The sequence below is a fragment of the Hesperophylax consimilis genome, chromosome 19 (assembly GCF_061612785.1).
Source record: "Hesperophylax consimilis isolate HC1 chromosome 19, BYU_Hcon_1.0, whole genome shotgun sequence".
Classification (NCBI taxonomy): Eukaryota; Metazoa; Arthropoda; class Insecta; order Trichoptera; family Limnephilidae; genus Hesperophylax; species Hesperophylax consimilis.
In genome coordinates this window covers 20,483,677-20,601,418 of record NC_142854.1, presented here as the reverse complement: position 1 = coordinate 20,601,418, position 117,742 = coordinate 20,483,677, and the positions used below count along the sequence as shown (strand labels likewise).

Here is a 117,742-nt window from a genome sequence, read left to right as displayed (position 1 = left end):
CATGTACATGTACCTAACTTTTCGAGAACAACTTGAAGCCGTGGCATGAGGGGGAAGATGTACCCCAAAAGATACCCCAATAGAATCATAAACCGTTATTATTGCGTTAACGGTATAAAAATAATTAATTTCATATCAAACTGATGTACCCTGCAATGCACCATTCTTCTTCCACCATTTGCTGTTGCATACCACAAGGTTAACAATGTTAATGTTAAAAAACTCCAATATATATAAACATTCATTCGACGAGATATTGCTTTAAGTATTCCTCACAAAACAAACTTTGAAATTTTCAGCGATATCGACAGACTACTTTTCGAGTTTTGCGAGCTCAAACACACGCTGGCTGAATTTTTATATAATAAGATTGCATACGAATCATTTCAAATGTTTGTCACGCATGATGGATGCCAGGCAATTTCCCTTCACCCTTTGATTTGGCGATCATGGCATAATAATAATAATAATAATAACATGGAATTTATATAGCGCAGTTTAGTGTCATTTCACTTTTTTTGATTGATTGATTTCCAAACTGTCAGACGATGTGCACATTTCTAAACGCTAGAGCTTACCGTTAAAAGATTTGATCGGACGAACGATCAGTGCAATAATACAAAATAGATTGATTACCTGCCACAGACATCTTGGTGCTTATCAAAAGTACGAATAAAAAACTTTTCTTCATTGTTATCATTTTCAAATCCTCTGTTTTTGGGAAAAGTTCAGTCGAAGATACTAAGGGCCAGTTATTTCACAGAACTGGGACAATTCAACAAATTTAAAAGATAATATTCAAGTTCTGTGAAAGTTCTATTCAATTCAGATATGTTCATATAACTTGTGGGCGAGTGGCCCACCCATAATCGAAATACAACAATCTTGAATAGAACTGTCACAAAACTTGAATATTAACTTTGAAATTTGATGAATTATTCAAGTTATATAAAACAAAAGGCCCTAAAACTTGTACTTTTCGTATTTTCGCAGATCACTGATTCATGTTTGATATTTAACACAGTAATAATGATTATTTTTATTAATATTTTATTAACTTTAAAAAACATTTATTTTAATAATTAGTTGTACACCAAATATGGTATTGTTTAAATGGAACACTTTTAGCTTGAGTATATCACTTTCTTTTTAACAATACGCAGACCGGTTTCGCCCAAATCATGCATTAATCAGACATTTATAACATCACGGAAATATACAAAAATTTTAGTTCGACTTCTGTCAGAAGCAATGAGGACTATGCTCAATAGAGCGGGGAACAGGAAGGTTGGGAGTATATCATCTTTGGGGATGCTGTGTGGAGGGTCTCTAAGTAAAGAAATAAAAGATCCGGCCCGCCACCAAGACATGGTTAAACCTCAACCAGGGCACCCCTGATAAGTAACCAACGTAGATAACCACTTGGGGTGACCTATATCCGAGGTGTTGGTTAACAACGATTAACCTTCCGCGATTGGACACGATTGTACCGAAACCGGTCGGCATTTGTTATAAATTAAACTACGTACTGTGCACAAAGGTACAGTGCAACAATTGATATATTTTTTTCTACTAAAATTTGACTGTAACTACTTGTAATAAGTGAACAAAACTGAATTGCAATCTACCGACAACTACCGACTGTGATAAAGTTATTATTCTGGAAAGCTTTTGCGAAGCTTTATCAAATAATAATAAAGCATTCAAGTGGACACAGAGTTAATGATGCTTACTTCATTAAGCCCTATCTCTGACATGTCATCTTTCATTCCGTCCGTTATCTAAACCTGTCGCAGATACAGCGAGATTAACCTATTGCTCTTTGCTGGCTTAGTGGACAAGTGGACAAATTCTTGATTTGTATTGTTAACAATTCACTTCCCCACTTTCCTTCAGCCTCACAACATCCCCCAATCGGGGATGCCATAGTCTCACTGGCTCCAGACGGGAGCAGTTGGGACTCTTGTGAGGTATTCACTGTAAAAATAAATAAAAAAACAATGTTAAGGTTAAACGCAACGCTCGTTGTATTCTACGTGTTCACAGATGGCGTTAATTAATTAATTTTGTTTAAATACGCTTTTGCAAGGTATTGCTTTACAATATTAAGACAAATCATTTGTTTGCGCCCGTATATACGCAATATGAATATGAATCAATAGTTTTGTTCGTTTAAAGACTTAATTCTTTCGAGAAAGGCACACACATACAATATTTTACCGATGATTCAATCCAATATTGTATTTGTATGCCTTTCTCGATAGAATTGAGTTTTTATATGGACAAAACTATTTATTCATATTCATATTGCGTATATGAGGGCGCAAACAAATAATTTGTCTGAATACTGTAAAGCAATACCTTGCAAAAGCGTATTTAAACAAAATTAATTAATTAACGCCATCTGTGAACACGTAGAATACAACGAGCGTTGCGTTTAACCTTAACTGTATGTTTGGATGTTCCTGCCACAGACTTTTGGTTCGCTTATCCGCCGCCAGAGGTGCTGTTCTCGCCTCTGTCGGCCAAGCAAGGAACTATTCAATTGTTCCCATGGCCTAAAAAACCCGGGACAGAGCGATTCGAGAATTATTTGAAGCCGCGGGGTAAGAGGGAAGATGCATGAAAAATGCCAAAACTTACTTTAACCTAGTAAAATCTATTTTTTAATGACGTTTTCCATTCCTTGTCTCCTAAAATACCCCCAAAGCCGTTATAATTGTATTAACAACACAACAAAAAAATAATAATAGTTAATTATGCACCACTTTTAAAAGTTAGTCATACAAGATGGCTGCCAGCCAATTTTCCCTTAACTTAGATTTGGCGTCAATGCTAGTCATACAAAATGCCACTAATGTCCAGGGCTTTATAAGTCACTGGCTGTTAACCGTGTCGGTCGGTAAGGAAGGAATTCACTGGACCAACTCGACACCCGCAAGTTGGAGGCTACGAAAAACCAATGACGTTACAATACATGAATACATCTAGACTTGTCATTGTTTTACAAAAATTTAGATAAATTGTGGCAAGTAAGAAACACTCTTATGTTTTCAGTAACTAATTAAGGCCAAGTATAATAGGTACCCTGTTCAGAACGAAACTACAACAATGCCCCCCAGCGGAGGAACTAGGTTTTACTAGCCATTTAAGGTATTTTTGAGGATATTCAATATTTAAAAATATTTTTTGAACAATACGAAAAGACGGCCATAAAAAGGTCATATTTCTGATTTAATTTTGATAAATGCTAAGTCTTTATAAATAATAAAAATATATAATAATTTTTTTTCCGGCTAAGAACATCATATTTACCGTATTGCGTAATAATATTTTCATTATTTCGAATTGATAAATTACTAGACACCGCCTTAATTCAAACGTTGTTCATGTATGAAGAAGATAAACACTTTTTTTCATTTTGTAGATTCTTATTTTCTATGAAGTGATGAATCATTTCAATTTACTGAAAAACTAACTTAACTTTAACTTTAAAGTAAATGTTCTTTATACAAATAGAACGGCGTCATATGCGTCTCACAATTTTTACCTCATATGTGCGTTTAAAATATTACTTGGCTATTATAGACTTAGATGCCTTGTGTTTTCTTCATAGGGAAAAATTTGTTACCTAAAAAGCCTACTAAAATTACATGTTTTGGAGCATCATATTCTTCAGCTTCAGCATCGCCAGCAGCCGACGATGGCTATACCCTACATTAATGTCTGTTTGTGTTATGGTGGGATCGGGGGGGAAATTCAGCTACGCCTTATAGGGAACTACTCCGCATTTGCCTGTGGAAATCGCAGAAAACCATATTCAGCAGTGGTTCATTTATGTTCAGGAGTGAACTTCAAAGAAGTAAATATATATGTTTGTGTGAAGGAAACAAACTATAGGACCGTTTTGGTATTTAAAAGATTCATCGAATATTACCTCAAGGCGACCAGTGCCGTTCCACAATACGACAAAGCTAATTTTAAATCCGAAATTCGAAATTCTAACCTCAAAAACGCGGATCTGGACCTACAATTACATTGAGAAATTGAGTCGAGTGCGGAAATGGCTGTATTTTTTGTTACAATACAATAACAGTAGTTGCTAGATGCTGATATTTTACAATGTAGGTACAATAAAAAGGTCTCGATTCTGCTGTACAAATTTGAGTGCAGTAGGTACTGACCATTGATCTGTCGAAAGAAAAATATGTTCACTGTGACGTCCGTCACACCCGACATAGATTTGGTGTGTTTTGGCCCACCTTGAAAAATTAAAACTAACAAATTTATTATACTTGTGCACTTATGAAAACTAACTTAAAAATGATATTGAAATTAGAAAGTCAACACTGTCCATAATAACTATTTTTTAATTGACCGGAGTTCCTCATTGGGGATAATAATAATAATATTTTGATGACTTGTATAGTGCCATTTTTGTGCAAAATCACCTCAAGTTTGCTGTACAAATTTTTAATACATTTCTACAGTGATATATGTTATTACTTATTACTAACTATTTATGGAGACAATATACAGTACAATATTTACCTGGTAGGTCACTTGAGATTAACACTTAATTAACATTAACTAATTGTTTATTATTTAAATTTAGATACAGGATTTAGGACATAATTAGAAAATTGGATATAACTGGACTTTCGCTCAGGAATGGTATATTTAATTTAAGGGTATGACAGTTTAAAAAGGTAAGTTTTTAGTTTAGACCTGAATTCTGTTGGACTTGTTATGGATCGTTCCGGACGGAGTTTATTACAAGCCTTCGACCCAGATACTCCGAAAGCGCGATCACCAAACTTAGTATTTGGCTTGCGCTTAGGTTCCATCAGTCTGCCTACAGCTGATGATGTTGCTGATCTAAGAGTTGACTGCCTCAGACCAGTGTTTTCCGGGACGCATAGTTCAGAGATGCCGTAGTTAAACTGTTGTAGGTCATTAGGGATTCTTGTGTGGTGCTTACATAAACAAAAACAAAGCAACTTTAATGTCAGGTCACATGTAGGTACCATTAACCCCAGCTAATGGTAAAAACAGGACCACCATGTTCAGAGATTCCTGGGCAGGTATAGGAACCAATAATAATGTTATGATGTCTGACCGCAGCGAAGTGAAATAACACGCGGAGGACATACGAGTACATAACGATCAGTTAATTGAGATTAATCTATATACATAAAAAACAATGTCAGTATGTGTGTGCGCTATAGACCAAAACTGTTTTACGGATTTCGTGTCGCATTAAGATTAAACGCGACGTTCGTTATAATCTACGTGTTTTAGAGGTGAGGCGTATTTATCGTACCCAGTAAAAAGTACCGGGTATTTCCATGCGATACTTTGTACTTGTGACAGATCTCTAAAATACCTGGTTCCAAAATACTCATGAGTATTTTATATCGGGACTGAATATTTTTAATAGGTACTTTTACCAGGTATTTTTGATAGGTATTTTTGACAAGTATTTTTAATAGGTATTTTTGATGGGTATTTTTAGTAGGTATTTCCGATGGGTATTTTTGATGGGTATTTTCAGTAGGTATTTTTGGTAGATATTTCCGATGGGTATTTTTGATGGGTATTTTTAGTAGGTATTTATGATAGGAATTTTTGTGTAGTAGGTATTTTTGACGGGCATATTTGACTGGTATTTGAATCAGATATTTAGCGAGGGGAAAAATGAGGGGAATCTTTTCGAAATGGAATTCCGTAGCTACCCCCCCCCCATGGTTTTTGAAAAATTATGGTGAGGAATCACATATGAATATTTTGCTTGTGCGGAATTTTTTGAAGTTCCGTAACAACCCCCCCCCCGGAAATCTGGTGGGGAGTACCGATTTTTTGAAATTTTTTATGGGGAATCATGGTTTACAGAAATTCTCTAACAACCCCCCCCCCTATGGATTTCAAAAATTTCGTGGGGAGTATCCTTTTTGAAATTTTGTTGTGGGGAATAATGTTTTTCCGAAATTCTGTAACAACCCCCCCCCCCCCCCTCCCACCATGGAATCAAGCTCCCGTAGAATATTTGTGGGGAATATGTGGGCAGAATTTATGCGAGTTCATTAGAATTACTTATTCTGAATCAATCCTCAGGTCGGTATTAAATACTTTTGAGTATTTTGTCACCGGTATTTTTATCAGGTATTTTTTTGTACCTGTACTTATTGTACCCAGTATCGAAAAGTACTCATAGGACCCACCTCTGTCGTGTTTATAGATGGGGTTAATTTAATTGTTTTTAATAAAATGCGTTTTGTGCAAGTTATTTTATACAATATTAAAACGAAATATTTGTTTGTCCGTACATACGCAATATAAATACAAATAAATAGTTTTGTAACTAAAAACACAATAATTCAACAAAGGCGTACAAATACAACAATGCATTGAATCATCGATATATTATAGTTTATGTTCCGTTTACCCATACGTATAACCACAGACATAGGAATTAATAGACGAGAAGATAATGGCGAGGGGTAAAATCAACTGTTGAAGAACGAAGGGGGTTAAGCTGACTGTGATTCGTCAATAAATCAATCTGACAGTAAATAGGCATCTCGCATTATAATATCACCATTTAGTTCTTAAAAGTAAAATCTGCTTTTGAATGAATAGACATTTTTACGTGGGAGCGCAAATTACTCGCCACGTTATGAACTAATTTGCGAAGTCCGAATTCGGCAAAGTAAATTTCTTCTGTTTGCAGAGTCGTAGTTAGTTTCAGAGTATTTAGTTAAGACACTTTTACAAATGTTTCATAATTTACTTACCCCAGTAAACAACGATGAGCACACTTGAGAATCGCTACATTGTGATGTGATAGTATATGTTTCTAAAACTGATCCATATAATACGGTGTGAATAAGCTTAAAATAAAGTAAAATAATGCTTACTTATGGAATGTAATACGACAATTGGGTTTATTCTCTTTTTCACATCTATTTTTACAAGTTTTCATATCACAAGTCAACATTTTGCCGTGTTATTTCGTAAAATGAACCGATGATGCCTCGACCGTAGTTCGCACAAGAATGATGACGTCACGTTTTCAAATTTCACTTGAGGCCATACGCGAGCCCAGCCGGCTCCAATGGAACCGGTATGGGGAGTGGGGATAATACGCTTTTAATCACTTAGGGCAGGTCTACTTATATTCATATGTCTATGCGTATAACGCATTATATCTGCACTGAAATGAGTTACGGAGTTGTATAAAATATAATATATAATGTAGTTTTATAAATGTAACAATGTGGATTTCATGACTCTACACTGCTAAAATTTGAAACAGAAAAATCAGAAAAAGGTACAGTCACATCCAGGTGTTGAACCTAGGACCCTTGCCTTGCCGGGTCACCGCTCTACCAACTGAGCTAATGGGGACCCTATCTCCTTTGGTCATATTTAACCAGTGTTGCCATGTTTAGCATAACTATTATGCTTTTAGCATATAGCATATTTATTTGGCTTATTTTTACAGAAACATGAAAATAATAAAAACCAATTTTTTAACTAACAAAAATGATATCGATTGAAAAACTGGTGTCTCAATGGAAAAACATAGTTCACATTAAATGGGAATCCTTGACTTCCACTGTAGAGTTTTGGAATGAAGTCATGTAATATAAAGATGCAGCTAATAATAACTCCTTCGGTGATTTATGTCAGTTTGCAAAGTATATTTTAACATTGCCGCATTCAAAAGCGGACATTGAACGTGTATTTAGCCAAATGAGTTTGGTCAAAACAAAACTCCGAAATCGTTTGGCGGTGAGAACCCTGAATGCCATTTTGTACGTGAGATTTGGCCTAAAGAGAGCAGGAAAGTGCTGTTATTCTTACACTGTTCCTGACGAAGTACTACGCTGCATTGGGACCAAATAAAGTTACGACTTCGTCTCTCAGCCTTCCACTTCAGCAGCTGCTGTTAATGAAGAAGAAGAAGATGAAGATGAAGATATTGATATTATATTTCACTGATTTTATTTCTAAGTTAAATTTATGTTAGCTTTTTTTGGTATTTTTTAAAGTAATTTAGCATTTTTCTGGCATATTTTTCCCAGCATTCTATTTCTCAATAAATACTAAGTTAAATTTATGTTGGCTTTTTTTTTGGCATTTTTTAAAGGAATTTAGCATATTTCTGGCATATTTTTCCCATCACTATAGCATATTTTGAGGTAGTTGGGTTGGCAACACTGTATTTAACTGCATCATACTTCGAATAAGAACTACCAACATTATCTTCATTTTTCTCACCGCACATTTTTCTATCTTTATGTATGATCGCAAGATTCAACCCGAACTAAATGCAATCTAGACAGTGTCTTAGATAAATATATCTTATTTTAATTTTAATGTGCGACATCTATTGACTTTTTTCTGCAAGTCTAGCATGAATATTTTATTTTTTGGAATAACTTAATGAGTAAAATCTCAAATTGTAATATTTAATTATTGAAGATAATATTAGCGATTCCTAAACGGAAATTTGAAACAGAAAATAGTATCGATAATATTGTCTTTTAATTAAATATTACAATTTATTAATAAAAATAGAAATTATTATTATATTTGGTATGTGGCGTATGTGATGAACGAAGAAAAGCGTGGAGAAAGGATAATGTATGCAAGGAAGGAAGGTGTATGGAAGACGCCCGAGAGAGACATGACACGATCAAGTTAAATAAATACTTTATTATAATAAATTCTTTAAAATAATATTATCATTATTTTTTAATGATAAACTAACGTTTATAAGACAAGGTTTTTATGCATAGCATAAAGGATAACAAATAATTATAAGCAATTATTAGTCATCCGAAATACTAATACAAATTGAAAATATCTCCCGAGTAAAAAAATACAGTGTGTGGCAAGCCTACGCACGACGGAAGTGAAACTTTTATTATTCTTCTCTCTCTCTTTTCATTTCATTCTCTCTTTTTTCTGTCTATTGACATATTTATAAGTAGCATATGATAAAAAAAAATTAAAAGTTATAAAAATATGGGATTCGAACCCGGGTCCTGCATAACGAGTGTCGAACGCTCTGCCTCTAGACCGCGAGGAGAGATATTTCGCGCGACAAGTAAATTAAATTTAAATTAACAAATTCATCTAATTTTTTACTACATTATTACAAATCGTTGATCAAAAAAATTAAAAGTTATGAAAATATGGGATTCGAACCCGGGTCCTGCATAACGAGTGTCGAACGCTCTGCCTCTAGACCGCGGTTATTACGTATTCGACCAACATATCATATAGTCAAATATCTAAAAGTCGCAGCACGAGAGCATTTTATCACTTTAAAAAAAATTATTATTAAAAAAATCACAAAAAGAAAAAAAAAATAGTTAAAGCGGGGATCGAACCTCGGTTCTTCACGACGACAATCGGGCGCTCTGCCTCTAGACCGCGAAGCTGAGTTTGGAGGGTGACCTAAAGTAGGTATATAATATTGGCTAGGCTCCAATAGCGAAATGATCACGGTTTTTCATGACTGTCGTGAGTTGGTTTTACTCCGGTCCTCGAAATTGCATAACGCGCGTAAAGAAGTTTCACTTCAAAAATAAATGCCGCCAACGGGAATTGAACCTGTGCCTTCTGATGTCCGGTCAGGTGCTCTGTATCCACTGAGCTATGTCGGCTTATTTCCAACCCGCCAAATGATTCAATATATGTACTAGTACCTCAATCAAAAATTACTGCTTATTATGTTTTTTCACCTGTAAACAATCAACTTTATTTTTGTAGGAAAGGCTTTGTAAGGAAAAAATATAATAATATTTGGAAGTCAAAAATATTTCACCACTAAATGAAGATATAATATGTCTCGACGCCATCTAGTGATCTAGTGAGAAATTTAGCACTAACAAATAATCAGAGGCTGATGGTAGTGCGGAGGGGAAGGAGATGGGGAAGAGGATGGTGGGGAAGTACAAAGCTATTCACCGTATTTGACCATTTGAGTCGATACTGCGTTCGCAACAACTATTATTGTGGTACATACCTTCCTTGCTATATAATAGGTGACATAATATTTCATATCGAGTTCAAAGGGAAGTAATAAAAAAATAAAATTTATTCGGATTCCAGGTGATTGTATTGTTTTCAATACAATTTCATATCTGTACAAAAGAGCCAATAAATTACATTTTTATAACACTGTAATACAAGGGTACGTTTTTTATCTCACACTTTACGCATTATTATGGTCGTAAATATAGACCTAACAGAGAACAGGGAATAGATCGACGGATAGAAGAGTTTTGTGGGCGTGTCCCGCATTCCGAATTTATACCGATTTAAACATACTAATAGATCGAGCAATGATTTGCTATTACTAATGTCTTTCTCGGACGCCTCCGACATCTTATATCATACCGCAATGTTACTGTTAAAAATACTACATTAAGGCAATTTAGTTGGTCTGATCAAAAAGTAAGTCGAAAATTTCTCATCCACTCGAGCCAATTTTGACAAATTTGAAAAATGTTTTGAGTGATCGCCGGTCAAAATATTTCAAATTTATAGAACCTTAAAATATAGGATAAACGAAGAAATCTATTTGAATTCATTGGCTTTGGTTCCATGATAACTCCTCAAAATGACAATTCAATTCACCTTTAAAAGGTAATATAAAGTCATGAAAAGTTATAAAACAAAACTAGGTTAAATAGTTACATATGTAAGCTATTTAACCTAGTTTTTGTTTAATCACTTTTCATAACTTTATAACACTTTTTATACGTGAGTTGAATTGTCGGTTCCATGATAACTCAACACAGTGACAATTCAATACACTTTTAAAAAGTGATATAAAGTCATTAGAAACAATGAAAAAAAAAACTTTTAACCTAACCTAACCTAACCTACATAACCCAGTTAATAAAGTTTTTCTTTCATCACTTTCCATGACTTTATATAACTTTTTAAAGATGTTTTGAATTATCATTGTGATGATTTATCCGGTTACCGAATTGTCATTTTGATGAGTGTTCCGGCTTCACCATTGGAAATGATTTTAACATAAAAAACAAAATCTGCACATCTCACTAGGGAATTCCTGTGTCAAGATGTGCAGCTTTAAAATTACATCATTTAAGTAAACTTAACATAATAATAAAAATTGACATAATAAGAATTGAAGCACTCACTCAGGTTTTGATTTCTGGATCGAACAGACACGCGAAAGTGATCAGTTTCACACAAAACTCAAGCCCTCTGAAGATGGACAGTGAGATCTGTCCGAAATGTAAGGAATTAAAAAGTTAGCAGGGAAAACCGAGAAAATTATTCTACACATAAAATAAACACGAGAACTTTACGAACGTATTGTTAACTCATAAAAATATATATACCATTCTAGTATACAACTAATTGCTTGAGTAACTATGCAATGATGTGTATCAATTAAAAACAAAATTTACATTACATTTCTAGAAATGATCGCTTCGGTGGTTTGGGGATTCTATAGAACCCATAAATAAGTTCCAAAAACACCGTGTGGATACCTAGTACCTAGTACCTACCCTTTTTCAACCCGATTGAGATACCAAAATGTTTGGTCTATTAATAAAGATTAAAAAAAATAACAGACCCTATTATTGTGACCGTTTTTTCGACCCCCCGGATATACTAATTTATATGTTTTAAGAAATTTTTGAAAGGGTAACTTGTAGAACGTTTATTGAGTTATATTTTTTAAATGACATGATCCTGGGTGGGATTAAATAATAATTTCTAACTAGCAGTTAAAAGGTTTTTAGCTGCTAGGCTTTGCCTGCGGAACTTAGTTAGCCTTCGCCCAGTTTAAGTGATACTAACAACAGTTACATTTAATAGGTAGATATTAGATCATTCGCAGGGCGAGAGGGTGAGCATATATTGTTAAAACACGGAACAGGAAGGAGTTAATGAATAATAACATGTTCAATTTAGGCAAAATAAGAATGACTAAAACTTTACCTACAACTACCGTTTTTAATACGCATTTAAAAAAAACACAAGTATTTGATTCAAGTTTACGACGAAAACAACAAATTTTTGCATTTACGATTTTGAAAAACATTGATATTTAATATTATTTACGTAAATAATAATTTACGCGAAAATTTGCAAACCGATGCACCATTTTGAAAGAACACCGATATGAAGTTCGCGCATAATTCGCATTTGTTTATTTGCAGTGTAGGCACTGCCAACCTAACAATAAAAAATGTGGAAAGATTGAGAAGGGACGCTTAGATGAATTAGGTATATGATTTTATATTGTTTATTTGAATACCGCACAAGAGTCCCAACTGCTCCTAACCGTTTGGATTTCGTGAGACTATGGAATCCCCAATCGGGGCATGTTGTGTGGAGGGGAAGGAAATGGGGAAGAGGAAAGTTGGGGAGTATTTGGTTATTAAGATCTGGTCACCAAACATGGCTAAAGCTATGTATAGCGCCGTTTCAATTCTGAACGGTGTAACACCACAAGGGCGATACTGAGAGCATCTTCCACTCTGGAACATGTCGCAAGTATACTATTTATCATTTTAAATTAATAAATTCTGAAATTACTAAATCAATCAAATAAAATTTTCTTACCCACGCCGGAATTTGAAGCCGCTACCTTCGGATTACTAGTCGAGAGCCTAATACCTCGACCACAATTGTTCAGGTACCGTGAAACAAATGACAATAAACAAAACTGCACGAAAACATCACTTATATAAGTAATTATAAAACATCACTTGTATTAAACAATATTGTTTAATACAACAATAAATTAATAACAGAGACAATCCCACAGGAAACTTCGATAAAACTCGAGTGAGAATAATCGACCATTACGTCTCTAATGAGGCGGCAAACGACACGAACTTATTATGTATTTGAATTCAAAAAAGGAATAACGAACCAAGTCGTGCGGGTCGCTTTCCCGCGCGTTTTGTAACCACGGCTCCATGGCTGACAGTAAAGTTGACCCGTGGGAAGTTAAGACCCCGTAGTAAGCGTTAAAAGATGGTTTGAAAGGGAGATGAGTAAATACGAATGTTAGATAGAGAAAAACATTAATAACTAAGCGAAAGTGGTGAAAGTATTTAATAAAACATGACTCGTTTTAAATAGAGCAAAAATCTCTCGACAAATGCTTTAGTTGCATTTAACCCTTTCCTTACCAGAGTTCTTCTGGAGGAACACGAAGGAAAAAAAAATATTTCTCTTGATTTGACGAACCAAATAGCCCCGTATTTTGCATATCGCTTGAGGAAGATATTGCTTATAAGGAATAGAACAAATGTCGTACTGGAAACACATAATATTACTGTTATTTTGAATTAAAAACGCGTGTTTTGCAGCTTTTAACGGTTTGACATTTCTCGGATTTCAACATTATTTTAAAGGTAAGATATCGCATATTTCTGTTGAAAATAATTATTATATTGTGTATACATGTCTAATCTGATATGTAAATATGATTTCCATTCAAAAACATTGGTTTTTCATTTGCTTTTCGGTAATAACATTCATGTTCCTGAGCTGGCACTTTGGTCGTTCGTGGATGTTTTTCATAGAAATCTTTCTTTGGCCTTTAATATTGTTTTACTTGTTTTTATTTGATTCATTTAAGATATATTAATTTATTTTATTATTTTTCGGTAGACTTTAACTTATTTTATTCATTTTTATAGATGGAGCATCGTGGTTTGACACATGAGGAGATCACCGTGATGCTGGAAGGAGATATTTCCGACGTGGAGTTGGAGTTGGAAGATGAAGATGAAGAGGGCTGGTCAGTTGAATATTTCCAGGATGCTGCAGAGGAAATCAATGTGGAGGCATTGAGCCAAGCTCTTGGAATGGATGTGGAAGTCCATGTCAGTACTTTTGTCATTATTTCTTATTGTTATATTACAGCGATTATTGCGTTTGAAGTAGATTTAAATATGAACAAATTTGGGTTTTAAATGAAACCATAAAGTATATATTTTTAATTATAGACTTTGGAAGAGAGGCAGCAGCCAGTGGAAGACGAGCCAGAGTCCTGCACCGTGCTGCAAGGACAACCCAGTGAAGCCTCAGCTTCCCATGGACGGAGAACCGATCTACGGTGGATCAAGAAAGATGTCGATCATGTGGACTCCTACTGGGATGTGACTTTCTCAAAACCACCACTGGATATATCTGCTCTACAATATTTTTATGTTTCATAGATGAAAATATTATAAAAAATATTGTTGAGCAGACAAATTTGTATTCAGTTCAAGAAAATAGCACCAGCGTCAACACCACATCATGATGGGTATCCTTAAGTATCCGGCATTCCACCTTTACTGGGCCAATGATACGAGGTTCTCTCTCATCGTTGATGTCATGCCTAGAAATCGTTTCACTAAGTTACGCTGGTGTCTTCATTTAAATGACAATAGCTCGTTGATTCCAAGAGGACAAGAGGTTTACGACAAATTATTTAAAATAAGGCCGATGGTAAATGCCCTCCTTGAAAATATGGCCAAGATCGAACCCGAGGAATTCAATTCTGTAGACGAGCTCATGATACCGTTCAAAGGGAGAAGTCATTTGAAACAATATATTAAAAACAAGCCACACAAGTGGGGCATCAAAGTCTTCTCCCGAGCGGGAGCCAGTGGGCTCTTCTATGATTTTGAAATTTACACGGGCAAAATCACGAATGTCGGTGTGTTTCTCCAAAGAGAAATATTGTTTATTATAATTATTGTTTTCTAATTATTAATAATTGTTTTCTTTTATTTCACCACTAATATTTTTTGTTCTATTTGTTTTTCTTTCGTTAATTTAGGGTAATGGTCCGTTTTTAAAAATATATATTTATTTTGATTATTTCTTTTTTACTAAAATTATTTAAGCATAATATTAAATTGCAATTTAATATGCTTGCCTTTACAGATTAATAGAATTGATTTTTGTGTATTTATTTTCTATTTAAACAATTAAAAACACTTTAAAATTATGTATGCTCCTTGTACTACCCGTTCTTTGACTTACACCCCCTAAGCCCCAATGTTCTTCCTCAGGAACATGAAATATTTCGAAAACTGTATGGAAAAAAAAAATTTTTTTTTTGGTAAAAATATTGAAAAAAATTACAGAACTCAATAATGTAGACAAACATTTTTTTCGTTGGCTGGAAAAAGTCTGGTCAATACCAACAAAAATCAATTCAATAAAGGGTTAAAGATACACTGTGAATTTTTTCATGCCTATAACATATTAAATAACAGAACAAAACGTGTTTCTAATATTTTCGGAGCTTGATTTTTTTCTATCGAGAGAATTTAATATTTATTTATTTATTAACGAACATCGTCCAAATTACAAAATAATAACATGAATACAGTAACATGAAAAATACATGAGTAGACAAAGGTACATGAAAGCAAAGACTTAAGTCAGATATAATATAAGAAAATAAAGTGACAAGTCGAATCAAGTCAAGAATACGCCGTGGGTCAGGACCACAGGACACTTATAATATTCCGTCACTTTTTTTATCGACTGGCAAAAATCATTCAGACTTATAATTTTCCATCAGCATGTTTGCAAGTTATTTTTTTATTCCTCCAAGTTTTTCTCATAAGTCTGATGGAAAATAATAAAATAGTCTAGGCCAGATGTTCTCAACCTTTTATGGACGTTTGCAAAATTTTTCTTCAACGCCAGCCCCCCCACAAAAAAATTTCAAATCCGTTCGAAATTTCAATAAAAGCGTGCACAAAGAAAGCGTTAAAGAGAAAAAAAAATTACTAGACCAAAAAAGACACTGAATTTTTTAATTCCTATAACATATTAAATAATAGAACTAAACGTGTTTGAAATAATTTTCAGAGTTTAATTTGCGATTTTTTTCTTTCGATGGAATTTCATATAATTAACATTTCGGCATAAAAAATGTAAAGATATTATCTTCAAAAATAAAACATATTTTTTTTAGAACTTAAAAATAACTTGTTATAACTCGGTAGTAATTGGGAAGCGGGGGCAAAACTCTGTTATAAGCGTTCAAAAAGAAGAAGAAGATGGTTTGAAAGGGGGATATGTGAATATATATGGAATGATTGAACGAGCGCGCTAGGTCAAAAGAATTTAGAAGAAAAGGACACCACAGTAAGCGGAAAATAATGCTTTTGTTGCGATGGAGGACCTAGCCAGCCAAGGAATTAAACACACCACGCCTGGGTGGAGCCCAAACGCGAAGCGTTAAAATCTTAAATTTCCGAAAGTTTTTCAGCGATTGCTTTGAATACGCGTGTGTTTTTTATATACATATATATATATATATTATAAAGATGTCACCTGTGACAGGTAAAAATATGCTATCTGAATAAACAGCGCCATCTGTTGGACTTAAAAGCAACACGCGCTATTGTTTCTCTATCTACACAGACAGTCTGATCCGCAGTAACGCGTGAAGGGGTACAGCTAGTGTTATAATATATCTATAGAATTTCAGAATACGGTGTTTTAATATAGCCCTCCAAAGCACTTTCAATCCATGATCGCCCCCCCAAAGCACTTTCAATCCATGATCGCCCACCTAAAGCACTTTCAATACATGATCGCCCCCAAGGCACTATAAATTTATGATCGCCCCCCAAAGCATTTTCAATCCATGATCGCCTCATAAGCAACGTAAATCGCCCAGTGGTGTGCGATTTGCCCATGTTGAGAATCACTGGTCTATACCGAAACGTGTCACGTGCAAAATAAAAAAAGAAAATTCACATGCAGACAGTGGCTTAACTATAAAATACACGTCCCTTGGGAAAGTCGTGAGCTGTGCCCCGTCAAAAGGGAGATAAAATATGATAAAAAGTTTAATATTATTCATGGCAAAGGGCAAACAAAGTTCCAAGCTGTCAAAGAATATGCGAGAGTTGGGTAGTACGTGGCTATTCAGATCTGATCACCAAATACGGCTAAAGCCACTTCAAGCAACAATTCGATTATGAATCACGGTGTTATGTCACTAAACTCTACAACAAAATTCCACTCTCATTCAAAACTCACAACAATATTATAACATTTATCCAATAAAAACATATCAATTAATTCGTTAAGGGCCTGCAATCCCGTTTTTATCCGGATCATGAATACTTTGAAAAGATTCTTAATAAATTAGTAATACTCATTTTTCTCCGTGTACTAGCACTCTATTGTGAACCTTATTAAAATTTCTGAATATTTATTTAAACACTAGCTGACATGTACCCGGGGTTACTCGTTTTGTTAAATACTTGCTGAAGTGAACCCGGCGTTGTTCGACTTTTCTCTACTTTCTAGAAATATAATATGCATGTATTATATATACAAACCTTTGGGAAGAAATTCTCTAAATGATGGTGTAAACCATATTAAAATCCGTTGCGTAGTTTAGAAGAACTAAGCGCACAAACAGACAGACGCGAATAGCGATTTTCTTTGATCTATTTTGTTAAATACTTGCTGACGTGAACCCGGCGTTACTCGTCTTTTCTCTACTTTCTACAAATATAATATGCATGTTTTATATATACAAACCTTCGGGAAGAAATTTTCTAAATGATAGTAAAAATCCTATCAAAATCTGTTGCGTAGTTTAGAAGAACTAAGCGTACAAACAAGACAGACGCAAATAGCGACTTTATTTCATACTATTTAGAGATGAATTAATTAAAGATTAGGATGTCGTTCATAACCGTTGATAGCTAAATTGTTACCTCTAAAAGAGAGGTTACGATGGATATCCCGGCAGTATAATCATAACCAACTTATTTTTCAAAATTATGTATTTAGAAATTTATTTCGATACAAAACTATGCGGCGTTAAAAAAATCTGGACTGCACTCAATGAAAAGTATTCAAAATTATATGGTTTTGTTTAAGAGATTTGTTGTATTGATTTTGACGTTTCGGATAAGTGCCTCCCAGACTCCGTTCTCATACCGGTTTAATGCAGATCACACCGAGTCGTGATGAGTCACAGCGTGGGAAATATCTCGCGAATACGTCGCTACAGATGTATCCAATATTTAAATAGTTTTACTTTTGTAATAACCTCAAATTGTAGCATTTAATTATTGAAGACAATATTGGCGAACGAAAATTTATAACAGAAAACTCACTCTCGTATGTAGGTCGTATATTGAGTTGAATCTTGTCACAATACATAAAGATAGCAGCCAATAAAATGTGAAGTGAGAAAACGAAGATAATGTCGGTACGATCGAAAATAGGGTCCCATTAGCCCCGGCACACAGTGGGATGAAAATCGCATTTCATAGACATAGAGACTTGAATATTCAAGGGTATTTTTTTTGGCTAGAAATGGATTCTGCTGATAATGAGGCTTGCAGTGTAAATAAAATATTGTAAACTAGACAAAGCATACTCATATGTAAAGCATTTAAGCATTGAAATGAATCATCAACATTAAAAAGTGGTTTTTTCAACTTTGAGGATTTAAAAAAAAAATCGCAAGTTGCGCCACAATACGAAGTATGTCAAAAAAATACAAATAAATAGTAGTATATCTGTGTGTAAGGATATAATGGCCAACCTTATGATTCCAGAGATAGCCTCATTTTTAATGTCAGTGCCATACAATTTTTTCTTAAAAAAATGATAACTCCTTCATTTGTACACGCAATTGCTTCATAAGAAATTTTAAAGCATAGTAATGATCAGCAGAATCCATTTCTAGCCAAAAAAAATACCCTTGAAAATTCAAGTCTCTGTCTATGAAAGGCGATTTTCAGCCCACTGTGCGGCATGGCGTAGGTCGAGGTTCAAGTCCTAGACGTGGCTGTATATATATTTTTCCATTTCATATTGTCGTTTAAAAATCGCTAATATTATTAATGAGCTAGGACTTGTCATTTGTAATTTAAGTGTTAATTTTTCTAAATTTGTTTTTTGTATTGATGAGCCAAGAATTCAGGCAACAAAGTACCTACCTATAACAAATTGTAATTTTAAAAATTGGAACTGACGTGTCAAGAGTTCAGAAAGACAATGAGGAGGTAGCGGGTTCAAATCCCGGCGTGTACAAGAATATTTTATTTCATTTATTTTTGTAACTAAGATTAAATCATTTAAAATAATATAAGGTATATTTGCAGCACGTTTCAGAGTGGAAAATACTCACAGTATTGCCCTGGTTTAAGACCATCATTCAGAATTGTGTAGGGTAAATTATAGGGAGTTTACATCTCCCGAAAATAATGACAACATTACTTTTACCCACATTCTTGTGAGGCTGGTAACACTGTGAACCTGCGCGCGATACCTCGCGCGGCAAACAATTCATTTTATCTCCAGTTGTCTAGCCGCCGGTTTAGCCCTAAATCTCCTCTAACGTACGCGATCTGTTTTGTTCATAAAATTATTGTAACGTGAGTTTTGTTAAAAAAATTGGCGATAATCATAATCCTCCAAAATTGAAATGGTGGCGGTTGCCGGACTCCTAAACACACAAACCCCCAGATTTCTATCAACCCCCTGATACATTTATCCTTCCCAGAACTTCCTTCCCTTGAAAAGACCCTCCAAACAGCATCCTAAAAGATGACAAAAGCCCTTGAGAGAAATAATTTCTCCGAGAGCATCCTGTGTGTAGTCAATGTAAAACAAATACAAAAAAGCATTCTGCGGGGATTCCGATTAGTTTCTTACTAACTTCCAGTTAGGGCCCTCCGGAATATGATGTTGATTACCCCTGGAATTCCCAACAGAGGCCTAGTAAGGGAAACTTCCTTTGTTCACTTCTTTGTTACCACAGAGCGATAGAGAAAGCGAAGTTAGTTTATTTTATTTTTATTCTAAAACCCATAACTTCATTATAATAAATTCATAAAGCAGATAATCTATATGCCCTTGTAAAATCTGAGGACTGGAGTAATGAAACGTGTGCATTTTTATCTCTGAAATTTGTAGGTTAATTACATATTGTAAAATGGTGGAATAACTATTTTTATATCGCTAGGTAGGTAAGCACCTCATTTCCATAAAGACTGAATTTTTGACACATCAGTTCCAATTTTGAAAATGACACTTAAACTCAAAACAAATTTAATTTCGTTGAGTCAGAAAATTGATAACAGAAATTAGTATTACAAATAAATGTACTAGAACAGTCCCGTGATAAATCACGGGATAGTATGAATTATTGAAAAATCAGTTCCAATTTTGAAAATGACAGTTACAATTATTTTCAAGTAAAAATATTACATAAATTACTAGGTAGGTAATCGCTTCGATGAACTCTTTTAAATTAGTATTATTTGACGGCCTCTTCTTGGCTACTAATCCGGAAGTCGCGGTTTCATATCCCAGCTTGCCCAAGCAAATTTTAATTTGATTAATTAGTATTATTTCACAATTTATTAATTTTGAATAATTATGTACTTAAAATATTTAAATATTTTAAGACGATTTTGTAAAGAAATTAATTTGCCATAATATACAATAAAATCATAACCGAAAAGGGGTTCGTAAGTAGGAGATTTTGGTGTTTAAAAGCAGTTTTTATAGGCCTGATACTTTATTTTTTTCTAGGCTTATAAAAAGACTTATTGAAACATTTTTTTAACAGTTTTAAAGGCCAAGGATGTGTTCTACACGCAATATTTAATTCAAGCTTTTAACATATTTCTAAGCGGTAACAAAATATCAAACCAAAAACTCATGATTTTACATAACTGTATTAAAATGTAAGTGCTTCGCGTTATACATACTAAAATATTGCTTATTATTGAAATAAATTATTTTATGAATAGACAATATCTGATAATAAAGTCATAATTTCAAGAAGTATATTAATAGTACTACTAAAACCTGTAATTTTTTGTACAGCGTAAAATGCCACCGTGAATAATTTCATTATATCAACTTTTTACATTACAGACAATTCTATGCATCATTGCGCACGAATATAGTAACTACACAAAATAGCTGACAAAATTTACACAAAATAAAAAGAGCAAATCAAAAATATGTGAGCATATAATATGCTTTATATAAATGTTGATACGTTTTTACTACGTAGTGCACACGAATAATTGAAATATACAAGTTAGCGAGCAAAACTTACATGTAATAAAAGGGGCAGATTATAAGTATCTATGTATCAATTATCTTTCATAGTGATGTTGTAATTTTATGCTACGTGGTATTTGCTATACTGAATAATTTTTGGAACGCTACGAAGTTCGCCGTGTTAAATTTTAGTTTTCCCACGGCTACGGTAGATGGCAGTCATGTCGTTAGCGGTCCGATAGAAAAATGTTCGTGTTTTTAATCATAACAAACTTCAAATAGAAATATCAATATTAAAATACCAATGTACAGTTTGTACTGATTTGATTTATGTGAAGTGATTCATGGTCAAACGTTTCGTGTAGTTATAATTTTAAAACAGTGAGTTTTTAGGTATTATTTTGCTACAAGTGCATTTAGTGTTTTGGTTTTTGTTCTGTGATGTTTATGTGTATATAAATGCGTATATATCTTTATTATTCTCTTGTCGAAGGTTGGCAAACATCAGTTTGATGCATTTTACAGTACGACTAGCTCTATGCAAACTCTGATCTGCAAAACATGATTTATTGCAGTATTTAGTTTCATAGAAATTTGATATTATGATATAACAAATGCATCTATTTCAACATAGGCCTCTATTGATAATATCGGAGGTTGTATCTGGATATCATCAAGTAGAAATGTGATGCTTTTCCAGCTGAGAGAAATTTGCAAAATTGATTGTTGTGAATATATTGTCAACAAATAGAATTTACAGTAGGTGTTTACTTTCATCAACAAATCTATAAGTCACGCATTTGAACAGTGTACAATGAGACAATATGAGAAAATGCTTGTGGCGGCATTTATTATGTAGGTTTGCTATCATCAGGTAGATATTTGATGTATTTTACCGCTGTTTGTATTGCTATATCCTAAAAGTTGTAACATTTGTAAATTCATAACTTTGGTCACGCTTTTGAACAGTGTTAAAATAAGAAATTAAAATAATACGATTTAATTTCCACTCTCCTCTTGCATTCTTTGTGAATCACCACATTTGTCAAACGATCATGCGTGGTTTTATCACACATACGCCTCAGGGATCTAATTTCTACAGCATTCAGTCCGCTTGCATCCTTCCTCTGCCAGTTCCATGCATCACTGCCATACAACAGAGTAGGTACCAGCACTCCATTGTGGACTGCTAGCCTCGCTTCTTTGGACAATGTGTTATTCTGTAGTTCCCTGCATTTACCCTTCTTTCAATATCTCTGTCAGCCTTCCCATCTCTGGTAAACATTCTTCCCAAATACACAAACTCATCCACCTGCTCCAAGTATCGTTGACAATTATTTTGCACACCGTTTTCGTGCTCTCTCTTTCAAATACCATAAATACCCGGCGTTGGTTTTGTGGTTGTAAATTCTAGTACCCGATAGCCGGGTAAAATATAATAAATAATATTATTATATTGTAATTGTAAAAACTTCTTTATTTAGTTTTTAATTTAATCTTAACCACGTAAGTGAAGCAGCCGTGCACAAAAATATGCAATGCGCGGACCTAGTGTATTGGACAGACCTGTGATTGAATTTGCCTTAATAATAATAATAATGATAATAATTGGATAATTTGTAGAGCGCCGTTTTTGTGAAAAATCACCTCAAGGGCGCTGTACAATTTATTTCCTAGGATCTACATTTGTTATTTAGACCAACTGTGCCAGCACGAGGTTCGTCATCCGTTCAGGCATGTGTCTGCCGCCAATATAGCGCTGACATGTATCTGCTGCCAATAAAGAGCGCTGACACAACATCCTCACATAGACAACAAATCTTGGCAGCAATCAAATGTCTAAAATAAAGTGAGAATCTTAACGACATAAGTGATGAAGTCGTGTAAAGACAATATTCTGTGCGCGGCCCGGCGTAATGGATGGACCTATGGTCGACTTTGCTCTAGCAGGCCTAGAAAATAGATTTTTCCGTGGAGTTTATTTTAATTATTTCTTATGAAAGTATTACTAAATTCTCTAATGTTTTTAGAGGAATCCATCGGGAAGTTACTAATTCATCTTCTAGCAATATAAAATCAGGTGCTTACCTCTAATTTTATAGTTTTCAAATCGTTTTAGATAAAATAAATAACTTAGCTTAGATTAACTGAGATTTTAGTAATACGTTCATCAGAAATAATTAAAATGTGAGCGTCGAGAAAACCCCCGTTATTATGTAGTCTTCCTCGAACGTCTCCGACTTCTTCTGCGATTCAAACCACTCTCTAAACATTCCCGACACTAATAAGAACAATTTTCAAAATTTTCAGAAAAATCGGTCCAGTAGTTTTGAGTCTATAGGAGACAAACAAAAATCAATTTTTTTATACTTATAGATAAATTATGTAATCATTTTATAATTTTTATAATTTGAGAGTGTTCAAAAGGAAGTCATTGAACAAGTGAACTGTGAAAAGGAACCAATCATAAAATTGTTGAAAATATACAATTATTTATTTTTTATAATCTCCTTTCCTGCAACCGGATTCGTTTTTGTGATTTGTCTAAAATTAACATTAACAAAGCATTTGTGTTAATTAATAACAATGTGTATTGTTTAACATAAAAAAAATATGTGTTACGTTAAAAACTCTAAGAAAAATTAACTGATAAGTGATAAGATGATAAGATAAACTAGTTAAGCATCATGTGATTCTGTGCAGCTCACGGAGGGACATTTGAGAACGGAGCACATCTTTAAACGGTGAGTTTTCATTATTTAATTTAAAAATGTAAAAAAAATGTTTTTATTTTAAACTAGCTGACATATACCCGGCGTTGAAAGGTTTGTTGTAAAGTTTTGAGATTGTAAATTCTAGTGTTCCTGTTGACTTACAAGTCATACATTCTACTTAGACTTCTTTCTTCGTTCGTCACTTACTAACATTCCCAGAAGAATGGGCTATCAATGCTAGTTATGCACTAGGTATAATAAAATTCAAAATTAAGTATTGCAAGATACAGTATGATGATGCCATCACTATTATTATTGTCAAGTGTCTATAGTAAATCTCAGTGTGTATTTTCAGCGAGCAAACTCGCATCTCTAAGTTCTCTCCTGTATAACAAGTCTAAATAAAGTAATTAAACAGTGCCTTTCTTAATCTTAGCAATTACTTTTCTTAATCTTACCAATTACATTTCTTAATCTTACCAATTACATTTCTTAATCTTACCAATTACCTTTCTTAATCTTACCAATTACCTTTCATAATCGTACCAATTACGCTTGCATGCCTTGCATTTATTCCGGATCTCCACATTTTGAACACGGCCATAACCACAGACATAGCAATTAATAGACGAGAAGATAATGGCGAGGGGTAAAATCAACTGTTGAAGAACGAAGGGCGTAAGGCTGACTGTGATTCGTCAATAAATCAATCTGACAGTAAATAGGCATCTCGCATTATAATATCACCATTTACTTCTTAAAAGTAAAATCTGCTTTTGAATGAATAGACATTTTTACACGGGAGCGCAAATTACTCGCCACGTTATGAACAAATTTGCGAAGTCCAAATTCGGCAAAAAAATTCGGTTCTATTTTCAGAGTCGAATATTTCGTTTAAGTATTTAGTTAAGACACTTTTATAAATGTTCATAATTTACTTCCCAGCAACCAACCAGCTTTGTGTTTCGCGTCCAGACGTTTCTCGATGTGATAGTATAATATGTTTCTAAAACTGATCTATATTTTACGATGTGAATATGCAAATAAAGTAAAATAATGCTTATATATGGAATGTAATACGACAATTGGGTTTATTCTCTTTTTCACATCTATTTTTACAAGTTTTCATAGTACAAGTCAACATTTTGCCGTGTTATTTCGTAAAATGAACCGATGATGCCTCGACCATAGTTCGCACAAGAATGATGACGTCACGTTTTCAAATTTCACTTGAGGCCATACGCGAGCCCAGCCGGCTCCAATGGAACCGGTATGGGGAGTGGGGATAATACGCTTTTAATCACTTAGGGCAGGTCTACTAATATTCATATGTCTATGGCCATAACAATGTTTTACCACACGAACGCCTCAGAGATCTCATTTCTACAGGATTCAGTCTACTTTCATCTTTCCTCTGCCAGTTGGATGCCTCACTGCCATTCATCAAGGCTGGCATCATCACTCCATTGTGGACAGCAATTTTTTTTTTTACGAAACATTACACAGGAGGCCCTGAGGAAAATAATCTCCTTCAGGACCTATTTCATCTTTGGGAATGCTGTGTAGAGGGTCTTTAAAAGGAAAGTAAGTTCTGGGAAGGGATAACTATGAGGGGTGGGTAGGAATCTTGGCGACGGACGTATTAATCCATCCCACCCACTACGATGGATGGATCTAGATCAGAGATGGGCAAAATTTTTAAGGAAAGGGCCAGATAAAATAAAAAATTATCTAGGCGGGCCGGAAAAAAAAATTAATTAAATAATTTTTTATAAGTGATATAAGTACTTAATACTTTATTTTTTAATTTTTACATCATGCATAATATTGAGTACATTATATGCTAAAAAGGTAAAAAAGTTACAAAAATTAATTATTCTTTAGAAGAGTATGAAGGCGTATGTGACAGATGAAACTGTGGCTGAGCTTCTAAAAGTTTATCATAATCTGGTAGAAACTGGGATGAGCTGATTCGCAGTAGTGAAGCTAAATGGTGGTCAGTCAATCGGTTTCTAACACTGTTTTTGCGAAGCTTCATAGTAGAAAACACCTGTTCACAGATGTAGGAAGATGCAAACATCGCAATTATCTTCTGAGCGTGAGATTTCAAGTTTGGGAAACTTGATTTTGACACGGCCTTGTAGAACTCAATTTTGGAAACGTTGAGAAACAGTTGCTTCAATTCAGTGTTACATTGCAACTCAATCAATTCGAGCTGCAATTCTGGTTTGACTGATTCACAATCCATATTAAATGGCATGCTAAAAATGTCCAGGTCCTGTTCTATAACTTTGAAGTCTTGGAATCTTCGTTCAAATTCGTCATAAAGATATTTCACGCTTTTCTCGTAGTTTTTAAGTTGGTCCTCCCTAACTGCAATAGTTTTTAGTCTTCAAAAATGGGTAAAGTCTTTCTTGACTAGTTGTTTAGAAAATAGATTCAATTGCATTTTGAAACTCCTGATATGACCCCAAATATTATTGATTAATTGATTTCTTCCCTGGAGTTTAAGGTTCAATTTATTGATGTGACTGAGAAGATCTGTAAAAAATGCAAAGTCTGAAAGCCATACAATATCTTTCATATGTTCACATTCGTCCATTCCTTTTTCTTCCATGAAAGAGATTATTTCGTCTTTTAAATCCCAAACTCGTTCGAAAACTCGTCCTGCACTGAGCCACCTTACTAGTGTAGTAAAGTACATCAGAATACTCAGACTGCAATGAGTCAAGAAACTCTCGAAATTGTATATGATTGAGTGCTCGTGAACGAATGCTATTAACAAGCTTAATAACAATATCAAGCACATGTTTCATGTCTAGAGCAGATTTACACAGAGCTTCTTGATGTATGATACAATGAAGAAACACAGCTTCGTTCCCAGGAAATGATTCCTTAAACATGCCTACGAAACCAGATTTCGTCCCTGTCATATTCGGTGCTCCATCAGTAGTTACAAATTTTGGTCAAAGGTACTTTCAAAGACGTGATAGTTTCTTGAAATTCTTGAAAAATGTCTGATCCTTTGGTCGTTCCCTTTAATGAACGCATGCAAGCTAATTCTTCAGTAACACAAAAGTTGTCATCAACACCTCTTATAAATATCAGTAACTGAGCTGTGTCAATTATGTCCGTACTTTCATGAAACGCAAAAGAACAGAATTTAAACTCGCTTATCTTTGACTCTAGTTGTGAGACAAACTGCTTATCAATTACTTCAATTCTAGAAGAAATTGTTTTTCGAGACAAACTTACTGTCTCAAAATCCTTTGTTTTGTCAGGACACAAAATGTCACATACTTGGATCATGCAAATTTTTAGAAATTCACCATCAGAAAATGCTTTGTTACTTTTTGCAATATTGTATGCTACAACGTAACTGGCATGTGTAGCTAGCTTTTGAGAACAGCTTTGTTTTTTAAAAATATTTTGCTGACCTGACAGTTTCTTACTTAGAGCTTCTGATTTTTGCTTCCGTTCCTCTTCGGTCATAGTTTCATAAGTGGCGTTGTTATGTTTTGTCATGAAGTGTCGTAAGAGGTTGAATTCCTTAAATACCGCTACAGCTTCATTGCATATGAGGCACACAGGTTTATCCTTAATATGTGTAAAAAAGTATTTCCAAGTCCGCTCATCTTTAAAAATACGACATTCTGAATCAACTTAACGTTTTTACTTGCCATTGTAACGATCAAAAATGTCAAAACACTACCAAAAAAGCACAACCATAGAAACACAAGCCAGGCATACAGCCGCAGAGGTGACTTGACACTGACTACGCACGCGACGTCGCGTCGTGACTGTCCGAACTACACTGATGAACATTGAAAGATTGAACACTGACCTTGACAACAGAGGAAACGAAAATGGTAGCGCCTGATTCGTCCCGAACTTAGCCGAGCAACACACGCATTGCACTTCACATCGCCATGCATTCGCCATGCTACCGATCTGCAAAGTGCGAGGTTGTGTGCAAACTAATATTATATGCAATAATACCGTACTTAAAACACAATGAGAAGGAAATCGTTAAGTATTCTATTCTATCTACGTAGAGTATACATTTTGTTCAATTGGTAAATTGTGGTAGGGTTATTCAAAACAATGTGGCGGGCCGGATTGACTAGCCTGGCGGGCCGGACTTGGCCCGCGGGCCGTACTTTGCCCATCACTGATCTAGATGGTCTCTCAACCTAGGCTGGAGAAGTCAAAAGGTCTCTCAACCTAGGCTGGAGGGTTCAAAAGGTCTCTCAACCTAGGCTGGAGAAGTCAAAAGTTCTCTCAACCTAGGCTGGAGGGTTCAAAAGGTCTCTTAATCTATACTGGAGAGGTCGAAAGGTCTCTCACCCTAGGCTGGAGAAGTCAAAAGTTCTCTCAACCTAGGCTGGAGGGTTCAAAAGGTCTCTTAATCTATACTGGAGAGGTCAAAAGGTCTCTCAACCTAGGCTGGAGAAGTCAAAAGTTCTCTCAACCTAGGCTGGAGGGTTCAAAAGGTCTCTTAATCTATACTGGATAGGTCGAAAGGTCTCTCACCCTAGGCTGGAGAAGTCGAAAGTTCTCTCAACCTAGGCTGGAGAAGTCAAAAGTTCTCTCAACCTAGGCTGGAGGGTTCAAAAGGTCTCTTAATCTATACTGGAGAGGTCAAAAGGTCTCTCAACCTAGGCTGGAGAAGTCAAAAGTTCTCTCAACCTAGGCTGGAGAGGTCAAAAGTTCTCTCAACCTAGGCTGGAGGGTTCAAAAGGTCTCTTAATCTATACTGGATAGGTCAAAAGGTCTCTCAACCTAGGCTGGAGAAGTCAAAAGTTCTCTCAACCTAGGCAGGAGAGGTAAAAAAGGTATCACAATCTAGGCGAGAGAGATCAAAAGACGCATCCGGACCTGGACAAACCTCACCCTATGAACCCGGGCGCCTCTGTTAAGCCACCAAACGTAGCGAAATAATGGATGATGTCAGAGGTGTTGGTTATCCAATAAATGGTTCCTATACCCACCTCCAAAATTATTGCTTCGCTTCGCTTCTTTGGAAAATATTTACAGCATTTGATTGTATTCCTCGGGCATATTGTAATGAATTGCAACGCCAGTTGTTCGAAAGACTCCGAGAATGTGAACACACGATATAAAGTTATCGTTTTACCAGACTTCATGCTCTGTTTAGTCGTGAATGTTAAACGAATTGTATTCATAGGTAACAATTATTTTAATGCATAACAATAGTGACTACCAGTTAGTAATGAACATAAAGTTTTTAGCGGTAGGTATTGGAAAGTAGCACGCTAAAAATATGCGAGCAATAATGGTCGAATCACACGACGCTATACTCTCAAAGCGTGGCCTATATCGCCATATCGCTCGCTAAACAATCCTATACAGACATGTCTCACGAAGCAAGTAATATCTTATATTATCCGTGTTTTTAACTCTTATTATTATAAGTAACAATTTTCATTAAAAAATACAACCTCATTCAGAATAACTTTCTCAATAAAAAAGACAACCTCATTCAGAATAACTTTTTCAATAAAAGACAACCTCATTCAGAATAACTTTCTCAATAAAAGAGACAACCTCATTCAGAACTTTCTTAATAAAAAAGACAACCTCATTCAGAATAACTTTCTCAATAAAAAAGAAAACCTCATTCAGAATAACTTTCTCAATAATAAAGACAACCTCATTCAGAACTTTCTTAATAAAAAAGACAACCTAATTCAGAATAACTTTTTTAATAAAAAAGACAAACTCATTCAGAATAACTTTCTTAATAAAAAAGAAAACCTCATTCAGAATAACTTTCTCAATAAAAGAGACAACCTCATTCAGAACTTTCTTAATAAAAAAGACAACCTCATTCAGAATAACTTTCTCAATAAAAAAGAAAACCTCATTCAGAATAACTTTCTCAATAATAAAGACAACCTCATTCAGAACTTTCTTAATAAAAAAGACAACCTAATTCAGAATAACTTTTTTAATAAAAAAGACAAACTCATTCAGAATAACTTTCTTAATAAAAAAGAAAACCTCATTCAGAATAACTTTCTCAATAAAAAGGACAACTTCATTCAGAACTTTCTTAATAAAAAAGACAACCTAATTTAGAATAACTTTCTCAATAAAAAAGACAACATCATTCAAATAATAACTTTCTCAATAAAAAGACAACTTCATTCAGAATAACTTTCAAATAAAAAAAAAAAAAATTTGTAATTTATATTACCTTGAGAAATATTTACAGGTGCACATCACTAGCCTTGACAAATAACGAGTATTTAATAGTAATGAGTAATGATATTGTCTAAATAAGTTCTTCATTTGTTTGTTACATAAGCCTGGTTCTCACCCATTTAGATGGAATTAGATCGAGAAATGGTTTCTTTGTAAGGTCATTTCGTTACTAAAAATAATTCTCACTACCTTGAGAAAAATCATTAAGCCAGGGGCTATTCGTGAACGAATATATACTTGAGAACCTTTTCTATAATCTCATAATAACTACTTTTACCACCACCCGAGACCCTAGCATGAAAGCAAACATTGACAAGATTGTCTATCAACAATATGGATTATTAGTCGACAGTTGTCTCGATTAAAATATCGTTAGTATACGAAGCTCGTTCGCTCTCTAGGGGATTTGTCAAAACCAACATCGACACGATAAAAGTTTATTTTTTATCAACAATGTTGTTTATTAGTCGACAAGAACTACTCTCCAAACACTCTTGGTACTAATAAGAACAAACTTTGAATTTTTCAGCGATATCAGTCGACCACTTTTCGAGTTTTGCGAGCAAAAACATACTCAGGCCAAATTTTTATATTTCAAGAAGATATTGGTTATTAGACGACATTAGTGAGCAGTACAATTAAATTTAACCATTCTCTCGGCTAAAGTATCGTTATTATACTAGGGGCTTTAACGTCAAATCCTACATCGACATGATAAAAGTATTTTTATCAACAATATTGGTTATTAGTCGACATCTTGTCTAAAGTTGTCTCGACTAAAATATCGATAGTACAAAAAGCCAGTTCGTTTTCTAGGGGCTTTGTGAAAGCCAACATCGACAATATCAAAGATATTTTTGTCAACAATATTGTTTATTAATCGACATTAGCGAGCGCGACCATTATATTTAACAGTTGGTCTTGACTTAAGTATACACATAGTAAAAGTTTTTTATCAACGATATTGGTTATTAGTCGACATGAGCGAGCACTACAATCACATTTTACAGTTTTCGCGACTAAAATATTGTTAGTATTCCGTGTCCGTTCGTTCCCCAGATACCTTATCGTCAAAGACAGCATCGACACGATTAGTCTTATCAACAATATTGTTTATTAGTCGACATGAACGCGCAAGCCACGTTTCGATCCTGGATGGAGGTCTGTCCGTCACCAAGGAGAAACTGTGTGTGTATTTCACTCTACATATTTAAAAAAAACATGTCAGGTAGTTTGTAATAATGTTCCAACAATAACAATAAACAAAGAATGACAAAGGTGTGTCGTGGTTTGGGAAGTTTGTCAACCGTACTTCCTGTCTGTCTGTGAACTTTCTCTGCGATAGTTGAATTCAATTTTCATGCATAAACAAACAGTAATTTCTTTCAGCAAGAATGGACAATTGAAAAAGTCATGTTTCAAATGCACGCTTCGAAAATATCGTGATATTTTTATAAACATCAAAATGTTGGACACAAAGAACTAACTAACCGTCACGCCATTCTGCAGGGGTAGGCTGAGAGAATAGGCCGCTAAACAACTCGGTTTTATCACGCACTTCTTGCTTCATTCATATTCATACATTGCCTCATAAATTTTACAATGGAGGCCCTGAGGAAAATAATTTCTCTTGGGGCCTATATCGTCTTTGGGGCTGCTGTGTGGAGGGTCTCATCAAGGAAAGGTAGGAGGAGTAGTTCAGAGAAGAAAAAAAAGGTATGAGGGGTGGGTAGGAATCCGGGAACCCGGGCTCCCCTGCTAAGTCACCAAACGTAGCGAAATTTGGGCGAACTTGGCAGAGGTGTTGGTTATCCAATAAATGGTTCTCGGGGCGACGGTACCCATACCGCCTCCAAAATTAAAAATTTCCTTTAGTTATTCTGACTCTTGATATGGCCCGATTAAAGTATTTAGTTCACTTGATCGTGCCATGTCTTCCTCTGGCGTCCCCGATTTTTTCTAACGTTCGCACACCGAGAAAAATGAGTATTTCTAATTATGTTAAAAATCTCTTCAAATTATTGGTAATCCGGTTAAAAATTTGATTGCAGGTCGTTTCCTGATAAACTATTAGCAAATTCCTAAGATATCGGAATACGTGTTCATGCACCTGCACGAGCCTTGTATACAATGACGAAATACTGAAGTATTAGGATTTTTATGAACAAGTGTTGCGACATCGTCATAATACGTTCGTAAATTACTAACAGTTTATCGGGAAACCTATCAATTAATTCGTTAAGGGCCTGCAATGTCGTTTTTAACCGGATTGCTAATAATTTGAATGCTTTAAGTTTTAAGGTCTAAATATACATACCTTATTTTTTATGTTTTTATTCAGATATCGAGTTGATAAAGTAATTAATTATATGAAATTCCTCCGATATAAAATAATCGCAAAATATGCTCCGAAAATTATAAAAACACATCTGGTTCTGTTATTTAACATGTTATAGATATTAATAAATTCACACTCTTTCTTTAAATGCTACTTATCTCAGAAGCCAAGAGATTTTTGCTCTACATATTTTAAATAAGTCGTGTTTTTTTAAATACTTGCTGATGCGTTTCTCGATTTTTCTCTACTTTCTATAAATATAATATCCATGTATTATATATATAAACCTTCCGGAAGAATTTCTCTAAATGATAGTGAAAATCCTATCAAAATCAGTTGCGTAGTTTAGAAGAACTAAGCTGACAAACAGACAGAAGCGTATAGCGATTTTGTTTTATACTATTTAGAGAAAATTTTAAAGAAATTTTCACTTAGGCCTCTTTATTATAATCATTTTTAATATTAGCGCGCTCTCTCTATCATTCGTATTTTATTCGTCCTTCTTTTTAAATGCTAATAACGAAGCCTTGAGATATTTTCAAAGGACATCTTCATTTTACTTATCCGCCGAATAAATATTTGAAATCCTTAGAAGTTTGGCAAAGTTTTAGACAACTGTAAGCCCTCGAAAGTTAACTTAACATTTTCTTTGTCATAAACTTTGAGAAACTCTGGTTTATGTCAACAAAGATATACTGACTAATTAATATCCCCAACTGGGAGATCTACACTTTCCTACCACAATATAAATTATGGTATGATATATGTTGGTATGAATTTCAACTAATTATATTAGATATATTTGTTTTCCAGTAGCGTAATGATACGAATGATTTGTCGGCAATCTTCCGCGCAATTTTTTCTGTGGATGTTTGTTAATATTTGACGTTTGTAAACGCTTGGATATTCGTAATGCAGGGTTTTCCAATAAGAGGTGTTATTTTGAATAGCCCGCTATTTCGGTAGATGTTACTTTTGAAGCTGTCATTTTTTGACATTTGATAAGTAGAAACTACGCCATTAATAAAAATGGAACGATACACGCTTCAACAACGCATTGAAATTATTAAAATTCACTTGATTGAATCAAATGCAAATCAACTTGAGTGATGAGGCCCATTTCCACCTCGGTGGCTTCGACAACAAGCAAAATTGTCGCATCTGGGGCTCGGAAAACACAAGAGTTATTGTTGAAAAGCCTCTCTATCCTCAACGTGTGACTGTTTGGTGCGGTTTATGGTCCGGCGGAGTCATTGGACCTTACTTTTTCGAAAATGAGGCTGGAACAACAGTTACGGTGGATGGATCGCTATCGAGAGATGATTAATGATTTTTTATGGCCGGAATTGGATGGTATTGATCTGGACAACTTTTAATTTCAACAAGACGGCGCTACGTGCCACACAAGCAACGAAACCATTGATTTTTTACGATTGAGTATCAAAATAATACCTCTTATTGTAAAACCTGTATTTGTGTATTTTTGTGAATGTTTGTGGATACGCCTGCGGATTTTCACTTAAGGATGTTTGTGGATATTCGTGAAATTTGTGGATGTTTGAGGGTGTTATGTTTGTAGATATTTGTGTATTTTCATAGATGTTTACGGATATACCTGTGGATTTTCATTTGTGCATGGTTATGGATTTTTGTACATGTTTATGGATATTCGTGGATGTTTGTAGATGTTGGTGTGTATTTGTGAATGTTTATGGATATTGGTGGATGTTTGTATATATTAGTTTGTAGGTGTTGGTGTGTGTTTGTGAATGTTTATAGAAATTGGTGGATGTTGATAGGTATTAGTTTGTAGATGTTGGTGTGTGTTTGTGAATGTTGGTGTGTGTTTGTGAATTTTTATAGATATTCGTAGATGTTTGTAGATGTTGGTGTGTGTTTGTGAATGTTTATAGATATTGGTGGATGTTGGTAGATGTTAGTGTGTGTTTATGGATATTTGTGGATGTTTGTAGATGTTGGTGTGTGTTTGTGAATGTTTATGGATATTTGTGGATGTTTATAGATATTAGTTTGTAGATGTTGGTGTATGCTTGTGAATGTTGGTGTGTGTTTGTGAATGTTGGTGTGTGTTTGTGAATGTTTATGGATATTTGTGGATGTTTGTAGATGTTGGTGTGTGTTTGTGAATGTTTATGGATATTCGTGGATGTTTATAGATATTAGTTTGTAGATGTTGGTGTGTGTTTGTGAATGTTGGTGTGTGCTTGTGAATGTTGGTGTGTGTTTGTGAATGTTGGTGTGTGTTTGTGAATATTGGTGTGTGTTTGTGAATGTTGGTGTGTGTTTGTGAATGTTTATGGATATTCGTGGATGTTTATAGATATTAGTTTGTAGATGTTGGTGTGTGTTTGTGAATGTTGGTGTGTGTTTGTGAATGTTTATGGATATTCGTAGATGTTTGTAGATGTTAGTTTGTAGATGTTGTTGTGTGTTTGATGGGACCCAAACGTGATGTCAACTCAACCACCGACTGGTCAATCAGATAAGATTATTAAATTATTAGATTAGGTTAGGTTAAGTTACTCTTAGTTTAATCTAGATTTACGGATACAAATCAGTTGAATATCGATGGTGAATTACAACAAACTCCCGAATATTTCATATTAAAAATAAATAATGATTATTATTATTAACTAGCTGACGTGTACCCGGTGTTTCTGGGGTTATCGTTATATATTATAGACATATACCATCGTGGACTTTTCTGTAGGCCTTATTAAGATATACAATTCCGTAGTATATTATTTTGATGTATCTCTTAAGTTTTAGCCAGCGCGCTGCAGCGTTGGCAATGTAGTGCCCGAAAACATCAACTTTCCTCTACTTTCTATAAATAAAATACGCACGTCATATATGTAAACCTTCCGGAAGAAATTCTCTAAATGATAGTGATAACCTTATCAAAAACCGTTGTGTGGTTTAGAAGAACTAAGCGCACAAACTGAATTTTTGATTTCGCGACTTTTTCAAAATTGCACGAAAAAATAGATTGCGATTGTCTGAAGTTAGGCTCACAATCAGTTAATAATACCATCAGTCAACTGTGTTTACTTTGTGCTAGGATATTTTTAACAGCTTTTCGTCACCTGCAAAAGAGTAAATAATTCTTAGTTATTCAGGTCAATGTTACACTTTTATTAGTACTCTTTGTTTAACAGGTCTGTAAAACACGGATGGCTTACTATTTAATCACCTGTCAATTAATTATAGTAGAATTAGCATTGAGAAGGAGTACGCGGTTTCAAATCCCGTCAATTTTGAAATTTTCGGACGTGGTACTACTACGATATATGAATTATTCTGTGTTTGAACCATAGACATATGAATATTAGTAGACCTGCCCTGAGTGATTAAAAGCGTATTATCCCCACTCCCCATACCGGTTCCATTGGAGCCGGCTGTGCTCGCTTATGGCCTCAAGTGAAATTTGAAAACGTGACGTCATCATTCTTGTGCGAACTATGGTCGAGGCATCATCGGTTCATTTTACGAAATAACACGGCAAAATGTTGACTTGTACTATGAAAACTTGTCAAAATAGATGTGAAAAAGAGAATAAACCCAACTGTCGTATTCCATTCCATATATAAGCATTATTTTACTTTATTTTAAGCATATTCACATCGTATAATATGGATCAGTTGTAGAAACATATACTATCTCATCGAGAAACGTCTGGACGCGAAACACAAAGCTGGTTGGTTGCTGGGAAGTAAATTATGAACATTTATAAAAGTGTCTTAACTAAATACTTAAACGAAATATTCGACTCTGAAAATAGACAAATTTTTGCCGAATTTGGACTTCGCAAATTTGTTCATAACGTGGCGAGTAATTTGCGCTCCCATGTAAAAATGTCTATTCATTCAAAAGCAGATTTTACTTTTAAGAAGTAAATGGTGATATTATAATGCGAGATGCCTATTTACTGTCAGATTGATTTATTGACGAATCACAGTCAGCCTTACTCCCTTCGTTCTTCAACAGTTGATTTTACCCCTCGCCATTATCTTCTCGTCTATTAATTCCTATGTCTGTGGTTTGAACTCTCAACCCTATGGGAGGTCCGCAGAGATCGGACCAGATGGTAAAGTTATTTTAACCTTTGGTTTCTTGCATAACTAACTATCGATGGGTTGAATATTCCAATAATAATTTACGTTTGACTAGTTGTTAGCGTAGGCGAGATTTTACCCACGCTGTTACAATATAACTCCCCATCGCCCACATCAATATTGATTCAACGATCTGTACCTTCCTCGAAATTTGAAACAATATCTTCTGGTAATAGTTACAACTAGTGATGTTCATCCGGGAATATTCCTCTAGCAAGGCGATGCACTACGTCGTGTAATAATTTAAATTGAGCCGCTATCAATAACAACCCTTACGTAGATGGCGATAAGGTTTAAATTCCCTCTTAACACCATCTACCTGTTTTGATTTATGCAAGAAAAAAACATGGCCAAAAAGTGCCTTTTATTTTATTTTGTGGATGTTCAGACATAAATATTTAATTTTTTTTCGATCATTTTATAAATAACTTAATTTGCTACATTATACAATAAAATCACAACCGAAAATGGGTTCGCAAGTAGGAGATTTTGAACTTTAAAGCAGTTTTCATAGGCCTTTTACATTATTTTTTTCTGGGCTTATAAAAAGACTTATCTTAAAAATACTCGATTATTTCAAAGGCCAAGATGTATTCTACTCGCAGTATTTAATTAAAGCATCTAAAACGTTTCTAGGCGACCAAATTTTAAAACCAAAAACACATGATTTTGCATTACTACGTATGGCATCGCCTTAAAAAGTATTTATTAAGAAAGTTACTCTGAATTAAGTAGTTTTTAACTACTCAAGCTAATTTGTTCGGTTAACAGCCATCACCCGTAGAGTCAATTTTTCGCATTTCGGAACAGCTTCGGAAGAAGGTCTCATAAATAAATCAACGTGACTCCCTTACTGCAAAAAACTGCACATTTCGAAACGATTCCAACTGGCCACAACGTCATGTCTGGTAAGAAGGCTGTCATCAACGCCGCCGAATTTACGAATAAAAACGAACATGTCGTTTTAAATCGAAAATGGCACTTTTAAATATAGAATAACTATAGAAAATTTATTTGTCAACATAAAAATAAAATAATAATAAAGATTATCAGATAAATGGTTGCCGGGGCGGCGGTACCTAAACCTTCCTGCCAAATAAACCCCGGTATTTTCCTCTAAAAGTTCTGTTCTCAGCATTCTCTAATTAATATGATACATTTGTAAAAAAAACATGATATCTTTGAAGGACACAACTACATAAGGATTTTCCATTTTATATTAAAATTTTCCCCGTTTCGAGAATAATCCCCAGAAATAAATTCCCGGGAATTTACCCACTATTAGGTACGACTAATAATTTTCAAATATCGATATTTCATTTTATACCAATATTGATTCTACGAAGTCAATCTCAAACTTTGGAACAATAATGTCTTCTCGAACCTTCGAGGAAGTGGTAATACTAGAAGTGTGTTTCTATTAATTAAGCTCAAATTTCCCCTACTTCTAGTGAAATTAAATAAACGTTTTAAAATTTTTGAAATTTATAATTCATTATTAAATATTATTCGAAGGATATACCCATCATTTTAATATATCATCGAATAAGAAGATATACTAAACGAAACATGAACCAGAACCAGACAAAGAAAAAAAAAAAAGACACTTGGTCTTACCGGGATAGGCGTCTTAAATCACTCGACCATTGTGACCTATTTTATCATCTTGCAACTAATTTTTCTCATATTTTTGGCATCTAACTTTTAAAATGAAAAAAAAGTTTCTAATGAAATTGGTTTGTAACCTAGATAGTGTCTCGGCTAAACATATCCGATTTTAATTTTATTTTTAAGTATATCTTAAAGGGAAACCTTAATGCTAAATCACTATTTTGATTAATCTTTATAACTAATTGGTGTACATTATGACTACCAAAAATATGCATTGAATAAATTGAAGGTTTTCCTATCATTTCGCTTGAGTAGAATACAAATAAAAAAATAAATTACTCAATCAAAAATATATATAATATTTTTTCAATAGAAATGTATGAACGCATAAAGGAAACAACTTTTGATAAATACAGTATTATAGCTAAGATTATCTGTGACAGTTTCACTTGATTAATTTTTTTGCTTTCGTATAAAATGATTTACAAAATAAATAAAAATCAGTTTTGTGCTTAAAATCGAACGTTTCTAGACTCCGTTTGTCAAGCGATTTGAATGCCTATTACCTACAATATAAGGTACACCAAGAATGTACACATTTTTGGCTTGCAGCTTCCTCTTAAGTTACTCACATCGTCGTGTGTGCCAATAGTTTTAGAAACATAAAAAAATTACAGTAATTGTCAAACAATGGATCTTTAAATATATATATATTTTTTTTTTTTATGTGACACCTCACAAGAGTGTCCCTGCCTGTGCAGTGTACAGACAGGGGAACTATGTCACCACCCGGTTGGGCGGCGTTGTGAGGCGGAATAAGGTAGGGGCTGTAGGAAGGGATTTGTTAATGCGGGCCTTGAAGAGGCTCGGATTATAGGAGGGAGGAAAAACAGATGCCGGTAGCTCGTTCCACATACGAGCCGACTTACACAAAAACGAGTCGTAAAAACGGCCCGTTCTCATGAAGTCAACGTCAACCGTGAACGGGTGTTCAGTTCGTGTCCGTCGAGTTTCGCGCACGTGCACCGGTGCATCAGGAATGAATGCTGCTAGCTCCTTGGAGCAGGCTCCATTGAAATACCTGTAGAACAGACACAGCATGCCTACATTGCGTCTATGCATTAGAGAAGGCAATCGGTCTGTTAACAACGGATTGTCAATCAGACGGATCTCTCTCCTTTGCACAGATTCAAGCAGGTTTATCAAGTATTTTGGGGCACCAGCCCAAAGGTGGCTCCCAAATTCAATAGTTGGGCGGACTTGAGACTTGTACAGGGTCAGCAGCTGGTCACTGTTGAAGAATCTCCTAGCCCTGTACAAGACGCCCAACTTTTTGGAGGCCTGATTTACTCGGGCTTATATGGATCCCCGATACTTGAGCTGGTCTGATATAGTAACTCCAAGCATTTCAATGGAGTCTTTATTGGGGAGAGTGCTCCCATCAAATTGCACCAGACAGTCATTGATCTCCCTCTTTGCCGAAATCAGACACGCTTGGGTTTTTGAGACGTTGAAACTGACCAAGTTGGCTTTACCCCAGGCACGAACCATCTCGAGGTGGTGGTCAATTTTTTGCTTCAAAACTTTAATTTGAAGATGCTCCGAAGATCTAGTGTTAAACGCGTGCCAAACATTTGAAAATAGTCGACTTTTAAAAACGCGTCAGTTCTACGACGCGTTCGTGACTTGAGTTGAGTTGCGTTTCCTCGCTCCTACAACATGGAAATCATGATTATTTATGCGAATAACGCACAAGAGTCCCAACAGCTCCCAACTGTCTGAAGCAAATGGGGACTATGGCAATTGTGAGGTTGGGAAGGGAAGGAAAATGTTAAGAGGAAAGTTGGAATGAACCTGGCTGTATAGATCTGATCAGCAAACATAGTGAGCAAAATGTTTAGATTCTGAATTTCATTGGAAGAAAAATATACAAAAATCTTACTAAAGAAAAAATAGTTTGAAAAATGTGTCTTTTAAAAATGTGTGTTTTATAAATGTGGGTTATAAAAATGTGTGTATCAAAAAGGCGTGTATCAAAAAGGTGCATTTTATAAATGTGGGTTTTAAAAATGTGAGATTTAAAAATATGGGTTTTAAAAATGTTTGTTTTAAAATGTGTGTTTTAAAATGTGTGTATTAAAAATGTGTTATTTAAAAATGTGTGTTATTAAAACGTGTGTTTTGAAAATATGTGTTTTAAAAATGTGTGTTTTTAAAATATGTGTTATCAAAATGTGTGTTTTAAAATATGTGTGTTATTAAAATATGTGTTTTAAAAATGTGTGTTTTTAAAATATGCGTTATTAAAATGTGTGTTTTAAAAATGATTTTTTTAAAATGTGTGTTATAATAATGTGTCAACCCTAAACAAATGAATTATTTTCTAAATAATAATATTATATTAGTAAATAATTAAAAAAAAAATAATATCTTAAAACATTCCACAAAACCTATCGTTGTCCCTTTTTAACATTTATTACTGATAAACTGCCTTCTCTTTCTATCTAAAGATAAAGATGTACTCACACGCTACACCTTTTTCATTATCGGATAACTATACAGGGTGTATCGGCACGTACCCGACAAACTTTAACCAGCTATTCCTTAGCACATTTGGAGTAAAAAATGTTATGGGCACTTTGCTGTCCGTTAACATTTTTTTTCAATTAAAAACAAAAAATTATAAAAAAATCTACACTCCGTCACTGTCATTGGCATTGTTTCTCGTGTTCAACAGCTGTTATTAGCAAGTGTGTCAAAATGCGTCTTCGCTCTTTCATACACACTAAATAATAATAGTTAAAAATGAGACGAATGGTGCCATACCATTTCATTGTGATTGTAAAAGCGCGCCAATGTAGGTACGTACGTATATTATTCAACGAAACTCGAATAAAATATTGCCAGATGGGTTTTCAAACTGTGACAAAGGATAAAACAGTGGTGACATGTGGTGAAAATATGAATGGTAAATTTTTTATTAAAAAAATGTTACCGGACAGCAAAGTGCACATAACATTTTTTACTCCAAATGTGCTAAGGAATAGCTGGTTAAAGTTTGTCGGGTACGTGCCGATACACCCTGTATAGTGACTAAATAGGGTAAAAATATAATATGAGATAACATAAAGTATTTGTTTTATCTTTCGAAGGGGAATGAGAGTGTAAGGTATTTTAAAATAAATCTATTTGAATTTATATTTGGTTTTTGGTAATGAATGAATGCAAATATTGGAAGCGGAAATTAACCTACTTCCTGACATCCGATCGAGCTGACACTCGTCAGATATACTCGTTGTCGATGACAATGCATTCTCTCAACTTTTGGTGGCAATGGTTTTTGGCAAAAAAATAACACGGTTTTAGCACAATGATCAAAATTAATTAATTAATTAATCTTTTAACTGTATTCATTGTTTGTGAATATTCTCTATTAAGGCGATGCACTACGTAGTAATTTAAAATCATGTGTTTTTGGTTTGAAAATTTGGTCGCCTAGAAATGTTTCAGATGCTTTAATTAAATACTGCGAGTAGAATACATCTTGGCCTTTGAAATAATCGAGTATTTTTTAGATAAGTCTTTTTATAAGCCCAGAAAAAAATTATGTACAGGCCTATGAAAACTGTTTTAATGTTCAAAATCTCTTATTTACGAACCCATTTTCGGTTATGCTTTTATTGTATAATGTGGCAAATTAAGTTATTTATAAAATGATCGAAAAACATTTAAATATTTATGCCTGAACATCCACAAAATAAAATAAAAGTCACTTTTTGGCCATGTTTTTTTCTTGCATAAATCAAAACAGGTGGATGGTATGAAGCGGGAATTTAAGCCTTATCGCCATCTACGTAAGGTGTGTTATTGATAGGGTTCGATTCAAAATATTACACGACGTAGTGCATCGTCTTAAGATAACTGACTAACTAACTAACCATCACGCCGTTTCCCCGCAGGAGTAGGCAGAGAGGATGGACACACTTCTTGCCTCATTCACATTCGTGCATCGTCTCGCACATACTCTTCTGTTATTCTGACTTTTGACATAACCCGACTCAAGTATCTGGTTCACTTGATCGTGCCATGTCTCGGGCGTTCCCGACTTCATCTGTCATTCACATTTGCTTCATATCACTCCTTTCTTCGTTTGTTCACTGTACATTTATTCGTATAGCGTTATTTGAGGCTTAGAGTTATAAAATCAGAGACGCTACTGCGTACTAATATCTCTTCGTAACGTGTTCCACTATTAAGCAGTGCGCGTAGACCGGATTAGGTAATTTTAATTAGAAACTTGGGAGAGTTGGAGGTAAAAAAGTGGGACTCATTTTTTCGCTTCATTTCTCATCTAAATACGTGATTTTTCACAAAAAAGTCACTTTTTGAAATACATTTTAATTTTTTTTTATTATTATCAACTTTTGTGAATTGAAACGCCTTCCTGTAGGCCTCAGATAAGATTATACTCTGTTATCAACTTGATATTTTTTTCGGTCATTATTATCTGTGCTGCTTTCTGATTGAACCTGTTTTGCAAAGTTATACCAAAGTTAAAACAATTCTTCCGTTGTTCCCAAAGTAAGTACTAATGTTATATTTTTACAAATTCTAGTTCAACAGAACGCTCACATAAAATATAGAATGTTATCTAATTAAACCTACGTTGGTGGCGATAAGGTTAAAATTGGCACATAACTCCGCCCATGTTTTGATTTATTCTAAAAATACATCGCAAAAACGCATGTTTTGTTGTATTTTGTAACACAAAGTACTTAAGAGGAAGCTACAAGCCAAAAATGTGCATATTCTTGGTATTCCTTATATCGTAGGTAATAGGCATTAAAATCGCTTGACAAACGGAGTCTAGAAACGTTCGATTTCAAGCAAAAATCTGGTTTTTATTTATTTTGTAAATAATTTTATAAGAAAGCAAAAAAGTTAATCAAGTGAAACTGTCACAGATAATCATAGCTATAATACTGTATTTTTTAAAGTTGTTTCTTTTATGCGTTCATACATTTATGTTAAAAAAAAAAATTTTTAGTAGTTTGCATTTATATTTTTTATTGAGTAATTTATATTTTTATTTGTATTCTACTCAAGCGAAGCGATAGGAAAACCTTCAATTTATCTAAGGCATATTTTTTGGTATTCATAATGTACCTACACCAATTCGTTATAAAGAAGATTGATTGAAGATGAATCAAAATAGTGTTTTGGCATTAAGCTTCGCCTTAAATGTTTTCCCTCCACGCTGTAAAGAACTTAATTTGAAACATTATTAGATAAAACCGAATTCTTAAAAAGGTTCGCAAGATGGAGATTTTACACTTTGACAAACGCATGTATTCATACGATCTACAAAAATATTAATTTATTTTTACTAGTTTTCGGATGATTCATTTCAGTCGAATAACATGTTAACCCGATATGATTAAAGATTTTCACGGCCAAACGTATTATAGTGATTTGTTTTTGGGGTATGTTGCCGTGTTGCTCTACCTCCTCCTTTAGCCAACGTTTCGGACAGCATTGCAGTGTCCATCATCAGGGCAGATGTGTAATCCATATAATTACACGTCTAATATGTAATGCGCAACATGGCATATGTTAACATTAATTAATATTAACAGAAACGACGCGGTTAAAATTAATAGTTTTTGGTATTCGGTACGTGACGACTTCATCAAAACTAAACGCTGAAATACACATTAATTTCACGAATTATTATATTGAAATACCGACCTTACGTGGATTAACACGCGCAAAACGGTATCACTTCTACTTGATAATGAACACTATAACCCTGTCCGAAAAGTTGGCTAAGTAAGGAAGAAGCCCAACACGGCATCATATCCTAAAAATAATCATAATATGTTGTTTATTGATCAAATAAAAACATTTTTTTTGTAAATTTTTAGTGTGTGTATTTTTATCAGTGATTGATTATGGATTTAGTATCTGTTGACATTTTGAAGTGTTTCAGAAAAAATAATAAGTCGCGTGTCATCAATTTTGTATTATCACTAGATAATACGATGTCCCTTTCCAGCAGGACTCTCTCGACCCATCGCCTTGTACCCCAGTGGGAGGGATTGATTCATACGTCCGTCACTCCTGGTAACATTGACTCACCCCTCGTACCTTTTTCCTTCACAGAACATTCTGTCCCTCCTTTTCCTAAAGAGACCCTCCACCCAGCATCCCAGAAACAATTATTATTTTTTCATGTAAATTATTATACTAGAGATTACCCATCAATGTAAGGTGTATATGATTTCGTAAAATTTGGGAAAATAAGTATACAAGGTTATTTAATAAATACATACAGGGTTTTCCAATAAGAGGTGTTATTTTGAATACCCCGCTATTTCGATAGATGTTACTTTTGAAGCTGTCATTTTTGACATTTGACGAGTAGAAACTACGCCTACTAAAATTGTCGCATCTGGGGCTCGGAAAACCCAAGAATTATTTTTGAAAAGCCTCTCTATCCTCAACGTGTGACTGTTTGTGCGGTTTATGGTCCGGCGGAGTCATTAGACCTTACTTTTTCGAAAATGAGGCTGGAGCAACAGTTACGGTGAATGGATTGCGCTATCGAGAGATGATCAATGATTTTTTATGGCCGGAATTGGATGGTATTGATCTGAACAACGTTTACTTTCAACAAGACGGCGCTACGTGCCACACAAACAACGAAATCATTGATCTTTTACGATTGAATATCAAAATAACACCTCTTATTGGAAAACCCTGTATATTACACACTATTTTCGTACTCAATCTTTTTTTAAATAAGTTGATATACATGGGAGAATATTTTTATTCGTGCGCTTAATTCTTCTACACTACCCAACGGATTTTGATAGGATTTTCACTATCATTTAGAGAATTTCTTCCGGAAGGTTTACATATATAATACATGCATTTTGTATTTATAGAAAGTAGAAAAAAGTCGATGTTTTGTAATCAAGTCGTAAAAATATATATATTCCTGCGCTTACATTCTGCGAGATCATCCGCTTTTGTTTCAAAACTTTGTGCCCGAGCAAAGCCGGGTTTACGTCAGCTATTATATTATATAATATTTACTATTATTATATACACCTTATTCGTGCTGATAACGATACGTTTTAGTTTCATTCTTAGCAAACAATACAGCACATGAAATTTATTATGAATAAGTTCATATTGACTCAGCAGTCAACTAGCGTCAGTTTCAAGGTCTATTGCCGCGAGGCATTGTTATGTAAGGTTTATGAGGCAATTGCTTTGAGTTGAGAAAAATAATTATACGAATTAACATCTATTTCATCGTATGTATATATTTAACTCAACAAATGCAGTAAATTTATTTATTGGACAATTTGTATAGCTCCGCTTTTGTGAGATATCACCTCAGGGGCGCTTTACAGTTGATGCAGGTATTACAAAAAATATCTATAATTCAAAAATTAAGTTAAATAAAATGAAGTACAGGAACAGGTGGCACGAAGATAGAAGATGAAGACTCTTCAGCAAGAATCCTAGGTGGTGAAAAAACTGGACCAGCTGCTACAGCGAGAGAGTGCACCGCGTCCACCAACAGTTCCAGCACGAGGTTCGTCATCCGTCCAGGTATGTGTCTGCTGCTAATAAAGCGCTGACACAATATCCTCTCATAGATACCAGACCTTGGCAGTACCGCTGTGACATTCGACGAAGATAGAGGATGAAGATGATGGTGAAGAAACTGGACCAGCTGCTGCAGCGAGAGAGTTCACCGCGTCCACCAACAGTTCCAGCACGAGGTTCGTCATCCGTCCAGGTATGTGTCTGCTGCTAATAGAGCGCTGACACAATATCCTCTCATAGATACCAGACCTCGGCAGCACCGCTGTGACATTCGACGAAGATAGAGGATGAAGACTCTGCAGCTAGAATCCTAGATGATGAAGAAACTGGACCAGCTGCTGCAGCGAGAGAGTTCACCGCGTCCACCAACAGTTCCAGCACGAGGTTCGTCATCCGTCCAGGTGTGTGTCTGCTGCTAATTAAGAGTTGACACAGTATCCTCACATAGATAACGGACCTTGGCAGCACCGCTGTGACGTTCGGCAATTCCATCATTCATCTCCATGTAATCTTGTTCCTGGTGATTATGTTAGTGATGCATTGTACCCGCAATAAAAGGCGACGGTCGGGATAATAAATTACCCTAGGCTTAACGAAACACTTGTTAGGGCCTTCGGAGTTTCCAAGAATTTCGTCGGAAACATCTGGCGAGCAGAAACTCGATTTTTTTTAAAAATGTCATCCGCACAAGAGTTCCAACTGCTCTCAAACGTCTGAAGCCAGTGATACTGGCATTCCCAATTGGGTTATGTTGTGAGGCTGATTGTAGCGGGGACGGGAAGCAGATGGAGGAAAGAAAAAGTTCCTGCCTATTCAGATCTGTTCACCAAACACGGCCAAAGCCATTTCAAACAATTTTTTTTTGGATTAATTTGTGTCATTTCACAAATTACGGTGACTAGATCCTAATAGCCAGGTACTTCCCCATATTCCTCTGCCTCATCTCATTCCCCTCCACACTACCTTCAACTTTACAACATACCCCTATTGGAGACACCTTAGTCACACTTGCTCCAAAAGTTTGGGAGCTGTTTCACTTTCCAATTTTATTAAATTTAATGTTTTTTTTCTAATTATGTATTTTCTTTGTTTGTAGGTGAAAATGGTATCCTGCTATATGAAAGCCTCCATAGCTATATGGCTCATATTCGCTTGCTTCCTTATAACACACGCTCAAGATGATGTCAAAAGTAAGTTTCATTTATTTTAATTAATTTCTCACCATTCACCAACAAATGTAGATATAATATGTCTCGACGCCATCTAGTGGGAAAATTTAGCACTAACAAAGCCTTTCCTACAAAATTAAAGTTGGTTGTTTACAGGTGGGAAAAATATAATAAGCAGTAATTGTTGATTGACGCACTAGTACATATTGAATCATTTGGCGTTTTGGAAATAAGCCGACATAGCTCAGTGGTTCAGAGCACCCGACCGGACATCATAAGGTGCGGGTTCAATTCCCGTTGGCAGCATTTATTTTTACTCGGGAGATATTTTCAATTTGTATTGATATTTCAGGGGACTAATTATTGCTTATTAATTAATTAATTAATTCATTCATTGAACTATGATTATGATGTGAATCATAAATAGCACGAAATCAACCTAATTAAAAAACTAATCTAACCTAACCTAACGAGGTAAGCTTTTAAAAAGAGAGAGGGAGATAATAATAAATGGAAATGCGAATGTTAGAGGGAGCGCGTAAATGTAAAAAAATAAATTATAATTAATAGGCGTAAGTGAAAATATTGGATAAATAAGCATCACTTATTTAGTAAAAAATCTCCCTGCAAATGTTTTAAGTAGCATTTAAAGAAACACTGTGAATTTTTTCATACCTATAACATGTAAAATAACTGAACCAAATGTGTGTTTTTTTTAAAAATAATTTGTTACGCAGAAAAGTCCCACAATAGACTGCGCTAAAAAAACTTTACCTTACTTTGGCGAACTTTACTTGAACTTTAACGTTAAAAATTAACTTGAACGGAAAAAAAATCCCTCAGGGCTTATGTTATCTTTGGTAATGCTGTATGGAGGGTATTTGTAGGGAAAGGAAGAACATAAAGTTCTGCGAAGGAAAAATGTATCTAGGGTCAATGTGTCCAGGAGGGACAGACGTATGAATCCATCCCTCCTAATGAGTCCGGCTGGAGAGGTCAAAAGGTCTCACTCAATCAGTCTCTCCCGATCCGACCCGCCACGCAGTAGGTGGGTAGGTAAATATTGTATTTGTTTTAGGTATTTGGAAGAGTCCGTTGGTTTTAAATTGCATGTTTCGTGAGTTTGACGGTCTCCGCGGTCAAGGGGTAAGGTTTAATCCGAAGGTTGCGGGTTCAAATCCCGGCGTGCGCGTGTAAATTTCATTTGACGAATTTGTGTCATTTCACAATTTATTCATTTAAAATAAAATATAGTATACTTGCGGCATGTTCTAGAGTGAAAGATACTGTCAGTGTCGCCCTGCTGTAAGACCACCGTTCAGAATTGATACGTTGCTTTAAATGGCTTTAGTCGTGTTTGGTGACCAGGTCTGAATAGCCAAGTACTCTCCAACCTCCCTCTTCCATATCTCCTTCCCCTCCTCACTACCTTTAGTCTCACAAAATACCCCAATTGGGGATGCCATAGTCTCACTGACTCCAGACGGTTGGGAGAAGTTGGGATTCTTGTGCTGTAATCACATAAAAGAATTAGTTAAAATTAGCTTGCTTTGTTTTTAAAGAGATGAGTTTAATTGGTTTTTGTCTAAATTTACCGAACGTTTTACATGAAATGTGGTTTGATATGAACTTTTTAAAGTTTTAAAATAAAATATTACAAATTTAGCATATTTCAAAAGGTGACCTGATAACTCAACAACGTGACAATTCAACACACCTTTAAAAAGTGATATAGAGTCGTGAAAAGTTATGAAATAAAAACTAGGTTTAATAGCTTACGTAGAATAGGTTAGTTTTTTTTTCATATGACTTTAAGTATAACTTCCTAAAATATCTGTGTGACAAGTCGTTTGTAGGATTTAATAATTATGCAGAGGCAGCTTCATACTTTAAAATTGATTCACTTAGTGTACGGAGGCATCATAAGGATGCACTATTTCTGTATAAAGTAGACAATAATATTTAATGCCCAGAGTTGCTAAACAAGATTCTATTCAATGTACCTGCGCGTTCAACGCGCTCTTCTGTCCTGTTCAGGGTGGATCAATGCAAAACGAACTCTAAGCAGAATTCTTGCCTGAACAGACTATATAATAATTACAATACCGTATTATCCTAGGTTGATATTTTTAGTTACGAACTTACCAAATACAAGAGGTCCATAAAATAATATTTCTCTGATGGTTTGTGAATAATGTTTATGTTTGTATTGTTTATATCTCTATTATGATTTGATTTATATCTACAACCTCTCTCCATGGCTATTGTGACGTATGTTAACTCTACATACTCAATAATAACAAGCTTGTATTATAATATTTATTTGTAAGAAGACTATCACGGTTCTGGACTGAGAGGCTCATTCCCGCTCATACGATCTCTTATATACGTCTCGTACTCGCTGTCTCGCTCTCATGCTGTCCCCCTTACACACATACACCACACCCCCACACTTAAATCATAATTACATCTTTTTATTTTTACAAATTTATATAAGCCAAATATATTTAATTATTTCCATTATGTATTTAATTTCCAATTTATATGTAATTATGTATGTTCTTGACTCTTCATTCGGTGTAGCATGGGCGTTGTCCTCGAGGGCGTAACCTCCCCTCCCATGGTGTAGGTGACCTGCACAAATCAGAGGAATTAGGAAACTTGGTCATGTCCACGTCCGAGAGTGGACCCAGGTCCAGCAAATCATCAGACCCGTCACTCTCCCCCCACCTAACCTTCCTCTCTGAAATTTGATCATGGTGGCGTTTCCACACTTGTCCTGTAGACATAATTTTTACTAAATAAACCCTATTCCCCAATCTTTTATAAATTTCTCCTAATATCCATTTGTTTTTATCACTTCTCAAATCCCTGGTTAAAACTTTAGATCCAACATCAAAGTACTTTTTAATTTTTTTTCCTCTATAATACTTTTTTTGTTTTTGCTGACTCAATAACATCTTATCTTTAATCGTGTTATCAATCCCTTTAAAACCTTGACCTTCAACATTATCTAATATTGGAATGATTGTATTAAAAATTGATCTAATTTTCCTTCCCAAAATTAATTTACTAGGTTCAATCCCCGTAGACATAGAAGGCGTATTCCTAATATCAACCAAAAATGTTAAAAGTTTATCCTCAAAATCAGCAGGCAATTTATTATTTATCATAATTTTTTTTAAAAAATTCTTTACCGTTTTAACCCCATTTTCGGCAAGTCCGTTAGAAGCTGGATGGTTGACAGGAGATGTCAACGATTTAATATTAAAATTATGACAAAATTCCTTAAAAACTGTTGAAGTGAACGCTGTACCATTGTCACTTACTATCTGCTCCGGAATTCCGAAATTAGAAAATAATCTTTTCAAAACTTTTATTGTACAAAACGAATCTACTTTATTTACGATGTGACAGTCTATCCATTTTGTAGTTGCATCAACGATTATCAAAAAATTGTAACCACCAAAAGGTCCCATGAAATCAATATGCAATCTATTCCATATTAATCCACTGATTGGCCACGGCTGTAACTCAACTTTACATGGAGTGGGTAAACACTCCAAGCATCGAACGCACTGCTTCACAGTTGCTTCTACCTCTGAGTTCATCCCTAACCAAAAAAAATAATTTCGAGCAAGATTTTTAGATTTAACAATACCTAAATGCGATTGATGTATGAAATTCAATATGATTTCCCTTAATTCCCTCGGAACCACAAATTTATTATTATAAAATAAACACGAGTCATAAGTCGATAATTTATTTCTAAAATACCAGAATTTTAACAAGTCATCCTTTAAAAACTTTTTATCCGGCCAACCATTGATTACGAACCCAATAATGGTTGCTATGTTTACATCTTTAATCGAAAACTGCTTCATCGTTTCTTTTGAAATTGTCGTTTCCGCCTCAATTATATTTAAAAAATCCGATTCAATCTTATCAACGTTCAGACTACCAATATAATTTAAGAAATATTCGCTACCGTCGACCTCGTCGATACAATCACTTAAATTATTATTACTATTGACCGGCAACCTAGATAAGAAATCCGCTTTGTTCTCACCCGACTTGACATATTCTATATTATAGTCAAATGTTTGTAAAATCAGCGCATAGCGCTGTAGCCTATTTGCCGCTAGTATTGGCACTTGTTTTTCAGTGTTCAAAATATGTACCAATGCTTTATTATCACAAGTTAGAACGAATTTATTACCATATAAATATTGAAAGAATTTTTTTAATCCAAATATTATTGCACACGCTTCCTTATCTAGAATGGAATACCTCAATTCCGTTTTTGACAATAAACGGCTAGCGAATGCAATCGGTCTTTCCATGCCATTCTCATATACGTGACATATAATAGCAGATATACCTATATCACTCGCGTCTGTAATTAGCTTGATAGGTAATTGTGGGTCAAAATGCACCAAAATATTGTCTGACGTCAGCAGTTTCTTAACTTGCTCAAACGCAATATTGCATTCCTGAGACCATACAAATTTTATCCCTTTTTTCAACAATTGGTATAAAGGAGACAAAATACCTGACACATTCTGTATAAAAGACCTATAGTAGGAAATAACTCCCAGCAAACTTCTAAGTTCCGAAACATTTTTCGGTACACTCATTTGGGTAATAGCATATATTTTATTTTCTAAAGGCATAACTCCTTTCTGCGAAATTCTATAACCTAAATATTCTATCTCTGTTTCTAGAAAAGAACACTTATTTTCATTAATAGTTAATCCGCAATCACTTAGCTTGCTAAGTACTGCTTCACAAATAGAAAATAATTCCTCTTTAGAATTCCCAAATAAAAGTAGATCATCTAAAAATACACGAACGTTCCTAAGTCCACCAACTATCGCCGTAATGACTTGCATAAAGATGGCCGGACTCGTGCTTAAGCCAAAAGGCAATACTTTATAAGCAAATAAACCTATATGCGTACTAATCACACATAATTTTCTAGACTTTTCGTTCAATGAAATTTGTCCAAATGCATTTCGTAAGTCTATCTTAGCAAAATATTTTGCACCATTCAGAGATGAAATTAAATCGTCAATACGAGGTAGTGGGTATTTCAACTTCGCTAACATAGGATTCAATGTTGTTTTGAAATCAGTACAAATCCTAATTGAAGCGTCTTTCTTTTTTACAACAACAATCGGGCTTGCAATATCGCTTATTTCTACCTTTTCAATAATGTCTTCATGCAACATTCTCTGTAACTCTATCTCTACTTTCTCACGTAAACTAAAAGGTAATGGCCTCGGATTTACAAACTTTGGCCTAAAGTCCGAATTAACTTCAATGTTTGCCTCATAATTTTTAAGCCTACCCGATTTTTCTGAAAAAACATGAGCATATTTCTTCTTTAAACTTTCACGAAAAACAAGATGATTATCACAATTAATCTCACTGAATTTTACAGAATTTATTCCACTTAATCCGATACCGAAAACTTGTAAAAAATCTCTACCAACTATTGTAGAATTACCATTTTTAATTATTACGAACTGTATTTTCGCACTTTTACCTAAAAATGACACCTCTAAATTCACTTTACCTAAAACATTTAACTGCGTTCCGTCATACCCTGACAAATGAACATTATACTTTTCTAAATCGTAAGAAACAAAATATCTTAAATACACTTCATATGGTATCGCGTTAATCGCAGCCCCCGTATCTACCAACGCCGGCAATATTATGTTACCAATTAACAAATCTATATATGTGGGTTCCGGCCCCACATTATTATTAACCACGAACACCGAATTCAACCGTTTATTTTTAGTACCTACATAATTTTTATTGTATTTACACAAATTACTAGGATGACCCGATTTGTTACAATGATTACACAAAATTTTTTTCCAGCAATCTCTTTGCAAATGATTTTTTTTTCCACACAAAAAACAAGTTTTTAACGTACCATTAACCGGTGATTTACTCCGCATTGAATTTTTATTCCTGGAAGGACTATCTTTCCTGGATTTATGGAAATACTCGCTTTCCTTATGAACAACATTTAAATTCGGATTTACTTTTTTAAAAGCCACAACATGTTCCCACGTCGCCGCTAGATTAATGCAATCCGTAAAAGAAGTATCGATTGCCTCTACGAATAGCTTGTGTTTCAATTTTTCATTAAAAATCCCAATAACGAATATGTCCTTTAAACATGGTTCCAATCTCAGCTCAAAATTACAAGATAAACTTAACCCTCTCAATCTAGCCGCGTAATCTTTAACGGATTCGCTAGGAAACTGTTTACATTTATAAAATAATTCACGAGACTCAAAAATATTTTTAACTGGTTTGCAATGTGAATCAAATAATTTACATAAATCTTCAAAAGAACAAACAGAAACCTTTTTTGGAAAACATAAATCACATAATAGAGAGAAAGTTTCTTCCGTGAGGCAACTCAGCAAAAATGCTCTTTTGCGTTCTGGTGACAACAACTTATCATCATTTAAAATGAGGGCCTGATCCAATCGTTCCCTGAACAATGACCAGTCTCCCGTTCTGTAACAGAACGTCCCCAAATTCTTACAAATCGCCTCCATTGGGAGAAGAACTGAAACAAGTTGAATAAAATATACGTATCTCAGCCCTTCCAGAGGTTATGCTCCGAGCCCCTGCCCTGAGCCTGTGAATCACCAACGTCTCAGCACCCTTTTCTGGCTCCGTCTCCCTTCAGCTGCGGACACGATCACCTTCCAAGGTCTTCCTTCCCGCTGTAGCGACAGAACCCCGGTCCCGGATTCCGGCCAATTCACCCTTGATGCCGATCTTGATCCTGGATCTTCTGCGTACCCCGTGTAACGGTGTACTCTCGACAAAATGTTGCAATGTCGGCTCCCACACACGTGTAAAATTGCGTTTTTACCGCCCAATTTGCCCGGCCCGATCTGCGTGCTCGCCTCGGCTGCGCGTGAATTCTCCAATTTGATAGCCTTTTATTATTCTTCTTCTTCCTTCAAAATTTAGCGATCCAACGCCCAAAAGCGCCAGACTATACTGTGATCACCAAAAATTCGAATAATCTTCTTGAATCATCTGATTCTCCGTAAACTTTTAATAATTTACGAACTACCGTGCTGCGCCACTGTGACGTATGTTAACTCTACATACTCAATAATAACAAGCTTGTATTATAATATTTATTTGTAAGAAGACTATCACGGTTCTGGACTGAGAGGCTCATTCCCGCTCATACGATCTCTTATATACGTCTCGTACTCGCTGTCTCGCTCTCATGCTGTCCCCCTTACACACATACACCACAGCTATAAATGTATTGTTTTGTAAATTTTTCGTTTTAAATAATCTTTTGTTTGTATACATTTTTAAATTCATATTCCTTTCTCACAAATTTAATTTACTTATTCCTTATTATGCTGTCTCAGTAGAGGTAAAGTCACAAGGAGAAAATCAATAATTGGTTTTATTTTACTTTATAATACTTATGTACAAATTGATTAAATGTAAACGGTCGATTTCCCGAAAATGAATAAATAAATAAATAACTTTTGATGATTCATTTTTCTGCCTCCGATATTGAATCTATGACTGATAGCGTTATTATTATAACTATCTAAAGTATTTGATAATATAGACTTAAAAAAAACTATATTAGCTTAGGATAGATTAGTTTATTCAAAAGTGTTCTGTTATGACACCTTTTCGGTTTTGTCGGGTTTCCGTATAAATAATTCTTTTTTTATGTATATATTGGACTTTAGTTTTGTTACAGTTAGCAAATAGTTACGTAGCTACTTCAAAAGCGCAAAAAAAACAAATATTTGAAAGACTAGCTTTATGATAATATATAAATATAATTTAATATAGATAGTGCCAGCGGGAAATGTTCGTTTTTTTAAGCACATTGTGAGATAATTTTTGTATTTCTGATTAGAACTTCAGTAAACATGTTGTTATCTGATAAAATAATAATTCAAGGGACTCGATTAATACGATTATAAATCGTCATACTAACTATGCAGTCGAGGGCGTCGCTACTAGACATACACTCGAGCGATCGCGTCATTAGATGAAAGTCTTTATTCAATGTGTAACTAAAACACCGTTTAACGGTTGGAAAGTTTTATTTATTTATTATTTATTGGATGATTTGGATAGCGCCGCTTTTGTGAGATATCACCTCAGAGGCGCTTAAAAGTAAATATAATTAGTAAATATGTGTTATTTTCACATATTATTTTGACAATCTCTATTCCATGCCGAGTTGAAAAAATACTTATATTAAATTCCCTCAACAGAAAAATACTCATATTAAATTCCCTCAATAGAAAAAATACTTATATCTATTAAATTCCCTCAATAGAAAAAAATACTCATATTAAATTCACTCAATAGAAAAAAAATACTTATATTAAATTCCCTCAATAGAAAAAAAAATACTTATATTAAATTCCCTCATTAGAAAAAATACTTGAATTAAATTCCCTCAATAGAAAAAAACGTAAAGTTTGCTCCGAAACTTATAAAAAACAGCTGGTTCATTTAGATGACATGTTATAGGTATGAAAAAAAATCACAGTGTTTCTTTAAATGCTACTTTTCATTTGATTTCGCTGTGTTTTTAACAAGTCGTGTTTATTCAGTTTGTTTTCAACAGTCGCCCTCTATTATTCGTATATACTTTTAAACCTTCTTCAGTTCTCTTCTTCTTTTTTTAACGCTATAACGTAATCGATTTTAAATATGCCATTTATTTTTTATACTCATTTTTGTACCTACAATATCTACAGTAGACTGCATTGAAGTTTGTGTATCTGTTTGTGAACATTGTTTACTGATATTAATTTGACATTTAGATTAGAAATTTTAATCAAAATCGCTTTGTTATCCGAAAATATTTTGAGGAATTTCAATTCGATTAATACATTTTTGATTAATGAGGTATGATTTGAAATTTTGAAGACCAAAAGTATTATAGTGATTTGTTTTTGGGGTATTATGCCGTGTTGCGCTACCTTATTCTTTAGCCAACGTTTCGGACGGCATTGCAGTGTCCATCATGAGGGCAGATGTGTAATCCATATAATTACACGTCTAATATGTAATACGTAACATGGCATATGTTAACCTCATTAATATTAACAGAAACGACGCGGCTAAACTTAATAGCTTTTAGTATTAGGTACGTGACGACTTCATGAAAACTAAACGCCGAAAACCATATTAATTTCACGAATTATTATATTGAAATATTTTTGATGATTTTGATTAATGAGTTGATTTTGTTAATTATTTAAAACTAGCTCTTTCTATAAATATACAAGTGTTATATATATGTATAACCCTATCAAAATCCGTTGCGTAGTTTAGAAGAACTAAGCGCACAGACAGACGGACGACTAGCGTGATTATTAAGTTTAATTTGTAGAACTCCATTTGAATTTAAATTTTTTATATATTCAATAATATTGTAATTGGGTTTATAAAAACAATTTATTTTTAATCAAGGTTTGATAATGCCTTCAGAGGGCGAAACAGCTGTCACGCGTAATAATAATTACACAGCAGAACTTGTTTAAAAATAAACTGTTTTTATAAACCCAATAACAATATTATTGAATATATAAAAAAAAATAAAAAAATATTTTATAAATCTTACATTTCCTCCAGTTTTGAAGGTCAAGAGTGGAAAATTTCAGAAGAAAACTGTAGATTTGTATTTAAAAAAAACAAGGCCATACTTTAACATATTTTTGAAGCGTTTACGATAATTTTTTTAATGCAGACTGAATGCACGTTATGCTCTCTGTCTAGCAAAGATTAAATCGTGTCTCACCATAATACGAAATGAGATAGCATATGTTTTATGAGACCGTGTCAGTCTGGGATATATATCTCCCAGAAAGACTTTACAGTTGTTTATGGTCTGAGGAATATCTCCCAAAATTGGTCAAGGGGTTAAACTATTATTCTAAACTATTATTATTAAATAGTATTCTTCTTCTTCTTCTTCCTAGCACTATCCCAACCAAAGATATTAGAAGAACGAGATGTGCTATGCGCAGTTCGTACTGAGTGGAATTGTTTTGCCGAGTGTCGCCGGTTTTGTTCACCAATACTACTGCACACCTTCGCTTGCGCTTAGGTATCCGCACTAATACATAGAACAGATTTCTGTGCGTACACGTCCCGATACCTTTCAAAGTACCCTAATTAGGTAGTACTCCGGCTACGGTCCGGCGGCCAACATAGCATATCTCGTTCTTCTAATATCTTTGATCCCAACTCATTGCCTAGGTAGGCTGTTGGGGTCGGCTCTTCTCGTTCTCAGGTTATAGCTTCTTCGGTTCTGAGTGTCGCTTTCATCTAGGCCATTTCTTTGTAGGATTTTGGAGCATTGGGTCATCCAGGAGTTCTTTGGTCTACCTCTGGATGACTGTCTTTGAAGCTCTATAGACATTGCCTGCTTCACTGTGTGGTCTGGTGGTCTCCGTCTTATGTGCCCATACCATCTTAACTGTCGTTCCTCTAGCGCTCTGTTTATGTCAGTGACACCCTATAGGGGTTAAACTGTATCACATATAACAATAAGATATAACAATGAACGTTTCTTTCTTTGACCCCTATAGACTCAAAAACTACCACACCGATTTCACTGTCCATTTCAAAGTTTGTTCTTATTAGTGCCAGGAGTGTTTAGAGAGTGATTTGAATGCTAGAAAAAGTCGGGGATGTCCGAGGAAGACTTGGAATGAGATACGCAGTCGAATTAAAGTCCATATAAGATGTAGTTTTTTTAACAGTAACATTGCAGATTTCATACTACAGGGTTTTCCAATAAGAGGTGTTATTTTGATATTCAATCATAAAAGATCAATGGTTTCGTTGCTTGTGTGGCACGTAGCGCCGTCTTGTTGAGAGTAAACGTTGTCCAGATCAATACCATCCAATTCCGGCCATAAAAAAATCATTAATCATCTCTCGATAGCAATCAATTCACCGTAACTGTTGCTCCAGCCTCATTTTCGAAAAAGTAAGGTCCAATGACTCCGCCGGAACATAAACCGCACAAAACATTTTTAATTATATAGATAGATAGACGATTAATAGTTTGAAAAAAAGTGAAAACCTGAAAACTGGGTGCATTTTTAAGATGGAAATAATATTACCTTTGTTTTAAATATATAAATTTCCGTTATTTTTTTGTTTAATTTGGTAGAGCATTGTACAGGGTTTTCCAATAAGAGGTGTTATTTTGATTAGCCCGCTATTTCGGTAGATGTTACTTTTGAAGCTGTCATTTTTTGACATTTGACAAGTAGAAACTACGCCATTAATAACAATGGAACGAAACACGCTTCAACAACGCATTAAAATTATTAAAATTCACTTGAGTGAATCAAATGCAAATTATCTTGAGTGATGAGGCCCATTTCCACCTCGGTGGCTTCGTCAACAAGCAAAATTGTCGCACCTGGGGCTCGGAAAATCCAAGATTTATTGTTGAAAAGCCTCTCTATCCTCAACGTGTGACTGTTTGGTGCGGTTTATGTTCCGGCTGAGTCATTGAACCTTACTTTTTCGAAAATGAGGCTGGAGCAACAGTTACGGTGAATTGATCGCTATCGAGAGATGATTAATGATTTTTTATGGCCGGAATTGGATGGTATTGATCTGGACAACGTTTACTCTCAACAAGACGGCGCTACGTGCCACACAAGCAACGAAACCATTGATCTTTTATGATTGAATATCAAAATAACACCTCTTATTGGAAAATCCTGTATAATTTCTTAGCATAGAATTTAATATTTCGTCCAAAAAATGTATTCAAAGTGGGGGTAATCAGTATATTGTGGCTTATTGCTCTGGTTGAGTATACATACTATCAATGTGGACGTAGTCTTTGATGTACAATTGCATATAATGTTAATAATTCTGGTCATGCGATTCATGAATCAGTGTAAAGTGATACATGCAAGCAGGTAGGTTACTAATGATATCATCATTATCATCAAGTATTAATGAAGTACAAAGTATGATGGTTTATCGCTTTGAATGCTTAAGATGAGACAATACCCTAAAATAAATCCAGAATCGTAACGACGTAAGTGAAGAAGCCGCGCATACAAATATGCGACGCGCGGACTTGGTGTATTGGACAGACTTGTGATTGAGTTTGCCCTATCAAATCTCTAAAATAAAGTGGAAATCTTAACTGATCTTTCTGATGCACGTATTACTAAAATCTCAAATGTTTCTAGAGAAGCTTCAGCATAATACTACGACGTACTGTAACTATGGTTGTCCTTCCTTCACTTACGTGTTTCTGCGTTTTCTATCTCGCTTTATTTTATTTCGACACGCTGATTTCGGGTAGCCAAAAGCCTTATATTATATTTATTTAAATTATAAGTGATTTTTGTGTATTTACAAACGGAATGAAACTACATCAAATACTTAATCTCTCAAAAGCGCAGGAAGTCATTTTGTGCCTAGAGCGACGTGTTTGTGACAGCTTGTCTGACGAACGAACTTATGAGCGATTCTAAACGCGGTAAATCTCAAGTACGTCCACTGGACCTAGTACGTTGCAACCACGCATGTTGTCTCAGCAATCTATCTTCTCTTTTAATTCGTCTAAGATTATACCCAAATAAAATCGTCAAAATGAGGTTTTGTAATACCGTTTACTCCTCCAAAACTCAACCGATTTTTAATGTTTTTTTCACCAAATGTGTTAGAAAAAAATATTCTATGACTTCACGTTTTGATATAAAAAAATACATTTTAAATTTGTATACTAAACGTCTGTTGATGGCGTTGAAACTAGGCAAGAAGTAACTTATCGAAAAAGCAAAACATGGGACGTACCAGTGGTCGATCTCAATCTTATAATAAAAAAATGTTTGCACCAGTATCAAAATCTAGAGAGGAAATATGGGAATATGTTTGTGTGGACAAAGAGCCACTCAAACTTTCTCTTAATTATGTGTTAATGCCGTATCTATGTAACTGGAAATCCTGTGTTTTCGCAAGTACTTTTTGGATGTATTGGTTTTTTCTTCAAAATACTTTTAAGAGTCCTAACCATCGTGCCAGTGAGATTATGGAATCCCCAATTGGGGTACGTTGTAAGGCTGAAGGGAGGGAAAGGAGATGGTGCAGAGGAAGGCAGGGAAGTACCTAACTATTCAGATCTGGTCAACAAACACAATTTTTAAATCCATTTCAAAGAAAGTTTAGATTCTGAAAGGTGTCGATGTCGGGATCGTCTGAATTCTTGACAAATCAGTTCCAATTTTGAAAAAAATAATTAAAATATTTTTTTGTTAAAAACATTATACTATAGGTAGGTACTTTATCACTTGTCTGAATTCTTCACTCACAGTTCTACGTTTGAAAATGACACTTAAATTCAAAGCAAATCCGAGTTATAGAGTTCATTGAATCAAAGTTACGCAGTATAAACACACAACCGAAATTAGTACCTATTTTTGATTACTTTAAATGAATAAATTGAGAAATAACACATTTTAACAGAACAAAATTTACTTTTCAACCACGGAGGCCTTTAACATTTCAAAGGCTTCTAAGTTCGTGGTAATGCTTGGTTTAGTTTCCATGGTTTCGAAGCCATAAATAGGAAATACCGATAGAAATTTTTTGTGGGCGTGTCAGTGCGCCCGAAGTAAGTTAAGAATATAATTTCCCTCAGGGCCTATCTCATTTACACCCCTGCTAAGATACCAAACGGAGCGAACCACTTACGACGACCTTTAGCAAAGGTGTTGTTGGTAATCCAACGCCTTTAATCGCCTTGTACAGGGTTTTCCAATAAGAGGTGTTATTTTGATATTCAATCGTAAAAGATCAATGGTTTCGTTGCTTGTGTGGCACGTAGCGCCATCTTGTTGAAAGTAAACGTTGTCCAGATCAATACCATCCAATTCCGGCCATAAAAAATCATTAATCATCTCTCAATAGCGCAATCCATTCACCGTAACTGTTGCTCCAGCCTCATTTTCGAAAAAGTAAGGTCCAATGACTCCGCCGGACCATAAACCGCACCAAACAGTCACACGTTGAGGATAGAGAGGCTTTTCAACAATAACTCTTGGGTTTTCCGAGCCCCAGATGCGACAATTTTGCTTGTTGACGAAGCCACTGAGGTGGAAATGGGCCTCATCAAGTGAATTTTAATAATTTCAATGCGTTGTTGAAGCGTGTATCGTTCCATTTTTATTAATGGCGTAGTTTCTACTTGTCAAATGTCAGCAAAAAGACAGCTTCAAAAGTAAAATCCACCGAAATAGCGGGCTATTCAAAATAACACCTCTTATTGGAAAACCCTATATATCATATAGCACTATCCAACGCTTGAATTACATATCTCCCTTTCAAACCATCTTTGACCGTAAAATTTTCCTACCAGGAAAAAATACATTATTATTCATTCAATTCGAAATTAAACCAGGCTAAATTCCAACGCTGATGACACACTTAGACTTATTGCAGATTATTTGTTACGTGAACATATTACCTACAACAGTCATCAAGCGAATTAGTCATATTGCTAATTAGTGACAACGGAGTGTCCTATTTCGGACTGTGTAAATACTATTTGTACCTACAATGTTAGGACTTTATTTAAATGACATACATAAGGTGTTGTATCAACTGTCAACAATACAATACGGTATATTGTATTCTATATCTTGTATCATCACAACAATAACATTCAATGACAGCTGTCGTGTTTTTATTTCACTCTTGAAATATCTCAAAATAAAATAAAAAATTCTAGCTAAAATCTAAATATCTATATTTTAATAGCTTTAATTGTGAAGTGAAGTTATACTAATTAATATTTCGTGCCAAAATGACTACACGAGCAACTGCAAAAACACTAAATACTACGGACACCCAACTCCTCCAACTTCTTGACAAAAAGTTTGAAGAATTTAAGGTACAATTTCCGGAAATCATCAGAAACGAGTATAAAGAAGAAATCGAGGAATTAAAAAATAAAATATTAACTCTAGAAAAAAAAATTGATACAAAAAAAAACAATAACCTTGAAAAAACTCTGGAACAAAACGCCGTAATACAAAGTGAATTTAAAGAATTACAAAAACAATTGGATGCTAACGAACAACACGCACGCATTAATAACATAGAGATCATTGGGATACCAGAAAAAAAACAAGAGAACCTGACGGAGATTATCAAAAGGATCTATTCAGAATTAAATATAGTAAGCGACGACATTGAATACGCCACCCGAGTCACCCCCAAGGAGAAGATTGAAGGAAGACCGCGGAATATTATAGTAAAACTAAAGGGCAGGAAACAGAAAGACGAAATCATAGCAGCAATCCGGACAAGAAGGGGCCTAACAGCAGAGGATATTAACTTTAATGGAAAACAACGGATCTATATAAATGAACATTTAACTCATAAAAACAAAGTACTCTACAAAAAGGTCATAGAGTTTACCAAAATTAATAAATTCAAATTCTGTTGGATCAAAAATTGTAAAATTTATGTAAGACTTAATGAAAACACAAATCACCATTGCATAAATAATTATAATGATCTAGAAAAACTAAAAACATACAATATTTCCATCAACTAACTTTCCAGCAACTTTATATTAACTGCACTATATACTTAATACAATGGAATCTTTAGAATTATACTATCAAAACTTAAGAGGTCTCAGAACCAAGACACATATTTTTTTTCAAAATGTATTATTAAACAACTATGACATTATATGTCTCAGTGAAACATGGCTTAACAATTCAATCTTTAATGAGGAACTTTTCGATCCACGGTACCATATTTACAGACGAGATAGAGATTATCATAACCTCAATCAAAATCGCGGTGGTGGAGTTTTAATTGCAGTCAAAAGTAAATTAATTTCTGATCAAAAACTAGAATGGGATTCTGAAGCGGAAGACATATGGGTAACAATATCACTTCCTGGTAAAAAAATTCACATATGTACTTCATACATCCCACCTGACAATAAACATCTTATAAATATTACTTCTCACATAAACAAAGTATCACAGATTATGACGGATAACAATAATGACAGTTTCATTATAGTGGGAGACTACAACCTACCTCACTTACTTTGGTTACCAATAAATGACAACTGTGATTATATGTACACTGAACCCATCAATTCATTAAATCCCGCCCATTTTAGCTTTATAGAATTTTTATCATTTAATAATCTGCAACAATATAACTCTCAGAGTAATAATATAAATAATCGCATTCTTGATTTAGCTCTAAGTAACATACAACTGAAAATTACTCACAATAACATTTCATTAGTACCAGAAGATGTTTATCATAAAACACTGCTAATTTCAATTCCTATTAAAAATAAAAATAAAAACCTGAAAACTAACACAAAGCAAGTATTACAATTTAGAAAAGCAGATTATTCAATGATAAACACAAAACTAAACGAAATTGATTGGGATCATAATCTGAACCATCTGAATACTCAATCCGCAACTGACGTCTTCTACAACATATTGAACAATATTAAAATAAATTACATACCAACTAAACCAGCAAAAAATTATAATTATCCGCCATGGTATACATCATCTCTCATAAAAATAATTAAAGAAAAAAATAAATATCATAAATATTTCAAAAAATTTCAAAATCCACGTGACTACCAAACGTTTTCACTCTTAAGATCTAGACAAAAACGAATTGCACAAGAACTCTACATTAATTATATACATACTGCTGAAAGTAACATGAATGGTAATCCTAAACTCTTCTGGAATCATTTCAATAATATGAAAAAAACACAATCGTCCCTTCCAAGGACGATGCATCTAGATGACAAAAAAGCTGAAAATGGCCAAGATGTATGTAATATTTTTATGGAATATTTCCAATCAGTTTACATAAAAGATAATAACCTACCAACATTTGACATACCAGAAAACACAAATAACATAAATATCACCACGGTTAAATTCACACGAGAAATAGTCTTAAAAGAAATAAAAGCTCTTGACATAAACACAAGCGCGGGGTGTGATGATATTCCATCATACTTTATAGTTAATTGTGCTGAAACACTCGCTAAACCTCTCTGCATTATATATAATAAATCAATGAACGAAGGCACGGTACCTGAAATATGGAAAAGAGCATATGTAACACCAATCCACAAAAATGGCGAAAAAAATAATGTTAAAAATTATCGTCCGATTTCAAAACTAACAATATTCAGTAAGTTAATGGAAAAAATTGTTTACCAATACCTAAGTCCACAACTCAATCACATCATAACAACAAAACAACATGGTTTTACAAAAGGCAGAAATGTGGAAAGTAATCTCGTTCTTCTTACCGAATTCATTGTTGGTCACATGGACAATCGCACTCAAGTAGATATCATTTATACAGACTTTGCCAAAGCATTTGATAAAATTAATCAAAAATTACTACTAAGAAAACTTTGGGCATTAGGTATACGTGGTAATTTATTTCGTTGGGTTACATCTTATATACTTAACAGATCACAGGCAGTAGCAATAAAGGGCTTTGTATCAGACTTCAATCAAATTTCCTCGGGGATCCAACAGGGTTCACATCTCGGACCATTATTTTTCATTTTATATATTAATGATTTGGTCAATGTTGTAAAAAACTCTGAAATAGAATTATTTGCTGATGATGCTAAGCTATACAAGCCAATAAAAAGTCTAAACGATTGTATTAATTTACAACATGATTTAAACAATGTAGCTACCTATTGCCAACAAAATCAATTATTTCTAAATGTTTCAAAATGTCATCACATTGTCTTTTCCAGAAATAAAAATAAAACATTATTTAATTATACTTTAAATAACATCAACATTGCAACAGTCTCAAATATTCGTGATCTTGGAATAACTCTTGATAATAAACTTCAATATAACCTTCATATACAACAAATCACAAATAAGGCTGCTAAAATGTTAGGTTTCATCATTAGAAACACAAAACTTTTTAATAACATCAATATCATTAAGCAACTCTACTTTGCCTACGTACGAAGTCATCTGGAGTTTGCATCAATTGTTTGGTCTCCATTCTATAAAATCCACATAAACAAAATCGAAGCAATTCAAAACAAATTCCTAAAATATCTCTGTTACAGGTCATTTGTAAGATTTCATAATTATGCAGAGGCAGCTTCGTACTTTAAAATTGATTCATTAAGTGTACGAAGACATCATGCAGATGCTCTATTCCTATATAAATTAATTAATAATAATATTCAATGCCCAGAGTTGCTAAATAATATTAAATTTAATGTTCCTGCACGTTTAACACGGTCTTCTATCCTGTTTAAAATCGATCAAAGCAAAACGAACTGTAGACAAAATTCTTGCCTGAACAGAATATGTAATAATTACAATAACATATTATTCAATATCGACATCTTCAATTGCGAATTTACTAAATATAAAATGACCTTAAAAGAGTATTTCACTGATGTTTCTTGAATTGATGTTTCTGATGTTTATGTTTCTAGTATTTATATATTTATAATCCTGTTATGGTATGATTTATATGCACAACATTGTCTTCTTATGGTTATGGTTATGATATGATTTATATGCACAATATTGTTTGTATTCTTATGGTTACCAATGTATCGATAATCTTTTATTTTATATAAATTTTAGTTTTTTTTTTTTTTTTTTTTTCCCCTTTATTTTTATTTTTGTTGTATTATTTTTTTCTATTATTTTATACAATTCTTTTATTTTATATAATTATAACTTCACATTTCTCATAAATTTAATTATTTCTTCTAATGCTGTCTTACGTAAAATCACAAGGAGGAAATCCGTAATTGGTTTTATTTTGGCTATTTTACTTATGTACAATCTGTAAAAATGTAAACTGTTGATTTTCCCAAAAATGAATAAATAAATAAATAAATAAATAATTTGAGACTCGATTCATAAATTATTTATGCAGTACACACATAGAATAAAATAAATGCTATGTATGCGTGTTTCGTGATCCAAAATGCAAAGTTCAGAAGAGGACAATACAGAAGACAATACAATATTGTCCTGTCACAGCTCCGTGAATGCTGACAACGCGAGTTACAATAAATAGTTACGTTAACATTATAACGCGAGCCGAGCCTCGGATTATTGGAAAGGAACGAAGCAACAATGCAAATGTATAAGCAGAATTAGGAATTTTATACCAAGATTGTAGTGTTCAAACAGTTCTCCAACTCGTCGTGGAAGGAGATTGTAAAGAATAATTTATTTGTGTTACGTCAGGGATTTATTCAACACTTTGCGTATTACAATAGTGACTCGATAGTCGACCTAACTAGAAGCTGGCCAATTGAGATCTGAAACAGTAAGTTTGTCTGGGAGCATTCCCACTGGCCCTAGCGACTACTGACTACTAGCTGCCATCTTGCGGACTTACAAGCAAGCTCTTTGCACTGCCCTCTATGAGTGCATCTGTGAAGCTGTTGTGTTCCCACAAACCGTTCTCCAACTCGTCGTGGAAGGAGATTTCAAAGAATAAGTTATTTGCGTTACATCAGGGATTTATTCAATACTTCGCTTATTATAATAGTGACTCGATAGTCTACCTTACTAGGAGCTGGCTAAATGAGATCTGCAAATACCAAGTTTGTTTGGAAGCAGCCTAACTGGCCATAGCGACTACTGACTACTAGCTGCCATCTTGCGGATTTCTAAGCAAGCTCTTTGCACTGCCCTCTATGAGTGCATCTGTGAAGCTGTTGTGTTCCCACAAACAGTTTTCCAACTCGTCGTGGAAGGAGATTATAAATAAATGGTTCTTTGTGATAAATCAGGGATTTATTAATACTTCGCGTATTGCAATGGTGACTCGATAGTCGACCTAACTAGAAGCTGGCTAATTATGATTTGAAAAAGTAAGTTTGTCTGGGAGTATTCCCACTGGCCCTGGCGACTACTGGCCACTGGCTGCCATCTTGCGGACTTCCAAGCAAGCTCTTTGCACTGCTCTCTATGGGTGCATCTGCGAAGCTCTTGGCTAACTAGCTTCCCAACAGCTAGATTGTATTTGTTGCCAGAGCGACTGGCTATTGTTCTACTGACTTGTCCAAGCGCGTTTACACGTGGACAATACCGACTTGCGGGGTGGTGGGGGTAAAACAATGTCCCGCCGAGATAGCTTGCACGTCTATCTCTAGGACAATGTCTTGGTTCATTCTTCTGTGCTCCAAACTTCTGTTCACACTAGGACAATGGGTCCAGAGCTTGGACAATAAATATTATCCTGTACTAGGCAAAATTCGTTATGAAAATTTCATTTCAATAGCTTCACAACTTCAGATAACAGCAAAGTAGACACACATCCAAAACAGTATTTTGCCAGTTTTTAACATATTTGTATTTATTTTGGTTTGCAGGGAAGCAAGGCAACACCTGTGTTAAGGATATAGACTGTCCGGACAATGCCTTCTGCAAGAAGCTCTCTTCGGAGGACCGCGGCTACTGCGAGTGCAAGGATGACTATCTCCTTCGTATGTTCAACTCCACCCACAGGGAATGCCTCAAGGGTGAGTTTTGGGACCACTATTAATATGTATTTTTAAAATCTTTCATTTTTTTTCAGTTATTTTCACAGGTTGTTTTTGTCTTAAAAAAATTACGAAATAAAGGTATTATAACTGTAATGTTCACCTTTTTTAATGTTTCTCCTTGGCCGGGAGACCTGTAGGTCTTCGGCCCCTAATGTAGCGGCATAATTTGCAGTCGGTGGCCACTTATTTCGTGTACCGCATCACTCACTGCCCTACCTACACACGCGGTATTAATACATGTGCTGGCGACATGGATTCTCTGCTGAAATGCCTCGTATTCTTTGGTCTGCCATCAATAGGATGAGGTCCTCCCACACCTGCTGTGCCCACATGATGTATAGGCCTTAAAGAGTCGACGATGTGTGACTGTGATGCTGTGCACATCACCGAACATGTGGTCAACGAATGTCCGCTGCATTCACTCCTCGGCGGGATTGATGAAGGTCCACAGGCGACGCCTGAGGCCCTAGACTGGCTCACTGACCTAGATGTTCCCCTCTGACCCCACACCATACGAAAATACATGTTCTACAAGGCTACTGTGACTACACCGAATGCAGTTTTAGTGAGTCCTATGTCTTCCAAGGGAGAGAGAATCCTGCTTGAGATGGTTCTTTTTTTAAATCATTGGTATGCCAGTGAGTTCTCAATGACTCTTCAGTAGACTGATGTGACTTGCACCCTTTAGTCCAAAAGGGCAGGGAGTGAAGCAGACTTATACCTCTAGTCTATAAAGGTTTCTAGGATGTGAGGCAGTTACCTTGAGATCTCGAGGGCACCTACCACTTTCCCGAACATTTTAATGACCAGATGGCTCCCTGTATCGGTTCTTAGGTCAATACTCTACTTGTTCTTAAATAAAGCCACTATTAAATGATTCTAAAAGCCCCCACAAACTGACCCTATACGGCACAACATAAATTTATACAAAAACTTTTGGGTGAGAACACCTAAGGCAATTTGTTCTTGTTCTTGAAGCTAGTGGAAAGAAAAAATTTATAAAGAGGAACACCATTAGGGGAAAATAGAAAAGAACAACAAATTATATAACCGAGATGATATTTAGAGACGTGAAGCTTAAAATTAGCTTCCACGTTTTAACCTCCAAATGACCTCCAAGCGTTCTAACTAAAACTACCGTGTCTGGTCTACGCGCACCACTTATCATGTTCTAATAGTGGAACAAGTTTCAATGCAATAGTGCCTCTAACACAAAAACAGTATCTACAGCTTCTAGCAAACCACAGTAGTCCTGAAAAGATACAGTTAGAAGTGGAACTAGAAGGTGGTCCTTGGAACCCTTAAACCATCCCCGGTGGCGCATTGGCAAGACGTGACCCCCACGAAGACGATGGAACAGAAGAAACTTCTGAAGAAACCTGGAGACTATAATATAACTCACTCTAGCCGACAGGACCAGCTTTCCGTGGTCAGCTGTTTGTTTTCGGACTTCGGACCCTTCAAGATGTGCCCAGGAGATTGGTGAAGTCATCAAATCGGCGATGGATGGCTTCATACAATCGAATTCTAAAGAAACTGGCGTGGGCTCAAAGCCGTGGTTCAGTCGACAATGCTCCGAAGCAGTTCGACGAAAAAACGCGGCTTACCGAGCCTTCAACACATCTCGAACGCCCTAAAGCAGATCAGCATACAACAAATCGGCAAAGGAATGCAAGAGAATCATTAATAGGTCAAAATTCGAACACGACCTGCAGATCAGCAAAAAGCTGGCTGCCTGCCCGCATGGCAGCAGAGCATTCTGGTCGCTTGCGGGCTCAATAGGTCGGAATTTTTGCAAACCCAGTTTGCCACCTCTTACCAGACCTGACGGCTCACTAGCAAACACCGCCACCGAAAAGGCTAACCTATTAGGGAAAATGTTTGCGGAAAACTCGACCCTCGACGACGGAGGTGCTGTTCCGCCGTCGGTTCCTCACTGCGGCTTCTATATGAAAAAGCGGAGAATCCGGCATCGGGATGTACTCCACGTTATACGGGGGCTCGATGTTAACAAAGCTAGTGGACCTGATGGAATACCTGCCCTGGTATTGCAGAGGTGTGCTGCGGAAATAGTTCCAGTTTTGACAAAGCTCTTCAAAATGTCCCTGAAGTGTGGCACTGTGCCCTCTGGTTGGAAAAAAGCGGTAATTCACCCTATTCCCAAGAAAGGTGACCGCTCCAACCCGGCCAACTACCGCCCCATAGCGATCACATCAGTTCTGTCCAAAGTGATGGAACGTGTGATCAACGACAAACTGCTCACATACCTCGAGAAGAACAAAATTATCAACGACCGTCAGTACGGATTCCGGCGGAACCGCTCGTGCGGTGATCTTCTCGCGTATGTGACGCATGTTTGGGGGCGGTGCCTGGAACGTCACGGTGAGACCCAAACGGTCGCACTAGACATATCCAAGGCCTTTGACCGGGTCTGGCACCGAGGACTTGTCAACAAATTGCCTTCTTACGGACTTCCCGCATCCCTGTGTACGTGGATTGCTGACTTTTTAAGGGATAGGTCGATTCAGGCGGTTGTTGACGGTTTCACCTCTTCCTCACACTCCATAAATGCTGGCGTCCCACAGGGATCGGTTTTGTCTCCGACTTTGTTTTTGTTGCACATCAATGACCTTTTGACATGTGCACCGACTCATTGTTATGCGGATGACAGTACAGTTCATGATAGCTTTTTGTTTGACAAGCCCCCAAAGGGCACACAAACTCCAACGGCTCGGAGGGCTTTGAAGCAGAGAATGGACGGTTATCTCGAGAGTATTTCCTCCTGGGGTAAAAATAATCTCGTCGAATTTAATGTTTCAAAGACCCAATCCTGTCTGATTACGTCTAAAAGGGATCCAAATGATAATCTAGTCTCCTTCAACGGAAGCAATCATCCGAACAGGCCTTCCATTGATATGCTTGGTGTAACTATAAGTGACCAGCTCCGGTACGGGGGCTCCATCGAAGCCAGAGTAAAGTTGGCCTCTCAGAAGCTGGGCGTACTGTACAGGGCCCGCAGATACTTTAATAGTACACAACTGCTGACCCTGTACAAATCGCAAGTGCGCCCTACTGTCGAATTTGGCAGCCATCTCTGGTCCGGAGCCCCTAAATACCTGAAAAAAACCCTTGACTCTGTGCAAAAACGGGCGGTCCGTTTGATAGATTCCCCAATCTTAACAAACGGACTGCAATCTTTAGAGCGCAGGCGTCAGGTAGGTATGCTGTCCTTGTTCTATCGGTATTACAATTGAAGATGCTCTGAGGAACTAGCGTCATTGATCCCTTCGGCACCGGTGCGTAGTCGGGATACACGCCAAACGCGCGCCCAACATTTGTACATGGTTGACATTTGTCACATGAGAACGGGTCGCTTCTACGATTCGTTCTTAAGTTCAACAGCTCGGCTGTGGAACGAACTGCTGGCCTCTGTGATTCCTCCCTCCTAAAACAGGGGACTCTTCAAGACCCATTATCACTCCTTCCTCTCCACAAAAAGACCCTCCACACAGCATCCCCAAAGATGACATAGGCCCTGAGGGAAATTATTTTCTTCAGGGCCTCCTGTGTGGAGTTAATATTAAAAAAAAAAAAAAAAACTCTAGCCGACAGGACCACAAGAGAATGGGAGATCTTTGATCAGATTTACCTGCTGATTCTAGGTTATGTAAGATTATTGTTTTTTTACTATTAACATGCAAAAATGTATATTTGATTTCAGAGGCAAGGAACGTGGGTGATGTCTGTGTCCAAGATCTTCAGTGCCAGAAGCGACTCTCAGTGAATTCTGAGTGTAAGGATAACGCATGCCAGTGCAAGCAAGGCGCACATTTCGACGACGCAAGATGCTACGCCACTGCCAGTAAGTGTTAATTTATTATATACTAGCCAATGTGTTCCTGGTGTTGCTCGGGGTTATGGGAATTCTAGTGTACACGAAACCTGGATCTATACAGGGTGTATCGGCACGTACCCGACAAACTTTAACCAGCTATTCCTTAGCATATTTGGAGAAAAAAATCTTACGTGCACTTTGCTGTCCGGTAACGTTTTTTTTAATAAAATTTTTTTCATTCATATTTTCACCACATGTCACCACTGTTTTATCCTTTGTCAAAGTTTGAAAACCCGTCTGGCAATATTTTATTCGAATTCCGTTGAATAATATACGTTTGTACCTATATTGGCGCGCTTTTACAATCACAATGAAATGGCACGGCACCATTCGTCTCATTTTCAACTATTATTATTTAGTGTGTGCGAAAGAGCGAAGACGCTTTTCGACATACTTGCTTATAACAGCTGTTGAACACGAAAAGCAATGCCAATGACAGTGATGTAGTGTGGAAATTTTTAATTTTTTTTGTTTTTAATTGAAAAAAAAATGCTACCGGACAGCAAAGTGCCCATAACATTTTTTACTCCAAATGTGCTAAGGAATAGCTGGTTAAAGTTTGTCGGGTTAGTGCCGATACACCCTGTATATGTGGAATTAAAATTATTCTAAAGAATTGAATAATTTACTTTTTATAATTTTTTAAGGCGTCCCCGATTTCCATCATTCACTTGTGTATTACCATACCACATTATTACTATCACAAAAACCTACATTATATAGACTTTTCCTCGATTCCGCATCTCATACCTGTGCCGAGATATTGCGTTTAGTGTTCCTCGGACGTCCCCGACTTCTCTTACCATTCAAACCTCTCTCTAAATACTCCTGACACTAATAAGAACAAACTTTGAAATTTTCAGCGAAATCGGTCCAGTAGTTTTAAGTTTACATGGGACAAACAAAGAAACATATTTTTTATTTGTAAACATAAATTACGAGGGATTTATAGTGTATTTCTTATGTTATGGCATCTGAGAAATGTGTATAGTAAGGTGAAAAGATGCGGTCCTTCCAAGTCGAGAGTTGCAAGTCGCGAATGCTATTGTTTTTGATAGACGCATCCTGGATGTTTTTGCCGTAGTGTGTTCAGAGGAGAGGCTACAGAAGTCTTATTTTTTTACTGGGTTCGGCTATATGCCTTGTGTTATTACAGTCTATTGACTAATAATACTATAATTTGTCACATTCTAGTAATCGGGCAGAAGTGCGGCGTGACCCAGAACTGCTACCTCGGGCCTGACGAGTCCTTTGGCAACCAGGCCTTCTGCATCAAGGGGCTGTGCGCCTGCAACATTCTTCACAGCCCAAGAGATGGGGGCACCAGGTACTAATGCAACCTAACCTAACCTAGCCCGACCCAACCGAACCCAACCCAATCATATGATTACTACGCCAATCTCTTTGTAAAGGTACCAACTATAATAGTGGTGTAAAGTATACATAATACAGGGTTTTCCAATAAGAGGTGCTATTTTGATATTCAATCGTAAAAGATCAATGGTTTCGTTGCTTGTGTGGCACGTAACGTCTTTTTGTTGAAAGTAAACGTTGTCCAGATCAATACCATCCAATTCCGGCCATAAAAAATCATTAATCATCTCTCGATAGCGCAATCCATTCACCGTAACTGTTGCTCCAGCCTCATTTTCTCTCATTTTCGAAAAAGTAAGGTCCAATTACTCCGCCAGACCATAAACCGCATCAAACAGTCACACGTTGAAGATAGAGAGGCTTTTCAACAATAACTCTTGGGTTTTCCGAGCCCCAGATGCGACAATTTTGCTTGTTGACGAAGCCACCGAGGTGGAAATGGGCCTCATCACTCAAGATGATTTGCATTTGATTCGCTCAAGTGAATTTTAATAATTTCAATGCGTTGTTGAAGCGTGTATCGTTCCACTTTTATTAATGGCGTAGTTTCTACTTGTCAAATGTCAAAAAATGACAGCTTCAAAAGTAACATCTACCGAAGTAGCGGGCTATTCAAAATAACACCTCTTATTGGAAAACCCTGTATATGTGAAATAAGTTTTAATCTTATCAAAATTTTAAAAGGGTGTATATGAGTCGATGTATGAATGTGAACGAAGCGAGGAGTTTGTGCCATGACTGAGTTTTCCCAGGACTTTTGGCTCTGCTGCGGTGGTCGTTTTAATTCCTTAGGTACTCATTCGACCAAAAAATGAACCTTTCAAAAAAAATAAAAATTAACATTCATGAGGGACCTTTGGGGAACCACGGGGAGTAAAGAGGAGAGCTGAGGTCCCCTCAGTGGACTTTTCCCTCGTTGAACCTTCAGGGAATCTCAACATAGACAGACTTCCGAAGAAAAATCCCTTACCGCAACAGAATCCTCTGGTGGATCCATACGCGCGAAAACGTGAACATTTTCTGAATCTGCATAAATTAACAACGAAAATGTCTACTTCAGCACACTACTTATTATATAGTCGACACATTTGGGTTAGAGAGCTAAAATAAGCGATATTAATTTTAAATGCATTCAGGTGAAACATGCTATGTCGTCTCAAACAATAGTAATAAGGAAGTTGAGTCCATTTTTTTTATCAATGTTCGCATTCAAACTTAAATACTGGTATTTTTTTGTTTTCATAGTTAAATTAATTCTCAAAGTTTAAATTTTATTAAGCCCGCCAAAACGAGCGGAATCCGAGCGGTAACAGGCGGGGTGTAGTGTGACGTCATTAGAACTGTGAAAACCACGTCGCTTAAGCATTATGTATGGAAAAAATTTTAATTCTTCAACAAGGAATTCCAGTAATTTTTTTACCAATGTTAACCGTCTATTATAATTGATGTTATTAAAAAAAAAAGAAAATTGATTAAGATTTCATAGTTAAATTAATATTTTAAGTTAGAATATTTGCTTTTCACGCCCGGTACGATACTTGTACGGTATTGCCGTCGCTACTTGTTGACGTTCCCCGCGCGAATTCAGGACCACCGCGCAGAAAAGTAGAGACCAAAAGTAAAATAACGGTTTACAGCCCAGTTCACTGTGAGACCTTTCTGGGCGGCCGGCGGCCTGAAGTGTATCACATGCTATGTGACATGTATAATAATAAAAACATCTAAGTTATGCAATAAACAACATATTATTATAAAGCACTATACGAATATGTATCTTTAGAAATCCATTTCATATAATAATAATAACAAATACGTACATATATTTGACAAACCCAAATAAACCTTTGGCCTATACACCTCTCTCATCTAAACCGACCATCTCTCATGTAATAGAAAGAGATGCACCATAGGTGTTCCGTTGTACGTACAAGTCACGACACATGTCGTGAGAATTCTTTCGACCAATCGTGGAGCGTATACAGTCTATTGCTATTGAATGCTTTTTCAAGAACGTTTAACTAATTCTAAGAATAATAATATAGAAATATATTTATACAGGGTGTATCGGCACTAACCCGACAAACTTTAACCAGCTATTCCTTAGCACATTTGGAGTAAAAAATGTTATGTACACTTTGCTGTCCGGTAACATTTTTTTTCTTTTAAAAACAAAAAATAAATAAAATTTCCACACTCCGCTACTGCCCACAGTATAGGGGTAAAATAATTGGCAACGCCGCGCTACTGTCATCTCTTTCACACATATTCTGTCTCAAGTCCCGTGTGGTTCCCGCCACCCCGTCTCGTATCAGTGGTCAGTGCTGTTTTGGGAGTTCGCATGTCATCAAGTTTCTAGTTTCGTTTTTGTTTTGTTATCTAAGTTTTTACTGTTGAAATATGCCCCTCAATTATCCACCTGCCGAGCAAGCAGATATTGTTTTTGTTTATGGATTTTGCAATGGAAATTCACGAGCAGCCGTAAGGGAGTATCGCATGAGGTTTCCTGGAAGACGCGTCCCACACCATGCTACCTTTGTCCAGGTTTGTACCCTATCAATTGTTTATTGAAACTATTTACATTCATTGATAATGCCAAAAAGCGCTTTTGAAATTTAAACTGGGAACATTAAAAACATAACAAGGGGCCACCAACTTTAAAAATGTAAATTGTACTTTAGGTGATTTGTGTTCAGTGGTCACTAAACGGCGTTTTAAAAAGTTAATTAATTTTAATCTCTAATAAATGCATCATTCACTGCAATTGAATTCACTCCCTTTCTCACCATGGGATTATTTAAATTACTTGAATTCAATTTCACCCCTGTGAATCCAAGATATCAACCGTACCTAGTTAAGAAAATTATAATTTAAAACACTTTGTTATACATTTTACTATAAAAAAATGAAATAAATGAAGAGAAAACGTAAGTTTTCTGATATGTGCCTAAAATAAGTGTTCTTTAAAAATAAAATGAGTGAAAAAGCCCGCGATTGTTTATTTGACATTATTACTGAGCTGAATAATAAAAGCAGTTGTTATTTGTTGTTTTGTTTCAGATGTATCAACAATTGCGTGACTGTGGCATCGGACGGATTGAAGGCGCCGGCGGAGGACACAACATCGTTCCTGTGGCAGTTGAGGAGAGAATCCTGAACTTAATTACCGAAGACCCCACGCTGTCCGTGCGTCGGGTCGCTCTGATGATAGGACACAGGGAACACATGGCGGTATGGAGAGTTCTGAAGAAGCACGGGCTCAAACCTTTTCACTATAGGCGCTGCCAAGGCCTCATGGAGAATGACCACTTTTCCAGAGTCGTGTACTGCAGAAGAATGCTGCATAATGTCATAAGAGATGCAGACTTCATGAAAAACATATTGTTTACCGACGAAGCACAGTTCACTAAAACAGGAGTGCTAAATGTGCACAACTTGCACCATTGGGCTGAACAAAACCCCAAGCTTGTTCGGGAGTCGTCGAGCCAGGACAGATTTTCCATCAACATGTGGGCAGGAATCCTGGGAAATCAAATACTCGGTCCAATCGAGTTGCCTCCCAGACTAAATGGACCGATGTATTTGGAGTTCTTACAAGTGCAACTGGGCGAGATTCTGGAAGATGTGAACCTCGAATTACTACGGAGAATGTGGTTCCAGCACGATGGAGCCCCACCACACTATTCGATTGCCGTGCGGAACTACTTGGATGTCGAGTTTCCTGGTCGTTGGATAGGCCGTGGAAGTCCGGCCATTGCTTGGCCACCAAGATCACCCGACCTGACCCCCCTGGATTACTACCTGTGGGGGGCTCTCAAGGAAAAAGTGTATGCTAAGCCAATAGCCTCAAGAGAGCAACTGCTCGAACGAGTGATGGAAGCCGCTGCAGAAATTAAAGCAAATCCTGCAAACTTAAATAATCAAAATATAACAAGACTACACGCTTGCATCGAAAATAATGGTAGTCACTTCGAACAAATGCTCCAATAAAAAAATTAACATAAACTACATGTCCGCATTTTCATTTATTATTTATTGGTAAAATTCTCACAATGTCATTCATTTACACATCAATATTACCTACATATCAATATTTAATAAAATCTGTAGAAGAGTATGCCCGTCGGCATTCAACAAGTTTTTCGACAAGTGTGTCGAAAAGCGTCTTCTCTCTTTCCTACACACTAAATATTAATGGTTAAAAATGAGACGACTGATGCTTGTAAGCGCGCCAATACGTAAAAACAACGAAACTCGAATAAGAATTGCCAGGTGGGTTTTTTAATCGCTTTAATCTGACTTTAAACAATAATTAAACACGTAAAAATTATTTAATATAATATTACAGTACAGTACTTTGAACCTTCGCAATAAATTTATTTGATTTTAAGTTTAGTTTGTAGAACTCCATTTCAATTTAGAGATTTTTTTTATTTTAACAGTCTTATTAAAAAATTTATAAAAACAGTGTGTTTATAAACAAGTTCTGCTAGTTGTAATTATTATTACCCGTGACAGCTGTTTCACCTTCTGACGGCATTATCAAACTTTGGTAAAGCCACTTACAGACGACGTAAGTGATAACTTTCTTTTTTTATTATTCTGGCTTTATTGATTTCCGAGTAAATTGTCGTAAATTATTATTTGCTAATCCCAATATTATTTGCTAATGCTAATAATTAAGTGAAATTTTAAACAATGCAATAATAGGATTATTGCATTGTTAATTTCACTTAATGTCGTTGGTATTTCCAACTGATGACTCAGGGGTTTATTTCCCTGAATAATTAAGTATTTTGGGGTCTAATTATTATGCATTTCATTACATCCGATAATTTAAACAATTTTTATGTTGAATTGGGGTAAGTTTTATGGCTAAGGGAAGGAGTGGAAGGTGAGGAAGTACCTGGATATTCAGATCTGGTCACCAAATACGGCTAGTCATTTCAAGCAACGTTTAAATTCTAAACCTGGATATTCAGATCTGGTCACCAAATACGGCTAGTCATTTCAAGCAACGTTTAAATTCTGAACCTGGATATTCAGATCTGGTCACCAAATACGGCTAGTCATTTCAAGTAACGTTTAAATTCTAAACCTGGATATTCAGATCTGGTCACCAAATACGGCTAGTCATTTCAAGCAACGTTTAAATTCTGAACCTGGATATTCAGATCTGGTCACCAAATACGGCTAGTCATTTCAAGCAACGTTTAAATTCTAAACCTGGATATTCAGATCTGGTCACCAAATACGGCTAGTCATTTCAAGCAACGTTTAAATTCTGAACCTGGATATTCAGATCTGGTCACCAAATACGGCTAGTCATTTCAAGCAACGTTTAAATTCTAAACCTGGATATTCAGATCTGGTCACCAAATACGGCTAGTCATTTCAAGCAACGTTTAAATTCTGAACCTGGATATTCAGATCTGGTCACCAAATACGGCTAGTCATTTCAAGCAACGTTTAAATTCTGAATTAATTAATCAATTACGAAAAAGCGTGGGGTTAAGAATATTTTTTTTAAATTATAGTTGTAATTTATTGTCGATTTTTTAAAAAAATTGCGATATTTTAAATAAAATTTAATAATTATTGTTTAAATAAATTAGCAATCTGGCAGCATTCATTTGCAGGTGGTCAATCCAATGCAGTCATGACGTTTGTGTGAGTGCTTTCCTTTGTCTCAGTGTGTTGCGCAGCAGTTTTATATGAACCGTTTTTTGATTCATCGGGATTGTTTTTAAAACTATACATTCTTTGTACCTTCAAATTAGTGGAAATAAACTTAAGTGTGTCAAGCTGCTCGTTATATTCCGGTAATTCTGGAAGGCTTTTAACATAAGCAATAATATTCATAAATCACATTCCGCGAAGTTGTAAATAACTAAATTTATTAAAAAATATACGTTGTAGGATAGCCTAGCAAGTAACATTTTGACAGAGCACTTACGGTGATTTAAAAAACAACGGCGCTGTTCAAATAATCCAATTATTATTATTGATAAGTACCTAAGTGAGGAAAATTGTTTTTAAAAGTGCTCAGAATTATTGGACTTCGATTATAAATTCAGGAAATCTACTAATTAGTTTCTTAGTTTCAAAATTAGACTATTTAATACGTGAAACGCGTAAGAGGTGAAACCAAAGCATTCCAGAGGTGAAACAATTTAGATACAAAAATAAAACTGATGTGTACAATACAAGAAGACAATCAGTGATTCGCATACGAAAAATGTGAATAATCATTATTGTTAAATAAAATATTTCTTTTCTGGTACTGGATTATGTAATACGGGCTTCGTTCGCAGCAACACGCGAGAGTTGCGATGTTGCTTTCAAATTTTGACAAAGGATAAAACAGTGGTGACATGTGGTGAAAATATGTTTAATTAATTTTTTATTAAAAAAAAACGTTACCGGACAGCAAAGTGCACATAACATTTTTTACTCCAAATGTGCTAAGGAATAGCTGGTTAAAGTTTGTCGGGTTAGTGCCGATACACCCTGTATATTTAGAATCGATATTTTTTGATCTACATGAACATATTTTTTATAAGTCAAAATATTTTTCACTCAACTTCCTTATTGGGAACATTTATTTCAATATTAGTAGATCTTGCAATGCTTCAATATTGCTAATGTCTTTCTCGGGCGTCTCCAACTTCTTCCACCATTCACTACTGTATACAACAATATTACTGTTAAAATACTACATTACATTGACTTTAATTCAACTCTGTATATCATTCCGGTGCAGAGATATTGCGTTAAGTATTCCTTGTGTTTCCCCGACTTCTACCATTCAAAACACTGCTAGCACTAATAAGAACAATCTTACAAATTTTCTGTGATATCGGTCAACTACTTTTTCGAGTTTTGCACACTGTACTGTGTTTCAAATTGATATGAAAGCCATCTTGGCCTGCGCATAGGAGAATATACGTATTGGGTACAGGAATAAAAACATAAGCATATTTTCCGATAGCCAGGCAGCCCTAATGGCACTGGGAAGTAACCGATGCGACTCAAGACTGGTGATGGAATCCAGGACTGTTCTTACAGAACTCGCTACCATCAATAAAATAAAATTGAGGGCAACGAGCGGGCTGACGAACTAGCAAGGAAAGGGGCGACCACTTGTAGGATCCGAGCCGGCCATAGGAGTAGCAGCTTGCCACACAAAATTACATATTGATAGGTGGGTCAAATCCCAGCACAGCAAAGAATGGGAGAGGGCACCTGGAATGAGACAATCCAAAGTACTCATAAAAGGACCAGACCTTAGACGAACCAACAAATTACTCGATATGGATAGAAACTCGCTGAGGGAAATGGTAGGACTACTAACGGGACATTGCCATCTCAGAACACATGCAGATATTGAGAGTAGAAAACACCAATAGATGCAGGAAATGTGAAGAGGATGAAGAGACTCCAATTCACCTATGGTGCCAATGTCCTGCCCTGGTGGGAACTAGGCTCAGATACCTGGGAAGACATACACTAGAACTAGAAGACATAGCCACATACCCAATAACAACCCTGGTGAACTTTATTAAAGGGAGTGGGTTGCTGTTAAAGGATTGAGGTAAAATGGGAGATAGCACAATGGGACTATGGCCTAAGTGCTCACGGGAACTACGTGTAAACCGTCTCCGCATTTAAAAAAAAAAAAATAATAATTTAGTATAAAGATGACCGTAAATTATTTTATGTAAACAATTGTCACACATAAATTTCTGGGCCTAAGCATCGTATGATCTAAGATGATGATGTGGACCACATTTGAAAGATAACAGTCTGTGGCAGTAATGTGTGTGTGTGTATTTGTAATTTACGGTGGCTGCCGGAACCGTAAATCGTGTTCAGGAGATGGGAGATTAAAAAATGAGTATCTGCGATATTAATTAAATTTATTCGTGAGGATGAATTTACAATTTTACAGAACGCGGAGACTGTGGTAGACAAAGTAAAGATAGTGGCGGTAGAATCGAAGGATGAAACCGGAATGAAGATTTCTCTTCTGGTGCCCGCTTGCGTCTAGCGGCGGATTAATTTAAGTTAGTGTTGCCACATGTGGGATGAAATAAAGTAGTCCCACAAGTCTTTTAGAATTTATTTATAACCAATTCTAAAATGTTTTTATATTTGCAGTAATGTGGATTCCAGATAATAAATAAAATTTAAAAAAATACGAAATAATGTGTTGTTTCAGATGTCTAAAGGATGCAGTACTTGGAGACCAGTGTGAAGATGATGAACACTGTTCCGGTGATAACGTTCGTTGCAAATCGGTGTGCCGTTGTGAGGAAGGCTATGTGGTCCACCCCGATGAGTTCCGCTGCTTGAGAGGTTAGCTTCCTTCTACTTTATAAAATCTATTACTTTTAACCCCTTGGACAATTTCGGGAGATACTTCACAAATTGGGAGAAACTTGTTTTTGAGAGATATATATCTCAGCCTGACACTGTTTCATAAAAGTTATGCTATCTCATTTTGTATTTATGTATTTATTTGTTAAGACATACACAGTACAATAAGATACAGTTAGATATTTTTAGTTATTACATAGTTAAGTACCTATTACGTATGTCCATAAAATATCATTACGTAATTTCGCCTGAGATTGTTATAAAAGGAAGGAAGTGTGTGGATAGATAATAATAAATGAATTAAAAACAAGAATTATAATAAGCTCACGAATTGTAATTGACTGTACATAGAAGTTTTGAAAAATGATGTGAAAATATTTTTGAAATATGTCATGCTAAGAAATTTAATAAGTTAGTTTTGTATGTTAGAAAGGAATCATGAAAGATGTCTAAATGTAGCAATTTTTCGTAATGGGTGTATGTTGTGATTGCGCAAGTAATTACTGAGTTTTTTTGCTGCATTGGTATTGTTGGCTTCAATATGAAATAGTGTAGTGTGCCTGGTACGCCTCGTTGGAACATTTAAACCAGAGGTTCCCAAACTTTTTTGTCCCGTAGACCACTTGCCAAATATTTTTTTTTTCCGTAGACCCCCTGCCTGCCAAATATTTAATTTTCCTAAAACTATTAACGTTCTATGTGATAATCATTTCTCTTTTTCGTAAGAAGATTCCCTTCCCACGCCTGTCCAACAACCGGGTGGCGGTATATTTCCTCTGTCTTTACATTGTGCAGACAGGGGCGCCCTTGTGAGATATTACACCAAATGAAAATGGAGCAGGATAAGCAACGGGAATTTCTTTCTGTAGCTAGCCCTACAGAACTACCCCTTAAGTTCTTTGTTAGCGCTTATTCCGATCAGTTCTTCTTGTTATATGATATCCGATTCTTAAACATTCCACTACCACAGTCAAAATGTCCTCAAACTTAGTTTTGAAGTCTGTGTGAAGTACATTTAAATGTTGAACGTCATTATTACCCTGGACGTTTTTCAAAAACAAGTTGGGAATCTAGGAAAAATCGCGGCTTCCGATGTGCAATGTTTTGCTTCAATATATTAATACTGACGAGAAAAGGAACATATAATTTTATTTATATTCCTCAATAAACAACTTTACGAAATATAAAAATAGAAATATCAAATAAGTAATTTCTCAGTCTATTTTAGTATTACGTAAACTATGTTATTTGTGTTAGGTGTATTGTGTCATTTACGGAACTCCTAAATATTGGGTTGAGGTAAATGGGGGTCCGCTCGTATGTACCCCCATTTGAATCTCGTGGACCCCCAAATTTTTTTCTCGCTGACATAGACCCCCAGCAAGCCGATATCGACCCCTGGGGGTCCATATATATCACTTTGGAAACCTCTGATTTAAACCAATGATGGATAGCAATTTGGGACTATCTGTACGGGACGGCACTGTAGTCGCCGGCCGCACAGACGATATAGCGGGAGTGGCCGGCTGGCCGCTTCGACGCCTTGGAAGGGAAGGTCGGGAAAAAGTAGGGAGAATGTTGAAAAAATGGAAAAAATGGGGAAAAATGTGGTAAAAATGGGGAAATTTAGGATAGGGAAAATTGGGGAAAAATGTGGGAAAAGTGGGGATAAATATAGGGAAAAGGGAGAAATGGGGAAAATGGGGGAGAAAGGTATAAGGCAGGGGGAAGGAAGGTAGGGGGGAACCTGCGCCCTGACTAGGGACGCTTCGACTATTGTGAAAATGTTTTCTTCTTGATGAGCACCAGGGAGCCGGGAGAAAGAAGAAGGCCAGGTTGCAGTGAAGGTCCAGGGCAGGAGAGGCTTGAAGAAGGCAGTCAGGGCAGTCCAGGAGAGATGTTGATGGTCCGATCGTTGCTGGCTCTCTGCCGAATTGCACAAGTTGTCCGCCTTTTAAAGGACCAACGGGCCTAGCTCTCCCTTTGTTAGCGACAAATTCCGAGAATTATTTTTGGGTTCCCGGAATTTGTCACAGGAGAGAGCGCCGTTGTTGCGTAACTTGGAAGGGGACGATTTTGACTAGGTCCTGACTGTTCTTCAAACCACTTTGCCCGTGTCATTTTTATTCAATTATATTTTGTGAGTTTGCACATATTACAGAGAGAAAATATTTTTTACAAGGCAGCTTTGCACAATATTTAATTTGTGCAAATTTACATATTAAAGAGAGAAACATATATTTAAAAGGGGAAGATTTGCACAATATTCAATTTTGTGCAAACGGCAAGTTTTGTAAAGGAAACTGCGTTTGCACAATTTCAAAATTTCATGCAAATCTTCCATGTTTTGTACAGATGATAGGTATTTAATTTATAAGAGGGTGTTGGGGGGTCAAGCCTTTGTTTTTTTGTCTATAATGATGACTGCTTGACCCCGTGGTTTTATTTATTAATCAGCAGATAAGATTTATAGTTTTACACAAGTGCAGATAAGATTACAGATTTTTATAGAGAGAATTTTGTTGCCTAAATTCGAATATGCGCAGAGGTGAGTTTGTAAAGGAACTGCCTCTGCGTAAATTCAGATTTATTAAAATTAATTTAAGTCGGTGGAGGTACGTCCGGTACAATTCTCCCCCCGGTGCAGTCACGGCTGCGCCTAGCGGTCCGGACGTGTAGGTCGGCGGCGTCCTCGACGTCCGGTTCCCCTGGGCCGCTGGGGGTTGTGGCTCCCATGCGGCATCCGTGGTCCGGGTGCTGTAGAGGGCGGCGCTGGTGCTGGTGCCGGTGCGGGCGCTGGTGCTGGTGCGGGGAGGATGAGGGCGAGTTTGACAGCAGGGCGGGTGTACGTTCCTGTGGCTGTTTGGACCCGGGCTGTCCTCACTTGGCCGTCGGCAGCTGGGATGGCCTCAACGATACGTCCGCGCGGCCAGCTGTTGCGTGGCAGCGCGGGGTCTAAGATGACCACCAAGTCACCAGCTTTGAGGGGGTCAGTCGGGTGGTGCCACTTCTGTCGGGCGCCCAGGGTGGGGAGGTACTCACGGAGCCACCGCCTCCAGAACATATCGGCGAGCTGTTGGCTGATACGCCACTGGCGACGGAGACATACCTCCTCCTCCTTGCTGTCGTAGAGTGACAGATGTGGGCGGTTCCCGGCAGACCCCATGAGGAAATGATTCGGGGTGAGGGGCTCTTCGTCCCGCGGGTCGACAGAGACATGAGTTAGTGGCCGATTGTTGACCACAAACTCAGCCTCTGCCAACGCTGTGCGCAGGGTTTCCTCCCTTGGCGCCCTCTCCTTTAAGGTGGCGCTCAGGGCTCGTTTTACCGAGCGCACCAACCTTTCCCAGGCTCCCCCCATGTGGGGACTTAGGGGGGTGATGAAGCGCCACTCGATGCCCTTGGTAGCCATGGCGTCCGTCATCCTGTCATCCTGCTGCAGGGCTGCCGTGGCATCCCGAATCTCCGCGTCCGCACCACGGAAGTTCGTCCCGTTGTCCGAGTACAACACCTTGGGCTGTCCTCTTCGGGCGGTCATCCGTTGTACGGCCATAATCGCTGAGTCGGCAGACAGCGAGACCGCTAGCTCCAGATGGATGGCGCGGGTGGAGAGGCAGGTAAACAACGCTCCATAGCGCTTCTCCCGATGTCTGCCGACGGTGACCTCCATCGGCCCGAAGTAGTCCAGTCCGCAGTGTGTAAAGGGGCGGACGTGGTGAGCCAGGCGGGTCGGCGGGAGAACCCCCATTAGTGGCGGAGAGGGCTTGCTCCGTCGTAAGCGGCAGGTGGGGCAGTCATGGCTGATTTTCCTGCTGATGGTACGGAGGCGCAGGATGAAAAAGCTGCACCGGATCTTGGCCACAGTTTTCTCCGTGCTTGGATGGTCCGCCTTTTCGTGGTAGTGGCGGATCAGCAGTCGGGCGTATGGATTGGAGCCATCCAAGATCACGGGGGTCTTCGCCACGCTCGTGCTTCCGGTGAGCTCCCTCAGCCGTGAGCCCATCCGCAAAACGTCATCAGGTCCGAGGAAGGGGGCCAAACTGACGAGACGACTGGTGGCAGGTAGCGCATGGCTGAGACGGATGGTGTGCAGGTCAGTGGAGAAGGCGTCTTCTTGGGACCTTCTCACCCATCTGCGCTCAGCCTCTGTCAGCTCATCTGCTCGTAAGGAGCCTTCAGGAGGTCGGTTTGGGCCCGTCCGACAGCGCCTGATGAAGCGTAGCACCCACGCTGTAGCCCGGATCAGCCGGTGCCATGACGAGAACCTCTCGACCAGAGGTAGGGCCTCTCCGGCTGTGGTGATGTGCCCGACGTAGTGTCGGGGCCGGGTCTCGAGGGTCTGGTCGTCTGGCTTTGTGAGGGTGCGCTCCTTTGGCCAGTCGCTCTCCGGTGTGGTGAGGAAGGCGGGGCCGTTGAACCATCTTCCTTGGAGAGACAGGTCGGGCAGCTCCAAGTCCCGGGTGCCGATGTCGGCCGGGTTCTGCTTGGTGGGGACCCACCTCCAATTGGCTATGGAGGTGAGTTCATCTATCTCGCCCAACCTGTTGGACACGAACGCAGAGTATGTGCGTGGATCGGTGCGTAACCAGCACAGCACTGTGGTCGAGTCCGTCCAGAAGATGGTTGACGCTATCTTCGCTTGGCTCTCCAACCGGATGGTTCTGGCCAATCTAGCCGCCATGAGTGCGGACTGCAGCTCAAGGCGGGGTATGGATAGCGGCTTGAGAGGTGCCACCTTACATTTGCTGGCGATGAAGGTGGCTTTTAGGGTGCCCTGCACTTCCTCCACGAAGTAGGCGACGGCACAGCAAGCTTGCTCCGAGGCGTCGCAGAAGAGGTGCAGGGTCACGCTGCTTGACCTCTGTCGGAGCGACCGTCGTGGGATGGAGACGCTGCTTTCCTGGAGCAGGCTCATCCAGTCCCTCCAGCGTTCAGCGTGCTCCGAGGTGATGTGGTCGTCCCATCCAACGCTCGAACGCCACACGGCTTGCAGTAGGATCTTCGACCGTATGGTGAGGCAGGAGACGAAGCCCACCGGGTCGAAGATCTTCATGACGATGGAGAGGAGCTGCCGCTTTGTAGGCCGTGTGGCTTCCTCTAGACTGGCCGCTTCCAGAAAAGTGTAAATGAAGCGGTCGGTAGATGGGTCCCACACCAGTCCCAGGACCCTCTCGGTCTCGCTGCTCCCGCTGCTGATAGCTACCGTGGAGGTGGCGCGGTCTTCAGGGGGTACATCGGCGATGGCGTCCAGGCTGTTTGAGGCCCAGTTCGTAAGGTGGAACCCTCCCTTTGCAAGGAGGGCCCTTACGTCTCGGACTAGGGCAGCAGCCTCGTCAGGGTTGTCCACTGCGTCCAGGTAATCGTCCATGTAAAACCGTGAACGAATGGCTGCTGCGGCGGCCGGGTACTGGTGCTCGTACTGACCGGCCACCCTGTCCCGCACGTACTGGGCACTGCTGGGCGAGCAGGTAGCCCCAAACATCATGGACGCCAGCTGGTAGGTGTCCGGCTGTTGCCGGTCCGGCGACCTCCACAGGTAAAGTTGCGAAGACTGGTCCTCTTTCCTGATTTGGATCCTCAGGAACATCTCCTGGATGTCGGCGGCGATGGCTATACCGCCTTCCCGGAATCGGAGGATGTTCCCCAGGAGAGAGGACAGCAGGTCAGGGCCAGTGAGCAGTTGGTCGTTAAGTGACGTCCCTCGGCATCGGCTGGCGGCGTCGAATACAACCCTTATCTTCCCTGGCTTGTTCGGGTTGGTGACGGCGAAGTGGGGAAGATACCACTTCCGTGGGGCAGGGAGCGACGCCTCATTGGGGGAGAGGCGTCTGGCGTAGCCTTTGGCGACAAGCTGCGTCATTTTATCATTGTACGCCGCTGCCAGGGTTGCGTCCGCTGCGAGCTTTTTCTCGAGGGACTGGAGCCGCTTCAGCGCACACTGCCGGTTGTCGGGTAGTGTGGCGTCAGGGTGTCTCCACAGGAGGCCAGTTTCCCACCGCCCAGAAGGTAGGGGGCGGGTGGTTTCTGCCATTAATGCCATGGCCTTTGTGTCCATGGCATTGACTCTCGCCGCAGACGTGACGCCGAGGGAGTCGACGGCAAAGTTGGATGTTACCAACTCCCTCAGGCGGGCATCTGCAGCGGTCTCCGACTGGAGGGCCAGTGTGGTAGCTGGCCCGTCATTGCTGAGGCTCGAGCCTCCGTGGGCGATCCACCCCAAAGCGGTCCGTGACACTATTCGAGTAGTGCTATTCTCACGGACCTCTCTTGACACGATAAGGTGGGCATTATCCTGCCCGATCAAGAGTTTTGGGGTGACGCGTCTTCCAGGAACGCGCTGCTCCGGCAGGCTCAGGTCAGCTACTGTGTGGGCGGTGATGGTGAAGGTGGGCTCCAATCCAGCGCCCCGGATCGTCAGCTTCACGCGTTGGGAGCGGGCGTCGGAGGTACACATCCCCTTCGCCCCGTGCAGCCGCAGACTGTGGACTGGGCCGCGTGCGCCGATCTGCGTTGCGGTGTCAGCGTCGATGAGGGTGATGGTGGATCCCTCATCCAGAAGAGCGAACGTTGACACTTCCCCGTCCGTGGGGCCCCGCAACACAACCGGCACTATTTTTAGCAGCACGCGGCTGTCCACTGTCTGGCGTCAAAGGTTTACCTCCGCGACCGTCTCCCGGTGGAGCAGCCGATGATGCGGGTAGCGACACTCACCCACACCACACCACACTGTCTCCTTGCAGTCCCTGGAGTGGTGCGCCTCCAGGCACTTGCGGCACAGATTGTTAGTACGCACTGTCTCCCACCGGAGGGAGAGCGATTTCGCAATGAATTCGCGGCACTCCCGAGTTCTGTGTGGCTCACCGCACTGAGCGCACGCACTTTTCACTTTGTTTTTGTTTATTGTTCTCACTACGGGTGGTGGTGGGCGGTTGGCCTTCCCCTCTGGCGGTGTGGCCACAGCGTTGGCCAGCACGTGCTCCCGGCGCCCTTTGCCGGATCTCAAGGGATCCACCATCCCGCTGACCGGGATCACGCCGGCGACGCCCCTCAGAAATGCTGCCAGCTGGAGGATGGTGGACTGGGTTGTTTGCCCCAGCATCCGCAGCTCCAGCAGCCAGGCCATCCTCAATGTGCATGGCATCTTAGCAGTGATGTCGGCCAGCAGGGCGGGGTTGGTGAGGTAGCCTCCCGTCCTCAAGTCCCGCAGGGAAGCCACCAGGTTCTGGATTGTCCCGGAGAAGTCAGCAATTTCCTCCAAGGTGGCTTCGGCAGACAGGAAGGGCAGCTTCCTCACCTTGTCCAGCATAAGGTTGGCTATCGAACCCGATCCGCCGTACCGCTCCTCCAGGGTCGCAATGATTTCGGGCACGCGGTCCGGGTTCAGTAGGAGCGAGTATACGTTTTCCCTCGCCTTCCCCTTAAGCGCACGCTGCAACCGTATAAGGTTTTCGCTCAGCGTGAGCTTGCAGGTCGAGGTGGATTGCTCGTACTGTGCAATCCAGGCCGGCCATTCGAGGGGGTCGCCTGAGAATATGGGGAGGTCTTTGGCGGTGGACTGCCGGGCAATGAGGGCGGTCATCCGAAGGTCCTCCTCCACTGAGGGACGAGGGCTGTCCTGGGCGCGCGTGGAGCGGATGGCGTCAGCCAGCAGGGTGCTCAGCTGTGCCAGGAACGGGTCGGCGCCTTGTCGGACCCACTCGCTGGTGTGATGGGCAGTCTCATCGGCGGTCGGCTGCGGGGGAAACAGCGGCGAGAAGCTCTGAGATGAGGCGCCAGGGTAACCGGCAGGAGGTGCGCCAGGGTGCTCGCCAGGGTAGGCACCAGGTTGCGCTGCAGCGGGCGCAGCAGGGGGCCCGCCCCCAGGGTAGGCGCCAGGATGCGCAGCAGTGGGCGCAGCAGAGGGCCCGCCAGGGTGCTCGCCATGGTAGGCACCAGGATGTGCGGCAGCGGGCGCAGCAGGGGGTCCGCCAGGGTGCTCGCCAGGGCAGGTGCCAGGATGCGCAGCAGCGGGCGCAGCAGGGGGCCCGCCAGGGTAGGCGGCAGGATGCGCACCAGGGGGCACACCAGGGTAGGCGGCAGGGTGCACACCAGGGGGCGCGCCAGGGTGCTCGCCAGGGCAGGCGCCAGGATGCGCAGCAGCGGGCCCGCCAGGGTAGGCGGCAGGATGCGCACCAGGGGGCACACCAGGGTAGGCGGCAGGGTGCACACCAGGGGGCGCGCCAGGGTGCTCGCCAGGGCAGGCGCCAGGATGCGCACCAGGGGCCGCACCAGGGTAGGCGGCAGGGTGCGCACCAGGGGCCGCACCAGGGTAGGCGGCAGGGTGCGCACCAGGGGCCGCACCAGGGTAGGCGGCAGGGTGCGCACCAGGGGCCGCACCAGGGTAGGCGGCAGGGTGCGCACCAGGGGCCGCACCAGGGGCCGCACCAGGGTAGGCGGCAGGAGGCGCACCAGGGGCCGCACCAGGGTAGGCGGCAGGATGCGCACCAGGGGCCGCACCAGGGTAGGCGGCAGGGTGCGCACCAGGGGCCGCACCAGGGTAGGCGGCAGGGTGCGCACCAGGGGCCGCACCAGGGTAGGCGGCAGGAGGCGCACCAGGGTAGGCGGCAGGGTGCGCACCAGGGGCCGCACCAGGGTAGGCGGCAGGGTGCGCACCAGGGGCCGCACCAGGGTAGGCGGCAGGAGGCGCACCAGGGTAGGCGGCAGGATGCGCACCAGGGGCCGCACCAGGGTAGGCGGCAGGATGCGCACCAGGGTAGGCGGCAGGATGCGCACCAGGGGCCGCACCAGGGTAGGCGGCAGGATGCGCACCAGGGGCCGCACCAGGGTAGGCGCCCAGGTTGGTGCCAGGGGGGTCCGCCCCTGGCAGGTACTGCGTCGCGGTGGGGAGGGCTGCGAGCAGCACAGCGAGCTGCCTGCTCATTGTCCGGTTCGCCTTCCGGAGCTGCCTGACCGTGTCCTCTGTTGTGGTTGAATCCTCCTCTGCATCGGAGGACGGTGCGCTGTCAGGGCCGGCAAAGTGAGTGTCGGTAGGGCTGGCAGCGCGTGGGGCGGCAGGTCCGGCAGGGTCAGGGCCGGCAGGGCCGGCAGGGTGAGGGCTGGCAGGGCCGGCGGGGTGAGGGCCTGTCACCAGCTCCACGTCGGGTTGTGAATCTGGGGTGGAGGCTGAAGCCTCGCGGCCACTCCGCAGGGACGGCATCTTGGGACGTCACTGGAAGGAGTGAAGGCGTGAAGAGGCGATCGCGGCTCGAAGGACCATGTACGGGACGGCACTGTAGTCGCCGGCCGCACAGACGATATAGCGGGAGTGGCCGGCTGGCCGCTTCGACGCCTTGGAAGGGAAGGTCGGGAAAAAGTAGGGAGAATGTTGAAAAAATGGAAAAAATGGGGAAAAATGTGGTAAAAATGGGGAAATTTAGGATAGGGAAAATTGGGGAAAAATGTGGGAAAAGTGGGGATAAATATAGGGAAAAGGGAGAAATGGGGAAAATGGGGGAGAAAGGTATAAGGCAGGGGGAAGGAAGGTAGGGGGGAACCTGCGCCCTGACTAGGGACGCTTCGACTATTGTGAAAATGTTTTCTTCTTGATGAGCACCAGGGAGCCGGGAGAAAGAAGAAGGCCAGGTTGCAGTGAAGGTCCAGGGCAGGAGAGGCTTGAAGAAGGCAGTCAGGGCAGTCCAGGAGAGATGTTGATGGTCCGATCGTTGCTGGCTCTCTGCCGAATTGCACAAGTTGTCCGCCTTTTAAAGGACCAACGGGCCTAGCTCTCCCTTTGTTAGCGACAAATTCCGAGAATTATTTTTGGGTTCCCGGAATTTGTCACAGGAGAGAGCGCCGTTGTTGCGTAACTTGGAAGGGGACGATTTTGACTAGGTCCTGACTGTTCTTCAAACCACTTTGCCCGTGTCATTTTTATTCAATTATATTTTGTGAGTTTGCACATATTACAGAGAGAAAATATTTTTTACAAGGCAGCTTTGCACAATATTTAATTTGTGCAAATTTACATATTAAAGAGAGAAACATATATTTAAAAGGGGAAGATTTGCACAATATTCAATTTTGTGCAAACGGCAAGTTTTGTAAAGGAAACTGCGTTTGCACAATTTCAAAATTTCATGCAAATCTTCCATGTTTTGTACAGATGATAGGTATTTAATTTATAAGAGGGTGTTGGGGGGTCAAGCCTTTGTTTTTTTGTCTATAATGATGACTGCTTGACCCCGTGGTTTTATTTATTAATCAGCAGATAAGATTTATAGTTTTACACAAGTGCAGATAAGATTACAGATTTTTATAGAGAGAATTTTGTTGCCTAAATTCGAATATGCGCAGAGGTGAGTTTGTAAAGGAACTGCCTCTGCGTAAATTCAGATTTATTAAAATTAATTTAAGTCGGTGGAGGTACGTCCGGTACACTATCTATTTTATTATTTAGCAGATTATGTAGAAACAACAGGTCTCACCGTCTTTTTTGTAAAGTTAACATATTATTTGTAGTTTTGTTGTATTTCTTGAGTAAATGTTTCGAAAATTTATTCTGTATACTTTCTACTAAATCTATGTATTCCATATTGTGGATTCTATATTGTGGAAGCATACTCCAGTGGACTTCTGACCAATGAACAAAACAACATTTTCAGAGTCTTAGCACTTTTGAAAACTTTGCATATTCTTAATAAGAAACCTAGCATTCTGTAGGATTTTGAAATAATGTGTTCAATGTGCTTGTCAAAAATTAATTTGCTATCTAAGTAAACACCTAGATCTTTACACGTAGACATAGGTTGTAAAGGTTTGTTCTTCAAGTTGTATGGATAGATGATTTTCTTTTTATTTCTAGTAAATGTAATCGAGTGACACTTAGATATGTTTAAGGACAATAAATTTGATTCACAATATACGCACAAATTATCAAGATCGCTTTGCAATTCCATACAATCGGGTAAACACTGTATAGCTTTATAAATTTTCATGTCATCCGCGTATAAAACAAAGTTACTATTTTTAAAGCATACGTAAATGTCATTTATATAAATTATTATTACTTTGAGATATAATATGGTTTACACGGTGTTATGAAATGGAGTCCAGATGTGTGATTGAATTTTTGGGTTATTACGCATTGTTGCGCTTCGTCCGTCTTTAGTCAACATTTGAACAGTGTTACGGATGCTAGAATCTGATTGTTATGTGTGTCTCGTATTGCAGCCGCGGCTGCTTTAAACGACGCTTGTGAAATCGAGGCCCAATGCACGGCCAAACTGAATGGTACCACCTGCATCGACCAGCAGTGTCGGTGCCAGTGGGGCGCTCACCTCGCCGAGGGCTCTTGCTTCCTATCCAAATACTCCGGACAGAAGTGCATCAAAGACCAGGTAATAATCTGTTTACATAAAATCATGTCTATATCAATTTGGGAGGCGGTTTTCAATTCTGTTCAATTTATTATTTCAGAAACATTAGAAAATTGTTCAGTTACAAAATAACTAACCATCACGCTGTTTCATCGCAGGAGTAGGTAGAGAGAACAGACTGCCAAGCAACTCGATCTTGACACACACTCTTTGCCTCATTCACAGATTCTGTTATTCTGACTTTTGACATGGCAAGTGATTTGATCGTGCCATGTCTTCCTCAGACGTCCCCAACGTCTTCTACGATTCACATTCACGTCATATTTTCTTCATTCATTTGCTCTACATGCCCAAACAATCTAAGCATCCCTTTCTTAATCTTACTTATTACGCTTACATCCGCCTTGTATTCTTACTCTACTCCGTTTTGGACTGCTAGCTTTGCTTCTTTGGACAATTATATAAATATAAAAAGTAGGTTTCAACTGTACAAGTAGTAACAGAGCTTACTTAAAGGCAGCTTCGTTGATACTAAATATGTTGATATCCGAATTGATTCCGTTCAACAGCAAGATTGTTCTCCCCATCAAGTTAGTCCTGCAGGCTGGGAGATGGAATAGTCTATGTTGTCGGTGATGAAGATAACCATCGGGAACAAGACTCTACATGTCTGCCTAGTTTTGAAACCATCCATGAATCAGTCTGAAGAAATGTGAAGCAGCAATGTGTACACACGTCTCGCGTCTCTCAGCGAACACATACGGTGTAAACCATAGTGCGAGCAATAAAACTTGTAAAAGTAAAATAAATAAACGGGCAGCGCTCAAAGTGATCAAAAATGGTGCAGTGCAAAAAATGCAAAAAATATCTCGCTAAAGACAGTGAAACAAGTAAGTGCAACGTCTGTAGTGGAACATTTCATAAATTATGTATAAATTCAAACAACACCACTGTCGGTAAGGAATTTATTTGCGAAATATGTGAAACACAACGATCGATAAACGTGAACGCAGGTGATAACGCAGCCGTGAACATACGAGCCGAGGGCAGCGGGTCACAAGGTTCAAACCAAGAAAATATCCCAGAAATGAAGAATATTCTAAATGAAATAAATCAAAAAATTAGCATTATGTACAGTATGAAAAAAGATATGGAGACCCTCACACAGTCTACTGAATTTCTATCCAAAAAATACGACGAGCTAATATCGCTACACTTGGAATTGGGTAAAAAACTAAAAGAAAACGAAAACAAACTTAATGAAGTTATAAACAAAAATACATACCTAGAAAAATGTAACAAAGCACTGGAATATAGGATTCAAGAGATTGAACAAGCAGAAAAAAACTGTAATATTGAATTGTTTGGTCTGGAAATGAAAAAAAATGAAAACATTGAAATACCCATTCAAAAAATTGCGGAAAAACTAAACACCAATTGCGACAACATTGAAAAAATTTGGAGACTTCCGAATAGAACAGACTCCAAACCGGCTAATGTAATAGTGAAGTTCTTACGTCAAAAATACCGAGACGAGTGGTTACAAAAAAAGAAAATCATACTGACAAACAATGATATATACAAAAATGGAAAGAATGGCCGAATTTACATCAACGAAAATCTCACTAAAGAAAAAAAAGACCTCCTGTACATCACAAAACAAAAAATGAAAACAAAATTTAAATATATATGGGTTCAAAATGCAAAAATATTAGTAAGAAGTGAAGGTGAAGGCAAAATCATCCACATCAAAAATGAGAGTGATATAAACAGATATATACAATAAAATAAAAACACCTTTTGACCCGGAACACTTATTTTATCAGTTATAAATTCACGTCATGGAAGATTCAACACTATTTCAAACTCATAAATTTATAAAATGCTATAATTTGGATAGCTGGATAAATGATACAAAGATCAAAATGAGGTTTGTGGCTATTCACCTAAATATAAGATCACTAAAAAAGAATTTTAATTCATTTATTGCACAAATTAATGACGTTCTGCAGTTTATTGACGTAATCTTTCTAACGGAAATAAATACTAAAAACGAAACAATATCTATGTTCAATATTCCAAACTTCATCGCGATTGCAAATACTCGAGAAAAAAGAAGAGGAGGAGGACTTATCATGTACTTAAAAAACCATCATACTTTTAAAGAAACAAACAATTCTTTTAAAAGCTGCGAGACAATCTGCGGGGAAATAACCACTGTTTGTCAAGATATCATAAACATCCTTGCAGTTTATCGTCCGCCGAGCAGCAACAAGAATATATATCTGAAGGAACTAAAGCAAATATTACAAATGACCTCATCTGATTCAAATTACTTGTACTGTGGTGACATTAACTTGAACTTATTGGATACCAAAAATAGTGTAATTACAGAATATCAAAATCTACTCAGTGAAAATGGTTTAGAAAGTGTAATATTAGATGTGACCCGGGATGAAATATTAAACGGTAAAAATGTTTATTCATGTATCGACCATATTGCAATACGTAACCGTTGTAACACTGTATTTTCATGTATTGTAACTAACAAAATATCCGACCATTATATAACAGGAGTAGCAATCGGGAAAGAGGTACTTACAAAGGATTTAAATAAAAAAAGGGAAATCATTGATAGTAAAATGGTATATTCTAAATTAAAACTAGTAAATTGGGGAAAACTATTACAAACTGAATGTCCCTCAGAACTGTACTATAGTTTGAAAAATAAATTTGATAATATTTATTCGTCCTCGAAGAAAGAAATATCATTTGTAAATAATCTTAGGCACAGCAATCCGTGGGTTACTGAAGAAATCAAGAACATGATTAAAAAAAGAGATTATCTTTACCGAAAATGTAAGAATAGCCCAAATAACCCGGTATTTCGTTTGGAATATACTAGACATAGAAACAAAACAAACAAACATATTAATATTACTAAAAACGCATTCCACAAAAATGTAATAAATAGCTTAAACGGAAACCCGAGGAAACTCTGGGACGAAATAAACAAACTAATAGGAAAACCTAAACAAAATTTAGATAAAATAATCCTTCAACATATGGGAAATCAAGGAGACACAAAATTTTTATGCGATAAATTTGCTACAACATTCGTAAATGAAATAAAAGACATTAGACACAATTGTACTACAAAATTTTTAGATCGTAACATGTATACAACTCCTGCTATTATGTCAATGAGATTTAGACCTGTAACAGAAAAAGATATAAAAAAAATAATTAATGATATGGATGTTAAAAAGTCAGAAGGCAACGACCAAATAAGAATTAAAGACCTGAAGTTAATTGCTGATAATATAATTCCAGTCCTTACTAAATTAATTAACCTTTGTGTAAATAAAAGCATCATGCCTGACGAACTTAAAACATCCATCATCAGACCTATTTATAAATCAGGAAATCACAAAGATTTCACAAACTATCGACCAATTGCGATTCTCTCGTGTATTGATAAAATTATTGAAAGAGCTATTTTTAACCAAATACAATTTTTTATAGAAAAAAACAGAATCATAAATCCCATACAGTACGGATTTCAAAAAGAAAAAAGTACTACACAATTACTTTCTAATTTCACTGACCACATAAATTGTCATTTAAATGAAAAATATTACGTTGGAATAATTTTTATAGATTTTAAAAAGGCCTTTGACACATTGGACCATCAAACATTACTAAAGGCAATTTAAGAATGTGGTATTAGAGGTCCTTTAAATAAAATGTTTAAAAATTATCTGTTAAATAGAAAAATTAAAGTTAAAATTGACGGAATTTACAGTGATGAAATGTTAACAGACACTGGAGTAGCAACAGGGTCGATATCGGGACCTACGTGTTATTTAATGCAAGTAAACAGTTTACCTAACGTAATAAAACGTTGTAAATGTTACATGTTTGCAGATGATACTTGCATCATATGTGCTGACAGAAATCTACAAAAAATTGAGGAATTTTTACAAACAGACCTAAATAACATAATTAAATGGTCCCACGACAATGGAATTATTATTAACGCAAAAAAAACAAAATATATGCTTATACACTCTCCATATGCAAGTTGTCAGGATAAAGAACTGCATATAAAAAGTCATTCATACGATTGTTTTCACACAAAAAACCAATCTCTGCCATGTAAATGCCCAAACATAGAAAAAGTTTACCAATATACATACCTTGGTCTTACAATAGATGTCAATTTTAACTGGTCAAATCACATTGAAAATGTATGTAATAGATTAAGATCCATATTAGGGAAATTTTATCACCTAAAAAACTTTGTCAATAAAAATATATTATACTGTATATATAATGCATTAGCGGAATCAATTATAGGATACGGAGTAAATAGTTACGGATTAACGTATAAAACGTACTTAAATAAAATAGAACAATTACAAATCCGTTTCCTAAAATTGATATCGGGCAAAAAAAAAATACAATTATGTGTAGGCGATTATAAAAAAATGTTTTCTTTGTGTAATGTGCTCTCTATACATAGTAGGATAGATTACCAACTAACGCTAGATGAATTCTGGAACACAGAATTCAAAAAACCTGTAAACCATAACTACCCTACTAGGCATAGAGAAGCACAAATGTTTATTATTAAAATATCGCAAAATGTATACGGAGATAGAACAAAAAGACATAAAATTCCGGAATTGTTTAACTCATTACCAGAAGATATTAAAAATGAGACATGTCATTCAAAAATAAAAACGAAAATTAGATCGTTCTACCTCCGTCAAACATAAAAACAATTAATATTGTGGTACCAAGATATCAAGTTGAAATTAAATATATTGCTATAAGCTAATAAATAGAAAAAGTGAGAGATTTCTTACAATTAAACTGATTGATCAGTTTTGTAAGATCTAAGTAAGAGAAAATAATGTACAAATAAAAAAAAACTGAATAAACACATATAAAAAAAAAAAAAAAAAACATATCCCCGTAGATGGTTAATTCGGAGCATACCCAAAAGAAAATCAGTAGAACAGAGGAACGACTAGTAGCCATCCTCGCTTGTGTAGAGAAATCTTAGGAATTTCTTCTGAACTCTCTTCAATATGAGGATATACTTTGCCTGGTGCGGACTCAAAATTACCGACCCGCTTTAAAGTTTACTTATTACTAAGGAATTGAGGTTATGGGTACTGCCATAGGTACTACTGTACAACACCTCTGCCATAGGTCACCTCAATTGGCAAGCTTCCGGTGAGTTAGCAGGGGAACCTGGGTTCATGGAGTGATGTTTGTCCAGGTGTTGACGGCGGATGTTCCGGTCTACCAGCTGCGTGACAGGCGGGATCGGGAGAGGCCGGAGACCCTTTGACCTCTCCAGCAGGAATCTCTCGACCCATCCCCTTGCACCTCAGTCGGAGGGATGGATTCGTTCATCCATCACTCCTGGATATATTGACCCACAAATTCCTACCCACCCCTCACACCTTTTTCCTTCCCAGAACTTCCTCTACTTACTGTCCTTAAAAATGCCCTCCGTTTAGCATGCCCAAAGATAACAAGCCATGAAGGAAATTATTTTCCTTAAGGCTACCTATGTAGAGGATCTATTTGAATTTCACTTTTGTTTCTGAATGAATGAATGAATGCAAATCTTGGAAGTGGAAATTTTCCGACATCCGATCGAGCTGAAACTCGTCAGATAGACTCGTTGTCAATGACAATGCATTCTGTCAACTTTTGGTGGCAATCACGCAAATATACGCATTTCTCTGAAATTAAATGTCCTTACAGCAGTTAATATACAAAATAAATGTCAGTCCTACCCAATCAGGATTTGGTTCAATTATTAGCGCGGTTGACTACAGTGACAAGAGTCAGTGTAGGAGACAGTCCCTGTGGTTGAAAGTTCAATCTTTAGTAAAACCAAAAAAAATTATTTGCTATTTTTTAAATATTTTTTACAGCTTGATTTTTTATTTAATTGTAAAAACAATATATAACCTGTTCCAGACGGGAGTTAACTAATAACTTAACGGAGATGCTTGTTCCTGGTCATCAATTCTCGACGAAGTCATTCCACTCGAACAACGAGTTGTTTTACGCACTCCTTGTTCGACACACTCCTTGTTCGACGCACTCCTTCTTCGACGCACTCCTTCTTCGACGCACTCCTTGTTCGAGTGGAATAGCTTTTGACGTTTGGCGTATCTATCTACCTTCCACGAGACCGAGACCGATTGGAGAATCGATACCTTGCAACTGTGTACATAATAAACATGCGTTACATTCGCTGTTTTTATCTTTGCAGGAGTGTCTTACAGAAGCCAACGAAGCAGGCCAGTGCAAGGAAGGAATTTGCACTTGCAAAGGCTGTGCTGCTTATTCTGACGATGGTGCAATGTCATCCATCAAAACTAGCGCTTTCCTCATCGCGGCGCTCTTGGCCGTGTCAACATTAGCGCAGCAGGCTGCTTATTGGTTGTGATTAGTCATTTAGGTCCAAGATTATAATGTCCCGCTAAAAAAAGTCAATCTTCTGTATTGTCGCATGCCGATATCGATAATTGCACGATTCTATCGGGAAGAATTCCTGCATCGACCAATCAAATTAATGTTAAAACCAAGAATTTTATTTTAGACTTTTAGATAAAATTATAACTTTCCGATACGGTTGCCGATAAAGAAATACCAATCTGCTGTTTTATAAAATGCCTATAATATCTTAAGATGACTTCTGGCATGATTCTATGGAGAAGAATTATAGCACTGATCGATCTATCAAATGTCTTCTATAAATGACATTCTTCAGTCTTTCAGGCACAAAATTATATGGTTGCCAGTAAAAAAATACCTGCTGAAATCCCAATCTGCTGTTTTAAAACAAACCGATATCTTTAGATGCACTAACCATCTCCGAGAGAACTGAACAATTAAAAAATTCAATAATTTTTAAGTTTTTCGGAATAACTTTATTGAGTAAAACCTCAAATTGTAATATTTAAATATTGAAGACAATATTAGTGATTTTTAAACGAAAATCTGAAACAGAAAAATCAGAAAAGGAAACGGTCACATCTGGGACTCGAACCCAGGACCCTTGTCTTTCCGGGACAATGCTCTACCAACTGCGCTAATGGGACCCTATCCTACTCGGTCACTTTTAACTGTATCATACTTCGAATAAGAACTACCAACATTGTCTTCATTTTTTCACCGCACATTTTTATTGGCAACTATCTTTATGTATGATCGCAAGATTCAACCCGAACTAAATGCAATCCAGACAATATTAGTGATTTTTAAACGAAAATCTGAAACAGAAAAATCAGAAAAGGAAACGGTCACATCTGGGACTCGAACCCGTTTCAGATTTTCGTTTAAAAATCACTAATATTGTCTTCAATATTTAAATATTACAATTTGAGGTTTTACTCAATAAAGTTATTCCGAAAAACTTAATATTCATTCTAGACTTGCAGAAAAGTCAACAGATGTCGCACATTAAAAATAAAAATTAAGATAGGTTTATCTAAAAAGACGCTGTCTGGATTGCATTTAGTTCGGGTTGAATCTTGCGATCATACATAAAGATAGTTGCCAATAAAAATGTGCGGTGAAAAAATGAAGACAATGTTGGTAGTTCTTATTCGAAGTATGATACAGTTAAAAGTGACCGAGTAGGATAGGGTCCCATTAGCGCAGTTGGTAGAGCATTGTCCCGGAAAGACAAGGGTCCTAGGTTCGAGTCCCAGATGTGACCGTTTCCTTTTCTGATTTTTCTGTTTCAGATTTTCGTTTAAAAATCACTAATATTGTCTTCAATATTTCAATAATTTTTATTTAATTAATTGTAAATAAATAAATGAAGCTGATGGAACTTTACAGCTATTAACTTTTCTTACCAATCAGTCGATTCTTATCAGGTATTGTCCCGGTATATCAGTTGGTCCGTATCCTCGCTATGTGCGACATTCCTCGCTCAAATTTAAGTGGGCTTAAATAAGCAGCTCAAGCCTTGGTTTAAGCTTTAGTCCTCTGAGGCGTTAGCAGTAACTAATGTCCAATATGACGTTTACGTGAATAATTACCTACTTCCATCTCACTGAAATTCACATAATTTGCCTAATTTTATCAGTTCGGATTATTATATTCAACGAGCAATGAGGGATATTGATGTTATTAATTGATAACCAATGTAAAATAGACAAATAGTATAGTAAGGTATTACAAGAGGAATTTTTAAACATTCTGACATTGTTTTCATCAGTTTGTTCCACATAATTTATTATATAACAAATACTATTTAAAATTAGTATCCTCGCGTATAGCACCATTTTATTGAAGTGAAAGCTCTGAAATTTTTAAAGTTCTCGATTTCCTGATAACAGTAGAGAGCATAGATATAACAATCATGTAGACGGTAATTTGGTTTTACATAGAAAAAAGAAGCACATTTCTCTATTAAAATCATAAACAATATGTGTAATATTGCTGATGGCTTACAACGAATTATGTTACAAGCCGCGCTAAGCTCGACATTCCAACCAGGCCTAGCTTAAAACAACTGATATACCGGGCAATATTCACAATCTAACTGATGCTTTCTTCTATCTGTTAGTTATTATAATCTCAGGCTTAAATACTTTTTAATTTACCAGTTATTTAAATGTGTCAATATGTCAGAGACCAATTATTTAAGTTGGTTAAATTGCGATTGATATTTTTGGGTACCTAATACTAGGTACAAATGGCAACTTTTTATTGTACATAAATATTTATAATATCAATAAATAATATGTACTATATATATTAAAAAAATATTTTTCAAAATAAGTTCAATTTTTTTGTTTAAGGTTAATTGCGACGCTCGTTATAATCTATGTGTTCATAAATGGCGTTAATTAATTTAATATTAAAAAAGGATAATTATTAAGGAAAAATTGTGAAAATATTTAATAAAACACGACTCGTTTGAAATAGAGCAAAAATTTGTCGACAAATGCTTTAGTAGCATTTAAAGATACACTGTGAATTTTTTCATGCCTATAACATACTAAATAACAGAATAAAACGTGTTTTTAATAATTTTCGGAGCTTACTTTGCGATTTTTTTCTATCGAGGGAATCTTCAAAAATAACATCCATATATGATTACGAGTTTATTTTTTAACCTTGTTTTTCTTTGCATGTTTTCAGATTTTTTAGGCTGAAATAAATATCATCATTAGAAGAGATTTTAAATCTTCTTAATATTATATTATGCTATTTTACACTTGTAAGCTGAACCACGAATTATTGAAAAGGATCGAAGTAACTGCAAATGACGCGAAACCCTGCTTGCGGTTGCTTCATTCCTTTCCCAGAATTCACGGTTCAACTCACTCTTCAATGTATATGCATGATTAGGTATATCCCTGATTTTTAAATAAACTATTTAGGAGCTACTTATAAGTAATGTGTATCAAATTAGTTTCATTGTTCATTTGCTTTCAACTTATTTTATTTTACTAACTGTACCTCACCACGCGTTACTGTTGCTTAGTGTGAATGTGCAGATAGAGAAACAATAGCGTGTGTTGCGTTTACATCCATCAGATGGCGCTGTTTTTTAAAAAAGCATGTTTGTCCAACAGATGGTGCTGTTTTTTTAAAAAAAAGCATGTTTGTCCAACAGATGGTGCTGTTTTTTTAAAAAAAGCATGTTTGTCCAACAGATGGTGCTGTTTTTTTTAAAAAAAGCATGTTTGTCCAACAGATGGTGCTGTTTTTTTTAAAAAAGCATGTTTGTCCAACAGATGGTGCTGTTTTTTTTAAAAAAAGCATGTTTGTCCAACAGATGGTGCTGTTTTTTTTTAAAAAAAGCTTGTTTGTCCAACAGATGGTGCTGTTTTTTTTAAAAAAAGCATGTTTTTACCTGTCACAGGTGACATCTATCAATATCAATATAAATATAAAAACACACGCGTATTCAAATGCAACATTGTGTCAAAATTTCAAAGCAATCGATGATGAACTTTCAGAGATATAAGATTTAACAAATAATTAACAAACATACATTTTTATTTATATTGATAGTTAGATAGATTGATTTGTCATTTCTAAAATGGATACATGTATATATTTGGATCTTCCGTCTGTATTGCCATGATTGAGGTTTGGCAAAATATGAAATAAAAACAAAAATTCAATTTGACAGCAAATGAACTTTGAAAAATAGTACAAAGTAGTTTAAAAGTTAGCAATCTTAAACCAAAGTTATTCCAACCAGTATTTTTGCAAGTCAATGTGGTTTACTGCAATGTTTTAGTTGTTAGTTGAGTTTTATTTTTATATTTTGTTTTGTGTTTTTATATTGTTGTTTGTAATTGTGTCATTGAATCTGTTTTATTATAAACACAAACATCATTTCTGCCACTAAAGTAAATTATTTTTTGGGTAAAGATTGTGGTGAAGTGTGTCCTTATGTATATAGATGTGATACCGTACTGCCAACTCCAATCCTCTAAGAGCTGGTATTACAGTATAATTTAAAACGCAGTAACTGTAAACACAGTGACTGTAAACACAGTGACTGTAAACACAGTAACTGTAAACACATTAACTGTGGACACAGTAACTGTAAACACAGTAACTGTAAACACATTAACTGTGGACACAGTAACTGTAAACACAGTAACTGTAAACACAGTGACTGTAAACACAGTAACTGTAAACACAGTGACTGTAAACACAGTAACTGTAAACACAGTGACTGTAAACACAGTAATTGTAAACACAGTGACTGTAAACACAGTAACTGTAAACACATTAACTGTGGACACAGTAACTGTAAACACAGTAACTGTAAACACATTAACTGTGGACACAGTAACTGTAAACACAGTAACTGTAAACACAGTGACTGTAAACACAGTAACTGTAAACTAAGTAACTAAACGCAGAAAACCATTCTAAACACGGTGTCACATCTACATACATTAGCACCAGAGATGTGCTTTATTTTAAATAAATCCATTTCAAAAGGAAATGCAAAATGCAAAATGGGTATTTTCCATTTTGCATTTTAAATGCTTTTCTAAAAACCATTTTGCTTTTTGCATTTTAAATGTTTTTCTCAATGCATTTTCCATTTTAAATTCTTTTCTCAATGCATTTTCCATTTTAAATGCTTTTTTGCAACATTCTTCCTACTATCTCCACTCATCTTTTTTTCATAAGCCCCAAATAGCAGTCGGTCCTCAACCTCGCTATGAGAGATAATTTACATTTGTCAAGTTGCTCCCTGGTAGGAGCCCTGGCAATTGAGTGATACCATTGCAAAAAATACTGATTCAAATACTGAACATGGGGCCATGATGCTGTAATATTAAATGTTAGATAGCAGTTTCTATGTTTTTACGTTGGCAACATTAGTCCCGCTCAATTTTTTTGTGGTTTCATAATCTGTAGTCGTGGTTGGATTTACCATCATGTAATATGTTTGTTCTACATTGATGTCCAATATTAATAACAAAAATTCTATAATTATTTTAATTGTTTGACCTGAGAAACCATTTTGCATTTTCAATGCATTTTGAAAATAGGTATTTTGCATTTTGCATTTGAAATGCTTTTCTAAAAACCATTTTGCATTTTGCATTTTCAAATGGAAAAGTTTTGACCCATTTCCATTTTGCATTTCAAATGGTTTTGGGTACCCATTTTGCACATCTCTGATTAGCACACACTTGACCACAATCTTTGCAGATCTGCCCTGATAATGGACGCTGTAATGCTGTCCAAAAAGTTGGCTAAAGAAAGGGTAGCGCAACATGGCATAATACCCCAAAAATATGTTACTACATTTGGCCGATAAAATCTCAAATATCATATCATTTCTGCCCTTCAAATTCATAAATTCATGTTGTCATAAAGTAGAAAAGAAAAAAGAAAAATGTTGAAATATAATTTTGATAAAGGCCTGATTCTTATTGATCAAATATTCCGAATTTAGCAAGATTGAAACAGGCTGTGCTATGGATAATAGTAACAAGTGAGATGGGTGATGAACCATTATTAGTATTGTATTAGACTGTGCATGTCGTCATCCTCCTTAATCAGAGATGTGGAAAATGGGTACCCAAAACCATTTGAAATGCAAAATGGAAATGGGTCAAAACCTTTCCATTTGAAAATGCAAAATGCAAAATGGTTTTTAGAAAAGCATTTCAAATGCAAAATGCAAAATACCTATTTTCAAAATGCATTGAAAATGCAAAATGGTTTCTCAGGTCAAACAATTAAAATAATTATAGAATTTTTAAACAATTTTGTCATTTAATAATGGACATCAATGTAGAACAAACATATTACATGATGGTAAATCCAAAAACACCACGACTACAGATTATGAAACCACAAAAAATTTGCGCGGGACTAATGTTGCCAACGTAAAAACATAGAAACTGCTATCTAACATTTAATATTACAGCGTCATGGCCCCATGTTCAGTATTTGAATCAGTATGTTTTGTAATGGTATCACTCAATTGCCAGGGCTCCTACCAGGGAGCAACTTGATAAATGTAAATTATCTCTCATAGCGAGGTTGAGGACCGACTGATATTTGGGGCTTATGAAAAAAAGATGAGTGGAGATAGTAGGAAGAATGTTGCAAAAAAGCATTTAAAATGGAAAAAGCATTTAAAATGCAAAATGCAAAATGGTTTTTAGAAAAGCATTTAAAATGCAAAATACCCATTTTGCATTTTGCATTTCCATTTGAAATGGATTTATTTGAAATAAAGCACATCTCTGTCTTTAACACACACTACTGTTGCTTGCATCATAACGCGTAGCATTCTTAGCTTGGCGACAGTAAGCACGTTTTGAAAATATTTATCCCATCCAGACACGGTTCTCATAAAAGTTATGCTATCTCATTTTGTATTACGGTTAGAAATATGATTTAAACCGTGTTGGAAAGAGAATGTATAATTTTCTGCCTCATGTCTTTTACACTGTCAAATACAATACAAATACTGTGTACAATGATTTATTAACTAAATAAATAAAAAAATGGAGATCATTTTTAATTGCAGACAGTGAAAAGCTGTTCGCTGGACACATATTTATATAGTTATTGACGCGATCGTTCAAGTGCGTAATAGAATAAAAAACGTTGTTCTGTTTTAGCACATTTATTTATACAAATATCATACGTTATTCATTTAAATCATAATATTATTAATCAAAAGCAGTATGTACTTAATAAAAATATACATATTATTCAAAGAAATCATCATGTTCATGCAATTATACTTATATATACAGGGTGTATCGGCACGTACCCGACAAACTTTAACCAGCTATTCCTTAGCACATTTGGAGTAAAAAATATTATGGCCACTTTGCTGTCCGGTAACATTTTTTTTTAATAAAAAATTTACTATTCATATTTTCACCACATGTCACCAATGTTTTATCCTTTGTCAAAGTTTGAAAACCCACCTGGCAATATTTTATTTGAGTTTCGTTGAATAATATACGTACGTACCTACATTAGCGCGCTCTTACGATCACAACGAAATGGCATGGCACCATTCGTCTCATTTTTAGCTATTATTATTTTGTGTGTACGAAAGAGCGAAGACGCTTTTTGACACACTTGCTAATAACAGCTGTTGAACACGAGAAACAATGCCAATGACAGTGACGGAGTGTGGATTTTTTTATCATTTTTTGTTTTTAATTGAAAAAAAATGTTACCGGACAGCAAAGTGCCCATAACATTTTTTACTCCAAATGTGCTGAGGAATAGCTGGTTAAAGTTTGTCGGGTAAGTGCCGATACACCCTGTATGTATATATTTATATAATATAAAATCGAATGAGAAACAGAAAAATATCAAGATAGATGTCTTAACTGGGAATCGAACACATGTCCTCTGTTTTACCGGGACAACGTCTTTAACCACTCGACCATTGGGACCTAATTAAATAAGTAATTTTTGTCAATTGTTAGTAATTTATCTCAGTTAAAAAACATTGTAATCATTAAAAAATTAGTTGCATAATGATATTGTCAATTCTGAATTTGAAATATTATATTGACAAAAATGACGTCACAATGGTTGAGTGGTTAAAGACGTAATCCCGGTAAAACAGAGATCCTGGCTTCGATTCCCAGCTGAGACCATTATATTTTTCTGTCTCTTGTTCTGTTTCATGTTTCGATTAGTATTATCTCCTTCTTTAATGATATATTACATTGACGGGTGTAAAATTCAGAAGTTATTAAAGATAAGTGGTTTCAATAAAAAATAAATAAATATATATTTAGATGAGGTTAATTTATTAAAATTCTATAAACTGTAATTTGTTTATAATATATTTATGAATGGAGATATGAAGTAGGCTTAATGTTGATAGGCTTTTAGATAAGTTTATGGTAGCTACATTGTAAAAATGTTAATAAAATAAAATAATATAAACACGATATCCTATTTTGTGAAAATTTACAATAATTCTTTTATTTACCCCGGAGTACACATCTTTTTATTTTTTACGAGCTTATTACAAAAGTGTTAACAAAATAATGAAAAATGCACACAGCGGACTAGTAATTGTAAAATATATACAAATATAAGTCTGAATGCTGTAGAAATGATATCCCTGAGGCGTATGTGTGGTAAAACCATGTATGAAGCGTAATGAAAGATTAAGAAATGGACGCTTAGATGGTTTGGGCATCAATGGTTTCGTTGCTTGTGTGGCACGTAGCGCCTTCTTGTTGAAAGTAAACGCTGTCCAGATCAATACCACCCAATTCCGGCCATACAAAATCATTAATCATCTCTCGATAGTGCAATCCATTCACCGTAACTGTTGCTCCAGCCTCATTTTCGAAAAAGTAAGGTCCAATGACTCCGCCCGACCATAAACCGTACCAAACAGTCACACGTTGAGGATAGAGAGGCTTTTTAACAATAACTCTTGGGTTTTCCGAGCCCCAGATGCGACAATGTTGCTTGTTGACGAAGCCACCGAGGTGGAAATGGGCCTCATCACTCAAGATGATTTGCATTTGATTCACTCAAGTGAATTTTAATAATTTCAATGCTGAAGTGTCTATCGTTCCTTTTTTTATTAATTGCGTAGTTTCTACTTGTTGAATGTCAAAAATGACAGCTTCAAAAGTAACATCTACCGAAATAGCGGGCTATTCAAAATAACACCTCTTATTGGAAACCCTGTATAATTTGAATGTTAGAAAGCATGGCACGATCAAGTGAACCACAGATACTCAGAGTCGGGTCATGTCTAGAGTTGGACTTCTTAAATAATAAAAAATAAAAAAATTTGCACACATTTTTTTTTTTTTTTTAGAATTAAAAATACCACAACGAAAAATTAATTTATCATGTAGTGCTTTAAAACCACTGAAAAGTAACATTCTAAAAAAATGTGGCTTGAAACCTTTTACCAAAACCCAGTCGATTTTCAAAGTCAATCTAGTACTATATTTATTTACAAGAAATCGACACAGGACTTATTTTTATTGTAAAAAATGATTATTTAGCTGAACGAACAAAAAACATTTCTCTAAATACAAATAGCTATCCTGGGGAGACTACATAGAATAGATATATAATTATCTTATAAATGTATAAACACATTATCTGGTAAGACATTACAATTTACAAAAACTAATTTTTGTCAAAAACTAGTAAGTTATTACGAAAATAGTGTCAGTCGGTGTACAGCAGGCGACTGACATTTTTTCCCCGTCATCCTTCAGGATTTATTTCCCTCGGGCCTCATCTTTTGGGGTACTATTTGGAGGCTCTTTTTTAAGGGTAGGAAGGAGAGGAAATTCTGGGAAGGTAAAAGGTATGAGGGTGTCCAGGACAAAGTAAAATGGCGAAAAAATGTCAAAAAATATGTCAAGGGTTAGTTAGTACAAAGATTATTAATGTTTTAAGAACATGGGAAATTGTTGAGTTTGCTGCAGCATTGGTATATGTGTAAAATAGTTTGGTGTGGTGATAGATGGAGAAGACAACGGCTATCGCAGAAGAAGTGTATGGTATTCATATCTTCAGGGACATGGCTCGCGTGTACTTCCTGCGGCAGAGAATAGCCCGGAAAGCGCGGCGCATCTCCCGGCTGCTGCAGGCGTAGATAAACGGGTTGATGCAGCTGTTGAAGTAGCCCAGCCAGAAGGCCAGCGTGAAGGCCGCACCCACGTCGCAAGACGGACAGGCTGCGTCTGAAATTAACATATTAATCATAAATTTCATGCGACAAAATTATGTAATGGAGATAAACAAGCTTATAAACAACATCAAAATTTGCTAGAAAAACATTAAGATGAGGAAATCAACAAACGCAGATTTTTTAGGACAGCAAATGGTGCTATTGAATTACATTTCTAAAACACTACAACAATCGTAAAACTTTAGAGTGTTAAATTAACAGTTTAGAGTGACGTACCCCACAAGGTAGGAATGGGACACGGTTCCAGGCCCTACCCACAACAGGAACTAATCTGGTTCACAGATGGGTCCAAGATAGAGGAGGGAACCGGGAACTTATAACACTGTATTTCAAGATGAGATGGAGGCCATCTTAGCCTGTGCACCGGAGAACATATATATCGGGTACAGGAATAAGAACATAGGCATATGTTCTGATAGCCAGACAGCCCTAATGTCACTGGAAAATAACCGATGTGACTCCATACTGGTGAAGGAATGCAGGACCATTCTTGGAAAACTTGCTACCGTCAATAAAATAACCCTGATCTCGTTACCAGGACGTAAAGGAATTGACGGCAACGAGCGGGCTGATGGAATAGCAAGGAAAGGGGCGAAAGCACCTCTTGCGGGATCCAAGCCGGCCGTAGGAGTAGCAGCTTGCCACACCAAAATACATATTGAAAGATGGGTCAAATCCCGGCACTGGGAGGAATGGGAAAGGGCACCCGGAATGAGGCAATCCAAAGTACTCATAAAAGGACCAGACCCTAGACGAACCAAGAAACTACTCGATATGGATAGAAACTCGCTGAGGGAACTGGTAGGTCTACTAACGAGAAACTGCTATCTCAGGAGACACATGCAGTTGTTGGGAGTGGAAAACACTAACAGATGTAGAGATTCCAATTCACCTTTGGTGCCAATGTCCCGCTCTGTTGGGAACAAGGCTCAGATACCTGGGAAGACACATTGTAGAACCAAAAGACATAGCCACATATGCAATGACAACCATGGTGAACTTAATTAAAGGGACTGGGTTGTTGTTAAAGGATTGAGGTAAAATGAGAGATATCACATTGGGCCTATGGCCTAAGTGCTCACGGGAACCTTACGTCAACCGTCTCCTCTTATATAACAATCAAAAACTTAAAAACTTTTTCGTAACAATGAAAAATTTGAGCAATTAAAGCTGGAACATATGGATAAGTTGACGTGGTCGAATTTGCTTAGTGGTCAGAGGTCCCGGAAAGGCTGTAGTCCTGGGTTCAATTCCTGGATGCGACCAAATCTTTTCTCTTTCACATTTTTTGTTTAATATTATCTTCAATGACTAAATATAAAAATTTGAGATTTTACTCGATTAGTGATTTCACTGTAAAAATATCGAGTGATGATAATATTTACCGATGGGCAGAATGATGAAGAAGGGACACCAGCAGAGAAGGAATCCTCCCACAACCAGCGCCATAGTCCTGGCTGCTCTACTCTGACTGCCAATCGTACCCTGGAAAGTAAAAATTCATATTAGACATATTCATTTATTTATTTATAACTAGCTGTACCCTGCGACGCGTTGCTATGGTTCCGTATTTCTGTGCAGATAGAGAAACAATAGTGTGTGTCGCTTTTACGTCCAACAGATGTCGCTGTTTTTTAAAAAGCATGTTTTTACCTGTCACAAATAGGGTTGCCAGATATCCGGTTGTTCCAAAATTTTCTAGACCAGACAGCCTTTCAAAAAACCGTACTGTCCGATATAGAAAATTTTGGAAAACCGGACAATAGAATGTCCAGTTTTTTGAAAATACGCGACATATATACCTCACGAGATAATTTACAGAGCAAAAGCCGTGAGCTGGTAGCAAGACTTGTTCAAATCTGTTGAAAATGGTACAATATGTGTGCAGTGTTCCCATCTCCAATGCCTTCGTAGGAAGAAATTTTAGTGTAATGGGTAATGTATGGACCAACAAAAGAAATCTACTAGGTGTGAATACTGTAAAAAGGGAATTATGTGTTTTCTTCAATTTAAATGTCAATTGCATTGAATTTAAAGATACAATTTAAGGCAGTAAACGATTATTTAAAGCGGTAGCATCTAGTGCCAAATATGTTAAAAGGTGATTTTTTGCTTACCAATAGTAATTAGAAATATATGTTTTAATTTTTACTAAGGATGGGTTGTTTCGGAGAATTTGAACAATTCATCAAATTTCAACGTTCATTTTCAAGTTCTGTGAAAGATTTTTTCAAGTTCTGTTTTTATTTCAGATTTGTCAAGCAACTAGCCTACAATGATATAGTAATAGAACTTGAATAGGACTTTCACAGAACCCGAAAATGAACGTTGAAATTTGATGAATTGTTCAAATTCTCCGAAACAACCCGTCCTAAGAGTTTCATTGTGTTCACCCTCAGAAATTTTCGGTAATTTTCTCTGTTTATTTTGGTTTAAATCAAATGGGTTTATGATTATCAAAGGACCCTTTGATTTTCGACAAATTGTACCAAAAAAAAAAATTAAAAGGGGACCCTTTGATAAAAAAATTTTGGCATTTTTATCTGGACCATCTGGCAACCCTAGTCACAGGTTAAATCTATATAATATAGGTATATAAAATACACGCGTATTCGAATTCAACGTTGTGTCAAAATTTCAGAGCAATCGGAGAAGAACTTTAGGAGATTTAAGATATTGAACAAACGAACATTTACATTTTTAATTATTGAAGACAATATTAGCAATTCCTAAATGAAGATCTGAAACAGAAAAATCAGAAAAAGATACGGTTACCGATAAATCGCTTATATTGTCTTCAATAATTAAATATTACAATTTGAGGTTTTACTCACTAAGTTATTCCAAAAAATAAATTATATTTATATTAGGGATAACAGCAACGTCGGGTACATGTCAGCTAATCTTTCTGTATTTTGTTACATATAATCTAATAAAGAATAGGATTTCAAAAAGTCTAATTTTGGTTGGCTAATTGAGGCACCTAAAATAACAAAGTTAACTATCGAGGGTGGTCTGAAAAGTTTCCGTCCTAACAATGAAACAAGAGTTTTTTTTCTTAATTTTTTTATTTATTTTATACATAGTATCCTTGTAACTCTACACACTTCTCCCTGCGATGCTCCCATCTCTCCCAACCTCTGCTATCTCTCTCACTTTAATTCGGCGGTCGTCTAACACTATTTGGTGAAGTTTAGCAATGTTATCGTCCGTAATTGTAGTTTTTGGACGTCCCGAACATTCATCGTCTCCCAAGCTCTTACGGCCACGTTTAAATTCAGCTGCCCAAAATTTCACTCTAGTAAATGATGGTGCAGAGTCCTCATATACAGAGTCTAACTCATCTTTGATTTGCGTAGGCGTATTGCTTTTCAAAAACAAAAATTTAATAACAGCTTGATACTCAATTTTTTCCATTTTCACAAAAATACACACATCGACTCACTCAAACGATTGTCAACTAAAAACTGCGCGTCCAAAATGGCCTAATCTTTGATGAGTAACTGTCAAAAGATGCACAGCTACATTCACTAGGTTTTATTGACAAGTACCGCCATCTTTGCGTTGAGGTCAGAAACTTTTCAGACCACCCTCGTATAGTCAATTATGGCCGTTTTGGGCTCTAAAAGTCAAGAGCATTTATTCTGTATTCTGTTTTTATTCATTTCAATTCGATATAGATCACAATTCTAGAGAATAACTCAGTAAATAGAAAACGCGAACAATAACATTTGGCTGTCATCAGTTGTTTTGTTTTGCTCTATCTAAAATTAATTTTTTACCATTCTTTTTTGTTTTCTGGCAAAAAAAAAGTGTAGTGTGTTGTGCCTTGAGGTTTCTTCTCCCTCCTGATCTTCCAGGAGTCACTTTTCGCTGCTGATTTCCAGATATTTATAAACTTTTTTACTTCTGTCATTTTTCATACTATTATTGTAGTTGTTTACTGTTGTGAATAATGGAGGAAGATTTCCCCCCTGGAGCCCCTACAAAGCCCCCAGATCCCTCTCCAGACCCCCCAGACAGGGAAAATGTAGACATTTCTGACAGTGATTCTGTCATCTTGACTTCTACCAAAAAAAGGAAATTTACTCCTTCTTCCCCAATAAAACTTGACTTGCCTTCGACTTCACTGTCCCCACCAGCACTTTCTCAACTTCCTCCAACAAACTTTTATTCTCCTCATTCCCGTGGCCCATTCATAGCATACGCCCAAAAAACTGAACAAGGAAAAACCATCCACCCTCTTGAATTTGGCAAATTCCTATCAAATAGCAAGAATCTTTCAATCAAACCTGGAGGTGTAAAAGCCGAGGGTCGCTTCCGAATCTCCGTCGAATTCCTCTCAGGGCCAGCTGCCAACAGTTTCATCAAAAATATCTTCATTTCATCTAATTCAAAGTTCAAGGCATATATCCCTACTTTTAATGTCACTCGCATGGGCCTGGTCAGAGGTATCTCGACCGATCTGTCCATCGAAGAAATTCTGTCTTCACTTTCAACCCCCCAACATATTGGCAATCCCATAAAAGCCAGGAGGCTAAATTACAAGGACTCCTCTGAGGGTATAATTACCTGGAAGCCCTCCCAATCTGTTGTTATCACCTTTGAAGGTCAATCTCTTCCCTCCCATATATATTTATTCTTCAACTCATTACCAGTTGAAATGTATACATATCCCACCACTCAATGTTTCAATTGCTGCCGTTTTGGTCATACCAAAGCTGCATGCAGATCTCAACCCAGATGTTTTAAATGTGGAGAAAACCACGCAGCTGACCAATGTCCTTCTTCCTCCTCACCTAAATGTTTTAACTGCTCAGGCTCACATACAGCTATCAACACATCTTGCCCAGAACAATCTCGCCAAAAAAATATTAAAATTTCAATGGCCTCTCAGAACTTGTCTTTTCTGCAGGCTTCTAAATTATTCCCGCCTGTCAAAAAATCATTTGCTGAGGCTTTATCCAGCAACTCCTCATCCAACCCTCTTCCCTCCACTACAACAACTTCTTCTCGTTCAACTAAATTCACATACAAAAACGCTATCTCTAAACCGGCTCCTGGATACGATCAGCAACAACACAACTCACTGCTCTTAAATCCCAATGGTTCACCTCTTTCAAATGCCACAAATGGGTGTGCAAATAATTATAATCCGTCCTCAATGAACTCTCTTAAACTTTCTGAAAAACTCTCCCAAGACAATTCTTCATTTATCCAAACTCTTATTATGCTTCTAATTGACCTTATTTCTTCTCAAACTAATCTACCGTCCAACGCTGCTACTATTATTTCCACATTAAAATCATTTATTCAAAATGGCTCTTCAAGATGTCAGAATACTTCAGTGGAATAGCCGAAGTGCTATTTCTAACAAATCTGATCTCCTTAACCTATTAAATTCCAACTTTATTTCTTTGGCTGCTATCTCGGAGACTTGGTTTACTCCATCCACCCACTTTAATGTGGGAGGGTATTCCTGTCTCCGCGACGATCGCCCGGAAGGTTCGGGCGGCGGTGCTGCCCTTTTTATTAAAAAATCCATATCATTTTCCCCAATAAATAATATCAAACCCCCCAATGCTGACTTCCAAATGGTTGCAGCTAAAATAAAGGACACATCCTTTATTTCAGTCTATCTTCCCCCAACAGCCCACTTCAATAAACAAACTTGGTTGCAAATTGTAAGTCAACTAAGCCCTCCTTTCTTTATATTAGGCGATTTTAATGCCCATTCCCCCGTCTGGGGTTCTGCTTTCTCCGACCGAGATGGTCGAAGTGTGATGGATTTCCTAGATCAATCCAACCTTTTCCTTTTGAATGACGGATCTCCTACTAGGATCTCACGCCCCAGCACAAACCCCAGTGCAGTGGATCTCTCGATATGTTCTACTAGTCTGGCTTCTCTCTCCTCGTGGGTGGTGTCCCCCGACCCTTGCTCCAGTGATCATTTCCCGATCATCATTACTTATCAAACTTCTTTCCAATCGGACAAGTCTCATATTTCGACAAAGATTAAAACGAAACACACCAAATGGGATGAATTTAACTCTCATATGGACAAGTTCCTACTAAATTCACCCGCCACCGATATATTTTCCGTCAAAGATGATTATAATAACTTCAAATCAATGCTCATAACTGCAATAAATAAATCAAATCCTCCCCCTAAAACTAAATCTCTCAAAAAACTCCCTCCAACTCCCTGGTGGGATGAGGAATGTTCCAAAGTAGTAAGAATTCGGAAAGCTAAATCTCTTTCCTATCGTTACAATATGACTATGGAGAACTATCTTATATACAAAAACGCTGAATCCAATGCCAAAAGGGTATTGAGGTCAAAAAAAAGATCCGGGTGGTACAACTTTTGCAGTTCAGTATCTCCGAACACTCCAATTTCGGAAGTTTGGTCTATGATCCGAAGATTTCGATCCTCCTTCAGTTCACCATCTCCTCGAGCGTCCCATTCTAAATGGATAGATGAATTCTTGGACAAAATTGCCCCCCCTTCTGTTCCTAACTTAGATGAAATAACGCCCATCTATAATACTCCCATGTCTAATCATTGGCTAGACTCTCCATTCACCTTAATTGAGCTAAAAAATTGTTTATCAACAGTCATGGACTCATCTCCAGGCAGAGATGGTATACCTTACAGCATAATCAAAAATAGTAATGATAATGTTCTAAACCACTTCTTAAGCATCTTAAATAAAATCTTCCAGACTGGTATAATGCCTGATGACTGGAGTTCTCAAATAATCATCCCTATTTTAAAAACAAACAAATCTCCAAATTTTGGATCCAACTACAGGCCAATCGCTCTTTCATCCACCCTCAGTAAACTTTATGAAAAATTAATTAAAAACCGATTAGAATTTTTTGTCGAGAGTAAACAGCTTCTCTCTCCATCTCAATTTGGATTTAGGAAAAAAAAATCCACTCAGGATAACCTTGCCATCATCAGCACTGATATTAATTTATCAATTTCTAAACAGGAAGTTTGTCTTGCCGTCTTTATAGATATAGAAGGCGCCTTTGACAATGTTTCCATCCCAATCCTGAAAAAAAAACTTCTAGGCCTTGGCCTTCCCCCCATGTTTGTCCAATCAATTATTAATCTATTTCTAGATAGAAAAATTTTCATTGAACTTCCAGATATTTCTCCTCAAAGTAGGTCTATTTGGAAGGGTTTACCACAAGGCGATGTATTGTCCCCCTTACTGTATAATATATACACATATGATATGCATGTCACTATTCCCCCACAAATAAAAATTATCGAGTTCGCAGATGACATAGCTTTCTTCTTATCATCCAAAATCATCCCTCTCGCCGTCAAATATCTTAACGAAGCCATGAATGCCCTTTGCACATGGCTCACGTTACATGGTCTTGAACTTTCAATCCAAAAGACTCAGTGTGTCACCTTCTCAAACCGCCATAAAAACCCCCCCGTTCAAATTTTATTTAAAAATTCTCCAATCTCCAACGCTTCTGAAGTAAAATTTTTGGGAGTAACATTTGATAGGAAACTTAAATGGTCTTCCCATATTAATAATTTAGTTACTAAATGCGAAAAAAATTTAAATATCATCAGATCATTATCTGGCGTTTGGTGGGGAGCTCACCCTACTTGCATTAAGTTGCTTTACAATGCACTTATTCGAAGCCATCTCGACTATGCCTGCCCACTTTTTAGTACCGCCTCAAAAAATGTACTTAATAAATTAGACAAAATTCAATCTAAATCTTTGCGAATAATAACTGGAGCGATGCAATCGTCACCCATCAATTCCCTTCAAGTAGAATGTTCTGATCCTCCTCTTTATTTAAGGCGTCAACTATTTGCTGACAAATTTGTTCTTAAATGTTTAAATTCTAAATGTCATCAGGTTATCCCCAGCGTCTCGTTGTTCATTGACTCAACCCATTCATCTACAATCAGAGCTTCAACTAAACCTATTCCTGACATCTGTAAAAATTTTAAGTCTCTCTCAGAGCTCCACATTATCCAAAATGATCTACTTCCCTTATACAAACTAAAATATAGTCACGTCACCCTATCCCCAACAATATTAGAAGGGATCGGAATCTTTAAAAGTCATTCCAATCTCCCGGCCCGAACTGTCAATAATATGTTCAATGACATTATTTTATCTAAATGGCCCAACTTTTCTCTTTTATTTACTGATGGATCCAAATCTCCCGACTCTCCTAACTGTGGTATAGGTATTAACGTTTACCACAATAATTCTAATGATAGAATATTTCATTCAATTTCAAATCAATTTTCAATATTTTCAGCTGAGTGCATTGCAATAATAGAATCTCTCAAATATATAATCAAAAATAATTTTGAACATTCCCTCGTTCTCTCTGACTCTCTCAGTTCCCTCCAAAAACTTAAATCCAGTCCTCTTCTTCATCCTGATGATCATTTTGTATGCCTTATTCGAGTGATGATATCATCCATTCAAAGCTCTGGTAAATCTGTAACTCTGATTTGGATTCCTGGACATGTTGGTATCATGGGTAATGATATTGCGGATGCCTTGGCAAAACAAGGAGCGTCCAACCCTGTTGTTACCCTCGTAAACCACATTCCCTTATCTGACATTTTTTCCATCATCAAAGAAAGATCCCGCAATGTTTGGTCAGAGTATTGGCACATTGCTAGTCAATCCAAGGGAGCCTGCTATGCCTCAATACAAAGGACTATACCATCAAAACCGTGGTTTCAGCAATTCCCTCATTTTTCCAAAAAAGAAATTTCTTCACTCATTCGAATGAGGATCGGTCATTGTTCCGTTCCTTCCCATCTTTTTAAAATTCACGTCCTTGACTCCCCAGATTGTACATTCTGTGGTCTAGAAGTGGGAACTTTAGATCACATATTTTTTGGTTGTCCCTCTCTAAACAAATATCCTCTCTTCTATCAAGCCTTAACTAA

The 117,742-nt window shown here is 37.1% G+C and overlaps 1 protein-coding gene across 1 annotated transcript; it reads left to right on the top strand.

The window, feature by feature from the left end:
• Positions 1–23,740: 23,740 nt before the first annotated feature.
• On the top strand, positions 23,741–99,195 carry LOC149414970 (prion-like-(Q/N-rich) domain-bearing protein 25). Its single transcript, XM_089643580.1, has 8 exons — positions 23,741–23,819; positions 46,819–46,912; positions 67,368–67,517; positions 71,263–71,403; positions 72,631–72,763; positions 81,029–81,165; positions 92,395–92,561; positions 98,842–99,195. Exons 2-8 carry the CDS (start codon positions 46,825–46,827, stop codon positions 99,016–99,018), a joined length of 993 nt encoding a protein of 330 aa, XP_089499706.1. The 5' UTR covers positions 23,741–23,819; positions 46,819–46,824; the 3' UTR covers positions 99,019–99,195.
• The last annotated feature ends 18,547 nt before the right edge of the window (positions 99,196–117,742 follow it).

Coding starts and splice junctions, on each gene's coding strand:
- LOC149414970 (XM_089643580.1), top strand. CDS start 46,825: ATGGTATCCTGCTATATGAAAGCCTCCATAGCTATATGGCTCATATTC. Junction 71,404..72,630: donor AAGATGCTACGCCACTGCCA/GTAAGTGTTAAT, acceptor GTCACATTCTAG/TAATCGGGCAGAAGTGCGGC. Junction 72,764..81,028: donor CCAAGAGATGGGGGCACCAG/GTACTAATGCAA, acceptor GTGTTGTTTCAG/ATGTCTAAAGGATGCAGTAC.